Consider the following 144179-nt stretch of genomic DNA (forward strand, 5'->3'; position numbering starts at 1 on the left):
ATTTTGAGGAGAAAACTTACTAAACAGCTATGATAACACAGAGAATATTTCAATGATATGTACAAACCACAACAGTGCAACAGAGAGAACTTGGAGACAAAGAAAGCACAAAAAATATATTTTAGAAAGCATTTGATGGAAAGCTGGCTTTCTTTAATCCATGCATTCACATCTCTCTGGATGTACATTGAGGCTGGTGTGTGGATTCTTAAATCTGTTTGCCTGAAGTCGTGCCAAAGGCTACCTAAGCCAAGCAATTAACTATTTTGCGCCATGTAGGGCAGGATCTCAGCGTGGTGTAATCAGCAGTCTCTGGATGTACAGAGAGGGGAATCTCTGGTTCACTTAGGATCCAGGCTGCAGTGGTGGATTCTGGTTGGACTGGAAGCCAGTGCTGTGAGGTAACTGTTCCTTCCCCAGCAAGACAGACTCTCCAGCACCTCTTATTTATTTATTTAGTAAGTAAACTTCTATGCCGCCCCATTCGCTGAAGCCTTGGGGTAGCTTACAACAATAAATAAATACATATAATCATATAAAAACAATATAATTGGAAACACCCTGGCCAAAGATATAAAATCAATAAATAAGCTAACAATTAAAATGCCATTCAGATAAAAAGGTCTTGGCCTGGTGCCGAAAAACAAATAACGACGGCGCCAGGCGGACCTCTCTGGGGAGCGCATTCCATAGATGGGGTGCCACCGCAGAGAAAGCCCTCCTCTGGGTAGTTACCCTCCTAATATCCTTCACGGAGGGTTCCCGGAGAAAGGCCTCTGCTGCTGATCTCAAGGGGCGGGAGGGCACATATGGGCATAAGCGCTCCTTTAGGTAACCAGGACCCAAGCCACTAAGGGCTTTATAACCAGCACCTTGAATTGGGCCCGGACTTCAATGGAGTTGACAGAGGACTGGAGTCGTGTGAACATAACGCCCAGTCCCCATCAGCAGCCTGGCAGCTCTATTTTGCACCAATTGAAGTATCCTGGCCGTCTTCAAGGGCAGCCCCATGTAGGGAGCATTGCAGAAGTCTAATCAGGAAGTTACCAACGCGTGTGTCACTGTCACCAGGCAGTCGTTCTCCAGGTAGGGATGCAGCTGATGGATCAGCCGAAGCTGAAAGAAAGCGCTGCTCACCACTGCTGTCACCTGAGTTTCAAGTGAAAGCTCTGGGTCGAGGAGCACTCCCAAGCTGTGGACCTTGTCCCTAAGAGGGAGTGCAACCCCATTCAGGACAAGGTCAAGTTCCCCTTCCCCCAAGCCCGATCCGCCTACCAACAGGACCTCCGTCTTGTCTCGATAGAGATTCAGTTTATTGGCCCTCATCTAGCGCATTACCTCGGCCAGGCACTGGTTCAGCACAGCCACTGCCTCACCTGGATTGGTAGAAAATGAGAGGTAGAGCTGGGTATCATCAGCGTACTGATGATTCTGCAGCCCACACCTCCTAATAACCTCTCCCAGCGGTTTCATGTAGAGGTTGAATAGCAGAGAGGACAAAATGGATCCCTGCGGTACTCCATGGCATAACTGCCATGGCGCAGACCCATAGTCCCCCAGCATCACCTTCTGGAATCGGCCATTGAGATAGGAGCGGAACCACTGCAAGGCAGTGCCTCCGACCCCCAATTCCGCTAGCCTATCCAGAAGGATACCATGGTCGATGGTATTGAAAGCCACTGAGAGGTCCAGGAGAACCAACAGGGACGCACTCCCCCTGTCCCTCTCCCTGCACAGGTCATCGTACAGGGCGACCAAGGCAGATTCAGTACTGTACATAGAAGTCTTGTAGCATACACAAGAGTCTGAGGATGTACAAAGTAAGATGTTGAACCCTGTCTGGCCCCCTTTACCCAAAGCTGTGCTTATGAACCCGTCTGGGCCTTTCTCTGGAAGGAAGGGTGCTGTGGAACTGGACACACCTGTGTGCTTCACTCTGAGCCCTCAGTTGGTCCACCCTGTGGCTGTGACAACAGACCTTTGGGTCCATCTCCTTAGGAGGCTGGAGTTCTTCATCTGAGAGGCTGCCCATCTTCAAATCCCCTCCCTCAGGATGTTGCTGTTCTTCATCTTCATTCCCACAGGTGGGTAGACTGGGTCTCATGGCTGTCCTTGAAATAATCTTGTCTTGAGCAGGCACAGATGGGTACTGAGAAACTGGGTCTGCAGGTGGAGGCCTGCCCATTACAGCAACAGTTCTGTTATCAGAGTTCGAGCTATCAGCTCTGCCTAGGCCAGCCAGCTCCCCATCATCCTCAGTCTCAGAGCTGTCAGTCCCACCAAGATGGTCAGCTTCTCATGCACGCCTGGGAATCTTACCAGAACGCACATGGCGACAGCTCATGGTGGAGCTAGACTTAATGGCCCTTGGGAGCTGGAGGCTTTAGCTGGTCATGCATACTTCTTCGGCTGGGAGGGACCATGCCACTGGCCTCACCCCCAGGATTACATGGCTTCCCCAAAGGCCATGTCCATGCACAAGGCATAATCATCTACTGACATGGCCGCATACATACGGGTCTCTGAATCTCTAGGCTTCTCTCTTCAGATACTCATGCAGACACTGTATTTGTATATGGGACAGGGCAGGGCGAAGTCATGTGGCCACATGGGTGGAATCTGCAGCTTGGTCCACTGCTCTTGATGGTGCTTCAACCCTTCCTTCATGTGTGAAGGGATCTTCAGTTGGGAATCAACATAGTCTTCTCCTTAGCCCTGCATATGTCCAGGTTTATGGACTCATGAAAGTCCTTGAGGGTTATTCTCACAGTGGAATTTCTTATGTCTGGCTTAGCATGCTCACTTCTCGGTTCTAAGTGTAATGTCCAAGGTGCAGGGGAACAAATCAATCTTTCTGAAGAGCACTGTTGCTACGTTCAGTACTTGGTGCCATGCTTTGAAGCAAAAGCATCTGTGACATTTTATTTGCTGGAGATCACCAAGAAGCCCAAGAAGGCAAATTCTCAAACAGGAAAAGAATGCACTGTTCAGAAACTGAGAAGGGGAAAACATTACACATCGTGATTTTCCAGAGAGGGAAAAGGAGAGGGTACACCATATGTGCTACCTCTTGACCAGCCCTTGGAGGAAGGGAGGAATAAAAATTAGGATACATGCTCAAGGATCATGTCCAAGGGACTAGGAGGAATGTATAAATCTCTGATTTCATCAACAATCGCCCCATGGTAGGGACTTCAAATGCAGCCTCCTACCAAGTCGGACTCAGGCTCTGCTGGTGCTGCTGCCTCAGTCCAGTGATGCAGCACCGAGGAGCCACCCTGCTGGCAGGGCAAAGCATGCGCCAGTGTTCTCCCACTCCACTACCTGAGGTGGGGGGATCCACCCTGCCTCTTGGGAAGGACAGCCCTGACTCCCCGGGATCTTTTGTCCCACTCTGCCACATGGGAGGGTCAGCCCTGAAGGGCATCGAGTGATGGCCATTGCTGCACCTTGTGGTAGCCAGTCCCAGAGTTCATTGTCCAACGATGTGCCTTGCGTTACCTGTCCTCGGTCTCCCACCATTCAGTTCCATTGCATGGTCCCAGGTTTTAGTATTATGATGGAGAGAGAGAGAGAGAGAGAGAGAAGCTTTCCTACTGCAATCCAATTCTTTCCAATATCCCCACTAAATGTATTCTTCTATTGAGGGGAATATAAAGCAAGACACAGCCTTGAGCTTACAAGAGCTGAGTAGGACTGTGAAAGGCAGGACAGTTTGGAGAGCTTTCATTCATAGGATTGCCAGAAGTCGGAGATGACTTGACACATAACAAATATATTCTTTCTCTCTTAAGAATGAATATATGTATTCCTTTCCTTTCTCTCTTAACCAAACATTCTAGATAAAGGCAACTGCACTAAAGGAAAAGTTTAGACTACATCTGCAACTTATAGCAATTGCATCGACTGGTCTGTGAGGGTTTTTTCACAATACAAATGTATTGTGGCAATCAAAATTGAATCTACTATTCCTATAGAAGTTATTTCTTGTGGCAAATTATTTGCTTTACAGCATGTTTAAAGAATGAGATCTGTGATCTGTGTTGCAGGTGAAAGTTGAGTTTCACGCTAAGGACACAATCCTATTGTGATGGTCAGAAGCATCCAGACTTACTTGGAGACTTACACTTATCAGATGCAGATTTGCCACTGTCTCATGCCCTCCTTTTCTGCTAGATGGGACTTCTTGGAGGGAGAGGAGACTGGGGAGCCCATGCCCCGGCATCTACTTTCCTGCCCTCCTAAGTATCTCTTTTTCCCCTTGTTTTGTTTCTCCTCCTCTTCCTCCTCCTCCTCCTCCTGTCTTTACCAAGCTCTTTGCCTGGCTCCAAAGAGGAGAGTGGAGCGATCATTGGTTCACTCTGTCCCTGACCTCAGACTGGAAATCCAAAGTATTCAGTGGCTCTTCAGACACTCTTTAGAGGCCATGGGATTGCTTTCTCCATGAATAAACCAAATAAATAATTCACAAAGTAGATTTATCATTCCCCTTAAAATATTTTGACAGATTTAAAATTGGTTAACACTTAACCTCATTTTGTAATTATGGAAAGTGCTGATATGTCTTCTGAAGACTCACAAATAAATATTTTTTGTGTGTGATTAGAAAACTTGTTACATTTCTCCATTATTTAACCCCACCCCCCACATCCTCTCCTTAAAAGAAAATGATACAGACATTACTTTGGCATTCATGTAAATAGTAAAGGCTACTTGGAACAGAGCCTGGCTGTTTAGAATCAGATATTTTGGGTTGTGTATGTTTTTTTAAAATAATATTAAAAAGATGCAATCTTATATTGTTGGCACATAACTTAAAAAAACTATGTAAAATATTCTCCCTCGTCAAGTGAATATGTTTCTCCATGTGAGATAGAGGAAGGTAATCAAATTCATGGGAAGCTGAAAGGTACCAACCTTTCTTAGGGGATCATGAACAATACCTGGAGACCAGCCCTTTTTATTCAACAGCTCTGCAGACCAGTTTTATGAGGTCTGTCCAAATGCCCTTCTCCCTCTGCTCATCCAGTGCAACTTTGATTAAATGGATGCATGAATCAACAGCACACAAGCTCACCAGAGTTTCCTGAATTCTGCCTCAGGACTCATTCCACAGTGTGGCTGCATCAGGTTTGGCTTTCTGTTTTTGAATGAGAATTTGTGGGCATTTTCATCCATTGTTTTCCACATGCACAATCCGTTGTGTGCACAGTTTTGAAATGCACACAGTCTTTCTCACAGACAAGTGACTGATCTCATCACCCCATAAACTCGCGTCCTATAACAGAATCTGTCTTTGGTCTCCCTCATCATGGAACACTCCAAGCTTTAGTACAGTCGATGGCCAGTGGATGACCCCTGGCAGGCGGCAAAAAGAGAAATTCCTGACAGTTTCCTACAGACAGATCTCACAGGTATAGCTCAGCTTTAAGGCTTTTTCAAGTTTTTCGAAGTGTTGCAAATGGAAACTGTATTGACCTGTTTTGGATCCACCGCAATGCTGGTAATTTTGAATGTACATGTTCACAGAGGGGCTGCCAAAGACAGACAGACAGACAGACAAACAGACTGACTGACTGACTGACTGAATGACTCGCCCTCCCTCTCTCCCTCCATCTGTCTCTCCCTCTCTGTCTGTCCCCTGCTCTGTGTGCTTGTTCTTTCTATTGCACATAGAAACCCTGAAGGAGGAATTACCTCATGATGCCTTGGAAAACATACGGAGAAGGGCAACCAAAACGATCAGGAGGCTGGAGCAATCCCTTTGTGAGGAGCGGCTAGGACAAGGGAGTAAGGGGAGACAGGACGGTGGTGTTACAAAAGTACGCATGGTGTGGGGAGAGTGGAGAAGAAGACATTTTTCTCTTGCTCCCATAACACTCATAACACTCAGGGTCATGAAACTGATTGCTGGGACTTCTAGCGCATGTAAAAGGAACAATTTGGGAATTGAAAGATTCATGATGGAGTAGCTACTAGCCGTTCTGGCTATGTGTGGCCTCCTTGACCAGAAGTGGCCTGCCTACACACATCGGTTGCTGAGGAGCTTGGGCAGGAGGAATTCTTGGGCTCATCCTGCTTGAGGGATCCTCTGGGCAGCTGCGCTGCCGCCGTGTGTACCAAGAGCCAGACTAGATGCTTTTGCTTGGTACAGCATGGCTTTTATATGTCCTTAAATGTGGGAACCCAAAACTGCCAGAAAGATATTTGTATAATAAAAGGCAGGAGACTCGTGCTTCTTCCTTGGCCTCCTGATAAAAAAGGTAAGAACAAGAATGCAAAACCCAACCTGTAAGACCTCCCTGGAAATGTTATTTGTGCCTTTGAAATCCTTTTCCAAATTATTTTTTCCAAGGAAAATTGAATGAGAATGGTTGCAAAAATGTGGGAGAAAACGTTCTGTACTAATTTATAGTCCTCTGTCAATCAAGAGAAAGGAGATCCTTCTTCACTGTCTGATACGAAGGGCAGACATCACTGCTTTGCTCTGGCACGTGCCACTTTTGAGGACTTCATCTGGTCTAGCCATTACAGCTGAGCCAGTTATTTTTGGATTCCTGCTCTGACTAAAGTTCCAGTTTCCTCTTTGCAAAAAGATTGGCTCCAGACAAAATTTCCTCTTTTTTTTCCCCAAAGTATTTTGTCAAGGTCACACCTCCTTGAGTTTTGACAAGAAAATGAAAGCAGCCATTCTGATGTAAATTAGAATCCCCCTTTATGCCTCTTCAATCACTATTTGTGTGTGTGTGTGTGTGTGAGTGTGTGAAACCCTCCTTTATTTTGATCTTCTTGCTAGACCCATTGTTGCTTCCGCCCCCCCCCCCCCGACCTCCACTGCAGGTCAAGCCAGACAAGTCAAGCTAAATTAGAAATCTCTGGAACATGCAGACAAATGTTAAATGTGAGGCTGAAGAAACGGTCTGCAGAAAAGGCTCCAGGAAAGTCGGTTTAGAAAAGAAAATTTGTTAGAATAGGAAATTTCTTTGTGTGTGTGTGTGTGTGTGTGTGCGTGTATAAAATCAGGGCAAGTATTTCATAATTACCATGCATTTTACAAAACCACTACCTTGAAGCCAGAGATTCCAGACTTGCGAATAATAAACTTGTCAAAAACTTAACTCTTTCAGCATCTGTTGAATGCTCTTGAAGGGAATGCTCTTTTGCTTTGGATTCCCCCCCTCCCACACTTTGGGCTCAACAACAACAAAAAAGACATCCTCATTCCAGGTAATTACTACCCTTCTTTTCCCAGTCTACAGCTCCATAAGATGAGCTATTGTACTAAATAATTAGCACATGCCGTTCAGAATATTATAAGAATTATATGCAACATCAAGCAAGAACTATACTCTGACACATGGCCATATTTTCCATGAAATGTGCTAAACAGAAATTAAACGCTGGCAACAGGTGCATCCCAAACAAGTTATTAATTGTGAGCAAAGCATCAGTGTGTGTATCTGCATGCATGGGGGGGGGCAGCTAACCATGCTATTTAACCATTAAGACAGCAACACATTTTAAGGGATGATATTGATTTGAACCATGACCTCCAGATAGACGTACTTACAAAAACGTGCATCCAAGGCTTGATTGCAAAATTGTGTTTGCAGTGCATTCCATAAAACACACATAGGCACACACACACACACTGATTTATAATTATTAAGTAATTGCTGTGAGGATGTTGCTGAAAACAAAGCGGGGAGGGAAGCCCTGCATTTAATGAATGAATTTTCAGAGGATTTGTGCTATAACCCTTTAAAGGAAAAAAAAAACATGAAATTGCTTTCATCTGGCAATAATAAAGATTTCCGAAGAATTTAGCTTGGTCAAGGTATATGGTGGAATTTGGTTCCTATGGAGTAGGATCTATTTGCATGGGGAGCATTCCGACACAGCAGAGGAAGAGGTGGGGGCCCCAAGAAAGGCCAGGGGGGCAGCCCGTGTGTGTTGCCAATTTTGCCTTATACCAAATGGCACTACGAGTGACGAGACCGAGTCAGATCGGTCCTCTGAGCTCAACAGAGCAGATATTGAGTTGAAGGTAGCTACTGCCACTGCCAAAGATGAGCTCTGTCCAGAAAGAGTCCAAGAACTATCCGCCCCCCCTTGAAGAAACGCAGTCAGCTAGTCCCACCCAGTTATCCTGCCCACAAAGAAGGTGACCAATTTTGAGAGGCTGTTTGTGCTCAGCTCTAGTTTAGGTTACAGTGGTTGGGCAGAGAGTTGACCTTGCCACCCCCTCCATCAAAGGCCCCAGGTAGCTGCCCAAAATCTGGCCTTGATCTCAGACGCTGAGATCTGTTTGTTTCTGCAAACCTTAAATAATAACTCGTATTACAATGTTTTCCCCCTCCAGGTAACTGAACTTCATTTGATAGCTCAAAGTTCATTCTCTGAGCATCCACCGTTGCAATGCTTTTGTGCGCGTGTGTTGAAAGCGAATGGGGCTTAATTATAATTCACGTTCTCTACCGCTCTTACAACCTCTCAAGTCATGAAGTCTCAAATGGATTTATTGATACTTTGAAAAATATGTAAAAATAAATAATCAGCTGTCACTCTCCATATCGCGGCTCTGTTTTCTTTAACATTCTTATGTCAGATTCTATAAACTCCAGCGAGGGTCTCGGTGCTCAGTGCACGGCTTGGCAGCTTTAATGACACACATTAACACTTCTGGCAAAAAAATGTTTTGAAAACCCTGATGTAACAAATCCTTTGGATTTTGTGAAGTAAAGTGGTTCAAGGTGGCATGCTCCATGGAAAACACGTTTTCCATGGGCACTCGCACAAACAGCTGTGGGCCAGCTTGCCTCGGCAGAGCAGAAAAACCGTCCGTGAGCCCATCTTTCACTGCTGTGGAAGTTAATACAGCAAGTCAATTTAAACCATCCACATATGCGGCTGCATTTCTTCTTCTCTCAAACCATGTATTTATTTTAAACATATTTGAGTTGAAGAGCAGTGTATTTTTTCCCCTGTAATTCCTGGCACCCAGATTTGGATAGCTGTCACGGCTTAGAATAGCTCAGGCCAGCATACCTTAAGTTCTGTGCTGCAAAGCAACAAGTCCAGCCTTGTCAAGTCCAGCCTTGCCAGGGAACGTGTTACCAGACTGCAACCCCATCATGGCTACGCTTGCTAGGGCTGATGTGATCTGCAGTCCCACATCTGGACAAAGGAAGAGCCATGCTGGATCAGCACAAGGGCCCCTTTAGATTAGCTTCTGTCCAGAAAGTGCCAAACTAGCTGCAGACGGGGAGCTCAAGAGTAGGATACGAGGGCAAGGGACCCTTCTGCCTAAGTTCTCCAGAAACTGGTGTACCCTAGAATACTACTTCTGGCATTGGAGGTAGCATGTAGCCATCATGATTTGTAGCCATGGATAGCTTTCTCTCCACGAACTTGTTCAGCAGCTCGTAAGATCATCCACAGCATTGCCCATCACTGTACCTAGAGAGACACTTGTGTTTGGTGGCCATCACTGCACATGTTAGGTCACATTTCCTCCAGCCCTGCTGCAAACCAATTGTCCTTGTTTAGCAAGGATGCACTCCATTTCCTTTTTCCTTTCGTTGCTAAATCCATGCCCTATTCTTTTTCCAGAGGTCACACAGTTCAGCAACCTTGCCTGAAGCTCTGCAGATTTGGATCTAGACAGCACCCGGATGGGTGGTCTCCTGGGAAATCAGTGGATGGTGCATTTAGTGCCACAGAAGAAAAGGGATGGGCACAACTGTAGCAAAATTAATAAGATTGGGTTCCTAATTTGCCATTTAGGGATTCCTTTAAAATGCTGGTGTCTCTTCATGCATGCACTAAAGTTGTGATTTCTGTGGTTTTTATGCCACTTTCTGTAAGTCTCTAGAAGTTATTTTTTCACAGTTTCATTACATCTATTTAATAATACATTTGTTATAGTTTTATCTAGCTTATTAGAAAAGTAATAACAAAGTTAAACTAGGAGGGGATGCACATATTAACTCCAGTTATTACTTATTACAAAGCCCTGCAATATTGCACAGAGGATCTGGCTTTTTATGCTGCAGTTCTAAGCAAACTTTGTGGGGACTAATTCTGCTTAAAACTTCAGTGCAAAGCTTACTTTTGAGCAAGCCCATTGGAATAGACTGGGAAGTTGATAGTTAAACTGTACATAGATGGAGTCTCATTTCCCACCTTATTTGGGAGCAGAGAAATGGGAGACACGGTAGAATTCACTGCCATAGGAATTAGCAATGGCCACTGATTTGGACAGCTTTCAAAAGGGATTGGAAAAATCCATGGAGGAGAAGGCCATCAAGGCAGACCAAACTTGAGGGTCATGTGATGCCCTCATAGTCAGAGGCAGCATGGCTGTAAGCACCATTTGCTGGGAAGCTTGTGTAGGACTTGCTTCTTGAGGGCAGCTGGTTTGCACTATGGCCTAGATGGACTGTTGCACTGACCTCACATGGCTTTTCTGATGTTATCTTCTAATGTCACCAAATTTCTCCAGGGGAAGGAGAAATCCTCAACAGTTTCTCAAAAGTAGACCTCACCAAGGGGTTGTGGTACAGCTTCTTTCTTTTCTCCCCAAGGGCTGTTCAGGGGGTTTTATGCAGTCCCTCATTCTGCATTCACAACAGCAGTTTCCATGGCAGGGGACCGACATAAACACGGAAATCCACTTGGGGACTGCTGAGGCAGAAACAAAAAGCACCAGACGCACATGCAGTATTCTGTGTATTAGTTTCCAAACAATACTGGAAAAAGAAAAATCTGCAAAACAACCTCAAGCCGAACAACAAAAAATGCCAACAAAAGAATAAAATACCGAAATCGGTGCAGTGTGGCTCCCGGTTGGCTCCCACCGAGCTGTCTCTCCCTTCCCCAGCCCCCCTTGCCAGCACTGGCACACACCCCGTGAACACGATACCAACCGAGGAAGAGGTGGTGGGGCACAGCCAGCCCCTGCACCCGTCTGCAGTGAGCGGGTTGTGCCCCCCACACAGACCAGCAGGAAATTTCTAGCAAACCATTGCTGGTCCATGGACCGGTGGTTGAAAACCGCTGCACTACAGTGTAGGTGTGAAGGAGACCCTATGGTGTTGAGCTCCAAGCAAGAACTGCAATTATTGTTGTGCTTAAATCTGCCTTTCAAAGTCATGAAAGTTTTCTTCTCCTATGAAAGAGGCCACTGCTGTTCTCCTCAGGATGCTGAATAATTGATTTTTGTAATGTTTTTCAGCTTACCTGAGAGGGTTCTCTGTGTTTTTGGTTTATCCCACATCTCTGTTGCTATGCAGTCTCCCAGGCTGCTTGCACTTCTTGATCTGGAAAAGTCCTACAGGAGAAAGTACGTTTTTAAGTATGTCACATTGCTAACGCTTCCAACAATCTCAATATTAACTGCATACAGATTTTTAGCATTTCAATGCTGAGTCAATTCAATCGGTTGCCATTTTGGATTTTTAATAAAGATTAAATGAGCGTGCAGAAGAAAAAAAAGATTGAAAGATTTACTTTGGGGTAGTGGATTTGTTGTGTCCAACTCTTTGTGACACCATGGACAACATTCCTCCAGGTTCTCCTACCCTCCACTCTCTCCTGGAGTCCATCCAACCCCATACCCAACTCCCCAGTGACCCCATCTGGCCACCTCAACCTCTGCTGTCCTCTTCTCCTCTTGCCTTCAATCATTCCCAGCATCAGGGTCTTTTCCAATGAATCCTTCTTTCTCATTAGATGGCCAAAGTATTTGATCTTCTTACTTTGGGGTAGACTTTCCAAACAGTTCAAAATGGCATGAGATTTCTTACTGCAGTTCCATTTTGATGTAATCCACTTCAAAAGCTTAAGGACATAATTCTCTGTGTCGTTAGAGAGAAAGAAAGCTCTACAGCTCACAGAAATTCCCAGCCAGGTTTGTCAGGGCTTGCAGAAGACTATATCTCTACACATGTACCGGGTTGTTCTCTAAAGGCCCAATCCTGTGCAAGCTTAGGTCACCTGCATGCCTGCACTTAGAACAGAAACAGAGGAAACTACATTTTGTGTTGAAAATATTGACTCTATCTTTTCCGAAAGGCTCTGACTATGACTGCACAGATAGTCACCTTCAATAGCTTTCATATCCCAGTCACCCATGAGGAACTACAAAACTGTCCTTCACTATTAACTATTAAATAGTCTCATGACAGTTATGGAAAGCTTTCTTTCATCTAATATAGCTGGTCCCAAAATTCCACTTAACTCTGCCCAGTTCTACTCTGGGGAAATCGAGTTATAGCCAGATTTCTCCATACTTAGAGTAGGCCCATTGAAAGCAGAAGAACATACAGTACTTCTTTTAAGACAGCTGATTTCACAGGAGGGTAAGCCTATGGGTTATGGTGGTACGTGGGGCCTCCAGCTAGGGGAAGATGGGCGTATTGCCATGTAAAAACAACACCCATATTTAGAAATCGGTTTGTCCCTTTGCCAAAATCCTTTAATGAAAAGAGTAGATTTTATATCCTGCTTATAAACCTTGGGAAGCACCAGTTTATGGCGGTGGCAAAGCAAGAGGAGCCTTTGCTACAGAGTCATGAACAGCAACTCTATCATAAAATGCTCTTAATTGGATAGTTAATAAATATTGTCCTCTTCATAAAAGACCAAGCAAGGATTATACAGACACAATAAATTGACTTCCAGAACAGAAAGAAGCCAGCAATAATATAGTTGATTTAGCCAAGATTAATATAGATATTATGAACTTAGAATATTAGAGCAGAAACAATTAAGAATGGCCCTGGTGTGGCCCAGGGGGTGGGGTAGTCACATAAAAAGAGAGACCGCATCATAGAGTGGATGGTGTTGGACTGAGGGGAAATGGTAAATCCCAGAAAAGGACACTGTATATGGACAGCTAGGCTGGTTTGGCCCCACATATATAAAGGGTGCGCGCAACGATGGGAAGCTGGCACCTCCAGCAAGGGGAGATGCCAGAAGTCCCAAACACAGCACCATGACTCTCCTGTCCATAATAATAATAATAATAACAACAACAACAACAACAACAACAACAACAGCAACAACATTTTTATACTGCCCATAGCCAAAGCTCTCTAGGCAGTTGACAGCAATAATCATAGAATCATACACTCAATTCACCCATCCCACTTCTGCCCAGGCCTGACCCTGCTTAGCTTCCAAGATTAGGCAGGATCAGGCACTTCAGGCTACAATGTCAGTTGGCTTCATACAGCCGTGTCCCTCCCCAGCTCTGCCAGGTGGCCTCCATGTCATCAGAGCTTATCTCTGGTCTACGGAAGGTAAGGCCATTTATGTACTTCCCAGACTGAAAATCAGTTCTTTGTTATCCTAAACATGCTTACTCGAGGGCAAGGATGAGCAATTGCAGTGGGCATCAGATGCAGGTGAACCCATTTGGAATCCATTCCTCCAGAATCCATGGATTTCCTCTCATGCCTGGTCTGGCCCTGCAAAGGAAGCTGGCCAGAAGAAGTCCGTGAATGCCCTGAACTGCTGGTTGCCCAACTGGCAACCTTGCCCATGTGCCAGTCCTGGCAGCCAAGCTTCTTCCCACTCACCATGGCCAGCGGCAGCAGCAGGCATGTTAAAATGGCACTGCTTGCACAGAGCACAGAGCTTCATTCCCTGGGCATCGATTCTGGGGTGGTACAAACAATCTGGAGTCCAGGAAGCCAAAACATGGGGATCTGGCATATTTACTACACAAACCAGATTCCTCACATTTCCCTATGAAATATCCACTCCAAATTTTCAGGCCTTTGAATAAGAAGCCTTGCATGGCCTCTCTTTCTTAGTGGGTCTACCTTCTCGTCACCATGGTCACTTGCTCCTCCTCTTCTTTCTGTCACTTACTTGCCTGACAAGCTGCAAGCCAGTGCACAAGCAGCCAGGAGAACCTCTTCCTCCTTTTGCCTCTCCTTTGGACCAGAGTGAGGTGCAAGTGCTGTTTGCAGTGCTGGGGAGGAGCCCCAACACCAGAGGAGCCTGGCCAGCCACTCCTGATTATGCTGTGGCCCCCCAGTTGATGCCCAGCCATGCCTACTCTTAATTCTGGTTCTATTCACACTGCACAATGTCAAGGCACCTTCCACCAAACATACCTGCTGAGCAATCTCTGTACGTTAGCTCCTATAGTAGTCCTTGGCAGATGGATCCTTGTGTAAACATTAGGCCTGATCTCAGTGTGAACTCAGAGCATTGCTTTTTCTGAGCTCCCTTTTATTTTCAGCCTCTGGACAGCTGGGTGCCGGAACTGCTATTTTAATTTCCCAACATATACCTGGTGGGCCCTGTACAAAATTAAAATGGCAGTTCAGAGTAGAGATCTGGGAACTGCCATTGCAAATTTCCAAAAATACCCTCAAAGAAGCAACCACCCAGTTCTTATTATCTGATTAGGTTTGTGTTGTATTTTAAGCTGTTCGTTTCATTAATTTTAATTATGCCTGTAAGCTGCCTTGAGTGCCATTTTGGAGGATAGAAAGGTGGGGTGCAAACAGATACATAATCAACACATAATAAAAAGGGGACATCTGATGCAGATGGCGGCCTGCCCAGGGATTTAATTTTGTTAGATCCTTACCTTACAAGAAACTGACCCGGGTCAATATCTGTGCTAAATTGAGGAAACAGTGTGTTTTTATGTATCACTCATGTTCCATTATGATATTGTTATGTTGATGCCTAGATCTGGCTTTTGTTATGGAGTGTTATGCTCGAAACGTGTTTTTCCCACCAGCATGTAGAGTCCCTGGTATATTTTGCTAGAACTTGACTTGAGAGGCTAATTATGTTTGATTTATAGCCCATAGAGGTGGTTCTCATTTCAGATGAGGACTTCCCTTGGTAATGTACTAATAACCACAGGTTCCAAGAGGCTAAACTGAGACTAATACGGAAGAATTCCAAGCAAAACTTGCAGGGGAGCTCCATAAAGGCACTGAATGGAACAGACAAACTATTTAAGATAAAAGAGATGTGTACACATGTGCGAATGGGATTTTTTTAAAATTACTTTTTCTTTGGAATTTTTTGTATTATTTTCTCTCCCTCTTGGACTCTTGGATAGACACCGAGTGAATATTTTTTAATGCTCTTTGCTTTTGCTTCCCTGTTCTTTGGGTTATTGATTTAGATAGGTTGCAGACCCTATTCCACAGTTGGAGAAACAGAAAACAGATAGTGCCCTATCACGAAGGGCGAGTGGTGGAAGGGACACAAAGGGAAGGGGAGGCGAAAAGAGGGCAGGAGGACTTGCAGCTCTCTTAACATGTACCCAGCCCTGAGACCTGCAGTCTACTAGTAGCAGACCCAGGCGTCTGCTGGAGCACAGTGGGAGCTCATCCCAGCATTTGTCCAATGTCATGCAATCATAACTTTATGCACTTCCTGGCCATCCTTCCTCATCATTACCTGTCACTAGTGAGGATGGGAAAATGTGCACATCACACAGTCGAGTCAATGCCAACTTGGTCAGGCAGGGGCTTCAAGGGATTACCTATCCCAGGTGGGTTTTAATTAAAGGGTTCATTCTCCACTGTGTTTTTTTCTGGCTGTCTTGAATGCTTAAATCTTTATTTTGATAGGATTTTATGGTATTTTCATTGCATTTTATTTCACTGGTTTTATTCATTGTTGTAAACCACCTAGAAGCTTCAGCTATGGGGTACCTTAGAATGAGATGATGATGATGATTGAAGATGATGCACAGATAGACAGAGCAGGGAATGCTTTATATGGGGACATAATTATGGTCCTAGATCTGGTTTACTTATGCACTGTTTTAACACAGGCAAGTTGTGTTTGAAACAGTTCACAGAATAGACTTTTTAACTAAAACAGCTGTAATACTTAAAAATACACTACAGTATAGCAGTCCCACTGCAACAATTGCAGCACATTCAAAACATGTAAAAATAAGGCATTCTATATCAGTTTTGCATACATTCAGCTGTAAGTCCATTTGGCCTTATTTATGTGTTGGTTTGCTTCTATTTAAAAAAAACCTGCATTGAAGGTTATACATGCACTGTATATATTTCCCACTGAAAATATATACAGTGCCAATGCATATTTTTGAACCACAAACAGCAGTTTAAAATTCTGAGCAATTTGAAGAATATCTTTGTCCCAGTCTATGTGTTAGTCCAGGAGTCACACATTTAGCTCAGTTCAGTTGGAAATAAAGAGCAGACAAAAAGTTGTGGTACCCCTTAGTTCAAAGGGGTTTACTTCCTGGTAAAGGATTGCAGAGACCAAGTCCCACTGAACTCAGAGGGACTTTCTGCAAAGTCAATAGTTTGCTTAGGATTTTGCTGCTGTTTAAAGGAATGGTATTTGTGAATTCCTTTAGCATTCAAATGTGCATTGATGCTGATAGGCTGTTTCAGCATTCATAGCATTTTTTTTTTCTAAATCACAATGCAAGCTAAATTTCTTGGACCAGCACAACAGAGGGCAAAACATTCTGAACTGGAGAAAACATCCACTAACAATGTAATCATTAATAAAGATTTCCCCCATCTTTGAGTGTTCCCTTTTATAAATGTATCCCTACGAGAGAAGCCCCGTATCTTTGTCACATGCTGTTTAATTCTGTTCTATTCAAGCATAGTACGGTTTAGGCTTTTTAATTTAAATATTTCAAAGAACCAATTTGTGGCAGAGGTGTTACTTTCCTCCTTAAGTACATATTATGCATTTTTATTACAATTTTGCTACAGCCAAATGTCTTTTAAAAGCCTGATTCACAAACCACTTCACTGCTCTTCAAGAATGGAAAACAAAGAGAGAGCTCCTGAAACGTGATTTACCTGCTGAAATGTAGTAAAAAAATAAAATAAAAAACCACACTATAGAAATTAGGGTAATTTAAACCTAGTTCTTATTTTTAGGCTTCAAAGTATTTTGGCATTTAGTTTGTTTGGCTTGATGATTATCATTTTATGTAGTTGTGGTTATTTTAAAATGCTGTTTCCATGACAGCCTTGTAAATGAACCTTCAAGTTATGTACTCCTTTCCCTTTTACAAATAAACCCTCTTCTCAGAAAGGGAATGCCGGCTGGCAGGGAAAATCTCTGCCACATTTTTATAATGTGTGCGGTTGAAACCTCCGTTTTGATGGAGCAACAGCTTGGGTGACACTGCATATTTCTTTTCCTCCCAAATCGCTGGGTACATCAAAGCACATCGGCGCAGGAAATACCACAATAGGCAGGGCAAGGCAGACCATTTGGGGGTATCCTTCCAGGTAAGCCATTTAGCAATTATTTCATTCAGTGTTAGCTTTTTACCAATGTGGAGAAGCACCATTTGGATGCTTTTCCTCAAGTATCACAATATCTTAGGCTATCTCTGAATGCAATTTATCCAGGACACAATTCAGCCATGAGTGGAAGGGATACTTCCATTGGTTCTTGTATTTTGATCATCACGGGAAGCCCTAAGGATGCGCAAAGGTTTACTTTATGTCCATAAAATGTACATGTCCTATTTGCATACTTGAATGTGTTTTCCAGTCAGGATAGGAAATTATTCAATTTGCATTAAGTGCTTGAAAAATGATACCTTTAGGAGACTGGAATCGAGGCAGGATACAAGAAACCAGAGGTTCCCAAGGTGGTTTGTGTGTGGCTAACAACTGACACAGCTGTTAACTGACACTTAAGTCATCCCAACTAGTTCATACAACACAATGCACCTCTCTGAAAGAAACACTGCTGATGGACCACTGTGCATTTTCATGACTGGAATTGGCGCACCACAGGGCCACAAGGATGGTGGCCAGATTTCAGGGAAAGCCGTATGAGGTGAGACTGAAGAAGTTGGGTCTTTTCAACCTGGAGAAGAGGAGACTCCAAGGGGATCTGTTGGTGCCATATAGGTATGTGAGGGGGCATCACACGGAGGCAGGTAGAGACCTGTGTTTCCCTGCAGAAAAGGGCAGGATGCATTCCAATGGAGCAAAGCTCAGGGAACCAAGGTTCAATTTGGATGCCAGGAAGTACTTCCTGACAGTTAGGACCCCGAGAGCGTGGAATGGGCTTCCACGGGAGGTGGTTGAGGCCCCATCAGTGAGCGTGGTCAAGGATAGGCTGGACATGCACAAGGTGGGCATGTCATGAGTGGAGCTGGCTGGAGCCGGTGGCAGACTGGATGACCAAGGAGGCCCCTTCTGACTTGCTCTCTTTCTATGATTCTAGGTTTGATTTTAACATTTGGCTAAGAATTGCCCAGCTCTATTTTTGTGGAAATGTTTGTCCCCTGGGAAAATGGCAAGAGGAATTATACAAATCATAAATGCCCCTTGAAAAAAGCAGACACCCCAAATCCTGCAGTGGTTCCCTGAACTCTTCGGAGGAGCTTAACGGAAGGTAGCCATGTGGCATCTGAGGAGTGGATCTTCTCCGATGCGGTGCCACACTCTGCAATGGTTTGGGAGGCAGAACATGTGTGCATTTTAGCTCCTCCTGGAAACCCATTTCTCTTTGAAAGCATTTCCTGACCTGTCTCTGATGCACATGACACTGCTTCATTTCACAGTGTATTTTTATTTTTCCCCTATCTAACATTTCTTGTTGAAAATTGATTTTTCCCAATATACATGTGTTTTTAACTGGGACTTTTAAAGGTTGTATGTAAACTGTACAGAGGATTTTCCATAACTAACTAAGTAAGTAAGTAAACAGGAGGGAAACTTTATGGGCATGATCGTCTTCTCCAAATAATTATAATGTGAATGTGCCTTCTCCATAAAGAATGATCCAAACATTTTGTGCATTTCCTCTGCCAAACTTACAAAGTTCAGCCTGGGACAATATTAAACACCCCAAATCCTTCTACATTGCTCAGCCCCCGCCCCCACCCCACCACTAGAGTTTATCTCTCTAGAGGCTGCTTCTCTAGAATTCTGACCTTATATGAGAGGAGAGCCTCAATTGTCTTGCGAAAGAGACAAAATGGAGCAAAGCCAAAGTCTAGGTAAGAATCCGGATTTGTACTGAACCTTAGCATTTCTTTAGGGAACGGGTGAGAATATGCCTAAACAGACCTGGCCTCTAGGCCTGGGCACTCAAAATACACCATGTGGGATGCTGAGAATCCAGCATTCTCCTCCCTTCTTTCCCAGACTCTAGAACGGCATCCCCAAGGACACCTCTGGAAGCTTGATAAGTATAAATATATGTAGATACCTTTCCTTCCCTCTCTCCCCCCGCCCCTGCCCCATCACTCTTTGCATGCACCATAAAATATTCCTGGTCCTTGAAGCAAGCACCACTATTGTGGCTTAGTGAACAATGCTACTTTGAATAAAAGAGGGAGACAACACATCCCCGAAACTTCTTCCTATTAAAAAATAATGTTAATTGGTTAGTGTATGTAGAAGAAGGTTATATGGCCCATTGACTTTATATAGATTGAAATGCTAAGCAGGGCCAAGTAGAAACATCAGTAGGGAATAGAGGGTAAGTGCTCATCAGTTTTATGTGCTCTTTCCTATTTTCCTATTTATTGCTTATCCCTTACAGTGTTTCTCAGCAAGCCCATGTGAATCAAGTCAGTTGGTTTTAGAACAGAACGTGGCTCAGCAAATGAGATGGTCGTATCATCCGCTTCCATTTGTCAATGCAACGCAAAATTATGCCTGCTCTACAAATGCAGCAGAATGAAGTGGTTGACTTCTGAGGTAGTAGAACATCTTGTCTCAGTTCAGGCATAGTTTAGGATAGTTTTGGATCTTTCCTCGTGTAGAACAAACAGATGAACTCTGCAGGCAGAAAACTAAACCAGCAAGGAATAGGGTAGAACAGAGCTAGTGATGTTGCCAAAATTCAAACTTAGTCCGCTTCTCAATTGAATCTAAGAGGTTCACAATTCTTGAACACATAATGACCCCTGACTTTGTTCCAATTAAAGTTAAAAGTTTCAGAATTCAAAGTGAGGTTGATTATGAGTTACTTGATACTTTTAGCTCATGTGCATTTTGAGTAACTAAGCCCCCAAACTCCTCCACCTTCTTTGCTCAGGCAGAAATGTTAATTTCTTTAAACAAAGCACACTAAGAATCATAGGACGGTACAGCTGGAAGGGGCCCTTGAGCCCCTGCTCAGTGTGGGACTCTGAATTCAATGTGGGACCTTGATTTCCGTTTGCCTCTTGAATGCCTCCAGTGAGGGGGAGCCCATAACCTCCCTGGGTAATCTGTTCCACTGTCATGTAAGCCTTCCAGAGACTTTTAGTATTGGGACAGCATATAAAAGCTTTAAATAAATTAAAATTAATAAAATATTGCTCTAATGATGAGGACATTTTCCCTGATGTTCAAATGGAAACTGGCTACCTGTAACTAAAGTCATGAACTACTTTGGGGTGGTCAGCATGCAGTCCGTGGGCTGTATGTAGCCCCTGCGGCCTTGTTCTGTGGCCCTCTTGCCACTTGGAGCCCCCACCCACCCATTCCCTCCCAGTCCAGAGCCCAGTGATGAGGTGGACATGACTAAGGAGAGCTCTCCTGAGGCTACCATCCCATCCCCCTCTCTTTCTGAAACTCTTTCTGAGTCCACCAGGAAAGTTCAAAACAATAAATCAGATTATTCTGGCAGGATTTGTTCTTGACAAATCCATGCTGGCTTCTGTTAATCACTGTATTGCTTTCGATGTGTTTGCAGACTGACTTCTTTATCATCAGCTCCAGAATTCCCTAGGGTTTGATGTCAGACTGAATGGTATGTAGTTCCTGGCTCCTCCTTTTTCTGATTTTTGAAGACAGGAACAACTTTAGCCCTCTACAATCATCTGGCACTACACCTGTGATAACAGCCAATCAGGGAAGGAGGCACCATGATACATTAATTTCATATGCACGGGACAGAAGCAAGCTTCACATCCTTATGATGCATTGCAGGGATAGCTAAGCATGTACGTTCAATCATTGTTTGGAAACTGGTAATAACAGAAAATTTCCATCTGAATTTTTAAGGCTGGATCTGTATCTCAAGAAACAAATCATTATTGTTGTTAATAATATTAATATTCTGCCTATTCCAGGTACTAGGGAAAAACACATTACTATGGAGTCAGGTCAACACACACAAAATTGTAAGATACTCTGAAAAAAGGGTTTCTTCGATCTTATTCAGAAATAACTGCATGTATAGAGCAAGCCTCCAGCCATTTCCTTCGATGCTCAAGATAAATTAAGATAATACTACTTGGGAATGTTTTCTTTCTATTTATTTAATTATTATGTTTATATCCCACCTTGTTTTTCTTTTGAGGAACTCAAGGTAGCTCACATAATTATCCTCCCCACTGCTCTCAGCCTCACAAGAACAACTTAGTAAGGTAGCTTGGAATGAGCATCTTCGTCTGGCCCGAAGTCATCCAGTGATGGGGTAGGGACTAGAACCCCGATCTCCTGAGCCCCAGTCTAATGCTCTTAGACACTATGCCACACTGGCCCTATGCTTTTGCCAACCATCCACAATTTTGAAGCCCACCTCTATTCCAGCCGTAGGAAAATGGAGTCCATAAAACCCCTTTGAAATCAGGGAAGTTTGACACCAGCATCACCATTTTATTATTCACTAAATATTTATTTATTTATTTATTTATTTAAACTTTTGTATGCCGTCCCTTAAGCCTAGGCATCTCAGGACGGCTTACAATACATGAAATTGGAATACGATAAATTCACAATAAAATACAATTGCCAAAAATATACTGATAGCTGTACACAGATAAAAGTACCTGGATTTTCATCAGCCAGCTTAGAAGCTGAGTAAAAACAAGGAAGGAAAATGGAAGGGACTTGGGCAGGGGAAAAACAGAAACCTAGAATGGAACAGAATTAGAAGGGTCCCCACAATAATTAACTGGAAGGTAAGAAAAATGAATCAAAACAGAATGTCAAGAGGGTAACACAAAGGAGGGGGGAAGATGTGTTTTTAATAATATGTTAAAAGTGAATTAACTGTGACTGAACTGCACCCTGAGACAGTAGGCCTCTAGGCAATGCCTCCTTGCCTGCATGGTTTATTCTGCACCTCCTGCATGTTGGTGCTTTTAGAAATAATGCAGATTGCCTCTTTGTGTTTCAGCGGGACTTGTGTGGGAATTTTCTGCAAGCTTTGTTGAGGAAGAGATTGTGGAGCAGCAGCGGCTGGCAGCTGGATTGCCTCCTCAGGGCAGAGCTATATCTTGCAAGGAACACAGGCCGGTAACACATGTGAGTCTCCCAGTAAGTATTGTACATGGAAAGGGGTTGTGGAGCTATGCCGTCTGTTGCTCTAATGCCATATAGCTTCTGTCCCCGCTGTGTGCATGGCTATCTTTGGAGGAAAGCCCATGTGGCGAGACCTTTGCTCTTGAGAGCTGAATCCTGCTTCCATCTGGCTGCCCTTCCCGGGGATTCTGAACATGTGGAGATGCACGCAGACAGCCCTTCCTCTGCAGACATGCACGCCTAACATGTAGACATGGAGGACACTGGGGCTGGGGCGGGGGATGCCGCGGAAACCCAAGGTTGCCTCCTTCTGCACACAGTGCCAGCATCTACTCTGTCGCTGTACTCGCCCATGCTCCAGAATCATCAGAGTTGGCTGCAGGGTCAGTGCAAGATCTCTGGGTGCTGGCGGAGGTGCAGGTCCTTGCTCTTCTTCCTTCCTTGCTTGCTCGACATGCCGCCCTCTCGTGTTTCTCTCTTCCCCTCCCACTGCCAGCCTCCTCCACTCACCCCCTCCATGTTACAAAGACAGCAGCTCCAGGCGCGACTTCTATGGAATATTTCCAGTTTTAAAATCCGTGCAAGGCTTGGAATAGATGTAGCAAATGGTTTGGTTTCTTTCTGATACTCACATCCCTCATCTTAGGTTGCCCGCACCCTATTTCTCCCTTAGTTTGTGACTTTTAAAATGAAAATTTGCATGCATTGCTGTGTGCAGTTTCTCTAATATGCAATGAAACCCAACTGACTGGTTTATCTATCCCTAATCTCCACCCTGAACCAACATCAAATCACAGCTAAACTCTGTTCCCAATAGCTGAAATAACAAACAAACAAACAATGTTCCACACCTGCACACTGCAGTATCGCCATGGCTTTTGCTTTTTCTCCTGAAAGTCTGGCTGCTTGGGCTGAGCTCTCTCTCTCACACACTTCTCTTCAGTTGAGGAGTGAATCCCAGAACCCAAATGAACCCAACTGAACGATGCCCAGTGAAGAAGCAGACGACTCCGTGCTGGTTGCTTTAGGAGAACCAGCCACAGCTCGGGGATTCAGCAGAGCATTCCTCACCCCAGGCATTTGCTGCGGGAGAATGTAAGGAGAGGTTATTTGTACAGACTGGAAGGAGGGAGGAAGCAGAGATGCCATGGAGGAAGAGCCAGGGAATGACTGGACAGACTGAGCCAGGACAAGCAAGGAGTGAGGAGTGACTTCTCGCTCTGGATGGGGAAAGGGAGAAAGGAAGAGACAATAAAGTGAGACACAAATGAGAATTCTAGCTGGATCTTACATTGAAAGCAATGGTGATCATATTGGATCTCTCCTCTGTTACCTGCCTCAAAAACAAGGATGCTTTGTCAGGGATGTCTGATGTGGGGCAGGTATGATGTCTTAGGAAATAGGAGTACTAGGAATGCACAGATTTTGTGAAACCCATTCTGTCTGGGTTTGCAAACTCTCAGGCATCTATTGTTCTATTATCTGCTCATGGAATTTGATTTTTTAAGTGATTTACCATTTGTCCTCTTGTGCAAGTATATATTAGCAAGAGTATGCACTTGCACTTATGTGCATGAGTGCAAATATGAATTTGCACAACTGCCCCCAAAACATAAAGAAAAAGAGCCTGCAAATGTGCAGGATTTATACCATTCAGAAAAAGCAGACCTGCTTTAATCTGCAAGTCAGATGCATTGAAATCCAAACTTATTTGACTCTATTGCCAGTTTCTCTCAAACCAGTACTAGAAGAGCTACAACATTTAATGGGATGGAAAATTCCAAAATTTCTAGGAGCAATAGGTAGGACAGATTTCCAGTGAAAGCAGCGGAAAAACAGCCATGATATTGGAAGGAAGGAAGGAAGGAAGGAAGGAAGGAAGGAAGGAAGGAAGGAAGGAAGACAACTGAATGAGTCTTTAAACACCAAATTAAAAAGCAAAACATTTCCCCCACACTGCGCACCCCTACAACACAGCAATGCCCAGGGCTAAATCTGTCTAACAAAACAAAATCTGTTTTGGAAGTCCTTTAAAACTGTTCTTGCTCAGGAAGGCCTTGGAATGCAAATTCTCTTCCGGTTCTTTTAATGGGATGTGTGTGCACATGCAAATGTGTGTGTTGCTGTATTGTATTTTGTTATCCTGAATACACACACATGGAGACACAGATACAGCAAGAAAAAGCAAAAGAAAGAGAGAGAGATCCACCTGTTATTTGTGTTAGGAACCATGTGAACTGCTTTATGTACTTGCTTTTTTTAAATGTTAAATTTATCTCATGCAAAATACATATTTATTTTGTATATCATGTTGGTTGTATTTTACAGTAAACCACTCGGAGTGCTTTGATGGAGAGTAGCATATAATTTTAATAAATAATCTGTTTTATTGACTGAACAATAAGCAAAACTGTAACACATTGAATCTTGAATTTCTGAATTTAGAGGCATTAATATCCTCCATTTTGGGGAGTTTTATGGAGGGAAGGTTTCTCTAGAGCATTTGTCCCAGAAACGGGAGCAAGACTGCTATTATGTATGCATGCTTTTAAAAAATATTTTCCCAACTTTGTATTATGGATGCTTTTCTTAGATTTTATGTAGTTTTTATAGTATTATGGTTGTGTTAGAAACAGTTGCACACCACCCAGAGAGTTGTGGCTGTAGTGGCGTGCAGGCATTAAAGAAATAAATAAATGACAGTATCCATGAAGTTTTGCTAGCGGAAGAATGACGGAAACATGGAAAGCGATTGAGGAAAGGAGAGATCTGACATAGCAACAGTTCTTCCTGTTAGACACACATAATTTGGAAACAGTTTAAAGCTCGGCACCTATTTTGAATGATACTACTACTCTTTGGAAGGTTGGCTGCTCCTGGTGATTTCAGATAGCTGCTGAGCTTTTAAGGAGCTTTCCATGGTGCTGAACCTATTCTGCGGATAGGGTTAAGTAACATGAATAGCACTTGCAAAGTTCAGCATAAAATCTGGAGTGGGTATGCAGCCCCACAGACATTGGAACCACCAGCTTTTCACTGTAACTCCTGGATGTCATTCACTACCCCTTTCCTCCATTTCCTACCATCCTCTTTTCCACACACACTCAGCTTTTCAATTCACAATGAAAATCTTAAGGAGCAGCACATGTAAATTGAACTTCCCACCCCTACAGATTTTATACTGTATCAAATATATAACATACTCAGTAAAACTGTTTAATTGATGTTTTTCTTCCTTCTTCTGCAGTTGAAGACAGGATGAAAACATCACTATTCTCCTTGTAATTGATGGCTCCCTCTCGTCTTGTGTTTAGAAGGAATGAAACATCAATTAAACGATGACTGGCTGACATTCTGTGCATTTTGACCTGGGCTTTGAACTGTGGGACAAGCTGGTGGGTGGGTAGTCGGGGGGGGGGGGGGGACAACGTGGTTCTTCTTGTTAAAAATGAAACTAATTAGTAGAATAGTTATTCTGAGGGAGGAAGGACAGGAGAGAGTGTGACTTTCTTCACATTTAAACATTTGCCACTTAAAACTACTATCTGATGAGTGATGCTAGGAAGATGTAGTCATTAAAATATGATTTACTGCAGTCAGGGCTACTTGAAGCCTCCTGGGAATTTGCTGTTTTCCCGTGGGGTTTTTTGATTCATTGGATGGAATTTTGCAGCTTTTTCTGGTCAATTCCACCTACACTTTTCAATCCTCATTATTTGTGTTTGTAATTCATAGTGGAAAGGTTTCCAACTATTCAATTTCTGCTAAACTTTAATCACTAGAAAAAGTTAGTCTGCCTTAACACAGGAGGGGTTGTGGCCTTGTCTAGAATGTAACAGCTATAGAATCGCACTAGTCAATGTCATTGGTCCTTGAGCAGTTGATATTACAACTTACTTTAAATTGCAATCATGCAGATAATTAAGTCTTGCGATTTTCTTGGCCAAATAAAAACCCAGATATTTCCCAGGGACATTATTTCTTTCCTGCTTTTAAATAGATACTCCTATTTTTATGTTGCTGTGCTGGAGAAGTTTCCAGATTTGGGACACTATCCGTTCTTGCTAGATCCATGCAACCCAGTTTCTGTTCACCCTGGACAGAATTTGCTGGTTGCATGAGGGATCAAAGCCCACTGAGCAGAAGAGAAAGATGCTTGCCTGCTTGCTATATGTCCATGCAACCACCTGCCTTCTGCATAGGCACAAGTGCAGAGCTGGCTTGCAGCCTCTTTCAGGCCTCCCTACCACTGAACCTGCACCCACTGGGGCTCAGAGAGGGCTTGCACCTTTGCCATAATATCTACATTTTAAGGAGTGCCGTTGGGTGTTCAGAGCACTTCAACAACTCAGATACACCACCCCAGGAATTCTCTCTGCATGGCTTGTTTGTGTTGTTTCTCCATGAACCACGGAGGTGTTCTGAGAAAGTGATTGAGTTCACCCAGTAAAATTGTGGCTGCATTAAATGGATTATTGGGCAGCATAGATATGGATTATTGGGCAGCATAGATATGAAATAAATATATAAACAAACAAACAAACAGTTCTGCTTTGCTGCTCACGCTTTTCACCATGGTCATCATCTACATGTAACACATCAAACATGTTTCTTTCATTCATGACAATGTCAGGATTTGCATCACTCAGCACTTGCCAAGACACGCAGGACAGAAGCTACCCTCTCAATGGATGGAGCTTTCTGTCCATGCCTCTGCACCTGAATGAATGAATGAATGAATGAATGAATGAACGAACGAACAAGCGGGCATCAAAATGAGTTAGGAGGAGGAGCAGTAAATGCCACACCCTCGCCCTTTCTCCCTCTGGAGAATCTTGGCAAAGGACAAACAAGCCACTGAGCAGCAAAGATGTGGGAGAAGAGGAAGATTTCTTGCAGTACATCATAGTACCTGCCACCAAGACCCCCACAGTCAAAGCATTTAGGGAATGGTTGCTTGTGATGGGAGGCCTTTTAGAAACATAGAAAACAGAGGAGTCAGAAGGGGTCTCCCGGGCCATCTAGTCTGACCTCTGGCACCAGCCGGCTCCACTCACGACATGCCCACCATGTGGACATCCAGCCTATCCTTGAACACCCGCACCGATGGGGCCTCAACCACCTCCCGGGGAAGCCCATTTTGTGGTGGATGGCTTTAATTATAAATCTTTTCCCAGTCTTTCTGTTCTCTTTTGGGTCTCCCTTTAGAGGGTTGGTCCACAGTGTTTTCGGGAAGAGCTGACTCTCAGCTCCAGAATACCCTGCTGAGTGAGGCTCAGCGTACCCTGATGGGGTTACAGGGTGGATTCCCCCACCCCCTTTTAAGGCATTTTTATTGATGCATTCGGGCAATGCAGTTCTGAGCTGAAGCAGAAGTGAGTTGGAGGCAGACTGGTTCACTGGTCCTCCTGTGATAGAAGCGCTTCTCAGGCATTCTGCAGAATGCAGAGGGCTCAAAGGAGAGGTGGGCCTGGGCTGTCCATGCTGGCCACAGCCCAACAACCTCAGGCCTCAGCATGCCTCGTCCTCTCATTCCTTAGCCTCCCGTCATGGAGCAGAAAGGTCTGAAGGGGTTCACCTGGGCACAAATGAGAAAATGCTGCTCATGAACGTGCTACTGTGGGACTCCTTTTGTTGGGTTCCTGATCCCATAGAGTGTTCGGCTCCATTCAAGATCTCTTTGGACTTCCCTGCTCCACACAAAGCAGTCCAGGAATGTAGAACCAGGTCCCATGGCACACAGTTTTCCCTTTTATGTCCCTGATCTTTGACCTTCCGGTCTAACGAGAATGACTTCCACCGCCAAGCTCTCCTGCCTCATAACACACCACAGTGCTTGACTTCCTTCCACCCTGGTGTGAAGCTTGAGAAGCTTCAGCTGCCATGCAGGTGCATCCGTGTGTGCACGTGCACGCACACACACACACACACGTGTGTGTGCATCCTCACATTCTTGTGGACCAACGCAACAAGTCTTGATTTTAGTGTGAACATTACCATGAGCAGCAAGGAGGTCTCTTCCCCACAGTCCACTCTCGGGCCACCCATAGCCACTGAAAGAGTGTTGTTTGTCTCAGCCCCGTGGCTCCTTCAGAGAGACATGAATGGGACACCAAGCGCCCAGGACTAGCCCTTCAGGTCCCTTAAAGGGAGCACCAGGCCTTTCAAGTAGTCTGTCGGTGGGACAAGCTGTCGAGTTAAAGCAACAGCCATAGGCGCACTCAGGGTTCCCCTTCTGGGAAAGGATCATTCTTGCCCATAATCAGCAACAGTTAGACATGCAGTTCTTCTCTGCGGAATGGAAACAGTTTTGTGATATAACAATATGGTTTTCCACACAGTGTTCGGTAGGTTATGAAAAGCTCTTTATACTCAGTGAGCCTTTTTCTCTGATCTTGTTCAATACTGCCGTTTTGGTCAGTGGATCTCCAAAGTCTGAGCTCTGCTGCCTCGGCTACTTTAAAGAGAGGTGGTGGGGAGAGGGGGGCGGGCAGGACTGAACCTGACGCCTTCTTCATGCAAAACACATTTTATTCTGGAGCTGTGGCTCCCTTACAAGCTCTCTCTCCACCGTGCACACCAATTTCCCGTGCAAAGCAGTACCTTTTCCATAAAGCAGTAGAAACATATGTATTAAGCCAAGCACACATTTTACAAAACAAAGAAAATGCTCCGTTAAAACTTACTGCATTTCCGACACTTCCACATGCAGAAAGAAAGCTGCTGGGTGCTTGGGCATCTCCGATTTAGTCCTACTGCCGTGACTCCAAGTGTTTTCCTTTCACTCCTAGCCTCTCCTCCTGGCAGTATTATTTGTCCATGTACCATTGTGTGTGTGCTTGTGTGTCTTTGTGTGTGTGTGCGTGTGTATTTAAAATAGTCAAAATGGGAAAGTATTGTTGTCTTACTGGGTGTAAATTCAATAAGAGTAACAGAGAAGGAAGATAATAAATCACTGCAGCATTTGGAGAGGGAGACATTTGTATGTCATCCCTTTCTTACGTTGGGGGAAATAGGGGGAAAATTTAAGTAGCTAAGTAACAGGGATGTAAGCTGAAGAAGTAAGAGAAACCCTCCATCTCTCATAAGCTCTGCTATAAACAAGACATTGGATTTCAGTTGGAGTATCAGCAAACAGAACCGAACATCAAAACATTACACTTTTCCCCCAAAGTTTGCAACATTAAAGGAGAAAGATGAAACACAATTAGCAAACAAAAATCGGCAACATTGCAGAGGATGGTCACTTTTTGTATGTCATGTGGCTTTAAAAACAAGTCAGATAAATGATGATGCCATTAAAACTGAACTAATTAAAGAAAGCTTCTTTTAAGAACTCATTAACTGCAATCTCATTTGCATAATGATGCATATTAATTAAGTTTTAATGAATCTGAATTTGCACCAAGCCTATTCATGTTGGCTTTGAAACAAATTGAACAAATTAGTTAAAAGCTTTTTGGAATCTACTTTTCACACAAAAACAGAATATGAATGCCATCATCTCCACAAAAAAAGAAATATTTTTTCTTTTAATTTAATTCAAAGGTACATGGGGCCCATCTCTTAATTATTTTTAAATGCAATCATTTCCACCTTTTTCTTCATTAAAAAACAACAACCAGTATTAGTCATTCCCATGCAGGAAATGTTGTAAATGGATGTTCTGAGATAAAACCATTACAGCCAATTTATTGAAAATAAGGTGGAAACATTTGACTTCGGGGTGCATTTAGTTTATTTAATACACAGGTTTCAATTTTGTCAGGAACCTTTAGGCATTCGCTGTGTCTGCTGAGCAGTCACCGGAGCTGTATTTTTATGGTTCTATCTGCTTTTCAAGTTATATATAAGAATGGGAAATTGCTCGTCTGATACCCATTTCCTGAAGTCACATTTCACAGTATCACAAGGATTATTTAGGAAAAGGCTGGTGATGGGGAATTATTTCTAAGCATTTAAAGTCTGTGTTGTCTTGCTTCGCTGTTCAGTGGATGTTAATTTTCCTTGTGCGTGCACACACACACATGCACAAAGCAGAATCCAATTTTAACAAGTTTGCTTTCAGCTCATAATAAAAACAAGAATTACAGCAGAAACACTATTGATTTCCTTATACACCATTGTGTCTTCATCAAGAATGAAGAGATTTATGTAATTACTGTTCTATCTTTTGTTGTTCAGAAGGACTTTTCTTTTCGTAAGTCAGCAGATACAAAGGCTGAAACGCTTTCATTGTTGAGATTAAAAGATCATCTCTCCCCCCACCCCTTGTTGAACTATTTTTTCTATGATATGTTTCTTAAGGGCGGTTGATACTGCATGCTGACAATTCTCACTTTTGTGATTTCTAATCCTTCTCCATCTCTCTCACGCACACATGCAGATTCTCTTCCTTTGCAACCCTCTGCCTTTAAAAAGATGCTTCTTTCATTTCATTATCCACTGCAGCATCTCTTGGCATTGAGCAGGTGCTGGTGCAGCTTCTTTGCATTATCATACGATGCACAATTTCTTAGGCATCTCAAATACCAAGAGGTCTAATCCAGCAGGGGACACCAAGACATGCAGCATTTGGTCCCCCAAGAATTCAGACTGTTTTCATACAAGTTTTATTATACTGGCTAAACTGGCATGACTTGTCCCAGAGAATTCTGGGAATTGTAGTTTGCTGTGGTTGTTCATACTTTCCTGCCCCCTTTTCCTGCTAACTATAATTCCTAGGGTTCTCAGTGGTGGGAGTGAGGCAGTGGAGGGATGGAGAGAATATCACCATTAAACTTAGATAGGACAATCCTATAGTTACCTAAAGGGATAAATTCCATCATACTCAATGGGCATACTACTAGATATGCTTGCTGTATCAGTCTCTAAATGCATACGGATAACCTTAATGATTCCACTGGAAACAGATCAGAAAACTCATCCAGAACTGGGGATTCTTAAGGGTGTGTGAAGGGAGTTCTGATCATGAAACATGCAACTGTCAAATAAGCTATAGAAGATATGCTCGCATCAGTGGTTGACTCTTTCGGGCTGTTGCTTCTAAGCCATCAGAAGACCTGTGGCCAAGCCTGGCACCAATCACAAATGCCAACTTTGGCCACCAAGACTGCCGACAGCCATCATCCACCAAAGGCCATCCACCTCTCCCTTGGTGGCTATGGTTGACACTCACCAATTTCCCCCAGATGCCTTTGGGTCTTGGCACAGCAACTCTTTGGAACAATTCTTCACTAAGGCATTATGGGTAAAATAAAATGGTGGGTGGCAGTAGCAGTACTTGCTGGATAGGCCACCTTTCATGCTTCTGCAGCATGCATCTGACACTGCCAAAGTAAAGAAGGTAGGGTAGCCCCTTGTGAATTGCCCCAGAAGAAGACACACATCACCACTAGAGATGACGCTGTCTGCGTAACATTGCCTGTGGGCAGACAGAAATTCAGAAAGGATTGTTATACTAGAAACAGAGCTACAGCTCTTTTCATCATAACATGGGACAGTGTGACCAGCTGACCTGCAGTCTGCCATCAAGGTGCTATCAGGGCTTAGCTCTTCCTCCCAGTGGTTCACTGGACTTGGCCCATCAGAATCCAGGATAGTCCCCACGGTAGCCTTTTGAGGAGAGGACTGTCCTCTGGAAAAGATGACTCATGGCTAGCCTAAAAGGACAGGTCCTACCACACTTGACTGGGAAGCACCAAGCGTACCTGTGCTGGGCGGGGGCGGGGGTACAATCAGCCTGTGTTGCACAGGCACCTTCAGTCATACCTTAATGGACAGCCATCGCATGGCCTGATTGGTCTACATTGTCCATTTGGTGGGCTGCATCTTCTGAAATAAAAATGGTAGCTGTTGCTTGCGGTGCATGTTCAATCAGAAGATGCTTTGTTTAGTCAGTGAATTAGCCTGGTTCTGGTTTGGGGGTGCCTGGGTATGTGGGGTTATTAGTCAGTATTAAACTCTCTTAACGTTACAAGCCATTTCCACTGTTCAACCTTCCCTTTTCACCCTCCTTTCTTGTACTTTGTAAAAGTACAATAACGCAACCTGAAAACACAAAGAAGCTATTAAATATTTCAAGTACCCTCTGATTTCCAAATTGGATTTTTTTTTTATGAGATCACAACCTGGAATAAACGAGGTGGGGGGAAAAGACTCTAAGTTATAGAGCCATAATTCTTTTGAGTTTTAGAATTTCATATTTAACAGTGAACATTAACACTGCGGTAAAAACCTATAATTAAAAATAATAATAAAGGCAGTTGGGACCTTCCATTATGGTCTCTATTTAAGTTGACAGATATCATTTCAGATAATAGGTCTATATTTGCCGGATAGACACTCACCCTCACCCGTAGCCTGCCTTCCCTAACCTGTCATGCATCCTGCTGCTTCACATATAACACTTAACACTAATGCTTTTTAGGCTCCTAAGCTTTCTTCTCTTTCTTGGAGAAAGTCTTTTTTTTTGCCTCTGATCTGCCTCTGAAATCGACTTTTCATGTGCATATTTAAAGCACTAGGTTTAGGAAGTGATCGTATTTAAAGCACACAAATTTAGAGTACAGCAACGGGCTCCATTTGGGGGGGAATTTTGACATAAAGTGTCTTCCTTGGGGGAGGTCAGGAGTCATTGATATTAAACTCGACAAGCTGGTAGTGGAGTGTTAATGGGAATGGAAAGCAGATGTTTGGTAATTAGGGGAGATGTGAATGACAAGACTTGAGAGGTCTGGTACATGAGATATCTGGCACAAAGCAGCTGTTGTTACCGATTTCGCTGTCAGAAATGTACACAAGTCAGACCATCCCCTGTGAGTTTGCCATAGCTGAGACAATTAGAAAAAATTGTATTTGATTAAAATAAGTAATATATCATACAAAGTATTTTTTTAAAGAACACCGAGAAACGGTCTAGGTTAGATCCCATGGAAAATTAACAAAAGAATTGAGCTAGATAAGTCCACATGGCCTTCAAAATCAGTGAAAGTACAAAGAAAACTAGCCACAATAATTGAATTTAAGGGATTATTTACGAAGGAGGCCCTGAAATGCTGCAATTTGTGGGTGGCAAAGTTGGTGCTTTCTCCGGGCCAGAGCAGGGAATGGTGCCCCTCAGACTCATTCCTGCTTCATTCCTGCCTCGTGTCATTGTCTCCTTCCCCTCTGCTGCATTGGTGCGGTGTGTTTTGGGATTGTGTTTCTTTCTGAGAAAAGGCAGGCAGCTGATCCTAATCTATCAGGGATCATGTAGTGGATAATGTGATGTCACCATGAGATACACACAGACAGATTTGCCTACATGGTAACACCACTGAAGGCAAACACTACCACTGCTCATGTTCCCACAAAGGCTACCCTGTCCTCGTTTTCCAATCAGCTGCTTTGCAGAGTAGCAAAGCAGAAGCAAAGCTACCGAGACAGCGCATTTCCCTACTTCACTCACTCTCCAAGCAACAGTTTTGTTTTCCTGAACACTGGCTTTCCTGGCAGTTAATTCACATCTTCTGTCGTAACACGAATTTTAAGAGAGCCAAACATGGTTTTAGGAAGGAGCATCCCCACCCTTAGCATAGGTACAGCGTTACTGCAAGATAAAAGGGTTTGATGGTTGGTGCAAACAATTTTTAAAAATCTGCAAAAACATTGCAAATATTGCAAAAACAGAGAATATTGCGAGATGACAGTGCCAATCTCAGGGACTGTTGCCTGTATCCCTTTGATATGCTGAGCTTCGTTTCCCTGTTGCAGTCAGCCATGCCTTCCCTCAAGATTCTCAGCTTCATCCCCTTGTCCATCGTCCATTTCTCACCAAAAAAATCATTTAGCCTTCAGTGGCCACTGAAAAAGCCAGTCTTAATTAGCCTGTTTTGTACCCCCAGCCCAAAACTTAGTCTTTTCCTCCCTCAAGAGCAAGTGGCAGCTGCAGCCTGCAAATCTCAGGGCTTCCCAAATCTGTTACCTCCCTCGTGTGCACGGTAGCACCATTTTGCTTCTTGAAGCTATACCACTCAATAGCTTGGGCTGTGCCAAAATGGGGAAATCTGGCTTATTTGAGCTTGATGGATTTCTTGCCTGCCTGCAACCTGATGACAGGAATCAGGCCAAGTACAGGATTTTCCCCAAACTACGGCCAAGATAGGCTACAATTAGTGCATTTTTAAAGAAGATCCCTAAGGAGGACATTTTACACAAATCGGAATCCAAAAGCTACCTTATTCTAGCATGATTTGCACATACTGGGTGAGAAAGATATAGCGTTGATCTTCTAATTTGAAGATTTGAGTGAATAACTTTAGTTTTGTGAGTGTGTTTAATTTTAAAAGCATTGCTGAGCTTAGAGACAGATGTCCACAAACAGGCTTGCCTCATTCCACAGTGGGTTGGGGCCAGTGCTAGGCTGGTGGAACATAATTCAAGAGGCAAAACCATTGGAATCCATCAGATGTTCACCTTCTTTATAGTGAGGGGGGCAGGAATTCACTCTTTGAAGATATTCCAGGGCTCGGAGTCATCGGATTCTGAAGAAGAGACAGAGAAGAAGGAGGTGAAGGGGCCTTTGAAGCTCCACCAAGACCACTGTCTGCAGTTTCCCAGGCTGTCCATGAGGGCACGTTTCTTTTGGAGGAGAGGAGAAGGGCTGTAGGAGAGTAGGGAACCAGCTGCATGACCTTGTCCCTGTATTTTGATGAGGCATCTGGAGAAACGAACTGCCCGGTTAGCACGCTTGCATGTGTCTTGCTGGCTGGTGCTCCACCAGTCGGAAGCAGCCTCCAGGTGGAGTTGCAGCCCGACTAAAGTGGCCTAAACATGGCAGTTTTAGCTTCAACTCTCCTTACATGAGCAGAGGCTTATCTTTGCATTGTAAAGGATTGTCTGGTGTTTTGGAGCCTGAGGGCAAGGAGGGAAGGGCTGGGCTCAACAGCACCCGAATTACTCAAGATGGGAGGACAAAGTATATTCAAATTCATGAAGATTTTTAAAATTTCTTTTTTACACAGGATTTAACTTGCTCTCACATCCACTTCTGACCTGCTTTACTTTATGCCTGAATACAAAAACCACACATTTCAAAAACTTTTTTAAATACTTCATTGACTGCATAAAGTTTGTTTAATGCATTTCAAAATTGATTTTTATATACATTTTTTCACATATGATTTGATATTGGAGAACTGTGAACTTTCCCCTCAGAATAAAAATAAAATAAATGTTCTCACTTGCAGTTTGGATTGTGAGTAGGATAGGCTCAAATGATATGTGAACTGAAACATTTTTTCCCTCTATCTCTTCTTCTAGCCTAAACATTAGGAATTGATACCAAGTCTTTGTTACTCTAAGATGGAAGGTGGCCCCTCTACAGAAGTACCTATTTCCAACATGACCCATTGGCCCAACTTTGCAACTGCTACTAGGAATGGATTCTGCCCCCCGCCCCCATCAGCACAAAATGGTGTTCTTTGTGTCCCCCTTGATCTAGGTAGGGGTGAATAATTTATTTGGTCCCCATTTTAATGATAATTTAATGGAAATTTGCACTTCCACAACTCATATGTAAACTGAAATGCAGCTGTCCTTTCAGGATCTGTACTTCATCAAACATTATGATGCATCAAAAATCCACATATTAGGGGTGATGGATGTACAAAAATGTATATGTAAATAAAATGTAAAAGAAACACTGTAATATGTACTATGTGATGAGAAATTGCTTGCAAAGGTACATAGGCAAAGCAACGCACACACACATTAGTAGAAAAATACACAAACATGCATGACTTTAAAAATTGCAAGCTGATGCAGAGATGAGGAAAATGAACTTTAGACTGAAAGAGTAAAAAGAAGAAAAATCAACATTGACGGAGTTGTCCCTTGCTAGCCTGATCCCGTTGTTAAACTGAGTCATCTTTGTCTTTTAGCTGCTCCACTTATTAAGTCCCTGAACTTATTAAATCTCTCTATAGAAACGCATGCGTTAATATCACCAGTAAAACCCTCATTTGAGAAGGAATTATACATGTGTCCATGTGGCTGAACCAAATATTCCTCTGTTTTGATTACAGGGCTGAAATTAGTTGGATGGGGCAGTATATTGAGGAGAAAGGCTTTTCAAAAAAGGATGCAAATTGTTCACTACCTCTGTTTCTCATATCTGCACCAGCTGTTTTGACACTTTTCCCTGCCCCCATTAATTATTATTTCTTCTTTCTGAATTAATCATATGGGTAATCCCAGAGTGCACAGCATGCAGTGGGTATTTGTCACAGTGCTCCAGAGCCAGTGAGACCTGCTGCTTCTTTGAGTGGCAAGGACCTCCTTGGACCAGGGTCTGGAGCAAAGCAGCTTGAATGCTCAAAAGTCACTCTCATCCATTTGCTGAATAAATTGACTTGCATATTTGCCACGAAGCTGGCAGTGGATGACTTTTTCAGAGAGAGAGGATGTCGCTAGCTCTAAACAGCTTGGGGCCTGTTTCCTTGAAGGACTATGCTGCTCAGATCTCCTCTTTTGTCCTAGACTGCCCTTGCCTTTAGTTTGTCCTTTTTTATATCAGCTTTCCAATTTGTCCTTCAAACTATGGGGTTCTGGAACTGGGCACTGCTGTAATATTCTAATCGAACACATTGCTATCTCTGGGGGATAAGACTAGGTAGGAGAGCCAATCTCCTGGAAGCTGGAGATCAGTCTTTCTCCATCTCCTCCTAGAGCAGCAAGCCCTGGGTGTATGTGAGGGAGATCTTCCATGATGGCAGCATCTGACTGAATATCGAAAATGAAGTTCAGTGGGTGAGGTGGACAGAGAGTGACAATGGCGTCACAACTAAGGTCTTAAAATAGCTGTAAACATTTTTAGTTAAGTACGAAAACACAGTCTGACCTCATATTTCGTTATATGTTAGCAAGCTTCCAGATGCCAGAAGGAAAACAGTTTTGCTAAAAAAATGTTTTGAATTACTAAGCTTCTAAAATTAGGAAAACAAAAGCTTTCTTTTTTTATTCCCTTTGAAGAATGTCTTCCTTCTTTAATTTCAATTCTCCTTTTTTTCCCTTTTGGTATAAGATTCAGGACATTAAACTATTCTAGCCTTTGTGAGAACAGTGAATAACTTTCCAGCATGCAGGTAGAGTCCTGAGTTCAGTTCATTTTCTTTGTAAGTACAATTTTTCAGGGGGAAAAAAGACTGTTATAGTTTGAATGTTTCCTCAGTTAGCTGTACATTGTGCAGCAACACAAAACAGGGCATGTTTTGTTGGGATGCCTGGACTCTGGAATACCATCTCCAAAGAGGTATGCTCAACTCCGATACTACTGTAATTTGGGTACTAAATTTATGAGGGCTTAGCTCTGCTACTAATTGGTGTTATGTGAATATCATTAAAAAAGAGAAAATATTGAATGTTCCTGTTAATCATCCTAAGTTTCTTTTTTAAACAAAGTTGGAATATAAATGGAAAAAGTCAATAAATACTACCTGGACACACACATACACACTTTCTTCTTCTGAAACTTTCACAGTGCAATCCTACAGATGTCTGTTCTGAAGTAAATCTTCAGAGCTTCACCTGGACTTACTTTCCAGGAGAAGTTGGTAGGTTTGCAGCCTAAGGGAGTGATCTGAAACTCACTTACTTGGAAATAAATGCCATTGAACTCAATGAGACACACTTCTGGAGACACAGCAAGTCTAGGATTCCAGCATAGCTTTATTGCCCTACGGAGCACCAGCATTGCTCAAAGTGGGGGATCCATCCACCTGCACTTGGCTCAGCTCTTGCAGTGCTGGTTCATGCGTTTGTCTGGTCTGTAATCACTGCCTAACACATTGTTCATGAAAGCACTTGCAGCTACCTTGCCTATGACAAGGATGTAATAAAGTGAACATCTATTTTAATTCTAAATAAACATCATTGCCTCAAGATTCTCTTTGATGATTTCCCTCTGTGATAAAATGAGAATGAATGATTTTTTTTCTTTTTTTAAGATAATGGGCCAAAAATTTATCAGACAGTTAAGGCGATCCTGTGATGTTCTCCTTGTATTGCCATTAACAGGGGACTTGTACTGCCATGGGGGACATCTGAATTCGATCTCTATGTATACTTGCAATTATCTTTAATTATACCTGAGTTGGTGTCTTAATTAATTTATTCATTATTTATGAATGAATTCTCTTCTCTCCCCCACCCGTTCCTTTGAACATTAATAATTTTAAGCTTTCATAAATGTGATTAAAGGCTTCGGTTGCAATTCTGCACTTAGTGTGACTTTTTCACATCTCCTATTAAGACTTAGCATGGCATAACTGATGACAGGATTGCACCTTTGGTGACTCTAATGGTTAAGTGTAATATGTGCCTTTATTTTTCTTTTTCTGAAACTCGGTTACCGCCCCCGTCTTGCTCATTAGCATGCGTGTAGCAATTTATTACCTTATTTGAGATTCTCCTGAGAAATTCAAAAGGTGTGCATGGCAAGGCCACCGAAGTTAATGGGACTTAAAGCACACATGAGGAGGAAAAGGCGATCAAGGACCACTAGTCTCGAGGCCCCTTTTCTTGCAAGGAAGCAAAGGCAGTTTGCAGTATCTGGATCTTCCTCTCCATTTTGTCCCCAGAACATCCTCTGAAGCAGACTGGGCTGAGAGTGAGTGACTGGCCCAGAGTCACCCAGCGAGCATCATGGCCAAGTGGGGACCAGAAGCTGGATCTCTTGGGTCCCCTGTCCTGCACTCTCACCTGCACACCACATCTCGATAGCTTGAACAGCACCGGGCAGGAGAACAAGGCAAAATGAGGCAGAACTTGGAGAGGGCGCTCAGGCAGGCCTGGCTGATTTTTCCCATTCCCACTTTTTTCCAGACCCCAATGCAGGATTGGGTTTGCAGAACTCTGTTCCCAGGCTCTCTCTTAGAAAGGAGCTGTGGTGCTTTGCTGCTTAGCTGCAGCACCATGTCCCTGCAGACCGTGCCTTGGTTGTCCTCCCAGCCGTCAGGGCCCTGCATTGATATATGCTGACCGAGGGACAAATTAATGGCAGAAAAGCCCTCAGTGGCCACAAGTCCTGAAGGCCACATGCTGCCTCCAGGATCAGGGGCAGCATGTCCATGTGCACCAGTTGCTGGAGAACATGGGCAGAAGGGTGCGTTGCCCTCATGGTCTGTTGGGGGGGCGGCCCTGTGGGCAGCTGGTTGAGCCCAGCATGAAGAGAATGTTCGCAGGACTAGATGGACTGCTGGTCTCATCCAGCATGGTGCTTGTGTCCTTACACTCCTACCTGAATTGAGTATTATTATTATTATTATTATTATTATTATTATTATTATTATTACATTTCTATGCCGCCCCTTGCCGAAGCCTCGAGGCAGCTTACAACACAATAAAATACATTGAAATACAATAGCACATAATAAATTACCATTAAATACAAAAATACAAAGTATGAGCCACACCCTTCACTAACCTGGTGATTTCCAGGTGTTTTAGACTATAACACCCAGCATTCGTGACCATTAGCCACGGGGCTTTGGATGGATGGGAGTTGAAGTCCAAATCACTGAGAGAGTATCAGGTTGGAAAAGACTGCACTAGTGCAGAATCAAAGAATGAACTCTTTCCTTTTGCAGAACTTTCTGGGAAAGCGTTCCCTGGAGAAAGAAAGAGAGGAGCAAATTGTTCTTTCTGTTTACAGTCCCGGCATCAGCTCCCTCATTGTTCTGGAGGGCCCACTAATGCTCTAGAGCATCTTTGCAGATGGTGCAGGGGCAGAGAGGGACAGGGGAAGTGGCACCCCTTCGCTGTGCGTGCATCCGATGAGCAGTCCTGTTCATAGGAACTCTCAGTCTGACCATTTATTGACACTCAAATGAGTAGCTCACACACAGATGGGAAGGTGTGAGGAGAGGAAGGTGGAAATAAGCTCATGCAGAAGACTTAAACACAGATGCCATCAAAGGCAACTGCAAATATGAGAAAAGCTTAGCCCAGTTGTAATGTGTTGTGATGTGTGATGTGATGAGCACATTTATGACACTGTACATGGCTCTAGTGGGCACATCATGGGAAGGCGAGACTCGCTGGAGAAGACAAGCATGCCAGGCCAAGTGAAAAGCAGAAGAGGAAATGCGAGATGAATCCATTCCAGGAAGAAAGGCAGGAAGGCACCGTTTTCAAGAGCGGAACAGAGCTGTCGAAGGCAGTGCAATGTGGAGGGCACTCACTTGTAGGGTCAGAGACAACCTGACAGAACATAACAATACGGCTCTGGGCACTGCATCTCAAAAAGGATATTGTAGATTTTGTAGCTTCAAGATATTGCAGCTTCAAGAAGGGGACACCCGAATTGAGCCAAGTGCTCAAGAGGCTAGAATAAGAAACAGCTGGAACATTTGGAACTCTTCAGCTTGGAAAGAATGGAAGGAGTGACATAATAGAGGCACATAAAATGATATGTGCAATGGAACATGTTGCCACAGAGATTTTTTTCTTGCTCCCGCATAAAATTAGCAAATCAGGGCCATGGAATGAAGCTGAATGGGAGGAGATTCGAGACAGGCAAAAGGACGTACTTCTTCTTTTATTGTTAACCTGGAATTGGCTGTTGCAAGATGTCATAATAGCCACTGGGTTGGAGATTATACAAATTCGGGCAGGATAGACCTGTGAATAGTCACCAGCCATGTGTATTATGCCCAGAATCTGGGGCAGTATGTCTTTGCATGCCAATTTGTGCAAACTTGACTGGGATGCTGTGCTTGCACTCTTGTCTCACTTGTGGGCCTCCCCCAAGGATCTGGCTCAGCACTATCTGAACAGAACAGTGGCATATATAAGGTTTTAGTCTGATACAGCATGGCCACTCTGATGTTCTTAATTTTTCCAAAGCTGTTTGATTGTAATTTCAGCTGTCTTTAAGCTTTCACAAAAACTTGTTGAAGGGGGCATCTAAATCAAACAAATGCTTAAATTAATGTTAAAAGGGCACTTAGATATCCCTGTTTGAAAGTCAGTATGGTTAGAGTGCTGGACTGGAGACCTGGGAGATCTGAGCTCTGGTCCCCACTCAGCCAGGAAGCATAGTGGGTGACTCTGGGCCATTCACTTGCCCTCATACCTTGTAAGGTTGTAAAACCTGTGTAATCTGCCTTGGGTTCCTCACAAGAGGAAAATAGGCAGGGTATAAATGCGATGCAATTATAGTCCAATGTAAGAACAGGAATGTTCTTAGAAAGACAGACAGGCAGTCTGCTTAAGTATTATTATTAATTTTATTTCTGTACTGTCCAATAGCTGACTCTTCCTGGCCCATTTACAAGAACACATAAAGTACAATGTAAAAAACAGGACCAATAAAAACATCATAAAATTTACCACATGAAAATTAAAAGCCAAATTTGAAACACATTTAAAAGCTGTAACAGATTACACAAATTAAATCATAAGACCTGTTTAAGCAACTGACATGATACCGAATACAATTCTAAACTAATTAGTTGTCCTGTGGTAGTGGACAATCTTAACCTGGCACCAAAAAGATGTTAAACTTGGTGCCTGGTGGCCTTAGTGGAGAGCTTGTTCCACACCCAGAGGATCTCCACTGAGAAGACCTTCTTTCTTGTTGCCTCCAACCAAGTGCTTCTGAGAGGTAGCAATCAGAAGGAAGCCCAAGAGCTCAGTCATAGTGTCCAGGCTGAATGGAGTTGCAGAGGTGTTCCACCTGCAAGCTGCGTGGGACTGTACACGTTAAACCAAGAATCTTGAATTTGCTCCAGAGCATACAGGCAGCCAGTGCAAGTGCACCAGAACTGGTGTTATATTTTTGGAGCTCCTGGCCCCTGCTCTTGCCTATTGCCCAAGCTGCTGCTTCTGAAGAGTCTTTAAGGCAGCCCCATTGCAGTGATCTAGTTCAGAGATTCATAACATGTTGATGACTGAAGTGTTAGATTAAGGGACAACGGATTCCTCACCTGGATAGGGATGTAGCTGCTCCACCAGCCCAAGATGGCAGGAGACCCTCCATTCCAGTGAGGCCACCTGGGTTTCACAAGACAAAGTCATGGAGCACCCTCTACTTATGTATCTGCTCCTTCAAGGGACTTGTGCCCCATCCAGAATAAGTTGAATTCCTTCCATCCAGTTAGAAGAATCACCCACCAATAGCATCTCAGTCTTGCCTGGATCGAGCTTCAGTATGTTAGCCCTGATCCTGTCCATTGCTGCTGCCAAACTGGTTCACCAAATCTACAGTCCCACCTGCAGAAGAAAAGGAGAAATCAAGCCGTGTGCCATCAGCATACTGCTGGTAGCCTTCTCCAAAACTCCAGATGGCCCACTTTATATTTTCATATGCTGATGGCTTCTTATTTTGCTATTATTTTATATTTTAGGGTTCTACTTTTTGTAAACCAAGTGGTTTAGGAAACTAAACAAAATGAAACAGAACTGGTCTCATTTCTGATGGACCTTGGCCCACTCCACACTGTCCACTTTGGAGGCTCCACCATCTTTGATTCTGCTTCCACCCAGGCAGGATAGAGTGCAGGCCCCAGCAGCTTGCAATTGAGATTTTTGCAGGGGATGGGACAGAAAAGCTTTCAATAAACAAACAAATAAGTAAAGCAGATCTTGAAAAGCAAGAGGTTCGCAACTGGGTTGCTCCTGCCATTTGATGGACAGGGCGACCATCACAGGCAGCAGATGCTAATGGGCCGTGATGATTACTTCTGCCTGTCACACTGCACTGGAGGGCAGAGCAGTGTGTGGCTCCTAAACTATCCAGTAAGGGGGAGGATGCTATTTCTTGGCCAGTTTGTCAATTTCTAGGCTGCTGAGCGTCTGTGAGCATCGGCCTGGGAGGAGGCATCTCCATGCCCTCCCTTATGGGCAGCAAGTGAGCTTCTGTTTACCATTTTTGCTTCAGAGGCCTGGAGGAGGAAATACAGGGAGAGAGAAGCCTGAACAGCAGCAGTTTGAGCGACTCATAAAACTTTTTATAGACTTTTTCAATGGGCAAAAATGGGGGAACTGGGGACAGTGATTTATGAGGAATAGGTAGGAAAAGACCAGGCATGTCTCCGGCAACTAAAGACAATCGGATCATATGTTATTTCCGGTGCATTGCATGTATGCCAATGTCCTTTTTAATATCGATTTGCATTTTTTCCTACCTGCCAATATTGCCGCATTGGTTCAACTTTCATTAAATCTAATACAGACATGGCAGTTGCACTGTAGCATCTAGCAGGACCCAAAAGGAAACATTAAAATAAGACTTTAAAAATGAGTTATAAAAAGCAAAATATAAAGAACCAATTCTGAGTTGGCTTCTATTGCCTTATAAATACAGCATCATGGCTTGAATTCCATTGGAATTAAACTCAGATCTTTTAAAATGCATGCAAATTCTTGCAGAATATATATGAAAAAGTCACCATAACAGCAGAAGCACTTCTTCACTCCCTTGATAAATGGGGCTTCTAGACCACACTTTATTGAGTCTCTGATTTTTAATAATTTGAATCCGGCAAGATTTAATTCTGCATAATTCTGGCTGAAATCAGCTTTTGATTGAGTTGTAATGGCTCTGTTATTGTAAATATCTCTGCATGCTAATGTTGTGCCGGAATTCAATAATATTTAGATGAATTTTTTTGCCTCTAGCAAGGTGGAGGTTGGATTTAAAGTGCTTGAAAGTTTATGTCAAAGAAGCATTTATTTCAAAAAAAGTGGGGGGAAAGAAAAAGAAAAAAGCCTACAGCATCAAAAGTAATAAATGGCCATCCTGAGTTTGAATATAAATTGAGACAGTAGAGCAGAAAAACAGTCTATATAGTGCATGTGTAAATGAATGGCACTTGTGCTTTCCCGGTCCCATTGCTCGGATCCATATACAATCCATATACAGTCTAGGTCACATCATTAACAATAATAGCAACCAGATTCTGGGAGAGGGGAAGAGGGAGGGAGAGAAATAAACCCAGGCAACCGCTCACCCTTGCAAATGGTTTATTGTTAGTTCTATAGCCACTCTATAGTTCTGAGCTGCGCTGTGCCCACCGAGTCCTGAGAGCTGGATGAGGCCATGGGCTGGGCAACTCTTCTTCACCGGGGTCCGCACAGAATCCCCCAGATAGGTCAGGACAAATAGGTTTAAAGTTTGCATGAAAAAGAATCTGTAATTTTTAAAAAAATAGCAAAGGAGTCTTTTGGGGAAGGCGTATGTTGGTTAAGATCCAGCAGCAGCATCTTACAATTTTTTCTATCCCTGCCAGTTCTCTTGTGTTGCTACTGATTTTGTTACCCAAGTAGTGGGTCTCACTGATGTTGTTGCACAAGTAGGGTGTACCACTTGTGCAATGGAGATCGTCATTTCCCAGAAGAAGCCCCCCAAAAGTGGAAACACTTATTTTTAGATTAGGACAAGTTTGCAGAGCTCCCTTGTATGATATGCGTTGACCGACCCTATTCCAATAAGTTTTAAATCTCTATTTCACTAGGGTGGGTACTGCTTGTGGGCAGGACTTGGCAAGGCACAAGAGAATTGGCAGGAGCATAAACACCCCACTGGGTACTGTTGGGGACCTTGGGAAAAAATCTGTGTCAGATCCAAAAGAGTTCAAATGTCCCCGAATCCAACCTGAGGATTCATCCAGTTCTACACCATTTACTTCAGTGAATGCATGATAAGGGGAGAATGTGGGACCACAGGGAACATTTATTTATTTATTACAGGTATTACAAGCATTTATATCCCGCCCTTCTGCCAAGCGCTCAGGACAGCTTACACAATATAAAATTGCAATGGTGCCACAATAAAACTTCAATTATTAAAACAATATAAAACAACACATTATGAACTTAGAAAAGCAAAGGGAGGAAAAGAATAGAAAATGGGACCATGGAGAGAGAAAGAAGAAAAAAATTCTTAAAACATCTAAAACATGTGATAAGAAATAACATTCTGGAATGAATATCTATGAAGGAGTTCAGCTACATTGTTTGAATGTTTCTTGAAGCAGCGTTGCTCTTTATGGGGCCAAGTGCAGAGTAAGGGATAGCACTGAAGGCTTAGAAGGGGTGGTCCTGGTTCAAATCCCCACTCAGTCATGCAGCTCTTTAGGTGACTTTGGGCCAGACACTGTGCTTGAGCCTAACTCATCCCAGAAGCAAGTTGGGGAAGGATATGTCCCCCGCACCTGTTTAACCCAACCTGAGCTTCATCAGAAAAGGTCATGATACCAGTGCAAGCAACAGAAAAGCTGCTATTTGCCAAAATCAAACCATTGGTGTTCACGTCCATCCACTGTTATGGGCACTAAACTAAGATAAATAAAGGAGATTATTATTTTTAGCGCTTAGAAATGACACAGCATCCCTGGTTAGTCTTTTGTCTGAGAATGAAGGCAAGCTCTCCCTGTGATGATCAGAGGGGGAGGTGCCCGCCTTTCACTCTCATTTTCTGTAGGTGTTCATCAACGCTTCCCAATTGCAGCTAGCCATATCAAGCTACAAGTATATTAAAAGGTCTCTCCTCTCAAATGAAATGTCTTACAATTTAAATCTCTCCCTAGGAATGTCAGCATTGCCATGGGACTTCTCCAAGCTTCCAAAGCAAACAAAATTGACACAGTTGATTTGGAGTATAAATGTCGGCGGCTTTATTAAATATGCATTAAAGTGCAACAGTCATAAATTACATGCACTCAGCTCACTCTGAACATAATGCATATAACTAAATAACTTTCTGGCTGTACAACCTGAGTGATAAGTCCAACCGAAAATGGGAAGACAGTTCTCTAAAAAACAGCTGGTTTGGAAGATGCAATTTGCTTTATGAGGCTCAAGAAATGCTCTTGATATTGGAAGTATGGGGTATTTTTATGGGATTCACACAGGGTTCAATTCACACAACCTTTCTGGGTTTTTCCTTCTCTCTGTGTGCTGGCTGTTGTTAGGCTGGCTTTCATCAAAAAGCTAAGAGCCACAGGCATTGTCTGGGCATCCTGCCTTATTTCCTATTATTTGTAAACCAGTAATCCCCAAACTGTGTTGGGGAACATACTTGTGGTTCAAGAAGTGATATTCCTGGTATTTGTAGTTACCTGGCTTACGATATATGCCAGGTAGGAATGTTTGAGCACATTATGAATCACACCTGATTTCCCTGAAAAGTTCTTTTATGGCCTAGAATTTAAACTAAGATGCTGTACATGCGTAGGAAGGTTAACTCGGGCAAGCCCAAGTCCAAAGCATTAACCACTGTGCACAAGACCTCCTTGTAGAAAACCCTAGGACATGCCTCCTCTTTCTGCCTCTACGGAAAATGGCATTTTCCATATTTTAGCTTGATCCATTCTAGAGTGGGTACAGGGATGGGTTGGGGTGCAAAGTGGAATTGCAGGTTAAACTGCTGAGCCTCTGAACTTGCCAATATGAAAGCCGGCAATCTGAATCTGCACAGTGGCGGGGCCACTCATTGCCTTGTCCCAGCTTCTGTGTAACCAGCAGCTTGAAAGTGTGTAAATGCGCAAGTAGATAATTTGATACCCACCTTGGTCAGGAGCTAGTGATCTGGTGAGGACTAGCCCCATGTCAGAGCTGCAGCGTTGAACCTGCAGCAGCGGCAGCACCGATGTTGGGGAGAGACCAGAGGATGCCGACACTCCCGTAGACCAGGGCTAGCTGCTTTGTGTGCAAGCTGGCTCACCCCCTGTGGTGCATCATGGATAGCACACGAAATGAACTGAAGAGCTAGCAATCTTAGGCAGCCAAACTACATTAGCACTCTGCTAATTGCACCAATGCCGTATGACATAAATAAATAAGAGAACTGGGATAGGTGCTTGGGAAGATAGGGATGATTTTGTGTGTGTGGTTCTTTAAAAAGCTTTTAAAATTTATAGAAATTTCCACTTGCTTTTCAAAAACAGTTGCCTAGGCCTTCAGTAGGACTGATGCCTGTTTTTAACACCTCTCTTTCTCCTCTGTGTGTGTCCATATTTAACTCTGCAAATTTCTGGTGAGAGAAAGAAAACTCCAGAAGCCCAAGAAATTGAGGCTCTATCTTCCAACACAATCAGTTATTTCTGTTTATGTTATTTCCTGTTGATTGATTGCCATAAGTCTCTTGGCTTGTCTCCAAACATCTCTTGGCAACTGAGTCAACCAAATTAATTCCTTACAAAAAAGATGCTCTGTAGTGACTTTAAGCCTGTCTTCATCATCTTGCTAATGATCTCCGGCGTGCTGCCCTACTGTAGGTTTGTTTTTCCTTGCTGGCTTGTTGTGCAATTACATTTTGCGGGTGCACCTACTAACTAGGAACCAGATTTTGTAAGCCAAGACCGTTTTTACTCCCCTGGTTGTGCAGCTTCTTTATAACAACCCTCTTGGTAAAGTAGTTCCAGTTTCTTTGGATGGGATCTAATTCATGGGGGGAGATAGCACTGGCTTTTGGAAGGCACGGCACTCTGTTGGCTGCTGCTTTTCTAGGGCGTAGCACTCGCAGTTATCTGGTGCCCTTTGCTCTTTTTGAGCATGACAGCAGTTTACAGAATGAGAATTAGAGGTCTCATTGCACCAAGCTCATTAGATCTGAGGACTGGTGACCATAATAGCATGGATGCATTGGCTGTAGATAGGTTGGCTGTAGGGGTTGTTTTGTCTCTTTATGTGTGTGCTTCATAACAGAATCATAGAATGGTAGAATCGGAAGGGGCCATGAAGGCCATCGAGTCCAACCCCCTGCTGTTTTAGGACACCAAATCACACCATCCCACTCAGATGGCTGTCCAGGTTCTTTCTGAATGTCCCTATGGTGGGAGAGCCCTCCACCTCTTGAGGCAGCTGGCTCCAATGTCATATTGCTCTGGCAGTGAGGAAGCTTTTCTTGATGTTCAGCCTGAGTCTAGGTTGTCGCAATTTGAATTGATTATTCTATGTCCTACACTCTGGCATTAGCAAGAAGAGATCTTGACCTTCCTGTTTGTGACAGCGTCTGAGGTACTTATAGAGGAATATCATGTCCCCCCTCAGTCTTCTCTTCTCAAGGCTGAACATGCCCAGTTCTCTCAGTCTCTCCTCATAGGGCAGTGTTTCCAAACCCTGGATCATTTTTGTTGCCCTCTGCTGGACTCTTTCTAATTTACCTGCATCTTTCTTAAATCTTGGTACCCAGAATGGGATACAGTATTCCAGGTGAGGTCTGACTGGTGAGGAACATAGAGGAATTACTACTTCTCATGATTTGGAAGTAATACTTCTATTAATGCATCCCAAAATAGCATTTGCCCTTTTGGTGGCTGCATTGCATTGTAGGCTCATGTTTAGCCTATTGTTGTCTGAAAGCAAACAAAGATTCCCTTTCTCACTGCACAGCAAGGGAAAGCATTAATCTCCTACCAGCTCTTATTTCCAACCAGAGGCAGCTCCTATCTCCAACCAGAGGCAAATCAGAAGTAAGACCCTTTCCCAGGCTGTGGAGCAGAGATAAGGCCTCAGGAGAGGAGGGGGGACCTCAGGAAGTAGCTGGTAAAATGTACTCCCTCAGAAAGTGCCCCCTGCTCTTTTCCTCTTAGAATAGATAAAGAGCTTTTTAATTTAGCCTTTTAAAGTTGTATAGTTGGTTTTATGTACTATAATTTTTCATGTTGTTTTAATTTTGTTAATGTTGAATCATCTTCAATTCTTCATTTTTGAATACTATTTAACAAATAAATCTATATTTGTGATATATATCCATATACCTATATATAAAATCATGGGAGAAGGTATAATTGTCATACCAAAGCTAACGAGAGGGGAAAAAAGTGTTCTCTCTTTTGGGTTCTCTTAAAACCAACAAGAAAGAGTGCATCCCGGCTTAGTAACATACATGATGGGGCCCGCACAAAAAAGGCCCTGTCCCAATCAGAGCTTTGCTTGTGAACTGGAGAACAGTGTTTCAGAGACCAATCACAAATCTCAGCTGGACTTTTGGTACTGTGAGACTCTTTCTGATAAGGTTTGGGTGTGACCATGATGTAAATAGCATACACAACATGAGTGGCATTGGGGCCCACACATACACCTGGCTGAGTGCCTGTAATTAGCACACACATGAGGGAGTGAGTGTTGCTGTAAAACTGGAGTAATATGATGGCACATCACAAACAAAAATGGCGAGTGTGTTAGGTGTTTACAGCAGTTCTAGTGTGCATTCTGAGACTCAAAGTTCCCCAGTTCTCCAAAGGCAGGGTAGTGATGAATGGCGTTTCAGACGCTTGGCCATTCATTGGTAGCCAGTCTGAGCTAAAACCAAGACTAAAAAAAACCGATGTAAGTACAGTGGTACCTTGGCTCACAAACGCCTCAATACATGACCAAATAGGTCACGGAAAGAAATTTCAGAAAAAAAATTGCCTCAGGTCGCAAACTCCGCATCGGGTGACAATCGCAATCGCACCTGTCCTCCCTGCACAATCATGCTCAGCAGGGTGGTGAGATGGCTGTGATTGCGGTCACACTCACGCAGGGAAGACGGGCACGATCATGCTCGTGCTTGGGGTGGGGGGAGGCATGGCTGCAATCATGCTTGGGGTGGGAGATGGCAACAATCGTTCCTGTGCTTGGGCAGGGAAGATGGGCACAGTCATGCTTGGTGGTGGTGGTGGTGGTGGGGGAGATGGCCATGGTCTTTGTTGTTCTTTGTCACTTTGCTTCAAATTTTTGTGATAAAAAAATAGTTACAGAATGGATTAACCTTATTTACATTGAACCTTAAGGGGAAATTTGACTTGGCTCATGATCACAATTTGCGTCACATCCAGAGTCTTGGAACGGATTAAATTCATGAGCCAAGATACCACTGTAGCAGTAGGTAAAAGGGAATGAAATGGTGGATAAAAAGTCTATTGCCAAGTGAAGAAGAAACCAGGAGAGAAGAAAAACTGGGAAATTATTGTTGGTTTTGGGGATGGAAGAAATGATTTTGTAGCAGGGCTCTGGGGAATTAAGCCTTCCTTGAATCATCCAACACTGATCTTCAGGATTGTTTAATAGAGATTGGTCTTGTGGGGATTTTATCTGATTAAAATCCACTGCTATGGTAAGGACTCATACAAATTGTATGACAGGCTTACTGGTATTTTAAAGGGGGAACAAAGCTTACCAGAATGGGTGGACTACATGCTTGTTGTTGTTAGCCATGAAGTCATGTCTGACCCATCGTGACCCCATGGACAACATTCCTGCAGACCTTTCTGTCCTCCACCATCCCCCGGAGTCCACTCAAGCTCACACCAACTGCTTCAGTGACTCCATCCAGCCACCTCATTCTCTGCCATCCCCTTCTTCTTTTGCCATCTATGGTTCCCAGCATTAGGCTCTTCTCCAGGGAGTCCTTCCTTCTCATTAGGTGGCCAAAGTTTTTGAGTTTCATCTTCAGTATCTGGCCTTCTAAAGAGCAGTCAGGGTTCATCTCCTCTAGGACTGACCAGTTTGATCTCCCTACAGACCAAGGGACTCGCAGGCATCTTCTCCAGCATCACAATTCAAAGGCCTCAGTCCTTTTGTGCTCAGCCGTCCTTATGGTCCAGCTTTCACAGCCATACATTGCAACTGGCAAAACCATAGCCTTGACTATATGCTCTTAAGTCAGCAGGTTGATGTCTCTGCTTTTTAGTATGCTGTCCAGATTAGCCATAGCTTTCCTCCCAAGGAGCAAACGTCTTTTAATTTCTTGGCTGCAGTAACCATCTGCAGTGATCTTGGAGCCCAGGAAAATAAAATCTGTCACTACCTCCATTTCTTCTCCATCTATTTGCCAGGAAGTGAGAGGACCAGATGCCATGATCTTAGTTTTCTTAATGTTGAGTTTCAAGCCAACTTTTGCACTCCCTTCCTTCACCCGCATCAAGAGGCTCTTTAGTTCCTCTTCACTTTCTATCATTAGAGTGGTATCATCTGCATATCTTAGGTTGTTGATATTTCTCCCAGCAATCTTAATTCCAACTGGAATTGGATTCATCTAGCCCCACCTTTCTCATGATGTACTCTGTTTATAAGTTAAATAGGCAGGGCAACAGTATCTAGCCTTGCCGAACTCCTTTCTCAATTTTGAACCAATCAGTGGTTCCGTGCCCAGTTCTCACTGTTGCTTCTTGACCCACATATAGCTTTCTCAAGAGACAAATAAGATGGTCTGGTACTCCCATCTCTTTAAGAACTTGCCACAATTTGTTGTGATCCACACAATCAAAGGCTTTAGCATAGTCAATGAAGCAGAAGTAGATGTTTTTTTTTTTGGAACTCCCTAGCTTTCTCCATGATCCAGCGTATGTTGGCAATTTGATCTCTTTAAAGGGGAAACAAAGCTTACTAGAATGGGTGGGCTACATGCTTAACCATCCTGAAAATCATGCAGACTACTGAGCGTCTTACCATTTATTTATTTTTTTTACAGGAAACTCTGGGAAAGAATAATTTGCTTCGGACCATACAGAGGCTGATCTATATGCTCAGCTGAATGGATGGGCAACAGTCCTGCAGGTCAGAGTTGTCTAAGCCATTTATTTATTCATTTATTTATTTAAAACATTTCTATGCCACCCCATTCGCCGAAGCCTCGGGGCAGCTCACAACATAAAATTAAAATATAAAACATTCAAATATACAATAAATTAACACTATAAAATAAGTCGCCCTGGCCAGATAAAATAAGCAAATAATATTAACAACTAAAATGACGTTTAAATAAAAAGGTCTTCGCCTGGCGCCAAAAAACAAATAACGACGGCGCCAGGCGGACCTCTCTGGGGAGCGCATTCCATAGATTGGGTGCCACCGCAGAGAAAGCCCTCCTTCGAGTACCTACCCTCCTAATTTCTTTCACGGAGGGTTCCCAGAGAAGGGCCTCTCCCGCAGATCTCAGGGGGCGGGCGGTCATATATGGATGTAAGCGCTCCTTCAGCCATTGCAGACTACTGGTAAGGGGACCTGGTTCAAATGCTCTCTCAGGTAAAAACAGCTCCATGGAGATAAGACACCAGCGAGGGAAAGAGGTTAAAGCCAGGATGGGACACTTGTGGCCTTCCCATGATTGTCAGTTGATAGATCTTGGCATCCCTGACTACTGGCCATGCTGGCTGGGCCTGTGAAGAGATGGTGTCCACGTACACCTGGAAAGGCGTAGCATGCTCTAGCCCAACTCCTTCCTCTTTTTTCTATTCACCAGGAGCTTTTCCATGTAGGTAAGCCCCTATTCCGAGGGTGGTAAAGTTCATTCTAAAAATAATCATTTACAAGATTAAAAATCACATATGGGGAATCATGGTGATGAGAACATTCTGGAAGGATAACAAAAAAAAAAAAAAAGCACATATGAAATGAGTGAGGTTCCTCCCCTCCCCTCCCCTCCCATCCTTTTATTCTTCTGTAGAATAACCACACCATGTTTTCAGGGGCCAATGCCCTGGTAATGAAATTTCATAGCTACAAATAGGCACAGCCAACTCATCTTCCTTAGGAATGCTCCCTTCAGTGCTGTTGCATGATACACTGTACATTCCCAGTATATGCCCATTGCATGTCTCCAGGGCTATATCATATACTCTTCTACTTGTGAGCATTCTGTTCAGGAATGGAGCCAGAATGGCTATCTTGCCATCTGCATTGAGGGTGAGGGGTTTTCTGCTGTTATTTGCAAAAGGAAAACAAAACTCCCACACCTCTGGATGACCTCATATTTAAGACTAAGGAAAAACTTTGTGGTGTGTATGGAAATTCGCCCACTCCCTGAAGATTAATGCAATCTTCTTAGTGTCTTTTCACACTGTCTGATCTCTCCCAAACCAACAAAATATAAATGGACAAAAACTTTGGACTAGCACTAATTGGGCTAATAATCCTGTTGTGAAGAGATTTCCGTGTGTGTGTGCCCACCAGCATGTGTGCGCCTCAGCTGTGATTTCCTCATTCTAGTGCCTCAGAACTGTTCTACTGACACCTCTTTCTGGCCTAGATTCATGACAGGGGTGGAACTACATTTATTTATTTATTAAACTTATATCCCGCTATACATTACTACATGCAGAAATATGTGTTTTATGGTGTGTGTGTGTATAGAAACGCCTGAAATGAATAGGTGTCACCTTAGGATCTTTTACATGAATAAGAGCAGAGGTTCAGGCACCCACAAACAAAATAGCACATGACAACTTGCGTTTGGCGAGGGGGTGGAAGGAAGGAAGGAAGGAAGGAAGGAAGGAAGGAAGGAGGGAGGAAGGAAGGAAGGAAGGAAGGAAGGAAGGAAGGAAGGAAAGAGAAAGAAAGAAAGAAAGAAAGAAAGAAAGAAAGAAAGAAAGAAAGAAAGAAAGGCAAATTCCATTTGGTTTTGCTGAATGAAATATTTCCTTACTGCTTAGATTTCTAATCAGAATGACATGTCACTTCCAATCTGTGACAAAAAGCTAAGTTAATCCATTGCAAATTTTCAAAGGTCTGGAGAGGACACATCCTGGAAAATCATAACGTAATTGTCAAATATATTCCAATTGCAGTGGTAGGTTTCAAGTCATGTTATTGGGGTTTCATAGGCAGCCTTTTGCATGGAACTGCATGCAAGAGTGGTGGATTGTTGTGGTGATTTGGTTAAACTAAATATTCAAATTGTATAATAATTTGCTCTTCAAACAGAAGACTGTGCAAACAGCCGCAGCCTACCTATCATGCAATATTGAAAGGAAGGATATTAATATTCATTTGTGGAGTTGTTGGGAGAATGATTGCAGAGAAACAGCTGCTGCAGCCGAAATGTATTGGCAGAAGCATTTGGGAGGGAGGGTTTAACCCTTTCTTGTATGCTTTTGCACGTCCAAACAGGGGGACCCTCTCCAGGGCTGCTATTTGCTCAGAGGGGAAACTAGAACCAGCGGGGAGGGGGGGAACTGGACAAAGATAAAAGTTAAACCACCGCCTCCCTCTAGTGCCATGAGCTCAGCCTGGTTGTCCTCCTGAATATCTACTGCTCCAACACCAGGTTTTGGGGAGCTCCCTCAATGCATCAATTTACCCCTTCCAGCACACAACTACCTTGCCAAGGGAGCTACCTTGGCTTCCCATTTGCTTACCAGGACAGGTTTAAGGTTTTGCTACATCTGGGTATGACCGTCAGCAGCTTGGGACCTGGCTACCTGCTTGAGTGCCTTTCCCCGAACCAACCAGCCTGGCCTCTGAGCTCTCTGGGAGGCGAGTGCCAGGCAATTCTGGATGTGCCTTTGGCCAACTGACATCTCTCAAAGAAAAGCTTTCAGTGTAGTAGCTGCATTCTCTGGCGTTCGTGGCATCTGGAGATCAGGCAGGCACCCACACTGCATCTTTTCTGGAGCTTCCTGAAAACACTTTTGTTTCAGGAAGCCTTCCTAATAAGCCTCTGTTTGTTGATTTTGTTTTAAACATATGGCTTTATTCTTTTATCTTTTATTGTTTGCTGCTGTGAAATCTCCATACCAAAATATGGAGTGGTATAGGAAACTTGCAAATAAATGAATAAATAGGATGGGCCCTTCCCCAAGTATTTCTACCTCTGCACCACCTACTGGATCATTAATCAACTTATTTTGATCTTCTTTTTCACCACTGTTACTATTTTTTTTTTTTGTTTGGCAGGCAGAAAACAATGAGTAAGCCAGCAGAGTCCTTTGGCAATTTTCTTCCCTGGTGGGGTGGGACACACACACACAAACACACATGTGCACACACACACATGTGCTTCTAAATCCTTCTCTTTCATGGAGGAAGGGGCTATCCATGGCTACTTCCCTGGATGGCTGTGTGCTGCCTCTATTATCCAAGGAGACCTGCCTGCATACGCCAGTTGCTGAGGAGCTTGGGCAGGAGGAGGTCTTGTTTCCATCCCGCTTGAGGGATCCTGTGGGCAGGTGTTTGTCACTGCATGTACAGAGTGCTGGACCGGATGGGCCTTATGTTCCTCATGGCTCCTCTTACGTTCCCATGTCTGGGACATAGCAAGAGGCAATGGAACAATCTGGTTGCCCTTGTGAAGAAGAAGAGCAGTGATGAAAGCTCTTTTTAGGAGGCCCTTTTGAGCTATGGACTCTTGGTATGTGCCAAACCTTGCTTATCCTTGCTGCCAGCCCTGGGAAGGAATTTACATCGATCACTCAGCATCACCACGTCTGAACAGCCCCATGTGTTGCAATATTCAGGGCTCAGCTCAATTCACAGGCCCAGCCAAAATGCATTTTCTCTGAAATAAGGGCCAGTGCCCCGGCTCCACAGGCACTGAATCCAGCTTGATAGTGGTCTTCAAAGTGCTACTTGTGTGCAGACCTCATGGGTGATGTCTTGGTCATAGCTTAATAAACATCAGTGACTGCTATAGTGCCTTATGGCTTTCAGAGTATTTGCATAAGCTACATTAGGGTGGATTTATCCAATGGAGTCAGGGTCCATATTGCTGGGCACCTGTTGGGATCCCACTTCCAAATGCCAGGGCTTCTTAAGCCTGCTGCTCCTCCTCCTCTCACAGTTGCTTGCCCTCTCTGAGAGCTGCAGGAGAGCAGGGATAGGAAAAAAGGAGACAGACAGCACCACTGCCTCCCTTCAGAATCATAGAACAGTAGAATTGGAAGGGGCCGTGAAGGCCATTGGGTCGAACCCCCGGCTGTTGCAGGACACCATGTTACACCATCCCATTCACACGGCTGTCCAGTTTCTTTTGGAGTGTCTCTAGCGTGGGAGAGCCCACCACCTCTCTAGGCAGCTGGTGCCACTTTCCTTTTCCTGACTTCTCTGGCTGGTAGAATTGACCAGCCCCAAGGGAGAGGAGCAGCACATGGAAAGCAGTGGCAGGTGATAAGCAAGAAAGGGATACATGCATTGAGGGCACTAGACTGGCTGTCTTTCCAAGGGCTCCCGAAATCCATGTGGCATAGTGGTTGGAAAGCTGGACCAGCACGCTGGAGATGGAGGCCCTAGTCCCCGCTCAGTCATGATGCTCACGGACTAGTCACTAACTCTCAGCCTAACCTACCTCATAGGCTTTGCTTGTTTGTTTGTTTATTACCTCACGGGGTTATTCTAAGGATAAAATGGAGAGGAGGAGAAACTTGTAAGCTGCTTTGGGTTCCTTTCATTGGCAGAAGAAGAAAGGTGGGGTATAAATGCCATCGAGTAAAATAGAAACAATACTTTTGAGGCATTAATGACATTGCAATGTGTTGAGGAGGAAGACTCGACTCTGCAACTTCGGATTGCATGTGAAGGATCACATTTTTAATGCCTTCTGTATATTCCCTGTAAGTATAAATCTGGAAGGGGAGACGGGACAGGGATTGGATAGAACATTCTCCTTGGAATATCATTTTTCTACTTGCCTCGTGGCACAGGGATAATCTCCACCTGGGACTTCCTCACCACAAGAATCTTCCTCTTCATTTTGCCATACAGGTAGATCCAGCCTCACAACATCCTTGTGAGGAAGGTCAGTATATAGCCACTGCCATGCACATGGATTTTCATGTTTGCCACATCTTTATGTGAGCAGAGAGAGAAAATATTTTATTCTTTCTGCAGCTGCGGATGAAGCCAAGGCAAGGCTATTAGTTGCTAATAATGCATTCTGGCAGGGGTAGGTATATCATGACTGAAAAGGAAACGTTAAAAGACTGCCACATGTAAGCTATTAATGTAATTGTATTTTTAAAGCTGTCTCTTAAATTAGCTCCTTGAACCATGATTTAAGCTTGTATGGAGGTAGCAGTATCCAATAATTTATTTTAAGCCCTCAACCTTTTGTTTAAGTCAACAGAACATAAAGCATCCCAAGTTTGCTTTCTTATTGTCAAAATCATATAATATATGAGGCATGTTTGGTTGTGAAGGAGCTTGTTATTAAAATATAATATCGTGTTCATCTATGATTATTATTTTAATTCAGTGCTCGGTTGACTTATACACAACTGTCTGAACCTTTTCGGTAACCACTTTCCACTCGCCCACATTACATTTAATTTACACCAAGATGATAAAAAATTTGATTTATTTTACAACAGATCAGTAATTGTGCTCTACAAATAAGTCCGTAATGATAATCAACAGCATTTTCAACATAATTTAATTTGTCTTCTCCCGAGAGGTAGTTAAATGCAGTAATAATAACACTACTGTTATGGACTCTGCAGCAGTTAATCATGGCCTGAATATGCAGGCAGTCCCAATATTGTATTGACAGAAATTAAATTAACCATCAGCTTGGGCAATCAGTGGCTGTACAGCTATTAAAAGTAATAAAGGCAACAAACCCAAACCAGAGCCAATTATGTTTTGACATGTAAATGTAAAAAGACAGATGCTTTAGATTTGAAATTTTTATTTCATTGAAAAACAGCTCCGATACCTTAGCGAGGATGGTGGCCCAGGTAAGCGTACTTTCAGGATTAGGTTCTTTGTCCCAAACCAGGTATCTTTATGGCGCTATGAGACATACAGGCAGTGCGCTCTGCATGGAGACTGGCCCACTGACGTGAAGGGAGACAACATCTGTGTGGACATTTCGTTGCTTTAACCAATATGCATCGGCCCTGAAACCCCCTGTGGTCTTCAGAGCACACTCAAGTCTTTCGACTGGGGCAAAGGACTCAGAACCAGAATGAAGAAGTATAGAAATGGCATTCAGGGCAAGTGCCTGCAGCCTTAATAGCTGTCTAAAAACCTATAGAAGTTGATGGTTGGAATTATTATTATTATTCTTTCCATATCTGGGGCATTTGCAGAGTTGGAGTACTTTCCATCCCATATTTTAGTGATGTTCTTGCAATTCTGGTCGGTGGAGCAAGTTTCCACTGCTGGGTTTGCACCCGTTTGCTTGTCAGCATTGAAGGGAAGAGGTTTTCAGCCCTGCAAAAGAACTGGTGACCTACAGACCTGAACAGTTACGGGCATAATGTGTATTCGGGAGTCCCGTTATCTGATTTCCTATAGCAAGGCTGTTAGGGCACACTCCTAGGTGAATTTCAAGCAGAAAGGGCCTACAACTCCCAGGATGCCCAAGCCACAGGCACTCCATCTAAACCTGCATAGAATTTCAACTGTAATCAACAAAATAATTACAAATTAGTTTGAAGAAGCTGACTTACAGCTGTATTTTTTCCCTAGTGTCTGTGTTAGTGCATTTTCTAAAATATTGAACAGGACATTTTTCTAAACAGATTAAGGATCCTTTCCTTGAGTCCTTCTTGTCTCTTCCAGCTCTGGGTATCTCAGTCTAAAGGACCACCCATCTTGTCATGAATCTGCCCAGTCATTAAGATCTGCCACACAGATTCCACTGAGAACGGTCTATCTAAAAGGCCTGATTGTCAGAGATGGGGGTAAGGGATTTTTCATTTGTCACACCTGAAGTATAAAATACACTTCCTCAAGAACTACAATTGTCCTGATTCCTTAAAATTAGATATGGTGCAATAACATAGTTTTATAATTTATCCTTTCTAAGTTTTATAGTTTGTTACTGTTTTAAGTGTTCTTTTCACTGTGTTAACGTTCTTATTGTTTTAAATTGTTCGGTGCCTTAAATATTTTTTTTTTGCAAACAGGACACTACATAAATATTAATGAATATATTAATATGTCATCTATCCAACTCTGTATAACTATGTCTTTGGGATCTACTGGTTCAGTTTTATTATGGCATGCGAAATGGAAGCCGCATCTTGAGTTCACCCCCTCTCCCCTTGTTCATGTGTTCACATGGAGTCCACGTGAAATCCAACTTATCCCATGTCCTGATATTGTCTAGATGGGAATTGCCCTGCTCCAGCTCCATGAGACTGATGGAGTTTTGGACATCTCACATGAGAAAGGTATCAGCATGCAGGATAAGTTGAATTAGACATTATGGAGGTGGAAGGAGAAGCTCTAGGGAACAGTTGGTACTGGACAAGACATTACGGCAGGACAGTAGGGAAGTCGAGGTGGGTATGGGGCTCTCAGTAGCAGCCCTGGATTGACTACTACATGTCATTTCCCTTGAAACACGAAGTGATGTGGAACACCTGTGTCAAACTGTACAAGCCCATAACCTAATGGCAGAGCACATGTTTCCATCCAGAAGGTGTAATTCCTGATGTTTTTACTCAACAAGATCATGGAGCAAGAGAAGAGCAGCTGGCAGTAGGCAAACCTTGACCACATATGGACCAATAGTTTGATCCATTATGGGCAGCTTTGTATGCCCTTCAATGAAGGAATATGCTGCACTTTACAAGGAATTAAAAAAAGCAAACAAAACATAAAGAGATGCTGTACTCTGGCAATTTATTCAAGCGCATGTTCCAAGTGAACTTCTGTACCTACCTCCAACTTCCTTTTCTTGTAGAACAATGGTCTCGTAAATATGTAATACATATGCCATGACAGCTGATCTGTGTTGTGACATTTCAAGTATGAGGAGAGACAGAAGAAGAGACAGGAGATCTCGCGGCTACTTCATTGGGGAACTATCTTTCTCCTTGGTGCATGTAAGGATGGATGTCATAACAAGGCATCAACCATCATGCAATTCAATTCTGATTTTTTTTATCCAGTGCAAACATATAAATAGTGCTGATTGCTGACAAAGAGGAGCAAAAGACATACCTAGGCATTCCAAAGGACCAAATATGCATTCTCCTTCCAGCTCTTTGGCACCAGGAGACTGTCCAAAAGTTTCTTGAGAGTTAGTCACTGCATTAAAACTTAGATCCATGATGATATAATCTTGTTTAACAGAGAGGAATGAGATGAAGTTCTGGTGGATGGAGGTAAGTGGTAAGGGGGAACTTTACGGACTTCAGGCATGAGATGAGTATATAGTGGGACAATTCCAACAACTTGAAAACTGATGAATAGCTACCATTACTCATCTAAGTTTGCAGCTGTATTAGGAAGAACTTGGAGAAAACTTGCACATTTTCAGTTTTTTTTAAACCTTTAAGGTTGGCAAATACACACTGATAGCAATTTATTTATGCATGACTTTCAGAATGTCTACTGAGAGCTGTGGTTTGGTTTCTATTATGGATTGCACTTGGACCCCAGCTTCCTTCGAAGGTGTTCAATGTCCCCCTGCCATTTATCCCCATACAACCATGTGAGGTCAGTTAGGCAGAGGGACAATGTCTCATGGCCAATTTTCTATTCAGAGGGGATTGGACCTGTCTTTCCTTGTATTCCTCAGGTACTCTGAATATGTCAGGCACCAGCTGTGCATGAGCTGCGCCACTATCCTTGTGGATGTGTGGGATGCAAGTCAAAGACATACAAAATAAATAAAAAGAGAAGGAGGAGGGATAAAGAGGAAACAAGGAAATCAAAAGCTCATGATGGTTAAGGTCCTCAGATTTCTCTCCCAGCTTAAACACCATGTGCTTCATTTTGTAAAATGTTAGTGGTTTGGCTATTTCCTCCAATGGTTTCAACTGCAGTCTGGGTGGAGACGGAGCAGTTTGTTAGTCATCCACCAAAATACCCCTTTGTTGAAGAGTTCCTGGGGATGGCTTTTCCAGGCTTTGCCCCTTTTCCTGATGTTCCACTTCTCCTTAAGCAAGCATCTAGCCTGTAGTGGACTTTGTCCTTTGTGTGGGAAGTGTGATTACTACCTTCTTTGCTCATGCTCAGTCCTTCCCCACCCTCATAAAGATCCCATTTCTGAAGGACACTTGGGTATCCAACCAGACTGGCTCACACAAAACACTATTTTGCATTCTCTTCCCTCATTGAGGCTTACAAGTCCTTGTAGTAATGGAATACATATGAGTAAAAGAAAGAAAGGATGGCCAAACTCCCCTTAGCTTAATTCAGAAATGGGTTTGGCAAAGGAAAGCATTTTCCAAAATAATAAGAAAATAGCATGTTTCCACCACCCCCAGGCCTGGTTCTGAATTAAGACTTGGTCACTTTTTTGTCAATATCAATATCAGGGCAACATGCTTCATGCTTCTCTGCTCAGCCTCCATGTTGTCCCCCAACTGTTTGCAAGTCCCACTGCCTTCTTCTCAAGTTAACCTGGCAGCAACAATGGTGACACAGCATCTCATTAAAGTACCTCTGAGATGCACAGAATGCTGCCACATGAGCAAGGGAAGTCCAGGATGCCATTTTTGAGAGCTAGGGCTAATATGGGTGCTAGGGAAAGCTGAAGGCCGAAGAAGGGGAAGACTAAATATGAGATTGATTGACTCCATGAAAGAAGCCATAGCACTGAATCTACAGGAGCTGAGTAGGACCATCATGGATAGGACATTTGGACTGGGGGAGGGTGGCTTTCATTCAGAGGGTCATCATAAGCAGGAGACAACTCGACTGCACACAACAGCTACTACCGATGTCAGGTACCCTAGAGAATCCCCAAGTCTCAGGAGTCCTTGTACCCTTGAATACAGTTAAACATACTTAAGAGCTTCCCCTGGAACATTATTTGGGACAGTTTCCAGTAGGCCTGATATCCATAGTAGGAATTCCAGTACTCTGGAATCCAGATTCCCTGGTACTTGGGACTTTCCACTGGCAGCCGTCTAGGCATCCAGAGATGCCCCAGTACAGATTAAGATGTGGGCTAAGAACAATACAAGAATGCTGTGGGACAGGAAGAAATTACCCCAAACTACACCCAGTTCCCAGTTCCTGCCTTCAGCTGAAAACAAATGAGACATAAGCTCTTGTTTTCCTGGGTGACCAAAAGCTCTTGTCTACTCCTGTACAGAAGGATCAGTATTCATTTTGACATGGATGACACAGAAGAGAAGACTGAGGGGGGACTTGATATCCCTCTATAAGTACCTCAAAGGCTGTCACAAAGAGGTCAAGATCAGTTTTTGCTGATACTAGAGTGTAGGACACGGGAATAGAATAATAATGATAATGATAATGATAATGATAATAATAATAATTCAAGTTGTGCCAACCCAGATTCAGGCTGGACATCAGGAAATGCTTCCTCACTGTCAGAGCAATACAACAGTGAAACCATCTGCCTAGAGAGGTGGCGGGCTCTCCCACACTAGAGACATTCAAGAAGAAACTGGACAGCCATCCGAGTGGGATGGTGTAAATTGGGGACCTGCAACAGCAGAGGCTGGACCTGATGGCATTCATGTCCTCTTCCAACTCTACTATTCTATGATTCTATGTTTCTATGAAGTTCATTATTATTATCCTTCTTGAAGAAATAACATATCCTCTTTGTACCACTTGAGGTCATTCTATTGTCCTCTTATGGTGCGAGAGAGTGCATAAGAGAGGAAGTGGGTGGACAAAATGGCCATGAGACCCTTTTGCCTTTCCAGATGAGGTAGGAGGAGAAAAGGGACAGAAAGGACATTCCTCAAGCAGAGAGGTTAGTCTCATTGTCATTAGGAGTTTAATTCTGTTACCCGTGACTTAAATCAGGATGCAGGTTTTAATATTCTACTGCATGTGTTAGATTAGCTTACCAGTGCCAGGATGTCTGTATTATCATTAACTGTTTTTGTGAATAATGCAATTATCACTGTCTATACTTTCTGCATATCATTTCCCTTTGACCTCAGTATTTGCCTCCAAACTTTAGCTTCATGCATTTAATGAAGTGGACTGTACTACACAAATGTCTAATGGCATAAGAGATGCATTTGTTTTTGAGGGGCTACAAAGCTCTCTGCTGTGCTTTGCTGTAATGGATGAACATGGCTACCCTTCTGGAAATACATTCATTTTTCAAGGTTCAGTCCTCTAGCATTCAAAGAAGTTTTGCACTGAGAATTTTTTTAAATAAGCACTGTTTTTTGGCAAGTTGGTTCTTCCACCCCATCCAAAAAGAAAAGAAAAAAAGATGGGCATCTGTGCAGAACCTCATGCTATATGCAGAGTATTCTATTCCCATCTACCTTTCAATTAAAGTATATTTTATCAAATTATTAACAGCCAAGATCATTGCAGTATGAAAAGCCAAGAGGTTGCTATGGAGTGGTAAGATGTTGCTATGTGTCTTTGGTGTCAAAAAGCAGAATCATAACTGTTGTGTCAAATTATATGGGAAAAATCTTAACATCTCTATTTTTTAATTTCGAAAAAGGAGCAGAACGTTATATTCTGGCAATGCAACTCTACCCCTCTTTTGGCCATAATACATTTAGAAGAAAACTGTATTTGGCGACCAAGTGTAGCCGTTTGCTCCAAGCCAGCAAGAATACTTTTAGGACAACTTTGTCACTTCAGCAAAATACACTGAAGTTGTGGGTTCTGCTAGCTGTAGCGATGGAATCCAGGCATCTTATCACTTCCATCTGATGGCCTGGGGTTCTATCCAATTCCACAATTTGAGACAACGTTGTTGGCAAAACGGCTCCACTGGGAAGTGTGGCTAGACACCAGGACAGGGAACCCGCTCAAAAGACTGAGTGGAAAGCTGAGGTGGGGAGCGAGCTTCGGTATCTCCTCTGACCCTGTATTTTTTGGCAAAGAGGGAAACCTAGGGCACACTAATCCAAATCCTGGCAAGAAAATGTGCTCATTTAAAAATACTGTGTGTGGAGGTGGGTACATAGCCTTGGTGGACACCAAGGAGGGTCTTTCTGGGAACATTGGTGCCCCTGAGCACCACTTTGCCTAGCCCTGCATCTTTGCAGCAGACTTTGCATTAACCCCAGAGTCAAATTGGATACTGTTTCTGGAGCCATAGGAAAGGGAGCATGTTGTTGAAGGTGAGCCGACATGCCACTCAGGCACTCCAAACGTGGTGAAGTCAGTGGATGAGTTTCTGCCAGTGGGACTCCCTGTGGTTGGCATTGGCCGTTTTTCATCACTTAGACTGACAGCAGGAACCATTGTTTTTCTCTAATTTGGTTCTACTTAGAAGCAGGCAATTCTTTGCCTCCTTCTAGGGGGTTGTAGGGTAGAGAAAACATAGAAACATAGAAACAGAGCGAGTCAGAAGGGGCCTCCCGGACCATCTAGTCTGTCCTCTGGCTCCAGCCAGCTCCGCTCACGACATGCCCACCATGTGGACATCCAGCCTATCCTTGAACACCCGCACCGATTGGGCCTCAACCACCTCCCGGGGAAGCCCATTCCACACCCTCGGGGTCCTGACTGTCAGGAAGTGCTTCCTGGCATCCAAATTGAACTTTGGTTCCCTGAGCTTGGCTCCGTTGGAACACGTCCTGCCTTCCTCTGCAGGGGACAACAGGTCTCTACCCATCTCTGTGTGACATCCGCTCACGTACCTGTATGTGGCCAACAGATCCCCTCAGAGTCTCCTCTTCTCCAGGCTGAAGAAACCCAGTTCCCTCAGTCTGACTTCAGAGACAAAACATGATTGTCCCCAGTCACCCAGGCTCCCTGGCAGACTGCTAAGGCCATGATCCCAAAAGAGAAGGTAACAACAAACAGAAAAGGGATGGCATCCTTTCCTCTCCCAGAGCCTGTCTATTTTGTGCATTGAAAAATGCTTGAAAACTCAGTTCAGCTCCACATTAATTTTCGCTGCAATATTACTGGGTTCTCTTAGCCAGCTCATCCTTAACCTGATAATGGAACAGCCTTTCCTAAGCTGGTTCCATATGGAAGTTTTGGATCACAACTTCCCTCAGTCTCAGTCATCATGCCCATCAGAGAGACATGCTGCCTGGGGATGATGGAAGTTGTTGTCCAAGATATCCAGACAGGACAAGGATGAGGATGCTATGTAAATCACCTGCTAAGGGAAGGAGCTGTCTCCTACTAAAGAGCAGTGCCTAGGATCTTTCTATTAACCATCCTTCTGCATGCTTTAAAGTGCATTTTCAGCATTTTTCCTGCTTCCCCCTGTCTTTGCCTTCTACCTGGTTTGCAGTTTTTCCTTTATGATCAGTGACATCGTCTTAACCTTTGTTGTGGGGGCGGGGAGGAGAAGGAGGAGGCAAAAAGCGATGCGGGGGGGCGGTGTGCGTGTGCGCAGTGGCGGGGAAGTTAGAGAAAAGGAAAAGAAACTTCCTTGGCAACCGAAATACCTTTAAGTATAACATAATTACCATCTCTCTGCCCCTGCTGGGACTATTCAACAAACCCTACAACATACACTTAAATCTTCAACTTCTCAGAGACGTACACACAGATGGGAAAGATTTGATTAAAATTACAGTGCTTTAGGTTCAACTTCACCTATTAAGAAAAAAAGGATCTAGTGCTGGACTTTTTTCCCCCAAGAAATAACTAGGCCACAGTAATTACAGACAAGGCCCTGCTGAGAACCATGAATAGCATCCCTGGGGTGGTATTTTCCTCTTACCTGTCTATGTAGGGCTGTTGACATCAACATGAATGATAACTGTGCCAGCATTTTTTTCTTCATATATATATATATATATATATATATATATATATATATATATAATTTTTATTCTTTTTTTTTTAACGCCTTTAGAAAAGAGAGAAAGGAGGGGGAAGGGACGAGAAAGAAAATGCATTACTTGTAAGTGTTGTGATTTACATCTTCCTCTGTCAGAGATGTTTTTATGTGCTTTTCTTTACATCTTCGTGATTACCTTCCTAAATTATATTTAAAAGGAGATGTGGTCTTTGAAAGCTGCCGCTTTGGACCAGAGAAAAACCAGAGCCAAAATGCATGATGCTAACATTGTTTGGAGATAGTTTTTTGGTTGCAATTTCTGCCAGAGCACGGAATGTGCATGGTGCCCAGGTCTATCTAACAAAGCTCTGACTGCTTCTTATTTTAATGTCAGGCACATCCCTCCAGTGTATCCCTGCCCTGTATTAATCCTATTTTTTCTTTGTGTGGATTATTTAAGGTATGGTTAATTAAACAAACAAACAAAAAAGATTTGTTGGCACACATATGCACTAAAACTCACAAGTTTCCTTTCCACTCCAACACAGAACTGTGGGTCCAAACCGTGTTGCTCTATGTTTACAAGTGGGTAGCACAAATTATGTAACAACTAAACCAAGATGCATTTATGCCTCATGAAGCACCCTTGCAGGACGGTCCTTGTGGGGCTGGGCACAAAGTGATAAGGACTAGAGGAATGTGTGCTCATCTGTGGGGGCCAGAGCGTATCCTCACCCCTTTTGGTGCTGTGCTGCTTTCCTTTTATGGTTCCAATTGGAGACAGAGATCATTTGTTAGGCCAGCTCCAGGCTGGCCCGGGAGTGGTGGAAGAAAGGCCTTTACATGTGGCAAATTCGAGGCTGGTTCTGTTCCACACTAGTCCCTCACCAAGACATCCCTTTTCAAATTGCATTCACGATTGCATTTACCTTTTGCCTGTTTCCCTCTTGCACAGAGCCCATGGCAGCTTGCAAGCTTGTCCCCCTCTCCCTGTTCATCCTTACAACCATCATGTAGAAAGGTGAGACAGAGGCAAAGTGATATGGTGAGCTCTATGGCCAAGTGGGGACAATAGCCTGGGTCTCCAGGGTCTCCATGCAGCATTCTACCCACTACTCCACACTGGCGCTCCTCCAGGGGCCCACCACTGGCAGGGACACTGCTTACAAGGATTTACACCCACAGAGCTGGGTAAAACTGGGGCCTCCAAATTGCTCCCAAACAAATATACATGCAACTGGAAGGAGCTCCTCTCTGCTAGTCAACAAGGGCTGCAGACCATTGGATCACTCTCTCAGTGGGCTGCCTGAGATGCTTAGAACTGTCCTCTTTACTTAAGGCTGCTGTTGTCATTGGAGAATTGGAAGCATGCAGCTTCCACGTAGCCTGAAGTGCCTGATCCCGCCTAATATTGGAGACTAAGCAAGGCCAGGTTTAGTTAGTATTTGTATGGGAGACTTGAGTCCTGCATTGAGCAGGAGGTTTCTAGGTCCCTTTCAACTGTACGGCTCTGCATTGTACTGCTGTACCAGGAGATAGTGCCTGAGAAGCTCTTGCAGAATATGGCAAGTGAAGAAAACTCTTGATCAACTGGGATGTTATCTAGCATAAGGGTAAAGCAAGAGCTTTAGAAGTACTGCTGGGCCAACGTTTGTAGAACACAGAAGAATATTTCTTAGCTTGCTTTCTCCTACTCCCTAGAAAAAGAGGAGTACTTTGCAGAACATTCCTAGAATATTCAACACCTAGTTTTTCTCCTATTTTTGCTGGCAGCCACTCTCCTACTTATTCCCAATGGTGGATTCAGGTCACTGTGGAAGATACAAAATGGTGGTCAAGCTGCCAACTCAACTGCTTGTCATGGCTGCAAAATACCCCAATCAAAGCTGTAGGGAAACCAACCAGACATTAGGGAAGGTGAAATATATTGAACTACTGCTACTTATAACTATGATTGCTGTGGGGGAATTTGGTGAAATGGTCCTGCCCATCAAGTTCTCAATCCACAAATGTCAGTGGAATTAATGAATTTGAGAATCCATCTGCATTCAGTTTAGAGCTACTGCAAGGACCATACAGAGGAATGCTGGACGGTCTGCAATGGCAGAAGACTGCAGCTTGGTGCAAGGGCATCTTCTTTGTGTTGCAAAGGACCCAGATTGAATCCTTTGCATCTCTAGGCAGGAGGCGAAGTTCCCCACATGAAAACCTGCCTTTGCAGTCAGAGAAGACATGACTAGGTTAGACAGACCGCTGACAATGTAGAGTGGCTTCCCATGTTGATATGACACACAAATCCAGGGTTGGGAACCCCTTTCAGTCTAAGAGCCAAATCCAGTGGCAGGGAAGCTCTTGGGGGCTGCATTCCCAGACCTGATCTGGCCACCCTTGCCCTTAGCTACATTGAATTAGGTATGCTTGATCTACTGAAATCAATGGACTCCAATGCTTTCAGTTCTCAGATGGATTCTGTTCACACACCACTCCATCTCTTGAGTTGCAAGTTTATGGATAAATAGGCATGGGTGAATATGCACTTAAGTTTGCCTCTTTCTGAATTTTCACTTTGATTTGCACACATCTCTTTCAAAGACTGAATCAGCCCCACTTTGGTTTATGGAGAGAATGTGTGCAAATTTGAGGGGATCCGTGTAAATCTGGGGAGTTTTGCACAAATCTCCCATTTGATTACCACTCTATTCAGTTTCCCATTTGAGCTGAGCAAAGAGCAGCTGCAAATATTAAATGGAACCGGGCATGAGACCAGCAACAAAATGATGACTTGGGCATCCTGGTGGTCTTGAGCATCACTTGTTCCTCTATCCCTGGTTGAGATATGAGATGAATAGAACTTTTAATGCATGTAATTTAAGTAGCATCCTAGATTGCATTGGATGGTGTCCCAAACATTGAGTGGCGTCTTGAATACAAATAGTCAAAGAAGAAAAAGAAGTTGCTTCGTTAAGCTGCAGAAAATAGAAACAAGAGTGCAAGAAAGTCTTAACAGAAATGAGTCAATATGTTTTCAGAAGGGATAGCACAGTATTTTGTTCAGTCCACACTTCTAAAGAGATTAATTCATACTTACCAGATGAAATGTAAATGGAGCATGATTGTCCTTGGATTTTGCACTTATCTACATTTCATTATGCAATTCTTGGCTCAAAAGCTTGGTATTTTATAGGAAAATTCATACAAATGTGTGTTTTAGGGAGAAACATATAATTTCAATACATTTTAATAACAATAATAGAAAATGGGCTAGAGCATCATATTAGGGATGAATGCATTAAATATATATATATATATATATATGTATGTATGTATGTATGTATGTGTGTGTATATATATATAAAATGGGCTGGTGATCCAGCTATTCCTAGTTGTCTGCTCCAACTTCTGATAGGTAGAGAAGATGAAAGTTTTTGCTTCACATTTTAATATGAACTTCCCACACTATGTGTTGTGCACCTAACACATATACTGAAACTCACACATCACTGCATTTGCAGTTTTCCAAATTTTTCAAGGGAATTCTCCAGTCAAAATGAGCGTATAGAGGGGAGTATCCAGCTGGGTCATTCCACCAGCACAAATGATATTGGACTAATGGAAATGGGGTTCTAAACCATGTGTAAGAGGAGAACCCAAATAAAGTTGCTGTGCAACTGTGCACAACAGAATGATTCATTGGAATACATTAAGTGCTGTTTGATTTTGTGGAATGATTCCATTGGATACTTCCCCTTAATGCAGTTATTAATCAAAACAGTACTCCAAAACACATTCTATAAGGAAAATTACCAACAAAATATGCATGTTTTGATTTTGCATATGAAAACAGATGTATTAGGAGAAACAAAAATAAGTACAGATTTTAATGTCAAGTTAAAAAAACCTCTAGGTTGAACCAAAGCAAATTTAAGATTGGAGAAAAATCTCAGAGTTTAGATTTATGAAACGTAAGATGGGAAAAATAAAAAACATTCATTCCTTGTTTTGAGCCAACAGAATTCATTGTTTTCAGTCTTCCTCAAACTTGTATCCCCAGACATTATGGAACTTCCATCATGTTAAGGATTGTGGGATTTTGAGTACAAGAACATCTGGGGAATCCGGCTTGGGAAAGGCTGTCAACCTACCTCCCCAAGGAATTGTGGCTTCCTCCCCTTCTGCCTGTCTCTGCCTTAACTAGATGCATAAAGGAACCAGGGCATCATTCCATAGAAACCACATCCCAGAGCTCTGATTCACATCAGATACAAATTCTTAGGGTGTGAACCAAATAGCAGGCTCAAAATCTGGAACCTCCCTTAAATTTTAAATGAAATGTCTACTACGAAAGAAGCAAATAGAAAGCCTATGGACCTAGGCCAAAAATCACCTTTCTCAATGGGTTAGCAAAATAAGAAGCATTGTAACAGCATTGCCCACCAAAAAGTTCATTCATAGAAAATCCTCAGTATGCTAAAAGAAGTCTTTTATCCACCATTTCTTCAAAGGTTTTCCTACAGAAAAGGGAAGTTGCTTACCAGCACTAGATTTCCAAAGCACTTTCACAGTTATCATGATAATAGGTTTGTGTACATTGTAGAATCAGACTGCGCCGATCCAGCTGTCTTTACCTCACATTAATCACACCCTTTTATTCAAAACAGTATAACTCTGATCTAACCCAATTAAGCCTGTGATGTTTAGAGAAAGAGATTAATATAGCTCAGGAAAGCATAACCTTTGCCCATTGAGATGTCTTAAGATAATGAGCTTGATTCAGTGGGCTGGATTCAAAGGAAGGTGTGTTTTGCAAGTAGACATCTATTTGTAGATACTAAATCAGCAGGAAAATAAGTGTCTTCAAGCAGTCAAGATTCAGAGACACAGAGGCAGATGTATATCTTGTAAAAGCCAATGTTAAAGACGCAGGATTTAACATCAGCTCTGTTTCTGTTAAATTTAATAAACTGGTATCTGACTGCTGAAAACAAAAGCCGTAACAAAATGAGTTTTGAATTGTATAGATGGTATTCATTCATTCCTTTGATTTGTACACTACATTTCTGTCAGGAATATGGTACTAAATGTGGCTTACAATCATGGAAAATAAACACTTGGGTAGAACAATAATTAAACAACTACAGTAAAAGCAAAAGTAAAAGCACAACTGTAATAAAATAGAAGCCAACCCAACAGTTCTACCTTCATGCCAAAGTCCTGCTCAAATAATAAATGGCTTTGCCTTCTGGTGGAGGAACAGCAGAGAGAAGGCCAAAAAAACTGACCAGGAGGAACCCACAAATAAGGGCCTTTGTCATGTTCCAACCCAAAGAAGACTCATAGAATTGTAGGTAAAATCTGTACCTACCATTTCAATCAAAATGTATGGTGACTGCTCATCACTAACATGCAAATCCATGAATATAATTGATTTAACTGAATGTAAAACAGACAATTAGGCTGCATGCAACTAATACATAGTAAAACTGATGTGCAAGTTAGTAGGTATAACTTTCATAGGTAAAACCATGCAAACATTATCACATAGCTGGGCCAGAGAAAATCCCCCTTTTCTAGAAATCAGCACGTGTGTATCCTTGAAAAGTAGTTGACACTGACCAGGCACCATTCCATACATGGCTGGTTGATGCTTGACATGTAACAATTCATACTAAACCACCCCATTTGGCTCCTCTTCTCTGGAATAGCGACCCATCCTCCCCTCCTTCGGAACATCTTCCTTCTGTCTTGGTTTACAGACAGAAAAGATCATGCCATTGTAACTTTTTTCTTCTGTAACCTATTGGAAAGTGTTAACTGTGTTATGTGTAACCCTTTAATGATCAATGTATAAAAGGGCCATCTGAGGACTGCTCAGGTTTGCCATCTGGAACAAATCATTGGCAGCAGGTTATTCACAAGGATAAATCTTTTCAAAGAAAACCTTCCACCATTGTGTATTTTGGGCATACACACACCAGGACACAGACCATTTGTCGACACAACAGCAATGAATCAAGAACACAGTTCCATGACCGCCACTTTGCAATTCATGTATAGACAGCAGCATATTGGAAGACATTTTAACTCACCTGAACCCGGCCTCTCCATTTTACATTTGCTTGCAATAGAACAAAGGACGCTGAGATATTAGGCAGAAAGAAAAAATCCTGGATCTACAGACTCACATATGTCTTTAACCTGGATGATGATTTATATGTGGCATAAACTGTACCTCTGTTCTTTCTCTGTAGGAATGTTGCTCCCCCTGCATTCCAAACTGCCACTCATGGCATCCACTTAATATCATTGCTACTGAGGAGGGTGGAAGCCAACAAGTTTAGCTCTAGATATATTTTAAGATCATGTTCTTGTTTACCTATCTATCTTTCAGGCAATAGAATTGTACTCCTAATGGAAAGAGCTTTGCGTTTCGAATGGCAATGGGAAAGGAGTTGTATATATCATAGTCACATGGAGGGAACACACACAGGGCACAGAATATACTTGCCATGCACGTTTTGCATGTTTTGTCTCCAGCATCCTCATGTGGGGCTAGGAATGCATCCTTCCTGAAGTCCTGGAGTGGCGTGGCTGGTCATCGCAGTCCACACAGACACGCAGTCTTCCATGGTGTAAAAGCAGCTTCGTCTCTCCTATGATAAAGCTTACTACCTCCTCTAGTGTGAGTAGTCTTGGAAGTAAATCCCACTGTATTAGGGATGCCAGCACATCTTCTGCAGTTCATATCTTGTGAGCTCATACAAGGTGCCTGACAGACTCGGGGTCAGATTCTAATGGTGTCTGGTGTGTATTATCATTTTTAGAGATTTCATATCTGTTCACTGTACAGGTATCCTTCCATACAGGATTATTGCCCCGTTTTTCATCTTCAGAACATAAGGAGCAGTTATTTAATGGTATTCTCCTCTTAGTCACCCTCTGCCACAGAAGAGGGTGACATTAGAAGGGTGTGCTGAGAAAGTAATCTGCTGGTTACCATTTGGGTTGAGCTGGACCCCATAGAAAAGAGGGGCCTTCCTGGCTTCTGACTCATCACCCTGAAATCTAACAGGGTCAAGTGAAAATAGCCTCCCCAGATCCTGGTTGTCAAATATGATCTGGGTAAGGCAGAATTCTGTTTTGGGGGAAGGGCTAAAACCACCTTCTGAGAACGTCTGCTCCAATTAATATGGCATGGATCTATATTAATGCACAGGTGGGGGATGCTGGGAGATGCATTTTGTGGAATATTCTGAGGCTAAAATTCTTTAAGGGAAAAGGGCAATCCAAACAATAAACATCTCAGATGGTGACAATGATCTTCATGGGGAAATTTTTAGCACAGCCCTAATCTCATACCATTTTTCTGGAGATCCTGAAAAGGAGGATGGAGGCCTCAAATGACAGGGCAAACCTGGACCACCAACCCCGGACCACCAACAAGACCCCACTGACTTCCATTCCTAAGTAGACTTGTGCTGTATAGCACTCTGATCTCATTTCTTCTCATAATAAAAGGCAGCCCAAAGCAGGACTCCAATAGATTGTCCAGAGGTGGGCCGGGGGGGACTCTCTCATACTGCAGTTTCCTAGGAGCAGGCCCTAATTGGTCCTGGGTTGAAGCCATTACTGTGGTGAAAATGAACGGCAGACAAGCCATGCAGCTAATGTGCCAAAAAAACTCCTGCATTGTTTTCAACCATTTTCATTCCATGTGATGGAACAGAAATTGCTTTCAAACAGAATTTCTTTTCAGAAAGGAAAACATAGAACAAGAAAAAGAAAATGTTATCAAGGGACCTTGTAGAAAAATTGCTTATAAAACTAGATGCGGGAAGTTTCACAAAGAATCACCAATAATCATTACATCACCTAAACTTACAACTACAATTTTACATGATAATACATAATTATAAATAATGCTTGTTAAATTAGTAAGTAGCCAAATACAACTAATAATTTCACATAAAATTGCTTTAACACAGACAACAGTAAGCTATAATTCATCCCACATCATATCCATAAACCCAATTAATCTTTTTAAAAAATCCATTTTTTTCTCTCTCCCCCCCCCATTCTCCACCCATTTCCCCTTCACCCCTTCTTCTTCCCTTCCTTGTTTCAGAGAACAATTATACTAATCTAATCATTAGATATATAATATGCGTTAATGAATTTCGAAGGAGAATGTAAGAAAGGAGCATATATTTGATTCAGAGTTGCTCTGCTCACCTCATTTGGGAGGTACCAAAGTAAAATTTGGCAGCCTGTAGCCTCAATTAAAGCTCAGGAGAAGATAAGATAAGGCAATTCTACCCACAGGGCATTTTCTAGATCAGGAAGAATGGGCATCCTGGGAGATTGCAGGGCTACTGCCTTACTACTGCTAAAGACATACTGTCTTCATCCATATTTCATCCAGGGAGAGAGCACCCAATCTCATCTGATCTTGGAAGCTAAGCAGGATCTGGCCTGGTTAGCACTTGAATGGGAGACCGCTTGGGAAACCAGGTGCTGTTGGCTTTGTAACCTATCCAGGGTGCCATGTGGTTAGTGGGGAAAGCTAAAAAATCTAATAAATAAAAAGAGAATGAGAGAAAGAAATGCACCCCAGCACCCCTGTCTTTTCCAGTTAGCACTTGGTAAACACAAAAATGCCAGCAAAAGAAAGTCCAAATAAATTATAAAATGACCTGAGAATGAGGTGGAACACTGGAAGCCTGGGGAAAGGAAACTTTGAGGAAATTGGAAGACAGATTTTGGCACAATACTAGCCCAACCTTTTCCCTTGAGCTAGATACCACACAGGCCCTCATTCCTGCACTGTGGGGGCCATGCTCCTACATAGTTGATATTGGTACACCAGAAAAGAAACCAAGAACCCTTAGGAGAAAGTGCATACCATCCCTGTACCCTTGGAGAAAGAAAAGCCATTTTGGTGTATCTCTCTCTATCTACCATAGGGTAATGCATTCACCATAAGAGCTGGAACTTGACTGCTTCAGCGCTCTTTATCCAACTGATGCCAAGCAATATTGTTTGTAGGGTGGGGAACAAGATAACTAGCGTGAGGTGGCAAAGTGACAAACTTTTCAGGCATCTAGGCTAAGCAAGAGAACCTGAAAGTGTGCTCACAGTTTTGTGGTATTTTGGTGGGTGCTTATTATGGCTGGCCCAATGCATTTGCTGACTGAAGCAAAGGGCAAGATGGACCCACACCTGCCCATTCCATGTACGTGGAAGATGGACTGGCACACACCTCAGTCTTCCAACACTTCTCTGCCATTCCCTGTACTGAGCATCTGCTGTCTGAGGTGGGTGCTTCACTCTATGATTGCCTTACTGTAGATTGTACCCCTGAATGTAATCTTGTATTGGACTGGACTGGACTGGACTGGAAGGCTCTTTTTGAAATTACTTCTTAGATTATACTTAAAACATGTTTGAAAATGTTTTAAACTGCCCAGAAAGCTTCAACTGTGAAGTCATATAGAAATAAAATTAATAATAGATATCTCTTTCTCTACACACACACACACAAGCACACACCTGCTTTCCAGCTTAGAGTATCCACAAAGTGACTTATAATATGCAACATCTGACAATATGCAATAACATAACCATGACAAATCTTTGGATAACAGGGAAAGACATAATAAAGTACCAAGCAATCTTGTGTAAGCATGTGGCTTGGTGGCAGTTAAGCATCAAATAGATTGCAGTCCATTCTGCAGCGACAACAACCATGCTTATGTATGGATACCCAGGGATACCCAAGGATTCCCTCAGAACTTGACCATAATGATAGTCAGGCACTGTGGAGGAGAATGGCCTTAGGAAAACCACAAAGGCTGCATACACACTGGGGAAGTTGCCTCAGTCTCTTTCTGGTCCCTGCCACTTTTGTAAGGACTCACTCATAAGTCTGCATCAGTCTCCATTTTGCATGAATTTCTTTTCAAGGTATGCTTTTGAAGCATCTTTCATGCCTTTTTTGATGCAAACACTGCATTTGGAGAGGTGCAAACCAGAATAAATAACTGCTTCTTGATCTACACATCAGTGGATCAGGTCAGTTTGGAGTAGAATTCTCAAAGGTCAGATGGCCTAGGCTGGACTGGCAGTCTTGGAAGAGATGCTCTCATTTTCAGCTTTCTGAATGCAGGCTTAGGAAAGAGCTAAATGCTCTTGCTCTTGTTTTGCAGGCGGCTGGCTATGCACTTGCCTCTCTGTTGGATTAATTCATACACACAAGTGGAAAATATAAATACAGATGTAAACATATAGGCTTCTTTGGGTATTTCCACTAGACTTGCTATAATGAGATATTCTGGATTTTTATGAAGGTATACCTTTGAGAAAAGAGTTGAGCAAATGACAACTGTTTTCGTCAATGATAACCTTCTCCCAAATTGATGTTTCCATCTCATTGCTTTGGTATTTGTTTGTTAAACTTTATCTCGAGAATTTTTAAAAATGGGTATTATTTAACAAAAGAAGAAAACTTTACCACTTTCTCATGTAAAGCTAATGTGACAATAAAACTGTCAACAAGGAGGTAAGATCAGTCTCACACAAAAATCCCGAAACATCTAAGTGGAATTAGCATAAAATAGTTCTGGTATTATTATTCACTGTTCTTTCGTTGACAGATATGTCAGGGCCTTAAAACCTAAAAGAACAATTATGCTATTGTAACTCTCTGAGGATTCAAGGGGTGTGTCTTTGGTGAAAAAGTGCTATTAGAGCTTTGAAAAGCAGTAAAAACGACAGCCCAAGGGGCTCTTTAGCTAGTCATTTTGCAAAGAATGCCTGAGCTTTAAGTGTCTTAAAGTACATTTATGCAGTTCTTTTTACTTTGCACTGCAAAGAAACTACTAATAATTAATGCCTGTAACATTTTTTTAACATTTCCATTAGCTATAAATAAAATAAAATTTAAAAACTCCTAATAAAGCCATTATTGATTAAAGTAAAACTGTGGTTCTGTGGCAAATGTGTTGGCTTTTCTGACAAGCTTATCGCTAAGAATTATATTTAAGCTTTTTTTGGTTAAGCTAATATTGAAGAAATCATTGAACAATTATGGACCAAAACAGGAACTAATCAGTAAATCCATTACTTGAACAAGCTAGTTTAACTTAACATGTCTGCACATTAAAAATGAGGGATTGATAAGTCATGCATCATTACAACGAGATGTGCCATAAAAGTCAGTGATCCCAATTTCAATTATATTAAATCTGCCGATGGCTTTAGCACAGAATTTGGTTGAAACTTTAGGAAAAGCAGAAATGTTGAACTAAAGGCAGGGAACAACTTGGAAAAAAGGGAGGAAATGAGCATGTGCTCAGGCAGAGGACCTGGCAGTGGTGGGCTGAATCCAGCGCCGTGCTAGTGGAACCCTCCGATCTCTCTCTGTCTCTCTCCTCACCCAGAAGAGCTCAGTGTTGCTTGCAGTTCTGCTGCTGAGGGTTTCCCAACCTCCTAGAGCAGGTTTTAGCAGGTGTGAAGGCTGCCCCTTCCGTGTCCCACTAGCAGAACGGCTTTACTAGTGCAGTTTCCAGACAGCTGGGCTGCTCTTTGTAGCTACCCACGGCTTACTTAAACCCTTTCTCTTGGGCTACCATCCAAGAGGAACGGTAGACCCTTTTTCTTTCTCCCCTTTTCCAAGACAGATGGATGCTCTGCAGAGAAAAACTTGAAGTTGTCCGCCATTTTCGTTTGGTAAGAAGGCCTCTGGGTCCTGCCTGAGGCTCTCCCCTCTTTCTTTGGGAGGCACCAACCAGGCTGTGCTTCAGTGGACAATTTGAGGCCTTCTCTTTACCCAGGACTTCCCTGAATGACCTGCCCAGACTGTTTCTATGCTACTGTGAATTATTATACATTGATTTTATGTTCTCATTACATGATTTATATAATCTTTTAAGCATTGTATGTATTTTAACTTCATTTTAATATTACATATATAGAGAGGGTGGAGAGTAAGAAAGAGATCGTAATGTTTTTTGGTATATCAGATTGTCTTGTGAACCACTTAGAAATGATTTTAGGTATTTAAGTGGTGTGAAAATCTGTTAAATAAAACAAACAAGCAATAAATGGAGCTGCTCCTTGCCTGGTCAACGCTGGGGCAGGAGGTTGCTGGGCTGAGGCGTGAACTTAGCTGCACCCCTGCCCACTTCAGACAGTGGGTGAGAGAGGTGCATGTTTTAATGTTCCAGGACGAGGAGAAGGAGAAGGAGAATGTCAAAGCAAATGGTGCAGCTTGGGCTTCACTTCAGACCTTTCATTACCCCTGATCAAGATAGCCTTTGCCTGGAGGAGGACTGATTAGGCATGCAGCCCCATGGCTTGAAGGGTCCCTGTCCCAGGCAAAGAAAGACACACAGACATTTTCATTCATTTTATTTATTGCATTTGTTTACCACCCCGTAGCCTACAGGGCTCTCTAGGACACTTACAATAGAACAAAAAAAAATCATGTTCCAAACAAATACAATAATACATTAGAGTAATACAATCAAGCAGTACAATATTTAACTGTAAGCAATACAAAATCAAAACAACCCTTCATACAGTTATATAATGCATAATGCAATGCATAATATCAATAAGTAATACAACATAATAAATCATACATTGCATAATATCAATAATAATAAGATATAGCTATAATCCCCCTGTCTTTAATCAATGTTAAAGACAGGCAACTTTAACATTGGTTCTGTGGATTCTAGAAACTGGAACTTCAAGACACAGTGCGACTCAAGGAGCGAACTGATAAACTTCAAATGGTGAAGATGCTAATCAATTAATAAATGGACTTTAGGGGGAAATTGCATGTGTGTGTGTGTGAACTTTAAGCCATGGTGTCCATTTGTTGTGTACTGTTTACTGTAGAACCAGAGCAATTATGAACTTGGCAGCCGGTATGCAGATTGGCAAGAGACCAGGTTAATATATATTATTTGATTATAAAATGATTCATTAAAAATATGACAGGTCTATCTATATTTCTTGTCAGGAATGTAAATGAGCATGAATTGCTGGTCACAGCCAGATGCCTTTCAGTTTGAAATATGTACATCATGATGGCACAGGCTGGATCATGATTGTGCAATCCAAACGTTAAGGTAGAAAGATGGAGAGGAAAGACCTCTTCTGGTACTTGCTGCAGATGATTTGTTTATTTCATTTCTATCCAACTTTTACTGAAAATGGCTAACATTCATGAAGAGCAGAAAAGTTTAAAATTATTACAAAATCAATATGTTAAAAGCATATATAAAAGATACCCAAAATTAAAAGAATTGCCAGATAAAGACAGTACCCACTCCAACAGACCATTTTATAAGCTTATATTCTGCTTGAATGGAAATGTCTGTATGTGTTGGAGGAGGGACTACAGAGACGGGAATTCCATTGCCTGGGTGCCAACACCGGAAAGGCCCTTTCACAAATTACCACCACACATTCCTCTGCTGAGCACATTCCTGAAAGAAACCTTAAATCCCCAAAATCTTAAAGTCAAGGTATAAAACTCAGGTATTCAGCAAAGAGAATTTTCCAGAGGGAAGAATCAGAGGTGTGCGATGGATCCCTGCTGTCTCCCGTTCCAGTGTCCCCAACATTCCAGATAGCACAGGGACCTCTCATCACGGTATGGGGACCTCTTACATAAAATGTCAAAAAAGGAAACATGTCACCAGAAAGGAGAACCTATGTTTACTTTAAATCGACAAAGATGTGAAGTTGGAAAGCAGCACTATAATTAAATTAGGAAGATAATACGTCTCATCATAGGCTTATGTCCAAGGTTTTATGCTATGCTTTATCATATTGGGAAGTATCCAGTGTGAAGGGGAACCAGACGAGGTTAGCCATGCTTTCATCCAAACGAATTCAGTAGTACTTATTCGTTCATTCATTCATTTGAAAGATTCAGAGAAGCCAGGCAAAAACAAGATAAAATACAAAAATAAGATGCTGTTAAACATGCATGCACACACACGGAGAATTTCCCTCATCCCCTTGAAAACACTCCTGATGGCTAGGCTGGAAATCAAACATGAAATGTAGAACTAGGCTACAAGTAAGCATGCCAAATTCCCTTGCAATATAATAATTTCAGGGATGTGTGAATCAGCATAACTCACACCTGTTAAAGATCTCTGAATTCCATCTCGAAGCTCATTTTGACCCAAGCCTGTTCCCCCCCCTTTTGCATGAAAATGTGTACATCTTTTGACATGTAAAGTTTTGCATCAATTGTACACATTTTTAAAGTATACAAATTCTCCTCTCATTGTTTAAAGTATTTTTCAAAACTACACAGTTTTCCATGGGTACTTTTCCAGTGAATGCAAGCAGTCAAGCATATGTCCTTGAATTACATTGCAGACTCATAAATGTATGGACTTCATCTGCATCCAGGTCCATGGTCAGACTAGAAGATGCAGACTGTGTAAATCCTGATGAAAAACTAACTGGAACATATTTCTCGTACATCCCAATACTCAGTGAAGTGATCATCAAACATACTCAGCAGGCCTGTATTCAAGGCCCCTATTTCCTTGGCCAAATATATTCGGCACTATGGAGCCAAGGTAAGGCACTTTTAAATCCCATCCATTAGCGCATAAGAAAGCCAAGCACTTCTTGAACCAGCCCAAAGAAATCCATAAGGCTTTTAAAAACACACGTCATCCATTTCAAAACTTTAATTGTATTTGGGGTGATTTTGTCACCCCAGACAAAACTTGCTCAGGAAAGGTGAATGCTGCATTTGAAAGGCCTTAAAAAAACTGTTTTCCCCAGAAGGTTTAAATAAGCGTAAGAATGGATTTCTGGTTTCAGCTAGTGAAGATAATTTAAGACTTAATTTTTTTACAAAAGCTATACTTAACAATAAAATTTGCATAACAATGCTTGGTCATTTGGCCTAGACATGTCAAATAAACATGGAAAGGCTTTCGCTCAATGAATTTTGAATGTTTTTGCTGGAAATGTTGCTCCATCGCTTGACTTTCAAAAGAGACAGAAAATTTGTGCTTCTCTTCAATATCTTCTATATGGGGTCCAGAAGTATCCCAGAGGCCTATTCTTAAGCATATTTGGATCATTTTGTATCCTAAGCAAGTTTAGGTTTAGAAAAAGAAAACTGCAAAGGGCTGGAGACATTTGAGGACTACCCCAAATTTGACAATGTCTTAGACTCTAAATTCACTTACGTGCAAATTACACAGCAAAATGCAGAAATATCCTGGGTCAGAAATATCCTGAGTGTCATCTCAGGGTAATCCAGGATGTTGAATGAAATAAAGTACTACAGCTTGGCCAGATCCCACCAGGGTATTCACAGTGGAGCAGAACTATTGGGCAGTACAATTAAGGATAAAATTGTAAATTTTGAAGTTCAGGCACACATGACAAGCTCCCTCGGCCTGTCCCAAAGCAGAAGTCGAAAATGCTGCAGCTCTGAGAATGATTTGTCTTTTTAAGATTTTAGCCATGGCCAAAGTAGTAGCTTTGGCACGGAGACTGAAAGACCAACGGCAATAATGAGTTTATCCAAAGTGTATTGCGGGCTGAGAAAGAAACTGCTTTGGGATTTTGCTGCACACTGTTTACCTGCTGATGAAAGCAAGCAGAATTGTGCAAAGCATAGTGTGTTTGTGGAATTCAGATTCATTCTGTAGCTCTGGGATTATTTATGCATCTTCATGGAGGGTCCACCTGCCTCACAGCTGCCAAATTAGGCCTTATGCATATTGCTTGGGGTCGCATGGCAAGTGCATGCGCATGCAAGTGTGAGAGTTATTGCATATGTGGGCCAAGTGAAATAAACATACGAGGACCTCCATATCAGATCTTAATTTATTGCAACATGCTCATGCCGGCATTTGTACCTACATGCATTTTATCACTCAATTGGATGATTTAGGTTTCAGCAGGAATATATTATGCAAGAGTGAATGGCAAACACTTTATAAACATAAGAGTAATGTGAATATACCTCTTATCTGTCCTTGAATTTTCGGGTTGTCATTGGCCGTGCATAAAAATGTTTCCAAAGCCTCCCAAGGAACTGTCTTTTGAAGATTATGGTTTCTAAAACCAGCACAAAATATCTGATTATTTGAGGTATTTACTCATTTCATTTTAATAACAATATGCATTGTAAGACATTCCTCTCTCAATTTTTTTTTATTCCATGTGTCGCTTTGGCCAACACGCCCGATTTCTGGAATAATTGACTCAGACTAAACTCCCCCCCCCCAAAATGCAGGCTTCTCAAGTGCATTATATATATATATATATATGATTGCTAGAAAAAATGGCTTTGTATGAAGATCAGCTACACAGCTAGGTGTAAAGGCAGAGTTGAGAATAGCCTCCATGATACAGTGGGCAATGCAAGGGGTAGTGCAACTGCATAGGGATTTTGTTAATGATTTTGTTAAAGCACTTCCTGACAGTTAGGGCCCCGAGGGTATGGCATGGGTTCCCTGGGGGGCATGTTCCAAAGTTGGGGTGCCACCGCCAAAAAAGCCCTTCTCCGGGTAGCTACCCTCCTAATTTCCTTCAAAGAGGGCTCCTGGAGAAGGACCCCTGCCTCAGATTTCAAGGCACGGGAAAGCAGATAGGATAGAAGGTGCTTCTCTAGGTATCCAGGACCCAAGCCTTTTAGGGCTTTTTAGGTCATCACCAGCACCTTAAATTGGGCCTGGACTTCAATTGGTAGCCAGTGTAAGTGATAGAGGACTGGCGTTATAAGTGAATACCTGCCGGTCCCCATTAATATCCTGGCGGCTCTATACTGAACCAACCAGAGTATTCGGACTGTCTTCTAGGGCAGCCCCACGTAGAGCACATTGCAGTAGTCCAAACAGGAAGTTCCACTTGACCCTCTCTTGTAGAAGCCAGGCAATATTGCTGGAAGTTGCACAACCCCGCCGTGTCCTAGAGGAATCAGGAGGATAGCTTACAAAGCCCTTTCAGAGTGACTGAGGGAGATCTTGTCTGTATCCTAGATAGTATCTGCAAGGCCATTGGATATTTCACATTCCCAACTCCAAGGCTGGAGACAGCGCTATGGCCTCAGTCTGGAAAGCAGAGCTTCAACCCACCCCTTTTCCTCTTGCAGCTGGTGCAGAAGGAAGCGTGTCGGCTGGCTGTCCAAGGTCAGAAGTACAGTTTTAGCACCAGATGTTTTCTTATTTAATCACGTATCATTCTTAGCTACCTTTATTAAGGTTATTTGAAATGGTTTGATATATTACTGTTAATTTTATGTCCTTTTAATCTTCTTTTATTGTACTTGGTTTCATTTATTTTATTGTTATTTACTGCTTTTATTTTTACTTTAAGTCTTACATTGAGATTTCTTAATGTATTATGAATTGGACTGAATTGAACTGTAGTGTTTTAATTGTTCTTAATGCTATTATATATTGTGAGCTGCCCACACAGTCTATGGATCTGGGGTGGCATACAAGACAAACAGACAGACAGACTCTGGAATGGAGGAAAGGGGGACAGAGAGGAGAGAAGACTGGAAAGACCAAGATATGAGCTACCCAGAATCTCCCCCTATTACATCATATTTAGCAAAAATGTGGGGGCACATTTATAAGCCATGTGAACTCAGTCACTGTATGTGAACCCAGACTCTGAATGCTTGAAAGGTTATTCTTGCATATGAATTGCTACTACTCTACCAAGTTACCTCAAATCAGGTTGTGTTTGTAACAATGAATTTAACCAGGAGAAAATAGACACAAATGTGCCTTTATTGGTTAAAAATGTTTTCAAAAATTGTGCGTATTGGCCAAAATACCATATAAAACTGATACAGTAGAAGAGATGTGCACAAAAACAGCTCATTTCCACGTAAACTTTAGAGAAAATAATCTCTTCCATGCCTTGTTTATCTTGTTTATTATAAAGAAGTGAAAGTTGCCTTTTTTTAGAAGATGATTTGGACATATTGCACATGGAAGCATGGGAAACAGAGTACAAGTCTCTCTTTGAACATAGCTAGCAACTTTCTGCGGTATTCATTGCATTGATCAGTGGAACACTGAATGGCAAAAAGCTTTTGAAGCAACTTGTTGCAATGAGGCATCTAAGATGTAAGAAGAACAGGGAGGAAAGGACCCCGAAATCTTTGTAATTTCATGGGACATTTCAGAGAAAAGTGCTAATTTCATGGGGAGCTTTGGGGGGGAAAGTGCCAATTTCATGCAAATTCCAGTGAAGAAACAAGATATGTTGGATGGTTTTACTTGTGTTACATAAAGGATGTAACGATGGTAGAAAGGATGTAAACTTAATAATCACGCCAGCAGCTTTTTTCTCCTCCAGTGCATATTAATCGCTTTGCCTCATGCTGGCAAACTGCAGCGGCAGGAAGCTTGATCCCCACGTATGATCAAATTCAGCTGTATGCTAATTTGTGTACAGTGCTAAAAATGGACTGGTAAAAGTTCTTTCCCCTCCGTTTTCTGCAAGGATGAAGAGAGCTCTGCCTCCTTGTTTGAACATCCCAAGTCGAGAGGTCTAGCCCATGTTGAATAAACAAGGGTGTCCAGTTATTTGAACAGACTGCACAATGCCATCTCTTTCCTTCTCGCTCTCTTCTTCCATTCTTGCTGTTTTGAGGTTTCTGAGACGATGTGCATTGCCTAAATAAATAAGACATGTTCAATTGATGGTGCTGAAGTTAGCAACAGAAGGAGCTCAAAAGACACCCAGTTTCTTTACATTGGCATTTAACTCCCACATCAGAGAAAGCTGCACTGAATCTGACAGGACTGGCTAATGAGTAGATATTGATAGGACTGTGGTCTAACCAACATATAGAGCTTACACAGTGTGATAGTAAGTGTAAAAAGACCCAATTCTTCCTCTTTGTTGTCGTTAACATCATCATAGTATTATCATTATCATTCCTCTTCCATCTTCATGTACTCTGTTTCAATATCCATACAACAGCCCTGTGAGGTTGACTGGTTTTCACTTCCCCATATTGCAGGCAAGCGTTGCTATACGTGCACCTTGCCAAAGGCAATTAGGATTCAAAGCCAAGAGTTTTTTTTACCAGGAAAATGAAGAAGTGACTTCTTTGGAGAAAACTCTTCCCTTGTTTTGTGTTTGTCTGTTTTGTTTTGCTTTGTTTGCTCTGCATAGCTGTCAGAGAGAACATCAAGCTGAATTGTTCTTTATTGTTCCCGATGGCAGGGTTAGAACCTGTGGGTGGAAATGCTACGGAAGCAGCTTGACTGTTAGGAGAAACTGCATAACAGAAAGAGTTGTTCAACAGTGATAAATCCCGCCTAGGAGACGGTGGGCCTCTTTTGCTGAAGGTATTTAAGGAGTGGTTGAAAAACACCCTGCCCCGCTGCCATACCTGGATCCAGGACCAGATGGTGCTAGAATCTGATGTCTCCTCGTATGTCCCCGTCTTGCTCTTTCTGCTTGTGCAGTTCCACCGGGCAGAGTGCAGCAAAGGAAATAGAAGAACATTTTGTCAGGGCGTTTGCACATAAGGAAGCCTGCTGGGGAGGAAGAGTTGCAGCCTCCTCGTTTGCAGAAAATAGTGGAGGAAGAGGCTACCAGTGGCTACTAATCCAGATGGCTATATAATATGCGCTACTCCCTGGAGAACATGAGTAGGAGGGTGCTCAGCTCATGTCCTGCTGCGGGCTTCCACTGGCATCCAACAGTATGTGAACAGAATGCTGATCTGATATGTCCTCGTGCTGAATGAGCTCAGGTCTTCTGGTCTTCTTATGTTTCCACTAGAGCAGGCTCCCAGGCATCTGCTGGGGAGAGGGTGCCAAGCGGGGGACAACTGACACGTGCAGAAGGTTAAAGCAAATGCCCTGTGAGGAAAAGCAATAAAAGGGCTTAAAATGCATACATTAAACAGTTCATCACAAGCTCAGAAATCGTCTTCAACCACAAATTGCATTTGGGTCTCATTCGGTTTTGAGAGTGGGAAGTGGGCAACAGAGGATCAAAAATGATCTCGAATGAATCGGTTCATTTTTGGTTCAAAAATTATCTCAAATTAATTTCTCCTTCATCCCTATATATGCTATATAATATCTTCAGGATGAAAAGCAGAAGAATGCCTATTGCTGAGAAGCAAAAACGGGCAAGAGCTATTGCTGTTTGTCCATCCTTATGAGCTTCCTCTGGTCATTTTGGGATCCTGAATTTGAAAAGGCTTGATCTGATCAGATAAGAAAAGCTTCCTCTTTGCAATGTGCCAACAGGAGCAAGGGGACTTCTTCCCCTTTCCTCTTGTGGCTGCTAAAATTATAAAAACCAAACAAATCATACCAGAAATAAAACAATGAAAATCAAATGTGATTTTTACATGGCAGGCACATTTCACCACAGGAATTATTAAGACACCTTTTCCTTGATTTAAGAAAGGTTTTTTTAAAAAAAGTATCAGTAGTTTATTAATTTTTTCATTATCTGTAACAATGAGAATAAAAGAGAGAGATTATAAATGAAATTAGAACAAGGCATTTTGAAAAATAAAGATATCATTCCTTTGGGTGGTACAAATGCAAAAGGGGCTTTCAATAATTAAATTATGTCCTCGTTGTAATAGCCTTGGGCATTTTCAGACTTATTGAAAACTCAGACCTTTTTCTTCCGTGGAGGTAAAAATAAAAAGGGGAAGAAGAGTTGAAATGGAGGAATTGGGTGTGGTGGAGAGGTTGGACATTCTCTGGGATAAACTTTGAAACTAAGAGGAAATGGCGTGCAAGAACATAATAATCAGTGCCGACCAATGTGCCCCCCACCCTTAGGGCAAAATCTTGAATGATGCAGTCCTATCACCCCTACAGAAGATGCACATAGACTTCCTAATTCGAAGGTCCATGTTCCTCCGATGCCTGATCTGAGATGAGGCAGTGGGAACCACCATGGCTTTGAACTGGATATTTATTTATATTTATGATTTATTTATGATTTCATTTAGATTCTGCTAATCAATCATCTAGCAGGACTCTCTAAGCAGATTGCAAGACACACAAAATCAAAAGTATAAGTGACAATATTGTTAATAAGGCAATGGTATTTATTTTTTGCCAAAGGGCACTTTCTGGTCATCTAGATTCAGTGCTGTGGAGGGGAGGAGCAGGAAGCTGGACTACTGATTAGAACCAGTGTAACTCCGCATCATAGACTGTTCCTCTACTGGACCCTTTTTTCCATGCTTCACCCCCGCCCCCCGAGGTCCAGCTGTGAGCTTGTGAAGAGGCAACTGATGTGGTTCTTTCTGCCCCAGCTGCCAAGGGGCACAGTGGAGCTTGGCCTTTGGAGTCCAAGACTGCAGGATCATGGAACTGAAACTCCAAGGAAAGCTTCTCAGATGATGTCAGAAGACCTTAGCTTCTTTATTCACCATTTAGATAGCAGTTCTTGCCTTATCTGTTCCTTATCCTCAGGTCAGTTCATCCTCACACCAACCCTGCAAAGATATGGGTTAGTTGAAGTGTTCCATGAAAAGGCTCTGAATGTTCATAATGCCTGTGGTGATTACTCAAGTATTATTACCAAAATACTAGGCCAGAAACATCAGGATTATATCAGAGGTTGTGATTCATTGGAAATATATTCTGTGCACTGCCTCTTGAAGTAAATGGAAGATGCACATGGATGCAAGAATTTACCATTTCACCCCTTCACAGTGAGATACAAAGGAACAGATCCTAGTGGTTTATGGCCATGGACTCTCTCCCAGCCATAGAGCTCCGGAATCAGCATCATTTCTAGTTCTCTACAGTTTTTAGAGTTTGGGGAACAACTTTTTTTAGTTAGAGTAATATGTTTGGCCCATACAGTCAGCAGTATTATTTGATTTAAATGAGGCAGAATTTTTCAACAGGGGAGTATTCATCCATTGTATCTACTTCAGTCTACAGAACTGAGATCCAGGTTCTACAGGAAAAGCATTTTCTTTTCTGCTATGTAACCTCTAGGTGTCACTGTGGTATAGCATGATAGCACAGATACACAAATAGAAAGAAGGTCTATTTTGCTTTCATAATTAAATGCCACACAATTAATTATTCTAAAACTGCCCAAACTCTCTGGGTGGTTTATACCAGCACATGACAAATACAATGTAAAATGCACCATATTAAAATATCATAAAACAGTTTACCATAAAGAATTTAAAACTGCTCTAAAACAAAATCGAAACCAAAAAATTGCAAAATAGTACTTGTCAGGAACATGGCATTACCTAAAGAACCTATAAATAATTGAGGGTAGGGAATGATGAGCCTACAATAAATTTCTCATGTAGAAGACACACAGATGTTAAATCCACAGATGAAACAAAGCTGGGTGGAATAGCAAATACCATGGAAGACATAGATAAAATACAGGGTGAGCTCAATAGGTTAAAATGCTGGGCAGAGCAGAATCAAATTCAATAGGTACAAACATCAAGTCCTCCACTTAGGAACAAGAAGCCAAATGCACCACTACAAAAAGGGAAATACTTGGCTCAACAATACCACAAATCAGAAGGATCTTGGGGTTGTTGTAGATAACAAGTTAAATATGAGGCCACAATGTTATGCAGCTGCAAAAAGGGCAAATGCTATTTTGGGCTACATTAACAGAAGCATCACTTCCAAAACACGGGAAGTACTAGTTCCCCTCTACACAGCACTGGTTAGGCTTCATCTGGAGTACTGTGCCCATTTCTGGGTACCAAAGTTTAAAAAGGATGCAAAAAAGCTAGAAAGGGTGCAGAGAAGGGCAACAAGGATGATTCAGGGACTGGATGCAAGACCATACAAGGAAAGATTGAGGAAACTAGGCATGTTCCGCCTCAAGAAGAGAAGACTGAGGGGTGATGTGATAGCATTCTACAAGCACCTCAAAGGCTGTCACAAAGATGAAGGCCAGGATCTCTTGTTCATTCCAGAGTTCAGGACATGGAATAATGGACTTAAGTTAAAAGAAACCAGATTTACACTAGATACCAGAAAGAATTCCCTCACTGTCAGAGCAGTGTGACAATGGAACCTATTATCTGGGGAAGCTGTGGGATCTCATTTGCTGAAGGCATTCAAAAAGCATCTGGACAGTCCTCTGAGTGGGATGGTGTGACTTGGTGTCCTGCAACAATGGGAGGTTGGACCCAATGACCTTCTGACCCCTTCCAACGCTACTATTCTATGATTCTAAGAGTTGGCAAATACCACTTTGGACTGCAAGTAGGGCTAGGGGTACAAATATTTGAGTGTTTAAAATTATAACTGTAAATAATTAAATCTTTGCATGTATCCATTCACAAATCAGGGGGGTGTTACAGGAGAGTCTTCTCCCTGATGTACTAATGTTTATACAGAGAGGATTTTCACACCAAACCAAACCAAACTTGGGGTGGGTAGGAATTAGATAGTCTACCCCCTGCTGGTGGACTGATTTCATAGCGCTAAATGCCAATTACATTGGGCCGCACTACACATCAGGCAAGTGAGGAAACGCAGCAAGAATATTTCTAGATCAGATTTTAAAGGCCGCAGACAAAAATAAAACCATTCCATGTTCAAATGGGACAGTGGTGTGAATAAGAGTTTCAACTCCCAGTGTTCTGAAAATGTAATAAGTCAATACAGTGGATAAAATAAAAACATCTATACTAAGGCAGTTCCCTGGGCAGCATGAGCATTGAGTATACACCTCTCTACTCTTAATAGAGAGTTGGCTATTTATAAAGTTGTAACTTTAAAAGGCAGTCTTATTGACGTTACAGCAATATATGTGAGTCCGGCAAAAAAAAATAAAAAATAAAAAAGATTAAACATTATCTCAGAGAAGTCCAGTATAGTTTAGTGAGAGATCAAAGAGTTCCATTAACAGTGCAGCAGGAGGTAAAATATGTGTAGCAAAGGTTTATGTAGCTCTGATGAGAGACCCCTGGGGAACTGGAAGGGACTCAGTAGGGGGAAACTACAGAAGGAAAGAAAGGAGGGGGTGGGTGGCCAATTATTGCTGATCTACAAGGTGGAGGTAGAACAAATGATTCCAATGGCAGTTTCCCCAGGACGCACCCTGAATACCAAAGGTGATCACTGGAACAGAATTGGAATGAGAAGGGAAGCCGTTGAAGAAAGAGCTGGAGTTCAGTGCAGCAGAACAAAATTGTCTAGACGTTGGGCAAGAGCCTTGTGTTCATGAGTCAAAATTTTCAAGTCAACAGCAGCTTGCTTCAGCAAAGACCGGTAGTTGATTGATGAACACCTAGTACTCAACAGCTGATTAAATATAATTTACCACTAATCCATTTATAGTTGATTAGTGGTTTTCAGCCGGTCATGAAAGGTATGCCCATTGGAAATTGGAAATATTTATATAAAAACAGCAACAGCAAGGGTGCAACTAAGAGCTGATGTTCTCTTGATGATGATCTTTATCTAGTCACACTGGCATTCTCCATGCACAAAAGGCAGATATCTGCTCGTCTGGGGAAGCCTCAAGGTTTGCTAGAGCACAAAATCTCTTCACAAAACGCTACAGGAACCTGGATATCTAAAGGAATGCTTGCGCCCATATATGCCCTCCCTCCCCTTGAGATCAGCAATGGATGCCCTTCTCTGGGAACCCTCTGTGAATGATATTAGGAGGGTGAGTACCCGGAGGAGGGCCTTCTCTGCGGTGGCACCCCATCTATGGAATGCACTCCCCAGAGAGGTCTGTCTGGCGCCGTCGTTATTTGTTTTTTGGCACCAGGCTAAGACCTTTTTATTTAAAACTTATTTTAATTGCTAAATTATTGTATTAATTAGGATTTTAAAATTAGCCGAGAATGCACCGGGGGTTTTAAAAAAATTTTTCTTTTAAATTGTTATATTATTATTATTTATGTATGTTTTATGTATTTTTTGTGAACCGCTCCGAGGCTTTGTTGCGATGGGGGCGGCACAGAAATGTTCTAAACAAACAAACAAACAAATAAATAAATGAGATGGTCAACATAAATGTCTCTGCAGGCTAAAGGAAAGGCAGCCTTCTCCCATTCAAGAGCGCCTGGGTTTGAAGGCCTCCTGGCAAGGCCCTCTGTTGGTTGCAGCAGTCAGAAGCATCACTGGTGGGAATATGAGCCAGGGGCATTCTAAGCTTTGGAAAGCCCTGCCGAGCATGACTCACTTTCCATGGAAATTTCCCTGCCCTGAAAGGGCATTTTTATTAGACAGCCCTTTGGCTTCCCTGCTATTCAAGTGGGTTTAATGGTTTGGCTGCTAATTATTTCCTCCGTTGTATTTTAATGTATTATAATTATTGCATAGCATTTGTACCCCACCTTGCTTCCTCTTGCAAGGAACCCAAGTTGCAACAAGGGTCTCCTAATCTCCATTTTATCCTCACAGCAGCCCTGTGAGGTAGGTCAGGCCAAGAGTGAGTGACTGGCCCAAAGTCACCCACTGAGCTCCATGGCTGAGTGGGGAATCGAACCTGGATCTCCCAAGTCCTGGTCCTGTGCTCTTAACTACTACACTACACTGTCTCTAATTTGGCTCTAATTTGTCTCCATGTTAGGTTTTCTTTTTTTTAATGTATATGTTTATGGTGAAGTTCACCAAAACTAAGCCAAATCTAAATTAGAAAACAAAACAAAACTGGAAATAATAATTGATAAAATGGAAATAGCAAGTATAAGAGTATAATACCTGGTATATCCATTATACATAAGGTTCGACCAAGACAGACAAGTATCCATATAAATGTCCATCCAAAAGTGGCATCTTGCATGCTATCCACTCACACACTAAAAACATTCAGGCCCTTTTAGTAGACTTTGGTAGATGATTGCATGAGCAAAATCTCCATGTTGCACAGACTTGAGGCGAGGTTCAGGGGAAAGATTTTGCATAAGATTTTGGCTTTTTTCCCCTGTTGTGGCACTCTGGCTGTGAAATGAGCTGCCCAGAAAGGCTTTCCTGCTAATTCCATTTGGTGCAAGTCGACCCAGCTCACAGATTTGAATCTTTATGATGGGCTGAAGTTTGCAAATCTTTAAAACAAGGAAATTTGTATACCATTAGCCAGCTTATACAAATCTGGACCCAAGAAGCATGTGATTCTTCAATATGCATTTCAGGAGCCAATTTGCCCAAAATGCACATAATCCATGATTTGTAGAGACTGTATGAAGTTGTGAAATTCACATGATTTGCATGAATTTTCTCAGGGTTTTTTCCCCCTAATATGCAAAATGTAGCTAGTCTTGGGGATGGAAGTCTGTGCAAAAAACCTGACTTGTCCTGCTTCTAATTATCAGATTGGGAGTAGGTAGAACAACTACTGAATTCCAAAGAGCGTGCTCATAGATGGAAGCTTTTCAGGGGCATCTGCTTATCCACCATGGGAACCAGGATACTAGGCCTGATGGGCCATGGGTGTCATCCCATGGGGCTTCACTAGACATGTGTAAATCAGTGTATTTCTAGTCCATGCCACTTTTTGTGAATTTTAGCAGATGATTTCATAAGCAAAATCTCTGCCCTCATATAGGCTCAGGTACTTGAAAAGGATTTCACTGAAGATTTTTAATATAAGGCCATTCTTAGACACCAAATTCTTTTATTATTAGCAGAAGGAAGGATATGGGAGCCGCGGCTACGGGGTGGTACAAAGTGAAAAGGAAGGGTTTCCCCAGGACATGAAGCCCAGTCATGCCCGGCTCTAGGGGGCAGTGCTCATCTCCATTTCTTAGCCAAGGGAGACACTGTTTCTCCACAGAAAGTTTCTGTAGTCGTGTGGCTGGCATGACTAAATGCCAAGGCACACGGAATGCTGTTACCTTCCTACTGAAGTAGTACCTATTTATCTCCTCGCATTTGCATGCTTTTGAACTGCTTGGTTGGCAGAAGCTGGGATGGAGCAACAGGAGTTCAACCCATCATGCAGGTTCGAACTGCTGTTCTTTCGGTCAACAAGCTCAGAGGCACAGCACTTTAACCCACGGTGCCACCCGCATCCCTATACAAAGATAGATAGATAGATAGATGGATGGATAGATAGATAGATAGATAGAGTGCAAAGCATGACAGACTGTACTCACAGCTCTCCCCATTTTAAAGGGTGCCAGTATTCATTATTAAAATATTTTTCATGGGTTGCTGCACTCTTGAAATACAGTGGAATAGGGAAGGCACAATCTGGCTTGCAAGGGTTCCAAAGAACCTGTCAAAAATCCCGAACTGTCATGGTTGCAGTACCAGCAGTGTGTGTGTCTTGGGCTGTGGTACATCAGAAAGGAGGAGAAAGCGAGAGAGAAGGAAGGGTGAGAAGGAAACAGAAAAGAAGACTCTGCCTGGCAAACTTTCCTCCAGCCTGAGAATTGTACTTTTACATTTGTGCCAGTTACAGTAATTAGTAAACTTGTTCTTAATAGTGTTGTTAAAATGTAATTTTTTCACACTTCCTCTGACTTTGACACTGCTGCTTTTGAAACTTCATTTTGCACTTTGTTCCATTGTTCTTTAATCTGCTGCACTTTGCATTTAGTATCACTGAAATTTCGCACTTACTATGTCAATAACATCTGGCAAAATTGCCACCTATTAAGAGTAAGTGTTCCTTTTTTTCCCTTCCCTTCCTTCCCCTCCTGCGAGAAATGTGATGGTGTATTATATTGGTTTCCCTTGAGAGGCTAAGGAGACCATTTTGAAGCAGATAAATGCATTAAAGAAATAACCTGAACTATGAGAGAAGGTTAACGAAAGTCAGAAACTTTTAAAAAACGTTTTATTCCCTTTGTTAAAAAGCAACCTGTACATGTGAGGAGTGGCTAAATGCTGGACTTTAACGATGTCAGGGCATCTGGATGGACGATGGAAGTGTCGCTCTGAGTCCATGGTCTCATGCACTTTCATGGGCTTTCGTGAATGCATATGAGTCCTTCTCCATCCATGTTTGCACAGCCTTCTTAGTATCAGTTCAGTGAAGAGCTAAGGCAAATGATACGGCGTAGTAGCAAACCCATTCTGGGAGAGCCAGCCGTATGGAGCGAAAACAGCATCATCTGCACACCTGGTTTCCATAATACAAAAACTATTTAGAAAAGAAATTCAAGGCAAGAAGAAACTGAAATCGACTCAGTGAGCGTTAAGCAAGTGGGGGGGGGGAATTAAGGGTGGTGGTGGGGACAGAAAACTGGTTATGGAGAGGGGAAATGGAATGGGGTAACTTGAAATCTTGCTGGACACATGAACCGGGGCACTGTGAGGTTTTTAAGTTGTATATTCTTAGGTGGTTCTGCAAAAGATTTGCAAGTCTGTGGCTGGTTCAATCTGAGTTGAGGAAGTCAGCAGATAGAACAATAGGCAATGTATTCATATGTTCAGCATGGTTTAGAAACAGAGCAAGTCAGAAGGGGTCTCCCAGGCCATCTAGTCTGACCCCCAGCTCCAGCCAGCCCCTTCATGCCTACCATGTGCATGTCTAAGCTATCCTTTACTCCCTAGTAGGCATGTTTAAAATTACAGTGGGAGTGTAAACATTCCAGGGTTGTGCTTCCATGCACCCACAACACGCAATCTCACACACATGCACTAGACACAGCAGATGATCTAATACAATGTAGGATTTCTTTTCCAAAGGGAGGAATTTAAATATATGCTTACCATTCGAATTAAAATCAATGTGGCTTGATATTATTTGTCTAGAATTATGTCCATACTAACTTTTGCACATCCTCTTTTCCTTTAGGGGTATGTGAGAATCCCATTCAGTTTATTAAACATCAGAACTTCTCTCACTGAATCTTAATGCAAGCATGTTTTGGAATAAGACTTGCATCATATTCCCAAGATTATGGCTGCATAAGAATATGAGCACTTTAAAATGCACATCTTGGAAAACAACTAAAATATGGGTTTTTTACACTTTGCACATGAAGGAAAGGCATGCATTTCTGTGCATACCTGAAAAATGTGCACCAAGTTCAACTTTTATTTGCTTGCCTTTTTTCCTGCAAGGACTGAAGGCTGAATACATAATCATCTTCTACAAATTATTTCCAGAACAACCTCTGAAACAGGTTAATCTGAGAATGAGTGACTGCCCCAAAGTCGCCCAATGAACTTCATGACTGAGAGGAGACTAGAACTCAGATCATCTAAGTCCTAGGCCAGTGATGGTGAACCTTTTAGAGACCAAGTACCCAAGCTGCAACCCAAAACCCACTTATCGCAAAGTGTCAACACTGCAATAAAACCTGAATACTGAGGTTTTAGTTTAGAAAAAACAACTCATACAATAACATCTTTTTCTTAAAGAAAAACACAACAACAGAGCTTTCAATGATACAAGCACATAAATATCCTTGGCAGCGCACTGACCGGCCAAGCGAAAGCTCGGACAAGTCGCGGCTAATGAGTCGCGGCTCGTGACGTCATTGCCTGGCGCCACTACTCCTTTCCGAGCATGCACATGGCCCCTATGTGCGCTGTTATCTGATGCTTGGCTGCTGGGGAGATGCTGGGGCAACTTGGCCCACTGCGGCACACGTGCCATAGGTTAGTCACCACTGTTCCAGACTAATACTCCAACCATTACACCACACCTCACAGTTTTAGCAACAGTAACAACTAAGCTTGCATTTGGAAGTGGGAATGGGGCAAACCAAACATTAAGGTAGAACTTGGAGAACTCAAATGTTTCCAAGTGTTGCTGATTCTCCGGTTCCCACTTTTCTTCATTATAGAATGCAGATTTATTGGGTAGAACTTTTGTTCCCAAGTAATCCTTTATACAGAAAAATATCATCCAGGTTGCTGCTTCTGTTGTTTCAGCCATATTTTTGGCCTGCCTTTCCAGTCCTCACATCCCCGGGACAACCAATGGGAGCCTTAGACATGGTGTCATGCAGACCAGCAGGACACATTCATGGGGAATTGACCTATCAGACCTCCTCTTGGATGTCCAGCTAAACGTGATGAAAAGCAATGCTGCCAGGAGGATAGACTTTCTCACTAGGCTGGTCTCCTGTCAGGATCACCCATGATGAACTGATCCGAGCTGAGAGAACAGACTAGCATGCAGCCACCCTCTTCAGGAGTAATGGTTGTGCCAGCAGAAGAGACTGCATCTCTCTAATGGTGAAGCGGGTGGAGAAACCTCTGAAGAGCAACTGCTGGGCAGCAGTGGTAGTTGGATGAGGCACCTTTGGAGGTCTGTTTGAAGACAAAGGAAGTGATGCCCAAGCTAAGTCTGGTTAACTACAGAAGAAGGTAATGATAAACTGCTTCTGAATATTTCTTGCTGTATGATGAAGAAGTCCAAAATGAAACAAGAAATAGTGCCAGAAGATGAGACCCCCGAGTCAGAAGGCACTCAAGCTTTGTACTGGGCACGTACAAAGGACAAATATATCACCAATGACGCAACTAGATCAAAACCAAAAGGAAGTCTAGTGGCACAGAGGTGAAAGGGAAATCTGATGCTGCACGACTGGAAGATGGAAGTAAGAGGTACGCATCAATGCAAACTGGAAACTGTAAAGCAAGGAACAGAACAGTTACACATCATAGTGCCTGGCATGTGATAACTAAAGTGGACTGGAATGGATCGTATTCAGAAGAAATTGGGTTCCCTAATACTGAGGCAAGAAGTAGAATGGAGCTATACTGCAAAGTCTGACTGAATCATATCCATCATAATTCTTGAAAAATCTATCAACTTAACTATCATTCAAGTCTATGCTTCAACATCAGATGTTGAAGAAGAAGAAGAAAAAGGGAAAGTGTTTGTGCAGGCATGCAAAAGAAATTAATAATGCAACAATCAAGACATGCTGATAATTCTAGAATCCTGGGATCCCCGGAATGCAAAAGCAAGAAACAAAGTAGAATAAATATTATGAAAAATTGGCCTAATGGTCAGAAACATAGCAGAAGAATGACTCAAATAATTCTGCAAAGCCAACAATATGTTTATAGTAAATATATACCTCAGGAAAGCAACTGAAGGACTGAACACATGGGGATCAGCACATAGCCAACAGAAATATCAAATACTTTATGTAATTGGAAGTAGAAGACAGAGATTCTGAATTTTCACTGCCAAAGCAAGACCAAAGGCAATTTTGGTAGGTGACCATGAAGTCTTAATATCAACAGAGTAAAGTTGAAAAAGATCTCCAACAGAAGCATAGTGCTGAAATACAAGTAAAGAATTTGAAGTCCACATAAATAACAGATTTGTATTACTGAACTCATTGTTTCATTCTCACTGACTCCCAGTTCATTTACAGGCACAATTCGATATAAAGGTGTTTGCCCATGAGGCCCTTCAGAGCTTGGGGCCACAGCCTTTCCCCCTGTTTCTGCCCATGTCCTGAGATCATCTGAGCCTCTGCTCCGGAAACCTCCTCATACTGAGATTTGGCCGATGGTTATTTGTGAGTTGGCCTGTGTGGTAGCCCTGAATTGTGCAATGGCCTCAGGACCAGAGGCCTACCTGGTCCGTATGTTATCAACTTTCCAGTGCCAGGCAAATGCCCTTCTTAAAAACTCCCCCAAGCTTTTCAGATTAATTTTTACCTGCTCCTTGTTATCCTTCTTATGGCCTTTGAAAACTTACACTGTGGCATTGTCCTCTGTGTTTGTAGCTGCTCAGACGTTGCAGCTGCTTCGATATGAATCTGCTGCTTGGAAAAGTATTCTTGCTGGTGGTGCTGCATGTAAATTCTTTGTGTTTAAAATTATATGTATTGGTTATCTGATTGGTTTTATTGGATTTTGTTTGTCTTACATGCCACCCTGAGTACTTCAGCTATTAGGGATACTCATCAAATGACATAATAACAATGGGGACATGACCTGAAGGGGACTGAACTTGCGAACGTCTGTATGTGTGGTATGTGCTGCATGATTGACCTATTCCTCCTGCTCGCATGGAGCCCAGAAGGCAGGGAAGCCGTGTGCTCCATGTGGAGACCCTGCACCTATGCTGATTGCTGTATCAAAGCGCCTTTGTCACATCTGGCAGTCAAAATCAGAAGTGAATTCAAGGCATGGGTTGCACAGCCTACCACTTTGATTTCCAAAGGGAACTCCTTCAGAAAAAGTTGGAGGCCAACAAAACTATGATGGAGCATCATTTGCTGCCATGTAGAAGGAACACGCAGTATTCCACATGTTGCTAAATATTTGGAATATACAGTAGTTCACATTTGCTGCCTTACTGCCTGCTTACCTATCTCCACCTCCTTCTTATTACAATTTACATGAGAAATGTGTCAGAGTTTTCTTCATTATATGTAATAATAGCCAGAAGAAAGAAGAAGGAGAAGGAGAAAGAGAAGGAGAAGAAGAAGGGGTGATGTGTTACTGGCTTCAACTGTAAATGCCTATCATGGAGGACACTGAGGTAGCAGAAGAAAGCTCATTTTAATATTGTCGCTGTTTTCTTTCTTCCACATATACAATTAAGGCTCAGCTATTTGCATCTGAATTGATCCTGAATTATAATATGGAGTTTACATACCACTGGTTACAAATAATGAGGTAGAAGAGAGCAACAATTGCCTTCCTCCTCCCAGATTTTTCCTTGTCTCCGAATTCCCCCTTTCTTTCCTTTATTGGCGACCATGTAACATCTTTTCTCTGACATGAATGCATTTTCCCTTGACAGAAATGACTCCTTTGACAGTGCTGGTTTTGAAATAATTTTAAGGGCACAAAGGATTGTTCCTTACCACACAACTAATGAACATCAACGTATATAAAAAGGGCTGATGTGTTGTCCAGTGTTATCCAAGTGGATAATGCAGAACTCATGGCTAGCCCCTTTGTTATGAGCACCAAAGTCACTTTGAATTTCTTAATTTAGAAAGGATTTGTCTCTCCCTCCTCCCTCCCTGTAACAATCATTGGGAAGGTATAAAAAAAGAAATGCTTGCAGGCTCGTTCAGCTCCGGAGACAGGGAATGTTTCTTCTTTCGTGGCTATTAGGAAGAATACAGCTGGTTCAGACTAAAGGACAGTATGAGTGAAAATTGGGTCCTGACATTCCCCACCCAGTTTGTGGGTGGCCCAAATGGGGACAAAATATTGTCCCATATTCTCCAGAGAGAAGCTCTTCAACATTAGTTCATCATTAGCAGTGGCAACTAGGAATGTATGAGAAATTAGTTTTAGTTTGCGTTTAATCAGAATTTAGCTCGTTTACAGTTCTTGGACCCAAATGCAATTTGTGGTTGATGTCTGCACATTCAGTTTTTTGCATATTTAAACTTTTGCTAACCACGCAGACAGCCTTAGCCATTGGGAAGCATAAAAAATGAAATATAATTAAGAAATGAGCACATCTTTATATATCACACCTTTTCTGTTCTTGCAAGAAACCCAAGGCAGCTTACATGTTCTTCCCCATTTCCATTTTCTTCCTACAACAAGCTTATGATCTTGATTAGGCTGACAGCTATTCTCTGCCAACCCATGAGCTTAATGACTGAATGAGAATCAGAAGCTAGGATTAAGAAGTCCCAATCCAGGACTGTACCACACCAGCGCTTTCTGAGAGTGTGATGAAATTTGCAGGTTATGCACTCAAAGAATGTGTAGACTTGAAAAATGTGCAGGAAAAAGTGGTCCCTTTGAGAAATCTACAGCAACAAGCTTCAATGAATGGGAGACAATGCACACAGTTGATGTGTACATGTGGAAGATATGTGCGTGAAAAGAAAAAGGACAGAGCTTACAATCTGACGTGGCCATGAGACAGAGGAAGCTAAATAGAACTGAAGCGTAGAGTAGGATGGGCCCAGTAGGACCACTAAGAGCAACCCCCTGCTCTGCTGCCACGTGTGGTCACCCAGCCAGCTTCAGGGCCACATATTTCCGGCTTAGCAAAGGCAGGCACAGTTGAAACCAGACAACAGAGCTAAGTTCCACTTTTGCGGATTGGCACATCCTTAGTTGCCACAGTGGTTGTCTGACTACTAAGTAGCTTCCTCCGCAGTTCCTTAAATTGTTGCCACACACAAAACTGGTACATAATATTTAGAGAGTGTTTGGCAAAATGACTTTCTTTAAGGGAAGAGGCAGACAAGGGGAATGTTTGCAGAAATACTCTTGGAAATCTCCCATAAAGGGACAGTTTGGCTGAGCTGCAGACAAAGCTTTCCTCTCATCCCTTGAAACAGACCACCAAGGAAGGGCTGGACTTCCTCACCTCCGATTCCCATTCTTCAAAGCCTTCCTGACTCTGAATATGAGGCTTTATTTAGCCATCATGAATAATGACCACTGAAAGAACTGGCTTCTCCAAATTAACCAGATCTCCTTTTAAACCCATTGAAGCTCTCAGCCCTCACATTTGCAGTGAGTGCCATCAAGTTAATTATATGTTACTGGAAGTATTTCCTTTCTGTCCGCCCTGAACTGCTGCCACTCCACTGCTGTGTGTGAGGGACTCCTTTCTATTCCAGTATGAAGCCCAAAGGAAGGGAGAAAACAGTCTCTATCCACTCTCTCTGTATCATTCATAATTTTATAACACCACTTCATATTCCCCTCCACTCCCTACACTGTATGTCCCTGCCATTTTTGAGAAGGAGCAAAGGTGGATATTTACCAGCCACCAACTCATATGATCCTCACTGTCATTTGCCATTGGCAGTCCTGATGATTTATTAACCCGCGGTGAGGAAGAAGTAGATGCTGGCACTGTTTCAGAGGTTTCGCCCCCTTGAATGTTCTAATTGCTCCTTTTGGTAACTTCTCCACTTCTCAGGATGGCAAATCGTGAGCGGAGCCGGCTGGAGCCAGGGGTCAGACTAGATGACCCGGGAGACCCCTTCTGACTAGCTCTGTTTCTATGTTTCTTTCCCCAGTGCTCAAAAACCTTGTGCAAGGCATGGCAGCTGTGCAGATCACCTCTGCTGTGGGTCACACAGAGCCCAGAGTGCATGTAAACCTCCAAATTTGGATGCTTATATGGCTCTGCCATGGCGGTGATAACATTTTCCATGCATTCAAACATCCGCTTCCACATCCACTCAGTGTTAATTTTGGCTACGACCATAATATTACACCTTCTATCTATGCTGAACACAGTACCGAAGGCTTGAAGACCGAGGGTTTGGATCCGAAGTGAGATGCATGGGTAGGTGAGAGATGTTTTAATTGGAATGCAAATTCTAAGACATACACACTTTCTAGAATTTTGCAATGCAATTCATGAATAAAGGACGAGCATACACAAACATGAAAAGGGCACACAAAATGCATTCTGCTGGGAAAAACAACTTTAAAAATGCATCTATTTTGGAAAAATGTTTACCTCCTAATGTGGGCATTAGGAGAAATGAACATGACAATATATTAGCATTTATATGCAAACAATTAGACGATAATGATGGTACAAGCTAATGAAAAATCTAGTTGGAAAAACTTAATTTTGACAGTAAAAAGACACAAGGATCTGAGCCGAATCAAACCTGGCAGATTCCTTCATCCCTAGTGAAGTGATGTCACAGGTGACATGGTTGAACTCTCTTGGAGAACCCATGAAGCTTTAATGTATTAGATTACATGTTGTCCTTGTCGCTAAAACATATAAATTGCTCACAAGATTATGCCAGTGCCTACAGAAAGAAAAGGCCTGAATAAATTTATGTAATTATTTCTTGCTTTTCTATACTGCCTAATAGCCAGGTGGTACACAACACATTTGTTCTTGAAAAATTTGCTCTCTAGGCGGTTCACAACACTTTTTCCTCTTGAAACATTTGGGATCTTTATTCCACTAGAGGTCACAGTTCCCTGTTTTGCAACATCTGTGCAAACCAGCACCTTTTCTTCTGAACTCTCCTACCGATGACCCAGTTCCTGTCAAAGCATAATCATTTGCTTCTAGAAGCAGAAAATACTGAAGGGGCAGAAACTTTATCAAGTGGAGCAGGGATGAATTCTGTACATTTCTGAACAATGAGGGCAAGTGATCATTTAATGAAACATTTGCACTCATGTTTGATCCCCATTTTGTTACCCTTGCTCCAAAAGGACAAGTTACAGGAGCTCCCTTTCAGTCAGTTGAATAAAATAAGCACTAGGGGTCCATTTAATTCATTCAGAGTCCCTTTAATATCTTTGATACTTCATGAACTAAGTGATACACAACCCATATGCACTGCGCATGAGAAGCTGTTAGAGACAGTCCATACAAGACAAAGCAAATCATTTTTTTAGCAATAATTAAGGAAGGTATGATTATTATACTGGGGTCAGTAATGGCCCCAGTCTGTGAGACTCTCATTGAAACTGTAAAGGATGCTACACTGGGACAGTTAGGAATGAGAAATTCATTGTAATTCATTTTTGATCAGAATTTATCTAGTTAGCACTCTCTAGATTGAATATGGACTCAAACACAAGCCATAGCTGAAGTCCATAGATTTCTGAGCTTTGCCATGTCTTTTGCTGATGGGAAAGAATGCTTCTGACAATATGCACGCAAGATTGTTTCCACAGGAATACATTTCAGTCAATGGGAAAGGAATACGTGTTTCTCAAAGATGCACACATTCATAAAAATACACACAAAAATACCCACAAAATGTTCATGATAGTCACAGTGTATAATCTGATGCAGTGTGATCAAGCTTCAGGAAGGAACTCGGAGAACTTTGGCAAACTGAAGTTTTACTGATTTGCACATCCCTAAGCACATGGTGTGTCTTGGTGGCGTTGCGTTGCTCATGTGCCTCCCTTGAGAGATCAATGCCACCTGCACAGGCACTTCTGATCCTCCCTTCATTGACTGGGAGGAGCGAGTGGAGGGCACCTTGCTTACATTCTTCTGGTCAGTTGCCTGTTGAAGGCTGGTCTTTTGCCATTTCTCCTCCCAAGATCAAGACAAGAGATTTCTAACAACAGTCTTTTTTTGTGCTAAAGCAAGCCAGCTGATGTTGTGTGTGCACACTCTGATGCATTTCCTAGACACACACAAGAAATGGCCTGTTTTGGTGGGATTGATAGCTTAGACTCTGAAGATGATGGGGAGTTGGCTGAATCAGACCAGGCTCAGCGCTCACACTCTGATGATGGAATGGTTGTTGTAACAGATGGGCTACACCTACAGACTCCCACCTGCAATGGCAGCCTGAGCCTGCTCTGGATGAAAGTAGCTCAAGGATACCCACGGGGCCCTGTCCGCCTCCTGCCTGTGCGAGGGCGGAGATTTGGAAATTTGGATAGACAATGCCAGCCTCCTGAAGATGTGGACCCGAGGGTCCTCCAGCACAGCCACAGGGTGGCCCAGTTAGGGGCTCAGAGTGCAGAACACAGGTGCGCCTGGTTCCACAGCACCCCTCCTTCCAGAGACCAGCCCTGAAGGTTTCATAATCAAAGCTTTGGGCAAAGGGGAGCAGAGAGGAGTCAACACATCTCCTGCGTATGCTCAGATGCTTGTGAATGCTTAGAGTTTTCTATATACGTAGAATAAAGATGCTTACAAGAGGTGCTGGAGAGACCATCTTGCTGGAAGGGAATGCCTAGCTCACAACAGCTAGGCTGGCTTTGTGATACAGAAGGAGTACTGCAGCAGCCATTAAAAAAGAAGAAAAGGGACATCCACAAAGTTTGTAAGCCAGCTAACTGGGGAAGCATGGTTCATACTAAGAAGCCAATTCCACACTTAATCTCTTCCCCCATCCCATCCAAAAGGCCCAGCAAAGTATCTGAGTGGCACTATATCTTAAGGTCATGAGGTAGCATTTTTGCTGGAGTGTGTGTGTGTGTGTGTGTGTGTGTGTGGCCATCCCTAGTGTGGTAAGTCACATGCTATCTTGAGTAAAACACACGGAGAGACTTTTATAAGTCTCAGAGTTTCTGTAAGTCCCAGAGTGTCTTTTAATGTAAAAGAGGCTCTGATATTCCACTGAAATATTTTTTTCAGTCCACTGCTAGCAAGTATATGCAAGAAGAGGCATGTGGTGGGTGGGTGGGTAGATGGCAGGCAGATTGTCTGCAAGTTTTGTCCAGTGGCTTCCTTTGCAATCAGCAATTTTCCAGACTCAAGCAATGCTGTGGAGCCATCGGTAGCATTGGATCGGTTCTCTGGGATCACTTGATTGCCAGGGTCCAGGAACAGTTTGCATCCTGGCTGGATCTGCCTTTTGTTCCCTCCCCTGGTCGGCAACCCCAGTAGTGAAGCAATAATGAAAGTATGACCTCCAGGATTTCAGCCTTGCCGGACATACCTTTGCCCAAGTCTTTGGAGGACCCTGGTGCCCTCCAGATATTTTGAATTACAATTCCCATAGCCCTGATTATTAGGGACCAGCTGTGCATGTTGGGAGCCAACTATACCCCTCTCCAACATATCTGAAGAGCACCTGAAATTTGTAGGAGAAAAATGGTAAAGAGCTAAACACATGGTTTAGCAGGTTATGATGGATTTTCATGCAGGCTTCTGCTGCATCCCATCATCCCAGGGTTAAGCAAAAATTATGTTCTTAGCACTGGGGCCTTCTTTCCATACCATCTCCATCCCTGCTGAGGGTGTATGCATGCACCCTGCTGCCCACTGGCCAGAGCTTTCAATCAGAGTGCAGAACATCCTTTCTGCATAGTGGAGCTCACTTCATTGGAGCCCTGCCTACAAATCACAGATACTCTGGAGCAGAGGTGGGCGGGTGGATGTTTTGGACTTCAGCTCCCAGAAGCAGCTGCCAACATGGCCCATGAGCAGAATGCTACAGATCTAGACATCTAAAGATCTACCTCCCCTCTTCCCCTGTACCAGAGTGGACCATAGTTTGTGGGAGGAAGAAGTGGGAAGGGAAGTGGAAGGGAAGAAAGCGAAGCTTTGCTGGCTCTTCGTCTCTCCATTACTGCCATTATGAGACGTCAGCTGTGCCCTTGGTAGAACACCATGGATCTTCTAAGTATTTGCTCCTCCTGTAATAGGGTAGTCATACTAATTCTGTGCTGCAAGTTACTCCCACAGTTTTGGCCATTCCCATTTGATTTGGGAAAGAAGGAATTGCTTTAGAAAAGCATTCAATAAATTTTGGAGAAAGTCTCATAGGTTCCCTTCGAATTTCTGTTTGCCTTACTTAGGAGGTGGTCTAGGAGTCTGTGCAAGTCCTGTTTTTAATTTTACAATCTTCTCTTCAGCCTCACCTCAGATTTCTACACTTCAGGAAAAGTCCTGAGGAGGTCATCACAGGATCATTCCTCCCCTACGACCTTTCTGGATCCAGAAGTGCAAGTAGCCTGGAGGCTAGCAATGATAAGGAGAGCTCAGCACAAAACTAAATGCTAAAGTACCCTCAGGATGAGGCAGGGCAAGATCAACCTTTTTCACTTGGGAAGAAAGCAATCGGGAAGTTGGAGGTCAGATTTTGGCTCAGCGCTCGCTCTGCCTGCTGGAACTGGAGACAATTTTGCTGTCTTCATGCCAGCATTCTGGTGGATATAAAATGGAGACCAGGATGCCAACACAGTGGAGGCTATTGCAGGATAAAATGCCAAAATATTACAGGGGAGAGAAGAGAGAGAAAGAAAGAAGCTGCTCTACAAGTTGGTACCAATGGTGAGGCCTATCTGTGAGAAACAGTTGAAAATTTTTCTCCCCACTGAAGAAATTAACTGAAATTATTTCCTTAATTTCTCTGCCCACAAATAGGGTAGAGAATTTCAAGAAGCTATCTATGCACAGTGCTACACGATGTATGACACTTAAAAAAAAAAATCTCAGTTTTATGCCATATATTTCCCATGCAAAAATGTGCAAAAAAATAATACTTTTGTCAACATCATATTTATGACTTGCTTCAGTCGATGAAAGTTAGTCATCTCTTGGAAGTAAATTATTCCTTTAAATAGTTGGTTGTTGACTTATTTGCTCCATATGTCTTCTCACAATTAAAAATAACTTCAATACCATAATGTCTCAATTAAAATCAGAGGTAGAACTATGAAAAACTTTTCTGGGACTGTTAATTGATCCTTGCCTTGTACTTCAGTGTTTGCCATTGTCACTGAATCAGTAGGTCTTAGTTGCACTTTCTTGAATACCTACCCAATATCTGTACCTCCCATGACAACATGTGATATGAGGCATGGGAGGGGTCTAAAAATGAGCTGGGACAGAACAAAGGAAAATATATCTGGCCGATTCTCTTGTTTAGTTCAGGTATCATGGGAAACCATCTTCTCTTCTCTTCTCTTCTCTTCTCTTCTCTTCTCTTCTCTTCTCTTCTCTATGAAAGTTTAATACTTGAAATTTAGAAAATGAACAGGGTTCAGGTTGGGCAGCCTAATTTCAAATATGATCATTCATTTTAACAATGTTTTTCCTACTGCTACAAAATCAGAGACGTGTACGCTATTAAAAGATGCACTGGATGAGAAGAAAAATCTTGTGCAAGAACAGTTTGCAATCCTTTCCTGGTCCTAATTAAAAAACAGTCCTTTATTAAAGACAGTGTTCTTTGCTGGTTTAACTAACTTTGTTAGTTGCTCTCTTTCTCTCTCACGTGCACACACACACAGAGAGTCATAATGACTGTGCATGTTTACTCAGAAATAAATACCCTCTGTCCAGTGGACATTATTCCCAGCTGAGCGCGTGCATTGGATCTCAGCCTCGGTTGTGTCGAGTCATCCACTTTGCTATGAACCCTGCCGTCTCCCGGAAGATTTCATTATGCACGCATCTGCATACATAAACCCCATCAGCCAAAATGCCATCTCATGCTCTTTGTCCGGAGCCCCATCTGACACCAGCTGCTACCAATGCTCTTACATTCCGTAGCTGCGTCTGCTTCCACTAGCCATGCTGCTAAGCTTCACAGGATGTCTGATGGCAGGCCCAGAACCAGCAGGTTGGGACTAGATGGTGAGTCACACGTGATGCCTGTGAATTTGGGGAGGCCCAACCTGCAGCATTAAGCATAAGAAGGAGCTTGTTTTGCAAACAACAGAAAAGGGAAGGAAAAGAAGAAGAAAAGAAAGAGGTGGTGGAGGAACCTTGCCCCCTCCTTTTCCTTCTTCCCAATTCCTTTGGGGCATCTTTCAACATCTACTTATATGAGCTGTAGGGATGAGAGAGAAATTCATTCAGGTCACATTTGAATGCAAATGTATCTATTTTCTCACTTTCAAACCTGTACACACACCAAAAGTCAGTTCTCCTTTAAATTCACACTTCTCCGAATTTGGTAAATTAGGGGTGGGGGTGGAGAGAATATACCCTCTTGTGCAGCTTCAAGCTTGCCTCCTGCAGCTGCATGCAAAAATCCCCTGAATAGAGGTGTGTGTGTGTGTGTGTGGGAGGGGGGAGAGGCACAGTCCCTGGCTAGTTTCTGCCTATGCCGTCTGCATTTTGGTGCCTGCACCCTTCCTTCTCAGTCTTCAACTGCTACTATAAGGCATTTGCTTTACATAACAAGGGTTCCCAGCTGCTACAACATGTCTCTTGAGATAAATCCCGTCTCTTCTGAGAACCAAGTCATGCTACTAGCTCTTGTCAGAGAAGCAGCTTTCCCTAACAGATTTTTCTTGCTTTCTTTGTTTCAGTCACCATTCTAGAAATGCTGGTACAATTGAACAAATTCTTCTGCCTAGGAATTGTATTGCTCTAGAGAAACACATGGTGTAAGCCACCGAGGTCTAGAAATAAATGCTGCAGACCATTCCTGGAAGCATGTTACTTTCCCATGCCCAGATGATGCCCTGACTTCTACAAGTTTGTGCTGCTCTCCAACCTGTTACGTTTGGAGCGGGGTGGGGGAACCTCGCTGGACACGCCAGCATCATGAGAATAAACAAAGGCATGCTACTTTTGTGAAGTGGAGAACTTTTACCTCAGTTATCTAAAGGTTACTCATCTTACATAAAATTTATTTTCCCAAAAGGACCCCCCAGAAAAAACTCTACAATATTATATTGCTCAAATATTCACATTAGTGGAAAACAAATTAGTTTCTGTCTGCAAGGCAGGCAGAAGGATTTACGACAGGCTGCAAGGAATGATTCTGAAAAGGGTACTCCTTACATGAGCCACTCATGGTGATGGGTTAAACGCTAAACTGTCTGATTTTCAGGGTCATTTTTAAAAAAATACATGCAGGGGGAGCTAGGGAGTAACAGATTTGCTTTTTCCAAGGATGAATAAGGAAATAAGACTATAGATAAGTGTGAATGAAATTAGAAGTTTTTTAATTTTATTTTCAACATTCCCCAACTTAAAAAAAAAAATACCAGAAACTGGTCAGACATCCTCAGAGTGGCAGAGAGCTTGCCAAGGTCACTACCAAGGACAAAGGAATCAATTAGTATGCAGATCAGAACCAAGGAGTTCAAAGGTATTGTTCAGATTCAATCACATTAGCCAGGCCAGTAATGAACAAACGGCGTGACCTTAATCATGGTGTCTAAGCCACTTGGAGAAATGTGTGTGCGTGTGGGAGTGGGTGTGAGTGGGGGGAGAGTTTGAGGGGGCTGGAAGGAGCCCTTCCAGAAAAAAGAGGCGGCGTGAGTATTGTTTAGCAAAGTGGCGATGAGTCACAAAAAATACACCATGAGTCGTTTTTCATTTCAAAGTTTCAAAGTCTGAAGTTGCACTTGCAACTTAACGAGCATCTCCACTGAGTTAGTTTAGAGGAGGGATTTTTGGGGGATAAGAGTTGGTTTTCTCGTTGTTGTTTTGATTTTTAAATATCTGTGGAGAGGGAGAGGGAGAGGGAGAGAGAGAAGGATTAGCTAGAAGATGAACGGCTAGCCTCTTGTGTTTTCTGGGTCCGAAGACTGCCCCTCTCATCACTTCTGGCTTCCCTCAAAGTGGAAGGCAGGCGTGAATGGTACCCTTCATTCCCCACCTTCTTTGCCTTGCTTCTTGCTTTTCACTTCCCTCTCTCTTCTTCGAAGGGCAACTGGCAGCCATAGGGGTGCAGTTTATACATTCATTCGCAAACAGTGCTATCAATACTGAGGGTTGGGAGTTATTGAAGTGTTTCCCAGGTATATTTTTAAGTACAAGATTTCCTCCTGACTATAGTTAAGAGTGTGAATTTTGCAAACATGCAACATATGTACAAGGGGAGGGAAGGACAAGGCATGAAATGTTTCATATGTGCTGTGTCACATGTCTACATTCATAGGTACCTGTGCAAGCCACTGAGTGGTTAGTTTCTGCTGAAATTTCAGCCCTAGCCAGGATTAAAATATGCAGGATTTCCTACACATATGATGGCTTTCATTTTTGCCATATGACAGTTTGTTGTTTGGAAAGGAAACCTTTCCGTGCTGTGCTTTTGCATTACCCATCCTTGAGGAGGTGTGGTATGGGGAATACCAATCAATATTCTGTACAATCTATTGGGAAAATAACAGTGACACAATCTACTAATAAGGCAGATCTTAGAATCTAGTTTTTCTACTAGCCTGCATAATATCTAGGACATTTCCTGATGATGTCTAGCTGACATTCTATCAACAAATACTCGTCCTGAGTAGATTATCAAGAGAAGCGGTCAGTGTCCTTAGTGGAAAAGTTTGCAGAAAGTTCTTTATTGTAAATGGTTTTTGCCAATTCCATTCCCCTGCCTGAAAGAAAAAGAAATCTAAAGAATTTCCTTCTCCTGCTTTTTCTGTTCACATTATCTTATTAAATGTGTGATGTATTATAGAAAACAAATCTAGGATGTTCTGGGGTTCATGGACATTGGGGGTGAATGATGATCCTACACTGCAGTAATATACTGACACAACATTTCGGTTTTTGGTCTTGGGTATCCAGTAAATATAGACTCCTCCATACCCATTTATGGTTTGACTGTCGTATGAAAAAATAAGGTATTTTCTAGAAGCATGAAAAAAGTTATCACTGTAAAGAATAATCTCTTCCCTTTTACCATGAAGAGGAACTAAAAAAGGGGGAATCTGCATTTGTTTCGAGGGATTTCTCCCCCTTAAAACTTTGGCATGAGTCTTATAAAACAAGAATTGCTGTGAATAGTAGTAGTAGAAGTAGTAGTAGTAATAATAATAATAATGTAAAACATATACAGCATAAAATGTAGCTACAATTCTAAAAAGGCAACTCATAAATTTATTAGACCCTGTGCAAAAGGAATCATGGAAAAGATTTTATTTTAATACTAATACATGCCACTGATGCTGAATTGTCAGGCAATTATTAACTTACTCAATAAGTCTTTTTTGATTATATTATGGTGATGCTTCTGGAGGATTTCTGAGTAAGACAAGATCTTCTCCCTCTCCCCTCTTCCTCATTTCTTCCCCCACCCTCCCAAACAAGGTCATCCTTTCTCCCTTTCTCTCTCTCTCTCTCTGTTTAAAATGAGGACTAGAAGTTACTAGAACAAGATTAAGTTCTAACCATGTTATAAAACTAAGTGCTTTTCTCTATAATAAAAGGTGTTTAAAAGGTTTGCTACAGCTTTAAACAGAATTACAATTTACTTCTTTTCAAGTGTCCAGGCCATAAATTCTTCTCAATTCCCTCTCTCTCTCCTTGTCGGAATTAATGAGATCAGATTTGATCAGGGCAGTGATGTGTTCAGAGCCAAATCACACAACAGCGCGCGTGCGGTAATGGAATTTGCATCTAATGCATACATAAATCAAACATCTTTCTGGACATTTTCATATGCATAATGTCATTTCATCCAGTTCTCTCTGTGCAAAGGGGGGGGGAGATTTCTCTCTCTCTCTCTCTCTCCCTTTCTCTCTCTCTCTGAGAGAATGACTTTCTTTAATGCTTTCATTTTATTTTCGCTGACTACAATTCCAGAGAACGCGCTCAGTCGGAGAATCTTTCGGGGCGCGGTTGACAGTTCCTTTTCCGAGAGGGGTCCTTCACATTTATCATGCCGCTTCCTTGGGGGCTTTGTTATGCAAATGTGGCTGAAATTGATAATTCCAAAGTGCTTCATTTTGGGTTCCTTGGCGGTTGGAGATGGTAGATAAAAAGAAACTGACAAGACACACTGATTGCCCTCAATGCTTGTAACTCACTTGCTAACAAGGCTCGATATTGTTAAAAATTCCCATTGTTATCAGGGTGGCAGTTCCATTATGCAGGCCTTGCAAATTTCTGATTTGAATATTAACCCTTTAATCACCCACCTCCCCTCCCCCTACCCTGAAATCAGCAGCTCTATATAAAAGACACAGACACCAAAACAGCCTTAAGTAAATTATTGTTATTATTATTATTATTAAATATCTCTTATCCTTTAACCCTTTCCTTTAATCTTCTTCCACAGCTCTTGAGATATTCTTGCATATTCCATAACTAAATATTTTTAAAAGAATAAGAAAAGGAGCAAAACATCTAAAGAATAAAAATGTACAGCTCTAGATTGAACATTACCTTTCCTGGAGTTGTTACAAGGTTTGGAATTTGGTAGATGGCTTCCCTAGAAAGATACAATTTGAGCTAAATGAATTATTTCCCACATTGAAAAACTACATGGTCTGGGGGTATGTGGTGGAGGCTGGGGGGAAAGAAAGCAAGTTTGCAGTTGGTCTGTGTTTGCACATGCACATTCTGATTTTGGATCAGTTTCAGCAAAGTGATGCTGCAGATTCACAATATAATTGATATTTACCCGTCTGTACATCTGATGGGTTCTGATGCCACTATTTTCAGTAACAAAATGTAGGACTGAAACTGGCAGGTAAACAGCCGTTGCATTTTTTTCCCCCTGAAAGAAACTCTTAATTGACAAGGAAAAATCGTTAGCTGTTTGACTTTCTTTTTTTATAATCTAGTAGAAAAGTTGTCTCTAATTTCAGCACTACTTGTCACACTGTTGTATTAAGCCAACTTTTTCTGAAGTATCCTTCTGAATATGGGAAATCCTGTCTTGGGCTTCCCGATGGCAACATTTAGCCTGCATTTTTAACTCTAGTTGGTTTTGCACATGCAATAGCATAAAAGTGTATATCCTTCAAGGATACCTTAACACTGTGAAGAGGTACAGATGATTCAGTTGAAGGTAATTAATTATTGGGACAAACAAACAAAAAAACACCCACATCCAAAAATGGAAGTAATTGCCGAGAATGGCGAACAAATCAGTAGAAACAAAATTCTTTCTAAAATGGTGAGAGACTTTTGCAATGTTTGCTAAATGTAGCCAATGAAGCTGCAGCCCTTCCACTCTCAATCCCTCCCCTTGCTAAACACATCTCAGCCCCGTGCATTTGAAATAACAGTGGTTAATTTTAATTTATCGTTTCTCTTTTTCTGAAGAGCGGTTTTATAAAGCACAACTATAAATGTTTTTGAGCTTTATTGTGACTGCATAAAAATAAAAATACAGGAGAGAGAGAGAGAAGGATCATTGCTAATCATTGTAGTTGCATCTGGCAACTACAACAGCGGAATGTCTCTGTACAATTACCAGAATGACGCAACACAACCAGCTCCTGTCAAAAGAACATCAAAGTTTCCCACCTTCTTCATTCGAAAGGCTCACAGAGCAGGAGCAGCCAAATTACTGTAAATAAAAAGGTGCTTGTTTAACGGCCCCTTCTTGCCCCTATTAGAAAAGCTCTTGCAATATCGGAGTAATTCTTGAGTAGTTATGATGCCGATTCCCTTTTATTCTTAGGTAGTTTGGCAGATGAAACATTTGTCAGGATGCCCAGTCTACATTCGTTCACTCTTCTGGGTTTGTATTTTTTTTAAACTCTTCAATTCTTTGAAACATCCTGTTAATTTTTAATGCTTTTGTACCCTGCTTCTGCCCAGATAAAGGATGCCTTTCTCCCTGGCCCCCTGTCACACCCTCCCCCCGGCTGGCCACAGACGCTTTTTCCTTAGTTCAGAAATAGATTCCACTAAAACTGTTTGCTGAAAATTCATCATTTGGTTCTATCATTTATCCTGTCCATTAGACTCACCACTGTTGGTGCATTTTCTCATTGATTTACATATTTATGTCAAGTACTGTTATTTATGCTTCGCAATATTAACATTGCTACTTGTACCATTAAGATCATTAGCGATGCTAGCTAGACCCAACCGTTCAGCAACTAATAGGAGTTAGTTGGTCTTGTCTGCACAAGGACTAGCTGTGGCGACATTCTGTAGTTAATCAACATGAGTTTTAGTGTCAATAACAATTTAAATGAAATCATCCCAGCCACTTTGCCAAATGGGATCAAACTCCATTGATTCTCCCCATACACACATGCTCACATGCACTCAGATCTGCACACATTCATGCCGGTTCTTCCTAGTAAAAGAAAAATGAAGTAACTCTTGGCAGGCAAAAAAATTCTATTCACAGACAGCCAAAACAGAGAAATTTGGGCTTTTCCCTCTTCATCCAGACTTACATGCAGAAGCAACATCGTAATTGGCTATTGTTAACATTTCCAGAAAATACGTGAATTGGCCATTTCTATTCCTTTTTTAAAAGTCTTATTCTCATCTATACATTTATTGATTAGCCAAATTAATGGAACCATATAGGGACATATGAGAAAGGAAATGGACTGAGCAGTTCTCCATCTTTCTAGCAGGAAGAGTCTGTGGAATGCATTTATTGAAATATTCTCAAGTACTTGGATTGTGAAAACAGCGGAATTGTTCTTTTCTTTTAATACAGATGGATTTTCAATGACAACAGCACGGCGTCCCAAATTACACTGAATCTTTGTTTGGTACTAAAGTGCACGAGGTGGTGTTTCAGCAATTATGCCCCACTTTCGCAATTATAGCAACGGTTGCATGATTTTCTCTGCCACGGCTTTCTGAATTAAGCATCAGTGTACACCGTAGGCAATGGACATTAGAATGTACAAGGCCGCTGTCCAGGGCTAAACATAAATTCGTTCCACCTATGATGAAGCGTAGCACATATTATTACAGGTTTCCTTCATGACACACTTCTACCATGTAGCAGGTTGGTTATAATTATTTACGTTGACAAATGAGTTACCAGATTGCCCTCTGTATATGGATACTCAGACTCAAATAGGCCACACCAGCTTTAGAAAGGATTCATCCTTTGTCTTTCCCCCAGAAAATTGTTATTCAGAGATAAGGAAACAGGTGGCAAACTTAGCAGTGGCTGCTGCTAAAATTAGATTGCATGTCGTTAGCACCTGGGATGGGGAAGGGCTGAAGGTATAAACAGAGAAATGTGTCATCATCTATTGTGGTTATTAGTACATTATTATTATATTACATGTATGTCCCACCTTTTTCCCCTTGCAAGGAGCCCAAGGTGGCTTACTGGGTGATCCCGTCCAGTTATTCTCAGGACAACCTTATTAAGTAGGTTAGACTGAGAGTCCTTGACTAGCCCCAAGTCACCCAGTGACTTCATGGGGAGTGGGAACTGGGACCCAGTACTCAGTCCATTGTGTCATGCTGGTTCTCATGAGCAGTTGCTTAGCCCATTGCCTGGCTCAGCACAAGGACCAATAATTCTTTAAGGGTGGGATGAAGAACCCCTTTCAGCCAAGGATGGTCTGCAGAGGCCTTCAGGAGCCACATTCCAGGATGGAGCAGGGCTCTTGGGGGGGGCCACCAGGTGAAAGGGGAGGGGCCAAAGGCGAAAGGGGCCAGTCTCTCATACTAGCATCAGCTGCTGGAGAACTTGAAGTGGTTCCGCTGCATTCCCATCCCGCTGGAGGGACCCAATGGACAGCTGGTTGACCACCATGAGAAGAATGCTAGGTGGGCCATTGCCCGTCCTCCTCTTCTGTTCATATGAATGCATTGCAGCTCAGAACACTTTCTGCAAGCAGTGCAGACTTAGGTGAGGCATTTTGACCTTTCAGAAGGTGGAGAAAGGCAGGAAAAGCCAAGCAAACAGTGGACAGGGGAGTGTATGAGGGAAAGGGTGTGTGTTCCTGTGGGGAAGAACAAAGGCCAAGTCGCGGCCCTTGGACTGAGGTTCTGCATCTCTGCTTGCAGGTAGGTCAGTATTCTCAGTCCCATGTTTAAGATAGTGGGGCAGCATGGCTAAAGCCTCGTTTGCTTCTTCCCCTCCATCAGCATTCTCCAGCCAGATGCTAGCTAGATAAATTGGACTACAAATCCAATCATTCTTAGTCAAATCGGCACGGTCTGCCATGCATAATTTTTATTTATTTGTTATATTTATATCCCAATTTTTTTCCTTCAAGGTGGCTTACATAATTCTCTTCCTCTCTCAGTCTCATCGGCACAACAACCCTGTGCCGTAGGTTGGGATGAGAAACTGTGACTGGCCTAAAGTCACCCAGTTAGTTCCATGGCTGAGTGGGGACTTGAACCCAGAGCTCCTACGTCCCAGCCCCGCACTCTTAATCACTTACCACAGTGGGTCTATTTATTGGAACTCACTTTCTCCATGAGCTTTGCCTTCCCCAACCTGGCGACTCTCAGTTAGAACTTCTGCCATTGCCAGTAGCTCACCTGACTAGATGCTCCTGAAGAAGAAGGAAGCAGCCATGCATTAATGTTAATATCTGATTTGGTGTTTAGTTATTACGCTGCGGTATCACACCTCTTGCTACATCCTACACTAATGTATTAGTAGCTCCATTTAATTATCAATATGTACCTGATGGAGAGTGTAGCAACCACAAGCTTTGACTTAGGATGCAAATTTGTGCTTCTCAAAGTGTCTCAATTTCATGTGGACTGATTCAGAGTTTGTTTGCTTCAACTTAGGAGCCAAACCCAAGCCAAGAATTGAAGATTTAAAGTTATAAGCCTTCCACTGATTATCATGGAATTTAAAATAATAGTTATATTTTGCCCCACCCCACAAGTAGATGACATTTGCAAACAAAACAGACCTTTATGAGGAGATTTCAGAAAAATAGATGCAGTAGGTTTTGTGTTACATAACTTCATTTGACAATAAATACATAAAGGCAACTGCTGATGCCTATTTTATTTTTTGGCAAAATTGGATGGGATTTGCTGGGGTAATTTCCCCTTCTGGGACAAGGATGCCTGCCAAATTTCAAAGGAAAAAAGAACAGGTACATTTTCAGAGGATCCAGAACAGGCTGTGTTTGCCCACTGATGTTCTTTGCAAGTCTTCCTTCTGAAAATGGCAGGCATCAAAAGTACTCCTAGGTAAGAAAAGTTCAAGTTTTGGAAGGCTAGGTACACTAGATCACATTACTGAAATGTATTGTCCTGAAATTTGGTGGAGAGAATGATATGCTTCCCTTCCTACTGTGTTCTATTTTTGGGGAGAGGGTTAATTCATATGAAAAGGGTACGCAGCAAAGAGGTACCCCTAGGCTTACAACCAGTTGAATTTCAGAATGACTGAAAGAGTTATGGTGGTTCTGGACAGGCAACCATCTTGCCCCTCCATGGCACTTTCTCCATGCATGAAGATTAGTGAGTGCTGGTACAACATGTTGGAAGTTCAGTGGGGGCACTCAACTCCACTGCCCTTTCTCCTCTTCGATGGATTCAGGAAGAAGCAAAAGCAACATGTGGGGGAAGCACACTGCCTGCCTTTCCAAAGGTGGCTCATGAACCCCACGTCTGATAAAGACTGCTTTCAGTTCTGGTCACTTCTGAAATAAGCTTTCTTCATCTCAGAAAGTAATGGATGGAAGGAGCCCAGTCTGGCTTGGTCTTCAGCCAAAACCCAGGCATATCTCTAGGATTTTCATGTCCTGAACAGTTTATGCTTTTTAATGAAGTGCGAAAGGTTCACTTATGTACCTTGAAAAAATTGTTTGGGTTCTTGTAGGACCATGGCCTCTTCAGCTGTTGAGTATTATTTCTCATGCTTTTGGTTTAGTTGATTTTATCAGCTCCATCTGTGTTTTCTTAATTCATTCTAAGCTGTGGTTGTTTTTAATTTTTGCTTTTGTTAGACACTTTGGGTGTTTCTCAAGAAATGGAAAGAGAGGATCTAACCATTTAAAATAAATAGGATGAAATAATGCAGTCTGTTGAAGCAGTAAAAACACATCTGCTTGACCAGATACTATAGCAGGGCAGGAAAAAAAGTATGCATTTGACACATTTTTATCTGACCTTCTAGCCAAAAAGGCTCCTCAGGTGGCTTACATGGAGAAGAAGGCAGTCCCTGCCCTCCAGCTTGGACTGTAAAAGACATGACACGCAAGGATAAGGGAATGGGAGGAAGAAGGAAAGGGCAAAAAGTTTAGGCACTCAAGCTTAAACGGAGTTTTGGGTTACTGTAATGATACACCATATCTATATACACCGTATCTATATACACTATATACACATGCTGTATATACAGAAGGCTTATATACATACATACGTATGAGGAAGGCTGAGCACTGAAGAATTGAGGCCTTTGAACTGTGGTGCTGGAGAAGACTCCTGCGAGTCCCTTGGACTGCAAGGAGATCAAACCGGTCAGTCCTAGAGGAGATCAACCCTGACTGCTCTTTAGAAGGCCAGATCCGGAAGATGAAACTCAAATACTTTGGCCACCTAATGAGAAGGAAGGACTCCCTGGAGAAGAGCCTAATGCTGGGAACAATAGATGGCAAAAGAAGAAGGGGACGGCAGAGGATGAGGTGGCTGGATGGAGTCACTGAGGCAGTCGGCGTGAGCTGAAGTGGACTCCGGGGGATGGTGGAGGACAGGAAGGCCTGGAGGAATGTGGTCCATGGGATCATGATGGGTCAGACACAACTTCACGACTAGCAACAACAAATGATACACCATTGCTCTAAGGGACTCCGGATTTAAAAGATGGCAGCCTGCAGAACTCGCTAGGGGAACTTTGTTTTTTTGTTTTTTGTTTTTTTTAAACCAAGGTGTTCCCTGTCAAGGTAACAGTGTGACCTCACATTACATAATGGTGGGGGTGGTTTGTAAGGGAATTGCATTTATTTATTTATTTATTTAAAATATTTGTGTGCCACCCAATTTGTGCCACAGCACCACAGCAATGCACAGGAAGGAATGCCCGTCATTCATTCATTCCAAATTTTTGTATCCCGCCCTTTACAATGCCTCAGGGTGACATTTTGTGGAGACCCAGTGTGGTGTTGTGGTTAAAAGTGCAGGTCTGGGACTCATGCGATCTGGGTTCTAGTCCCCACTTAGCCATGGAGATAACGGAGTGACTTTGGGCCAGTCACAGACTCTCAGTCCATCCTACCTCACAGGGCTGATGTTGTGGAAATAAGAGTGAGAGCAGGAAGAGACGAACGTTGCAAGCTGCCTTGAGTTCATTGGAAAAAGTGGGATGTAAATCTAATGAATCTCAGCCTCTCCATTCTTTTGCCCACCAAAGTCACTGGAGAAGGAAGATTAATCCTGGCATTCCATACCCTCAACCCAATTTTGTAGGGAAACTTATCATGTGATTACTGTCATCTTAGTACTAATCAGAATGTAAGTTATAGGTTACATGAAGTCAGCATAGCATGGGACTGGTCATGCAACAGGGGCTTGATGGGATGGACTCAGCCCTGATCTTTGGTGTGATAATTGGATTCTTGGAAAGATTCCATGTACGAATAAGAAATCTTGAACACGATAAGGGGGACATAATATCCTGGGGAATGGGCCATCCCAGCCCTGGCTACTCCCAACTAGGCTCTTGCATGGGGGAGCTCTCTCTCCGTTGAGTTGTCAGTCTTTAACCAAAGTTGCTTGGTCGACCGTAAGAAAAAAAACCTAACTCCATGTTGGTGTGTTTCCTGTATTAGGTCAACTCAGTGATCACAAAAAGCTCCAGTTCTGGAGACCTTCCTCTGTAGCAATCCATCGAGCTGGCATGCCAAGTCAGCTTTGCTAAGCTGGAAAGGTTCAGGCCGGCGGCCGAATGGGTGACCACTTGTGAAAACAGAGCAAGGGTTAGACTCAATGGCCTTAAGGACCCCTTTCAACTCTACTGCTGTTCTATTTTACCTCAGCATCAGGTAAGATGTTACAAAATGCAAGGAAGTGGGGAAGAGCAGGCAGGAATGTTCTGGCTGGCTGGCTGGCTGGCTGGCTGGCTGGCTGGCTGGCTGGCTTCCTTCCTTCCTTCCTTCCTTCCTTCCTTCCTTCCTTCCTTCCTTCCTTCCTTCCTTTCAAAGGACACAAAGTGCTTTCACAATTCTCCTTCTCCTCGCCATCTCATCCTCAGAACAACAACCCTGTGAAGTAGGTTGGGCTCGGATTCTGTGACTGTCCCAAGTCCCGCAGGGAGCCCCGTGGCTGAGTGGGAACTAGAAACCAGACGGCCCGAGTCCCAGTCTACATGATGTCTACATGGCCAGAGGAAGATTTGGAAACAGCAAAACTGGACTCTGCCCGGTGAGGTGATGTGGCATCTGTAACTGCCTGGAGGGCTGCTAAGGACAAGAAAAGGGAAAACCATGGATGATTGTTCTCCCCTACTTTGATTTCTGAAAATATAAAATCAGAGCTTTACTTAGAACTGTCTCCCACTCTGGGAGTCTCCAAGTCAAACATCCAAAACCAGTCCCAGGTACTTTTAGAGATTTCACAGCTGCTCATTTCCCCTTAATGTATTCCCACTTTTTTGTTGTTGTTTAGTCACAAAGTTGTGCCCAATGCGTCACACACCCATGATTACAGACATGGCAGAATTCCTCCAGGCTCTCCCATCCTCCACCATCCCTCAGAGTCCATCCCGCTGCCCCAGTGACTCCATCCAGCCACCTCACCTTCTGCCACCCCCTTCTCCCTTTGCTGTCAATTGTTCCCAGCATCAGGGTCGTCTCCAGTGAGTTGTTCTTTCTCATTAGGTGGCCAAAGTATTTGAGTTTCATTCCCACTTTCAACACATGCATATTCTGCCATGTCTGCAATGCACCAGTCATTGGTATATCCATAAACATATCACCATCTTCACCCGTATCTTCGTCACAGTGGACTCCAGACACACGAGTGGAACTCCTCTTGCGCAATAGAAATCGCTGCCACTTCCTGCCCAGTCTCAGTTCCTCTGTGCCCTAGAGCAGTTCCTGAGTGTGATCGGAGTCTCTAGCATAGCATGGTGTCTGGAACTGAGGGCTGTAAGCCCTGGCAAGTTTCCACTGGCTGCCTTGAGCACACAAATGTATCATTCTGTTCCAACAAGACAGCTTTGGATCCAACAAATAATATATTGATGATCGATAATGCTTAGGAATGGGTGAATTTATCCGAAGCTGTTTTGTTCCATTTCTCATTTTCCAGTCTTATATTTGGTTTGTCTTGGTTTGACTCAAATGTTGTACTTTAAAAAAAATTGCATAAAAAGTCATATATAATGCATGCATATTTCTCTTCATACCCACATGTTTAGTATCTGTGTCAGGTAAAAGCAATTTCTCACACCCCCATATTGTATGTTTGATTTTACGCATCCTTTAAATTTTAAAGTATGTATTTATCTGGTTAGTTAATTAAGCAAAGGTCCGATTGGAGAACTGAAATTAAAATTCAGAGAATTGTGAATTTCGGAGAAAAAAATTCAGTCTGCATATTGATGTGAATGCCTGAAATTAATCCTATAATTATATATCCAGTGGATTTAGTCTTCAGCACAGCTTTGAACAATTAAGAAGCCATTTTATCATTTGTTTCCCGTGGATTAGATATTAGTGCCTCAAAAGTGGATGAAAACGGGGTTTGTTTCTGGCTAGTAGGGCAAGCTCAGCTGAGGCTCAGCCTTCCAGCATGAAAAGTGTGCAGACTTATCCCGAGTCTGCAGCGTCCGTGTTCCATGTGGCTGAGCCACTCATTGCTCAACAAGCCGGCATGTGCAGACCAAGCCCCTGTTAGAACCAAAGAGGGCTGTGATGTCTCTCCATTCGCAGAGCATAAAGTTACATAAATGTCCTTGCTTGTTGGCATTTAATTTACCAGTTGCCTCTGTAGTGGAGCCTTGGCAGATTCCGCTTGAATCTGAAAGACAAGCTGTCATCCTGAGAGCTTGCTGCCTACTGCTGAAATTGAGAGGCTTGGCAGATATGCAAACGGTAACTGGGTTTGAGTTGTTTTGATTACAAGTTAAACAGAAAATCATTGGCAGGGCCAATATAAATCTGCAAAGGTGTGTGTGTGTGTGTGTGTTTGGCAATCATTTGCCAAGGCATTTGGATGGCTACAGCAGTGCTCAATGGACCTTCTCAAAGAAGGGCCACCTAATGCCCTAGTCTCGCAAAGAGCGTGCTTTTAGGGACACAAGCAAATGTGATCGGAATTTTTTTCACCTAATTCAGACATGTGCTCCACACAAATGAATGTCAGCAAGGACTTCACTTGAGGAACTGGTTGAAGAAGGACTGTCATGCCATGGCAGAACATTTGCTGGACGCAGACAATTGCAGGTTTAATCCACAGCTTCTCCAGGGAGGACTGGGAAGGGACCTTTCTGAAACCTTGGAGACCTCCTGTCAGTCAGCATGGAGAAAGATGGACCTAGAGATGGGTAAACCTTCCAGGCGTGATCTCAGCCTGGGCTTTTGTTTTCTCACCAATCTCATTCCATCCTGGCTCTGTGCAAGGGTTTATTATCTTTTGCCAGGCACAGAAATGCATGTGATTGGGGGCATATTTAAAATTTTATGCATTCTGGGACACAGACAGCTACTGAACAAAGAATTACTGCACATTTTGGAAATGTATGCATTTCCCTCCGTGCATGTTTCAAATCTTCATGTAGGCATGTGGGTGTTATCAAAAGCATTGTAAAACTGGAAATGCATGGCTTTCCATGTTCAGTGCTTTAAAATGTGAATTGGGCAAATTGGATAAAAAAATCCCTGACGGTGCGCATTTTTCATCCATTGCTTTGACTCATCCTAAGGCAGTTTCCTATACAGTGTATGCTTCAAAGCCATATGCTGCTCATAAAGTAAATGAAGCCCTTAGCATGAATTCATTTGTCCTTCATTTTACAACATCCATTAACAACATGCCAGCTCCTAAATAATTATGGATGTGCATTGGATTCAGAGAAGGTCTGGGTGGACTTAGGCCCCTTCCACACATTTCTGGATTATCCCAAGGTGGACATCTTTCCAGAACCACTAGAACCAAAGCCAGGGATTTGCTACTGGGTTGGGCTTGGGTCATCTCTTCAAATAGCACTTTTTGGTTTTGTTTCTTTAAAGCGGGAGGGAGAGAGTGCACTTGGGTGCCTGAGAGGTCTACCTTCTAGCTGCAGAGCAAAGTTTTACCAGGGGATCCAACCTTAGTGCTTCAATGGGGAGGCAAGGATGTGAGATGGCCATTTGTCCCATGCCACCAGAATTCATGAAGGGAAATAAAAGCCATAAGCTAGTTTTCAATCATCATAACTCCCTAACCCTGCTTCTATCCTTCAGGAACTTCCCAGCTTTCTTAGGTAGAGAAGATGGCATGACACATTCCACATCTCTGCAAATTGCTCTGAAAATTGCAGGTATGAAGGAAGAAGGATCTTACCTTTTCAACTCTGGCAAAATTGAGAATCCCCTTTCCATAGTGAGGTAGGTTGGCCTGAGAGTCTGTGACCGCCCAAAGTCACCCAGCTGGCTCCATGGCTGAGCAGGGACTAGAACCCAGATCGCCTGAGTCCCAGACCCATGCTCTTAACCACTACACCACACTGGCTCTCACCAACTTCTTGTTATATATTTTACTTTCCATAATTTTCACAAATTTAGTCATAAAAATGTAGAAAATGAGAACACCAGCCAAAATGTGCTTTCTTTCCATAGGCTAAAGTGTGAAAATATGCATTTTTGGGCATCTTGGAGCAATTAGCATGGTTTCAGGAATGCAAGTCTGTGTGAATACATTTGCACAAACCCTGTTCCCATCAACAAGCAGACAATGGAACAAAGGGCACTTGACAACCCACAAAACACAGACAGAATGGATTTTACCCTAATGTAATGCACTTCTGACAACCCCCAAAAGTTATAGCTGCTATTTGCTTTCCCCTGATAATGAGTGGCAGGCATGAAACCGCAGCTTTCCAAACCTCAGCTCAGGTTCAGAGCTGGAATCAAAGTGGACAGCCTCCATCTCAGTCTGAGCAGGTTTCGTCCCTATTCTAAAGCTCGGAATTGGGGGCCTGGTCATATTTATTTATTTATTATTTATTAAAACATTTTTATGCCGCCCCATTCGCCGAAGCCTCGGGGCGGCTTACAACATAGATAAAACAAGTTAAAATCCATATAAAATAATCTTGATTAAAACTCACATTATAAAATAAGCCGCCCTGGCCAGATAAAATTCAATTGTATTTAGCATTTAAAATGTTGCTTAAATAAAAAGGTCTTAGCCTGGCGCCGAAAAACAAATAACGACGGCGCCAGGCGGACCTCTCTGGGGAGCGCATTCCATAACTTAGGCGCCACCGCTGAGAAAGCCCTTCTCCGAGTAACCACCCTCCTAATTTCTCTCACGGAGGGCTCCCGGAGAAGGGCCTCTCCCGCCGATCTCAGGGGGCGACTGAGATCTGGGGGCAGACTAAAAATGGGCAGTTTCTGTAGCATTTGACATGCCCAGTTTGTTGTTTCCAAGGAATGGATGACGGCAAGAGCTGACCAAAACATTATTCCTTGGTAAAATTCATATGAATCTCTGCCTAGTTTTCTGTGCTGCTCTGAGAAAAGTTGCCCAAACTGAACTGGCGTGAGCAAGAAGGGAATCTATACTCTTGGATCAACTTCTCTTTCACAGCTAGCCGTCTGCTTTATCCCAAGTCGCAACTGGACTTACTGGCGAGTTCAGCTGGAAGCTGTCATAGAGATGGTGTGTGCATTTGGTGCTAGTGGTGGCAGGCGGGCAAGGAGAAAAAGCAGAATATGTATATGATGGTTGTTGTCATTGTTCCTCTCTAACTGGTTTTGAGACAGATTTCTATCAAGCTGGGAAAGTACAACAAGAATATATTTATTTGCAAGAGTGTCTGCACTTTGAAAGGCTAAACACTTATACTAGAATGATAAAAATCCTTTGAACTGAAGTTTTCAGAAGGAGCCCAAGTGCACGGCATATATGGCAGCTTCCTCTTCCTCTCTCCTTTTTCTTTTGTACATGCTTGTAGCTGTTGCTGCTTTTTAAAATTTTCCCAGCACTTGGCATTTTCCCAAGTTGTTCCAAAAAAAAAAATTAAATTTCATCCAAACTAGTAACTTCCCAGCACAAAATTCTCTTTCTTTCTCTTTGAAATGCAAGAAACTGAAACCACATCATGTTTTAATAAGAAACTCTTGCTTTGTTTGGAGGTTCATCTGAAATGATCAGTGTATTTAGCCTTCCTCCCTGCTCTTCATCAAAGAAGAACATATGCTGAAAGTATTAATCTATAGAAACAATCTGTATATGCTGTACACTTTGGTGCCAGTGATTTTGCTGGGAGTTACAGGTATGCAAAGTTTGAGCAGGGTCTCTGCTATAAGAAACATTATACATAATGTTCATATCTCTCTTGTCAAGGGCGGTTCCTTCTCACCGATCCATTTCGCCTTGATTCTGTATCCAAAATACCCTGGTTCTGAATTAAAAATTGAGCAAGGACTCTCTAGCTGTGTCTTATACCTTTCAGCCTTTTGCCCCTCCACCTAGCTGGCTGATTGCAGATTTTTTAGAGACCATTTACACATGCCAAACCTCTCGGGAAGTGATATACCTTACTCCCTTTTTTCTTACAATGCAAATATTTCTGTGCAATGCAGATCTTATTTTTCCAAATACACAGGATGTTGATATATGGCCGAGAAGAGAAGATGGAATTTCAGATATAATACCATAAGTGCTTAAAAGTTTTTTTTCCCTTCCCCTGAGCTGATTTAACATGGGAAATTGCCAGGTAGATTAATTTTACGGGCTGCTTTTATGGGTGTAACATTTCAAGACGAGAAAGCCATGCTTCTGAATTTTAGTTTTGGCTGATTTCATGGGCATCTATTTTATTACCTCAAAGTTAAAAATTAATTACCTTTCCCTCTCTGATTCTTTGCTTAGTTTTCCTCTCTCTGTCAAATAGGTTCCAACATATGCTATTTTTTCACTGCTTATACATACACGCATACATTACAGCCAATGCAAACAAATCAACACTTTGTTAAAAGACAGCTACCATAACCCATGTTCTGGAATGAAAAGGCCAAAGCTTGAGCAATGCAGTAGCAAATAACTTTTAACACAATTTGCCTTAATTCACAAAATCTGTCTTCAGCTTACTTATTCGTGCCATGTGCTGCTTGCATCGTGCCTGCAACATGAGTCTTACGCAACAGCAACCTGGAAGGGTGGAAGAGAGAAATTCTGTTTCTTGAGAACAATGTGTACGGTTATACTGTGGTGTCACAAAAAGCAGTGTGTTTAGCTATGTTTCTGTATTATGCTTAATAAGGATTCACAACATGCACTGTAGGAGATGTGTGTGCTGAATATCTTTGGACAATAGTACACATTTGTGCATTATACACTCTACTGTATTTGTGAAACATTTGCAAGAATGCATAGCAGCAGCTCCTTATGAAAAGTGGCTTTTTATGAGGTTGCTTTTTAAATCTCAGTGCTTCCGTCATTTGCTATTTTGTTTTCTTTGACAGTACAGCAGGAACCTAGCCTATATTGTGGACTAATCATGTACAAAATTGCTTTTAAAAGAATGAAGCTTTGCTTTTTTTAATTCAAGGTAAGAGCAGGAGGGGAAAGAAAGCACCTGAAAAACAAGTCAGAGAGAGAGAGAGAGAAAGAGAGAGAGAGAGGAATATGGTGATGTTTGAAAAAAGAAATCATAAATAGACATGTCTAACCTCTTATCTCAGCTTTTGATTCCTGGGCTTTATGCTTTTAAAATCCAAGCCTTTATGATCTAAGTGCTGAGAAAGTCTTGGGTACTATTTTGCTGCTTGTAGTAATAAAGACATTCACCGGAGTACAGTAACCTGGGTATAAACTCATGCAGAATGAGGATATCCTAAACAGCAAGAAGATTGTATCAATTAGGCAACAAAATTTGCCAGTTCCTATTGGCATTTGCAGATTACAGGTAAAAAGCTTGCTTTCATCTTTGGAAAAGAATAAGAATGTACAGAATGAGCAGAGGAATTATGAAATTAAAAACAAACATAAATGTTTTTTCCAAGGATCACTATGTGCCATCGATATAAATTATTTTCACACTATTTTTCTCATGCTTAAGCATTTTTAAAACATGGTTGCATTTCCTTATTGCTCCAGTTTTGGTCTGAGTGGTGAGATTTGACCAATATTAATATTTGAATGTTTTGCTGTGCAAGAAAAAGAGGAAAATATTAAAGGCAAGGTAAATAAAACAATAGGGAAATGAAATACATTGTCCATGACAAGAAGAAGTATTTGCATCTCTCCCAATCATCTGAAAGTGTGATGGAAGGTGCTAGAAGAAACAATCTAAATAATATTTTGTTCCATATTGATTTTAACAGTGTTACATTTTGTTTCTATGCTGCACTATTCATAAAAGTTTTATATACAGATAAAGAGCTAAAAACCAATGTAGAATCATTTCAAAATATCCATTTGCTACTTGAGATAGGAAACACAACCTCTACTGGTTGGACAGATGTTTGCTGGAAAATCCTGGGTAATATTATTATGCAAATTACAAGCTTGCTCCAAACGTTATTGGGTACATAGCCAACTGGTATACCTGCAATTGATAAACAAATGTCAGTAAACCCAAATAACTATCTATTCCTTATTATTATTATTTATTATAGGAATTGTTATTCTACTCCCACGCAAAAGATTCCCAGACTGACTTATGCATCACCAGTGAAACAAGATGGCCTCTGTCTGCAGGCTTACAGTAAAGAGGACCTGACCAGCAAGGAGAAGGGGATGGGAAGGAAAGGAAAGAGAAAAGGAATCAAGCAGTTCTTTTCACAGGACTGGTGAGGAAGAGGGAGCAGGACCGAGGGAGGCTTCCTGAGTGTGGCCGTTCAGCAGGACTGGTCAGACTCTGCTCTTCTACACTGTGCTAAATGCTGAAGCTTCTCACACCCAAGCCCTCAGAGCTGACGTTGTAACGGCACAACACTCAGCATGCTGAGACAGAAAACATGTCCTGCAGTCCACGCGTCCCACAGAGAGCTCTGCTAGGAGCGGTGGGACTTCACTCTTTCTTTGCCTAGCAGCAGCTGCTTTTCTGCAGAATAGCTCCCATCCCGAGGATAGGGCTGTTCTGTCTTTTGACAGATGAATTGAATGAGGAACTGGACACTTTTCATGGATACCCAGAAGGCAAAACACGCCTTCCTTGTGCATCGCAAGAAAAGTGGGAGAAAGTTTTACAATCGCACAATGGCCGAAAAAGAAAAAAAAAGCCTAAAATTGAGAAGTGCATACTGGCCACTCAAAGTTGTGTGCTTTCTGTGTAAGGTTTCCGGCCAGCTTGAATTGAAATGGGGAAGTTTTCACAAATCAGTTAAAAGAGGTGTGTTCACTTGCTGCACTGATTTTAAAAGCCCCCCTTTCCCTTCCAGCCTGCTATGTATAAAGGAAAAGGGAGGAAGAGAAGAGGGAGCAGCAGAAAGAGAAAGAGAAAATACAGTGGCAGCAAGAGAAAGAGCAAAGAGGTGGCCTGCTCTCTTTGGAACCTGCTCCTACCCACTTCTGGCTTTGGAACTGCTCACTGCCAAGACGTGACCCTCAACAGATGGCCATTGAGAAAACATGGCCTGTGATGTGGGAAAAAAGGTGGTCCATCTCCGAAAAAGCAACTTCATTCTGAACGCGCAGTGGCTACAGTCCTGCACAGAGGTAGGGTATAATCCTGTGGACTGGGACCTTGAAGTAGGAGATGGCCAGTGGCCCACCATGCTGAACCTGGCAGTTGGGAGGGGCAACAGAGAGGGGCCACTCTGCCTCCCATCCTGCCCTGTGATGACTATCACTAGGTGGACTTTCCCCTGCATCTAGCAAGGTTGCTTTGTGGGAGGGAGGGAGGAGACTGGAGAAATTGCAGGATACCTTGTACCTCTGATCCTGTCCCCTGCTTGCCCACCAGAACACTTCCAGCTCCTCCTGCCGAAGTCACAGTGTAGTCCTGGGACTGTAGCTTTGCTCCTTTTCAGGATACTCTCTGGGCTGTTTCCGGGCCATTTTATTGACCTTTTTGGGCCATTAAAGCAATTGGCTGGCAGAACAGCCCTTTCAATGTCTACTCAGAAGGAAGTCCCACTGAATCCAGTGCAACTCGAGAATCTGCCTCACCCCTCCCACACATGTCTGCTCCCTTTGATCTTGAGGGAAGTGTCCTCCTGACTGCTCTTTAAAGCCTCTGAGATTCATCTGGCATCCATTTGGGAAAGAGTATTCAGTCGTGTTCTGTGTGGGTCCCTAGAATACTCAGCTGCTGGATCAAGGCATGTGCCAACTACTGTGAGTTTTAGGCACTTGCTCAATGGTGCTTCTTTTCATTCAGGCTTTTCCAGACCTGCTTTCACTGATCAAGTATGCTGCTACCTACTCTTTCATCTGTGCATACGCTGATTTTTTGAAAAGATTCATATACTGTATTCTATGGAGATTTGTAATTGTGTCTTTTATTGTAAACCACTTTGGTAAATTTCTTTGTTAAGCAATATGCACAAGTATGAAAGGAGGGAATAAACTCAATGGGACTTGCTTCTGCATAAGTGTGTAGAGGAATTTAGCTTAAGTCTTTGCTTTAGCTAGCAGTGCCTATAAAGAGGAAACAAAAATCCTAGGCAATGTATTAATCCTGTTTCCCCAAAGCTGAGGTCATACCTTCTTCCTTTCACCTACAGCTTCAGGACAGGTATGCAATAAGGTGCTTTTTCCTCTCTGAAAGAGAAGACATGGAAGTACTTATAAAGTAAATAAGCTTTAATTAAATGTCATTGCCTAGCATTAATCTTTATCGCTTTTTCCCAGTGGAAATAAGAGTGGGTATTCCATTTGTTTCTATTATGGATGCATTTTAACAGAATCACTTTTTTGCGTATTGATGTCTTCAGGATAGGAGAGGATTGGACTGGACCACTAACCATTAGTAGGATAACTTGACATTAATTCTGAATATGAATGAGAGTTTATTTTTCTTTTGTTTTTGCACTGAGCCATGATAAATGTTTTAGTAAATCTCAATATTATGCATGAGGATTTTTAAAAAAAATCCCTGTCATAAAGAGCAAACATGCTCAATCCATGTTTACTCAGCTTAATTCCAGATTTCCCAATAATTTAAAAATAACGAGACTTTCCATTCTCTCAAAATGAAGATGACACAAAAAATGCTGAGAGCAAAGCTGAGTAGAAAACTCTTAAACCATTTAAAACAAATTTAAACAGGGCCATTTATCTTTATCTTTGATGCTGGATCTCCATGAACCTTGTTAGTAACCATTTTTCAAATAATACCCTGATCAATTATTTTAGCTATAATTTAAAAACAAAGCTGAAAGAAACACTTCAAACAGCCCCAGTAAGAAGTGCACCATGGCAGATTTGAAATAGTTAAACTACTTTGATAAAAGGCCAAACAAACTAAAAATAAATACGGAGCTTCTCAGCGGCCTCCTTCCCCTCTTGGCGTCCCTGTTACCAAGACAGTAGTCAGAAAAATAGGAGCAGGAGATTTGGCTGAATTCTCAAATTCAAGACAAACTGTACAGACCGATAAGCTGTGAAGCCTTGATTGGGCTTGGGGTGTCCCAGTTAGCACAGATAGAATTCAAACAGGGTGGACAGTTTGTCAGCCAGTTAGATGCAGATTGCAATAAACTGTCACAGTGTGCATAATGGGAAAATAATTTAAAGCCACAGCCACAAGCCTGCTCCAGCTAGTGGGAAATTGAGGTCCAGCTTTGCACAGGTGCAGAGAGACGGTAGGCTGCACACAGTGGGCAGGACTAGCTCATCCTTTGGAATGCCATAATGTGGGATCCATCCTGGGCACACCTGGGCCACCTAAGGGCCATGCCAGAGCAGGTTCAGCAAAGCCCCATTCATCCCACCCATGCATCCAATGGACTGGTTGTTGTTAGTTGCAAAGTTGCGTCTGACGCATCGTGACCCCACGGACAACATTCTTCCAGGACTTCCTGTCCTCCACCATCACCCAGAGTCCACTCAAGCTCAACTGCTTCAGTGACTCCATCCAGCCACCTCATCCTCTGCCGTCACCTTCTTCTCTTGCCATCTATTGTTCCCAGCATTAGGCTCTTCTCCAGGGAGTCCTTCCTTCTCATTAGGTGCCAAAGTATTTGAGTTTCATCTTCACTATCTGGCCTTCTAAAGAGCAGCCAGGGTTGATCTCCTCTAGGACTGACCAGTTTGATTGCCTTGCAATCCATGAGACTCGCAGGAGTCTCCTCCAGCACCACAATTCAAAGGCCTCAGTTCTTCAGCACTCAGCCTTCCTTATGGTCCAGCTTTCACAGCCATACATTACAACTGGAAAAACCATAGCTTTGACTATACAAACTTTTGTCAGCAGGGTGGTTTCTCTACTTTTTAGTATGCTGTCCAGATTTGCCATAGCTTTCCTCTCAAGGAACAAGCATCTTTTAATTTCTTGGCTCCCGTCACCGTCTGTGGTGATCTTTTTTTTTTTGTTAACTCTATTTATTAAGAATTTTAAAAACAAATTACATCACTTTTCTGCATAGTCACCTCTCTTTGCGTGCATGTTACCCAGTGTTGTACCAATTTTTTAATGCCATGAGCAAAAATATATATACGATACATTATAAAAGTGCAGAAACTTTTTTTAAAGTAAGTTTTATTATTATTTTTCTACTAACAAAAAGAAACTAAAAACCATCAATCATCAGAAACATCAGACCTACTGGGTCAGCCCCCATACTTTTTTTATAGTAATCCGTAAACATATTTAAGTCTATGCATAGTCCCGTTTCTCTAGACAATAATAAAAAGAATTCCAAGTTTGATAGAAGTCTGTATCCTCTTTCTCCTTCAGAGACAAAGTCAATCTGTCCATTTCAGCACAGTCCAAGATCTTTTTTAAAAACAGTTCGTCGGTAGGTGGTTCTTCACTCCTCCAATGTTGGGCAAATGCAATCCTCACTGCAGTAATTACATGTAGAATCAAATACATTGCTTGATTATCAACATCATCAGGTACAATGCCTAATAAGAAAACTTCAGGTTTAAATATTAGAGGTTTTTGTAACATTCCCTCAAGCCATTTATGTATTTTAGCCCAGTATTTTTTTGTCTTATCACAAGTCCACCACATATGATAAAAAGTACCCGGTTTATGTTACCGTCTGCGGTGATCTTGGAGCCCAAGAAAATAAAATCTGTCACTACCTCCATTTCTTCCCCATCTATTTGCCAGGAAGGGATAGGACTGGATGCCATGATCTTAGTTTTCTTAATGTTGAGTTTCAAGCCAACTTTTGCACTCTCCTCTTTCACCCACATCAAGAGGCTCTTTAGTTCCTCTTCACTTTCTGTCATTAGAGTGGTATTGTCTGCATATCTGAGGTTGTTGATATTTCTCCCGGCACTTTGAATTCTGGCTTGTGATTCATCTAGCCCGGCCTTCCACATGATGTGCTCTGCATATAAGTTAAATAGGCAGGGGGACAATATACAGCCTTGCCGTACTCCAATAGACCAGTACAGGTAGGCAATTCACATGAAGAGCAGGAGAGAGGCATTCTCCCAAAATAGAAGGTGTGGGAATCAGTGTGTGCCCACTGCATGTGCAACACATCCTTCTGGACATAACCGTCACTAACACCTGAAGGATCATTTCCTCCCATATATACCTGCCAGATTTCTAAGAGCATCCTCTGCAGTCCTTCTCCAGGAGCAGCTCACAAGCAAGTGAGGTGGGTGGCTACTAAGAAGAGGGCCTTTTCTGCTATGGTACCTTGCTTGTGGAGTGAACTTCCCAGAGAGACTCGCCTAGCACCTACATTGTGCTCTTTCTAGCACCAGGTGAAAATCTTTTTTTCATGCCTACAACATTAGTCTTTCTTTCTCTATTGTTTCAGTTCCTTGCTGTATTTTAAATCTTTGCATGGCTGCTAATTTTATTGTGGTATTTTACTGTGGCATTAAACCATTTAATGTTGGATTTTATTGTTTCAACTGTTGTGAACCTCCCAGAGAGTAATCAAATATATGTACACATTTAGTCTCTTATTCCTGCAATATTAAAATGTTAAATTTATAGCTAAATCACATAAAAATCTTATTTCTGGGAGATGTGGTTCAGATCAGTTTCCAATGGAATTCCTTTAGTATGCATGCCAGAGTTATAAAACCACTTACAAAAGAAAAAAAAAAGATAGTTATTATGACCTACTCAATTAATGATGAAGTAAGTGCAAGAAATTTTCACAAATGTATGTTCTTGTTGTCGATGATGATGATTTGCAATTAATTTTTTACTAAACTTGGTGCTTGCAAAGCTTGCATTTTACTTTTAATTCCATTGGATTCCAAAATGGTGCCCTTATGTTGATTCACTACCTGCCTACATTGCAGTCAGTGGAAAGGTTAAGATCAGCTTGGCTTGATAGCTGATGGTTGGAGGAACCTATCATGATATCATTCCATGACATACCATCCTATAATGACTCACACATGCATGTTGTATTTGGAATGCACCGGTACCAAATCAGAAACCCAGAACATGTTCTTATAAATGCATCCTTCGTCTATGAATCCACAGAACATTAGTGGCCTCAAGGATTGGGATGGATCCAGATCTAGTCATATTTAGAGTAGGCCCACTGAAATCCATGGGTTAGTCACTAACTTAAGCCCATTGATTCCATTAGATCTTTTCTAGGGATGACTAAGGGATGACTAAGTCTGGACCCAAATCTTTAACTTGTGAATTCCATATTCCAGTTATAAATTACCTTTGCTTTCTCATAGACTTGCCTTCCTCTCTCCAAGATATCAAGATCAAATTGTTCTTGTACAAAACATGCTAACCAGTTAAGTACAGTGAACAGAATGTTCCTCCTGCAAACAAATGAGGTGTCGGTGCTACTTTTAGATATCAATTCTTTCTATGATTGTACTTTTTACCCGAATACCATGCAAAATACCTGTCAGTCAATCAGGCATTTTTTCTATGCTGCTTGATCTGAGCAAGAAATGAATGTGTTTGAGTAACAACTACAACAGAGTTTTACTCTAGCCCTGAAAGCTAATATGTCTTTGGCCTAGTCACCATTTGAAAGAGTGGAACCCTTCCATTCAGGGGTAATTGTGGCTCCATTCAGACTTTCACAAAAGAGTTAAAATCAATGTGACATTCTATGTGGAGACTCTCTTGTAATCGTGGAGACTTTCCATGCAACAGTTCTTCGTTTTGGCTCACAAGAAGAGCTTCCATGGAAGTTGACGGCAACAGTGATAATGATGGAGAGGGATGCCGTTGGAGTCCTCCTCCTTGGGGTGGATTCCAACCCCTTTGTGAATGCTGAACAAATCGCAACACAACTGAGAAATGTCTATGCATTTTTCGCCATGTGCTCTTATGCTTGAGCTGCTACAGGAAGAATCAGAGTCTCTCTTTGGAGAATGCTCTCTTCAAATGGCTAAAGCCCTTGCGTCTCCTCTTCCAGCAGGGACTCCAGCTCTCATCTGCTGCAAATTTAGATGTGCCCATCCTTGGTCAGGTAAACAAGCAACTCCAGCTTTGTAGCACTCTTGCTTACCACATGGTTTGATGCTCTGTAGGAATGACACAACCTTCCTCGACTCTTCTCTATTCCCACACAGATAAAAACATTGCTCTTGGTATCTAAATGTCCTTTATAGGGAGACAGAGTGTACTCTGTTTCTGGCCCTTGAAACTTTTGCATGTGTTCTCTCCTAAGTCCATTATGTCCTCTTTCTGCTTCTATTTGCAATTTTTTAGAAGAGGTTAGCACTGATGTCTGGATATGCAACTTTGGTGTAAACCAATGCCTTCCACTGCTGATTCACATATGCATCCCAACATGAAGGCTTTGCATGTGTCCAATGTATGAGACATAACTTGTGCTGTCCACTTGATTTAGAAAGCCCATCAAGATGAAGTACTGGGGATCAGGAGAGATGGTGGCTTGGGCAGAAGCCATCAGCCCCAGCCTCCTTTGGCCCATTTTTCAAAAAGCAGAATACAATTAAATAATGCAAATAAGCAAACGCATTCTGACCGTATTGTGTCTGGGCCAGCGTGGAGGGTGAGAACTAGGACCACTCCAAAGTCTAAGCAATTATTATCATTACAATTCAGTGTAATGAGGAGCTCAAGGCATAGCTGCATTTTATCCCCACAACAACCCTATGAGAGGTAGGCTAGACTGAGAGTGAGTGGCTGGCCCAAAGTCACCACTGAGCTTCAGGGTTGAGTGGGGAATAAAACCTGGATCTCCAGGTCCCAGTCCACCATTTTCACTCTGACAGTACATCAGTTTCTGCTGAGAAGGAAGCAGGGAAAATACAGTGAAGGAAAGCAGATGGATTCTATGTGCAAACAAGGCTGGAGAATGCAAACCTTTGAATAGATTTGCAATATTATCATGAGTTTAATCCACTCAAATTAAGCATCTGAGAACCAGTGTGGCATAAAGATGGAGTGGAAGAGTTCTACATGACCCACCTTTTCATCACAAGAATGCGGACGCAGATGGAATGGAATCTGGCCCTTTTAAATGCCACCTAACCTCCTCCAGCAAACGCCCTGATTCCTTCACACACATCCACAGAATGACAACTTTTAGTAGAACACACAGCAGATGTGCGTTGTTGTATCTCTCCTCTTCTCCATGGTGGCTGTATATGAGCTAGGATGTGGCGGAGTGGTCCATGTGTGGAATGCCAGTCTGGACGTACGATTCTGCCTGTTCTTCCACATTCATTTTGTTCAAACTCTCAAGTTCGTTCCTTTGAGAATATGAAGACCTTTGTGAATCTTGATAATTTCTTATACTAAATGGATGGATATGCAATTCTTACCCATCTGAATCTGGAAACGACTGAAAAGGAATAGGACACGCACATGGGTGGGGTGCGCCATAGTTCCGCACGTACATTTCCTTTCTTTCCCTGAGCCGAGGGCCAAGGCCACGATCCTGTCTCTGAATCCGTTTTGCCCCAGGAGCACACACACATTTCTTCCTGGAATGCACTCTGCCTTCTCAGCTCGGATGCACAGCTCTCGCCGTAAGAGACGCCTCGCCGTGCGCGCTTTCAGAACTAGGTGTGCTTGTTTCGGTTCTTCGGGGGCAAAGAATGAAAGGTCTCAGCATCTAGATGTTGAAGCAGGTAATCATGCTGTGAGACAAGTAATCATTTCCTGATTATTTGTGCCACTGAGGCAGATAAGTGCCTAGAAAGCCATCCTTTGTTGCCTAATAGTCCTAGCTTGAATGTTATAAAGCCTCATCGGTGAGGGAGAGGGCGAGAACCAAACAAAAACACAGCCTTGTGATTTCATGATCAGAAAAGCCCAAAATTTGTGGTGGAGAAATGTGCTTCATTGAGTCTGGAGGGCCAGCTTGAGTCTGTGGTCTGGAGGGCCAGCTCAAGGCGTTTTGCTGCCTGGAGTAATACAGCAAATTTCATCAGGCTTCAGGCAGAGAAGGCAAAGACCTCCTCCCAAAACCCTGGAAAAGCCTGTATTTTGTGGAGGTCATCTGAATAAGCTGCATAGCAACTAAGACCAGCCAAGTCCTTCTGGCATCTGAGACTGAGGCTTAACCATTTTCTCTCCCCAAGCCTGGCAGGAAAAATCAGTAATAATACATTATACCTAAGACATGGATGAAAGATCAAACCAGTAAATCTTAAAGGAAATCAACCCTGACTGCTCTTTAGAAGGCCAGGTACTGAAGATGAAACTCCAATACTTTGGCCACCTAATGAGAAGGAACAACTCACTGGAGAAGAGCCTGATGCTGGGAACAATTGACAGCAAAAGGAGAAGGGGATGAGGTGGCTGGATGGAATCACTGGATAAGTGAGTGTGGGCTGGGTGGACTCTGAGGGATGGTGGAGGACAGGAGAGCCTGGAGGAATGTTGTTCATGGGGTCGTGATGGGTTGGGGGCGACTTTGCTAAATGACGACAAAAAGATGTGGATGGCAAACCATCTCTTCTTTAGAACTGGGAAAGTGGCAGAGTGGAGGAGAAAGGAAAACTAGCCAAGTAGCAATCAATGGGTCTTCCAGGAGCAGCCTACTTTAACGTTGTCTATGAATTTCAGTTGGAGTCTCAGACCTGTTTATCATCTTCCAGGCTCACCTACCTTCCAGTGTGAAGATGTGGTTACCCTCACATATGTCTTCCTTGAGGAGATCAACACAATATTTGGGTAGATAAAAGAACCCCACAACTTACCCCTTTCCTAGGGATGCTGGTGGAGTCAATTTAGTCTGAAATTGTGAACGAGCCATTGCAATTTGCATTTTGTAGAATACTATGCAAGCTGGAACTAAGTTGTCCTTTGGATGGTGGACTTCTCCAAGTTTTGTGATGCAGTTCTTAAATGAAAAATATGTAGGAAAAGATGTGTGTCTTTTAGAGGAAAAACAAACAAACGTGTTTTTAAGAGAAAATGCATGTAAAATGCATATTTTAGGGGAAATATGTTCAATTTAAATGCAAATCTTTGCATGGGTCTGGCTTTTAAATGCAAACTGACATAGAAACAGGATGGAATGTGCTTATGATTGAACACACCAAACTGACATGGACTTTCTATAGCCTTTTGGTTCATCCCTCGTGTAATCCTATGATGGTTCTCCTTCTCACTTAATGAGTTTCATGGAAGTGGGGTGGGCAAGGATAGCAAACAAAGCCCTTAGATGCTAGCCGTGTGGAAAATTTGTTTCAGCCCAATATCAATTAAAGTTCACGTATCCAATCCGTTTAACAATGGCTACACAGCTCAGATGGGTTGTATTATGCCTGTCATTTGTAAGTGTCCAGCAATCTTCCTAAAGGGTGTGATTCATGGAGCTGAAAGAAATGATTTGCCTAAAAAATTATGAATGCTCCTTCTGCCTGCAGAACTCCTTAATTCCCGTTACACATGTCAGGATATTATGACTGTGCGCTGTCAAATTCTAATGATGAAAATTTCATTTTTCTACCCTTTCACGCTGAGTTTGAGAACTATAGGTTGGAAATAATTCCCCAACTAAATTTCTTCTCCAGATGCTAAATGCAGGTATTCTGGGACCGTCTTCTCTCTGTAATCACTCTTTCTCTCTATTTTTTTCTTGAGTGTGTATTATTTCATAAAGGATGCTCTGTTGAAAATGGATGTTCCATGTGTGTGTGTGTGCTTGTGAGGGTCCTTTACCCCAGAGTTTCTGGCCATATCTAAGCAACATGAACGGATTAAAAAATGGTAGAGATTTGATCATGTGTATTTGCAGACTTAAAAAAAGAAAGAAAGAAAATTGAACTAATCTTTTATCTGTAGATAAATAGTTACTTGGTTCACTCATCAATTAATGCTAAATATGTTTTCATAATATTTAAAATAAGGTCAAGGGAAAATGTGAGATAATTTACAATGTAATAAAAGCTAATAAAAGGTCATATAAGAAGATGGTTTATTAAATCATCATCATGCTCTCATAGTTTGGTGCAGAGGACTTTGCACTTTTGTACACTGAGCCCTCAGGTAAGGCTCAGAGGCAAAGAAAGAGTGCATTTATGCATGCATGCCTTTATTTATTTATTTAGAAGGCTTCTATGCCACCCCATTCACTGAAGCCTTGGGGCGGCCCACAATAATAAACAAATAAACACAGTATAAAACAATATAATATATAATATAATTTGAGTCGACCTGGCCCAAATTATATCTGGGTTTTATATCTGGGTTTTTTGCTTTCAAGGATCTCAAGGCAGCTTACACCATGCTCGTCCTCCTGCCCTCAGCCTTATCCCCACAACAACAAGTAGGTTGAGCTGCGAGTCGGTGACTGACCCAGAGTCACCCAGTTGGCTCCATGGCCAAGTGGGGACTAGAACCCAGATCTCCTGAGTCCCAGCTCTGCAGTCTGAACCACTGCCCCACACTGGCTCTCTCCTGTGTGTGGCAAAGTTCCTGCCACTGACACACCCCATCCCCCTTGCCCTGCCCTCCCACAGGACCTGGCAACTTACCCCCAGTGCAGCCACGATGGCCATAAGGGCTCTCAGGAAGAGTGCCTTCTCCCACTTGCAAATGGACTGGGCCATTTATCCACCAGAGTTCCAGATGGGCAAACAACCCTATCTGTGTCCTTTCCACTGGGCAGAAGGCTCCCTATGCTCCCCGTTGAAGTTAGTTGGGTGGTTCTATGCTGGTGTGACAACTACAGAACTTGCCCCCCGAAATGCTTGACTGGTGCTATAATGGTTAAGTGATGTACCAAAATGAATCCATCTTCCACAACCATGCTTCTAAGAGTCTATTCCTCTGTTGTTCCTTGACTTCACTGCATGTCTGGTTCTATTATTGTTGTTAACGACTGGTGTTATGAGATGCTAAATTCCCAGCTCAGTTCCTGGCATCTCCAGGTTGGTAACCAGAAATGCTCTTGTCTGAAATACTTGAGATCTGTTGCCAGTCTATGTCGACCACACCAAGGTAGTAGGACCATTGGTCTGAAGAAGGGATATGAAACCTTATTTATTAATCAGTCTGTAGATTGCGGAAGAGAAGAATGATGCTTCTTCTGCCCATAGTTTTTAGATGGGAGCAAGGGATGTACATGTTTTGTTGGGATGGAGAACAAGGTGCCATCTTGGCTGCACTGGTTGGTTATTTTGTCCAACTGGAAGTGCTGATAGAAATGGCTGGAAAAGGGAGGCCTTGCTCTCAACTTTTCTTCTTAACATATTTTTTCGGAGCAGTCAACCCCTAGTCCCCATAGATTTTGCGTCATGGTGTTAACCAGTCACTGATTGGGAGAATGGATTGATATTTTTGGAAGGAGAATGTCTTTTCTCACCTTTTGGTTGGCATGTTGTGAGCGGAGCCGGCTGGAGCTGGGGGTCAGACTAGATGGCCCAGGAGACCCCTTCTGACGCACTCTGTTTCTATGTTTCTTTTGCATGCTGCAGTATTTATTGTGAGATATGCTGATAAGTTGGAGAATTTGGAGAATTAATTGAGCAAGTTAGGTGGTAAGAATTAAACCATCCAGAGAATTTAGCTGTGGTATAGAAACAGAATCATCATCGTCGTCGTCGTCTGCTTTTCTAGGGTTTACTGAGTGATGGCCTCACACCTTTGGAATTCCCCAGGGAGACATATATGGCCTTACAATGGCTGGATTTGAATGCTTCATCCTACATTTAGAAAAACCTAATGTTCTTAGGGTAGATATATTTGAACTCAACCTGAATTCCAATAACGTCCCACAATAACACTGTGCGGTTCATTTTGTTTTTGACCAAGATCACTCAGATCCAGAAATCACATGACATATGAGGTGGAATGTTTCTTTTGACCTTCCCTCAATCCTATGCTTGCCCAACAACTTTTTTCTGAATCTTCACCATCAAATATTTAAAATTTCAATTAAAAACCAGAAAATCAATGTTCTGAACCAAAGAGGTAGAGCACCAGCACAAACTGCTATGAACTGGGAAGAAAGGCATACACGATTCTGATACCAGTGTTTTGAGGGTCACTTTTCTACCCCATAATGAGGGAAATGTCCTCATGAAAAGCCTTTGGTTTGATCGAGTCTTCCCCACATCCTCTTCTGACCATCTGAACAATGGATTTTAGGTCACCAGTAGTACAGGTCACTCTTGAAACTTTTTTTTTCTACCTTCAACTTCCAGTCAGCATAATTTCAAGTTTCAGAAGCTTTCAGGTCTTGTCTTTTGGGGGAAGGAAGGTTTGGTCCTCTTCCTGGCATGAAGAGCAGACTAAGGTCACCTGCAGTAACCTCAGTGCACTGATATTTTGTGTCTCAGGGCTAATTGTGGGCAGTAACAAAATCACACCAATGGCAAACATTAATAAACAAATCCAGCAATATTTTGTGTCCTGGGCATGTTTTGGTTTATAGAAGGAAAGCTGTAAAAGCAGATGACAATGTCACAGAAGGACTATACTGAAGGTCTTTGATAAAATAAAAGTGGCCAAGAAGCTAAAAAGCAAGCAAAACCTGAAGATGCATTTATTCCAGTCTGCAAATGGTGCTTAAAAAGTGTTACCTGCTACTACTGCTGCTTTGCATATGTTTAATTTATTTCAGATATTCCTGTTTTCAGAGCATAATAATTTCATATATGATGATATTATATGCTGATGGGGTGCTTATCCAAGCTCTGACAGGCAAGACTATGGATAGGAAACTCCCTGGTTACTCGTGGCCAAGCATCAGATCTAAGACTATTTGGCTGAGGCGTCTTGGAAGGCTCAAAAGCCTTCCTGGCATGTCTTTAGGGTGAGCGGGTGCGACAAGTACAGGGCAGTCAGCAAGTATGATCAGCTGGAAAGGATGATCATTTCCGTCTGCTCTGGGCCAAGATTTTACTCAGTTTACCTCTCTGGACTAAATACAGACTCAGATGCCTTCCATGCTATTCTAAGTTCATATATCTCCAGATTGTAATATGATTTCGAAAAAGGAAAAAGAAATAGAAGTAGGAAGAAGAAGAGGGAGGAGGGGAGGGGGAAGGAAGGAGAAGCTGTTGTTCAACAACCTGCATACATTTCAATTTTGGAAAAAATGTGCATGAGAATATACGCAGTTTTTCACAGGAAAAAAGTTTCAATCTGATACGTACTCAAAGCTTACTAGCCTTAAAAATATTTATAATTTTTTAAAAAAATTTTTACAATCTTTCAGCAAAAGCAAACATAGCAAAATACTGTTGGGAATGCAAAAATAGAACAGAAGCACAAACACATATACATAAAAAAGGGGAGGAAACAAAGAAACAAAGCAAAACAAACAAACAAACCAACAAAACACAGAGAGAGAGAGATGATCATATAGGCACATATAATAATGATCGGAGATACATTGAGCTGGTCATGAAACTATCACTGATTATGGATGGATGGAAGGATGGATGGATATTCATAGACACGTGCACAAATATTTGAAGTTCCACAGCACTAATAGGGCTGAGACACATTGACCAAATGTAGGGATGAGTGTTGAGATGGAGTTGTCGTCGGTAGTATATTCTCTTACAGGATGCCAAAGTTGTGAGGTATTCAGGCTACTGCATGGACGAGGTACAGAATCCATCTTTCTATCCCTGTATCTTGAATCTCTTAGCCACCATAAAGGCTTGTGTAGTCCGCTTGTGCTAGCCAGAGGATAGCTTCCAGGATACGAGCGTGCAAATCAGGAATGCATTTGCATTCTTGAACAAGAATGATGTATTTCGTGATCTCTGGTTTTACTGATTTGCACATCCCTAGGCACTGCCCATGCAGGATGAGAGCAGGAGATGTGTTCTCTCAGCCATCACCAGAAGTTCAGGTACTGAGGGGTGTTAGCCTGTTGCTAACATGTCTTTGCCCATTGTGGGTCGTCTTTGTTAGCAAAACGCCTGTCCATCTATCCTGCACACTGACTTATGTCTTCCTTTCTAGCTGAGGGAGAGGGAAGCACAAGGCATATTATTTTAAGGAGCTGAGATAACCTTGCCACCAAAAATCTTTTTGCAGTCCCACTGGAAAAGCATTCATTTGTTGACACAATATTCTATCATAACAGCCCAGTACTAACTTAGCACACAGCAAATTCTTGAGTAAAGAATATCTTATCGACCCACCTGTTATGATGTTCACTGCTGAAGCACTATATGTAAAGCAAAGGAAACCAACCAGATTCCAATTTAAGTCATTAATAGATTGGTTTCAAAATTTATGTTACACACATCCAACAAATCAAGAATAAAAGCATGTAAAAGGCTCCATTGCTTGTATTGAATTACTCATCCTTTCCACAGTAAAAGCCGTTAGCCAGGGATTGGCCAAAGAATTTTAAATATCTCATTATATCTATGTCATTGTTCAAAGTGTCCCTAAATGGGATTAAACAATAGTCACTCAACAATTTCCCGCAATGTCTGTTTCCAACCTCACCTTGACTTAAATTAAGGCTAATGATATGTTTTCAGTGTAAGGTAAAAGAAGGGTTTTCCTTGAATGACTTTCCAACGTTTTGAAATCTAATTCATTAGAAGCACTTCTGTCAAATGATTACTTATTCTATCTCATTGTCTTAAAGGATTTAACTCTAAAACACACATGTTTGATATGAACTTAATGACCATTTTATAAAGGAAACCCAAGTGAGCCTGTGTTCACTGGCAAATTTTTGTTTGTGCTTGGAATGAAAAATAATGCCAAGTAGGGCTTTTTACAGAGACAGTTGTGTTCACTGTTATTTTTAGTTCCCCTACATCTGCACATATTGGTTGGCCTTTAAGTCTCATGGGTGGAATAAAGAATGTATCATCAGGAGAAGAGTGGAATACCACAACTTTCTCTAAACTTCAGTCATAAAATAGTGTGCTATGCAAACATGGCCTCTGTCCACTGAAATATGCAGATTATTTTCTTACATGACAACAGCCAGTGAGGTGGCACAGCACAGAGGCCAAGAGTCTGATTTGTGATTCAGGAAGTTCTCTTGCTTCTGGCCAGTGTGTAAAAGGGCACTTAAATCCAGCTGATTCTTTTCCATCCCACTGGTGGTGCTACGGGAGGGGGGGGGTCCCCTAATTGTGCTGCAGAAGTGGGACCTACTGTGTACACAAGAGAGATCTAGCGCTTCCCAGGGGAAGCAGATAAATGAGAGAAAACACCTGTTTCTAAGAAAAGACAGGCTGGCAGAGCTCCTGAATTCTGCCAAGCATCTTCTTTCCACAAACTAGAATTTCTGCTTGGTTTTGGTTGCTACAGAAGTGCTGAATTTCCATTTTGCAAGCACCCGGGGGGGGGGGGGGTAGATAGAAGAGAACTGGTGGGGGTAAATGTATCCCGTTAGATTCTGCTCACTGCCATGAACTCACTAAGGGTCCATTCTGTACATGATTGCAAGACCATCCTGGATTTCTCTCACTAAACATATACAGAAATGCATGAAAGTGCCAAGGAAAACAATTCTCTTTCTCTCCCTTCTCTTTCCCCCCCTCTCTCTGCAGTCTCGATCCTTCCATCTTCTATATTGGTTATAACTAGGGAAAGTTGAGATGTCCATTTTGGAAGTGAAATCTTGAGGAATTTTTCATGTTCAGCCCTGGCAAATTTCATTCAGTTCGCCATCCCCACCCAGAAGCATTGACTCAGTCAGGTGCAACTCAGTCCAGTGTGTGACTTGTTTGCACATTTAGATTTGTGGAAAATATTTAAATTTGTAAATGGGGGTCATTTTTGAATCATCCTTAATATCCATTCTTGTGCATGGAAGCAAAAATGATGAATTGAGGCTGTCATAGTATGGGCACATAATGAGAAGGCAAAACTCCCAGAGAAAACAATTATGCTAGAAAGTTGAAGAAGACAAGGAAGACCAATTGGATTGGTCTTCAAGAAGGGTGCTACTGCCTTTGGTCTACAAGAGCTGAGCAAGTCCTCTCAAGGACAGGGCATTTTTGAGGGCTGCCATTCATAGGGTCTTCATAAGAGGGAGAGGACTTGTCATCATGGAACAACAGCAGTGGCAAGTGCTCATGATTTCAGCTCTGCCTCTCCACCATATATCTCCACACTTATTCCCATCTTGCAAATATCTTGGTAATCTTCATCCTTTCTACACACTGCTTCATTTTCCCCAGCTGAGCCATATTCCACACTTGTCAAAGAGCTTGTCAATTTCATCTTCTCTTTGGTGCAAAGGGGGTCAGATGGAGAAATGGACTGATTCCTCAACAAGTCTACTGGGCTAAATATAATGTTTGGAGAGGAAAACCAACAGGAGATTTCTTCTGAGTAGATATGCATAAAATTGCACTGTGCATGCACTATTCAGGCATTAATAAGTGTATGGCTGAAATGTGTGTGGAAGAGCAGCAAACTCATCCCATCCTCTTCTCATGTTTCCATCCTTTTTTCATATTTCCAGCATGTATGGAAGTGACTTTCTCCTGTATCTCCTCTATACATGAAGGCTCTTCACATGACTTAGACACTGGATCATCAGCATTCCAGATTGCATGGAGGACCTCCACATACTTAGGAAACACTCAGCTTCAAGAAGCTGGCTTCCGGCTGCAGAAGGCAATGGAAACTATGATGAAAGGGCAGAGCAGGTACACCAACCCTCTCTCCTCTTATATTTAGGCTGCACGTCCCCTTAGTACCTGGCTGGGGATATAGTTACACTAAGAACACTTTCTGGAAGAGAGAAAAGAGCTTTGCATTGTCTATTTTAAACTCCAGGCAACCAGGACAGTGCACATGTTATGCTTCCGTGCTGGCTTGGTCACCTTAAATGTTCATCATATGACAGGTCTGTGATAGATGGATGTCAGAAATTCGTTATCTGGATCCCTCTCTCGACAGCATGGCATCTCCGCTGCTCTGGGGCTTTTGAAGGAAAGCTGCACTCAGGAAGTCTAGCAGAAGATGATGCTTGTAGTGGTCTGTGGGATCCCTGACATGGCAAGGAGGTTGCTGAAAA

This window comes from Varanus komodoensis, unplaced genomic scaffold, assembly GCF_004798865.1.
Source record: "Varanus komodoensis strain SLA01 unplaced genomic scaffold, ASM479886v1 scaffold3, whole genome shotgun sequence".
NCBI classification, from domain to species: Eukaryota; Metazoa; Chordata; class Lepidosauria; order Squamata; family Varanidae; genus Varanus; species Varanus komodoensis.